This window comes from Miscanthus floridulus, chromosome 3 (genome assembly GCF_019320115.1).
Source record: "Miscanthus floridulus cultivar M001 chromosome 3, ASM1932011v1, whole genome shotgun sequence".
In the NCBI taxonomy this organism is placed as follows: Eukaryota; Viridiplantae; Streptophyta; class Magnoliopsida; order Poales; family Poaceae; genus Miscanthus; species Miscanthus floridulus.
In genome coordinates this window covers 93,347,907-93,480,572 of record NC_089582.1, presented here as the reverse complement: position 1 = coordinate 93,480,572, position 132,666 = coordinate 93,347,907, and the positions used below count along the sequence as shown (strand labels likewise).

The following is a 132,666-nucleotide window of genomic DNA, read 5'->3' as shown; positions in this document are numbered from 1 at the left end:
AGTCTACACGAAAGTTGTACACCTACATACCAGCTACAATTTCTATTAAAGGATCATAGTCTAATTCGCAACGGATGGAGAGTAAAATCATGCCAAAGTTGAGGTCATGAAACTGAAATTGCAACAATACTTAGAAAATTTTTCAGATGTTGAATCCACTTTCCATTCTGACTTGTGGGACCTTTTTGGGCATGTTGTGCACATTTTCACAAGTTGGTCACAAAATAACTTTTGTTCCTTTCATAATTCTCTACATCTTTGCTTTAGGTTGCTCAGACATGCAAATATCCTAAGCCACACTTTTTAAACCGTCAAACACAGGAGCTCTAGGGTTCCAAATTGGTCAACCATGACTTGGAAACCTAATTAGGCAAAATGATCCACATGAACATTGTTCCTAATGACATTCTAGGTGTAACTAAGTTACTTAGGATGATTATTAACCACACCACACATTGGTCACACAAGTATCAAGCAAGGTATGTACGGAAACAATGAAAAACACATGAATGTTACAACTGTTTCATAGTCATGTTTCACTTGTTTCATGATTGGGTTGCATAGCACTAACTAACCTTGTTTCACTAAGTGAGTGGCACATGTTGCACTTAAGTGTTGCACACTTTACATTTCATAAAAGAACAACACACATGAATATACAACACGTTGCAATGTTTCGAAATTATGTTCCATGTGATATAAGTTCATGAATGGATGCATGATGCTCGTGTTCATGAAATGCAGTGCAAATGTGGAAGCTAAACACCTGGGGTGTTACAAGAGGGAGACCGGACTCCCTGCTTGGCCAGGCAGAGGGCTGTGTGGCTCACCCTCCTGGTCAGCGCTGGAGGTGGTAGGGGGAAATGTGGCTAGGACAGAACCGGAATGCCTATCGGTGGCCCTTGAAATCGAGGTGGTGGAGATCCCCTCCGACGACGAAGCAGATGACGAGGTGGAGCCACCGGTGCTATTGTGGGAGCTAGCAGTGGTCCGGTCAGAGGCTAGGCCCTCTAGTGAGCTAGAGGAGACCAACCTAGTGTGACCCTGCCCTGAGGACCCGATGAAGGTACGGTTCATCCTTCAGGATTCATAGGAGTGTCAGCTCTGGGACATCCTTGGGGGAGAAGACTCGCCATGGAGTATGATCTTGCCAAGCTATCGATGAAGCTTGAGGAGGTCCAAGAGCGGGTTGAGTCAGTCCAGCGGTTGGTCAAGGTCGACCTATGCTATGCCGTGATGGTGAGTTTCCCACGCTTGTCCTTGACCCCTTGGTCTTTCGTCGGTTGCCTCAGCATGCTTGCTTCTCATTTTTGTAGGGTCTGGAGGAGATGTCATACCACAAGTCCCATTTCCTTCGGATGGAGCAAACTCGGATGGCCGAGTTTGAGCACCAGCTGGAGTTCGCCCGCCATGAGTCCTAGGACCGAGCGGCGGAGGCGACCAAGGTGCGGGTGGCAGAAGTGCTCGTGGCGGAACAGGCGACTGCCATTGAGCGGGGGCTTGAGGCGGTGAAGGCCCACCAGGCAGAGAACAAGGTGGTGCTATAGAAGTCCCTGGCGGACACTGAGGTGGTGCTCCAAAGAGCCCTAAAGACCCTAGATATGGAGCGGAAGGCCCTAGAGTCAGAGCAAAAGACCTGGTCGAAGGCTGACCAGGAAGTGCTCACACTTTGGAGCCGGGTGATGGGGACGGAGGAGTCGAACGCCCGGCTACACGAGCAGGTGACTCGGCAGGAGGAGGGACTCTCCATCCTCGAGAACACTCACCTTGGTATGTACCTTTTCTATTTTTTTGGTGTGTTGTTTCTTCCTTTAGCTTGATTCTAAGCTTGTCATCCTTTTTCTAGAGCTAGGTGGAAAGGTGGAGTCATTGGGGCAGGACCTGGAGACGGCCAAAGTGACGTTTGGCCAGAATGCGGAGGCGTTGGCCAAGTCCCTTAAAGAGCGATGCACTCTCAAGGGGGAACTTGACCAGATACGCAATGTTGCCCAGGTCATCTTCTCGAAGGTCTTTGGGTCAGTGCCAAGTACTAGTGTGCCCGCTATCTGGCTAGCGGAGGTTCCGGATGAGGTTCGAGCCCTCATCACTGATGGGCCATTCTACGGAGCGTCGAGGGTGCTGACTTTGGTGGCGACATACCACCTGGACCTAGACTTCACCACCATCTATGGTGGGTATGCCGATGGCTGTAGCACAGAGGACATCCAGTCGCTCAGGGAGAGCTTGCTGCCACACGCAGAGTTGTTGGCTGAGCAAGTCTTCGTGTAGTGGGTGATGGATGCTCACCGTGTGGACATGGCTACAAGCGTGCATCAGGAGGACATCGCCTAGCCTACGGATGGTGTAGAGCCTGGGTCGGAAGTGGACATCACCCCGCCTCCAACCGAGCTAAATGTTGCCCAGTGAGAGGACGAGCAGCCCCTTCCCTTGCCGGTCGAGCTAGCAGTCGATGCTGCCGCAGAGCCATAGTAGAAGTTTTAGAGTAGAAATACTTTAGCAAATGTAGAAGATAATGTCGTGGGGGAGCCCCCTATGTAAAGTGTTTTTGTGTATTCATGAACACAATAACTTTGTTTTTGTGATGGAACTACTTCGTTCAGAGAAGCTTGTTCTGTCCGTTCCTTAATTTTACCCTAGCATTACTTTGTTTTTTATTCTCTTCTTTTTCGCACCTGCCCATTCGCACCATAGGCTGCAACCTTAAGAGCCCATGCGTGGCCCGCGAGGCTCAGTCGCTCGTAACCGTAGGTAGAGGCGGGGTGCGATCGGTCAGAATATTTAAAGCCAAGTTACGTAAGGTAATTAAAGGAATGGACTACCCTTTCATTCGAGGAAAAATGTATCTATCATATGATAGTAAAAAGAGGGGTGACATTGCATCCCTGTGGAGCCCCCGAGCGACCTGGGACGAAAGTGTTCGGGTCGGGGCCCTTTATAGGAGCGAACGTTAAGTAAAAATGATAAGACTGAATTTTAGAGGAAGAAACGACGTAGTTGTTTGCTGTTTCAAGTGTTGGGTGAGAACATTGCCATTGTCGTCCTTCAGTCAATAGGCATCCAGTTAGATCACCTCGGTCGCCATATAGGGACCTTTAGTCATTCGGATCCTTGCCCGCTATGCCGCCTTTCTTGGCCATTGCTTCTTTGCCTTTTTCCTTCCTTCGGTGCGCCGACCTGTCGTCGAAGGAGCTTGAGGAGCTCGTAGTCCTTGTAGAGGTGTTTGATGGGGTAGGCGTGCTTGGTGCATGGGCTCTCCATGAGCTCATTAAAGTGGTCTAAAAGGCCCTGCTGGGGCTGCGTGTCCGTGTGATCAGCCATGGCGACCAACGCAGAGTTGGCCAGTCAGCGACGGACTTTTTTGTTCTTTTTGTCCCTTTGTGTGGAGGGGCCCTCGTCCTAATCCTCATGCTTGGCCTTGCCTTTGCCTCAGCCTCTGTTGAAGCATTGTGGGAGTAGAGCTCTTTGGATACATCGGGCAAAGGCCCATGGTTCGAGGCCATCCGGGCTAGGACTCCGGTCGTCCAGCCGGTGACCGTGCCTATGGTGCATTTCACCACTCCTCGCAATGGTCCAGCTAGGGTTTGTGTCACCTACCATCACTACCACTCGATGGATGCCATCCTCATGCTAGGACCGACACTAGTTGCTGATGATGCTACAAGCGTCTTGGTTCAGCCTGAGCCGCTCGCGTATAGGCGGTCGGTGTGGAGCGGGTGCTAGGCCAGGCCAGGGTGCAGATGCGGCCTCCTATGCCACACTCGGTGGCTGTAGCGATGAGTGGGTGGAGCAATTCGTCTGGTGCGTCCCCACTCTCCTAGTGGGGAGAGAGGCCATGAGTCGGTGTCATGATGTGGATCTCTCAGCCTGTTGAACGACGGCGGTTTCCACCAGTGCCTGGTGGTTCTGGTGGATCACCTGTTCTTAGGGGTCGTTCTACTCAGGAAGGCTGTGCAGAAGCATTGCCATAGCGGGGATGTTCTGGTCAGCCCAAGCGAACTATGGAGGATCATTCCCCCTATCCATGATGTTGCGCTGGACCTGGTGGGTGCGACCCTAGGCGTCGCTCATTGGGTTATGCACCTAGGGCGCAGTGTGGTGCATCGAGCGCGCCGGCGTAGGTGGTGGCTGGTTCTACCACCATTATCGTTGCTCCTTGCCATGCTCTCGTGTGAGCACAAGGGTTCCCGCATGAGGGTTTAGAGGGGTGTGAGTCTACAAGGACTTTGCTACCACTGGCGGCTATCCTAGAGCATCCGCCATAGCGCACTCCTAGGATGGACTTTGGCTAGGTGCCACATCGTTGATGCTAGAGCCATCACTCTCAACATCATCATTCATGAGGTTGAGGAAACAGGTGGGAGCATAGCTCGCCATCCCCATGAATTTAGATGTGAGAGGGGGCGGCGCCAGCATCCTTCAGAGCCCCTAGGCGTATGCATCCATGGGGGACATGAGGCCGTAGGGGAACCGATCGCATGGCGGTCATGGTAGGGACAATGGAGTCCCTCCGGATAATCAGCGGAACATAGCAAATAGTGCATAAATAACAGTATGTACATTACTCATAGTGGGGTTTGAGCAGAGCGTTTGCTCGGAATGAAGCGCATGCACCTCGTCGTTGAAGTCATCATGCGTCCCTGAGCCGATGGAGGGCACCCCTCTAATGGGCGCTGGAATGAGTGCCTCCTCATGGAGGTATAGTACGCCGAGCCGGTCGGCGATGAAGTCTAGGCTTCCGAAGAGGAAGGCCTAGGATGGCTCGAATACTGGTGGAACCCAAATCCCAATGGGTGGGAGTGTGGGAAACTCTAGTGAGCCAAAGCGAGTCATATTGCTTGAGCCCACCATGGTGAAGGTGGCGGGAAAGTGGGCCATTCGATGACCAAAAGTGTGAACGTACAACGTGTTCCCCATGGACGGCGCCAACTATCGGTGCAGAAAGTGACCAACACATAAATATTTGTAGTTTTGTCATACGTTGTGATCGGATGTGGCCTAGCACTCAATGACACAGGGTTTATACTAGTTTAGGCAACGTGCTCTATGTCCAGTTTGAGTCGGTCGATGACTTTATTCCTGAGCCTAGGTGCTCGAAGTTTGTAGTGGGGTTACAAACAAAAAGGAGAAAGATGGGGGGTACAAGAGGTCCGGTCAGACTCCGGTCCGAGGGGTCGAGAGTGACGGGAGCTCTGCTATGTGCTAAGTGTTCGAGCATGTGCTTGTTGTTTGAACCTGGAGGTTCTGTTGTTGTGTCCTAGTGAACTTATCAATCTCTTTATTGGGAGAGAGCGCATCCCCTTTTATAGATGAAGGATATGGCCTTACAAGTGAGAGGGAGAGAGTATGTATGCTACTAAGTCTTGTTGCCCACACCAGCCAATACAAGATGATGGTAGGCGCCCATAATATTGTTTAATGTCAGATGCACGTGGGAGGTTGTGTCGTCTTCTTCTGGTATGGTAGACGTCGGTGCCTGCCATATTATTGATGCCCTGACCGAGAGGCATGTAGGGGGTTTTATCATGTTTGCCTGGTACGGTAAATGCTGGCGCCCATAACACTGTTGATGCCCAGAGGCATGTGGGGCACCTTACCATGTTTGTCTGGTATGGGAGTTGATGGCGCCCATAATACTGTAGGGAAAATGTCGGCGCCTACAACACTGCTTGGGTTCTGTCATACCAGGGATGTCGTAGGGTACTATCCTGTAGGTGTATAGGGTACATTCCTCGGTATTGCGGTTGACTTGAGTGCCATGTCTTACTTTCTCTATCTATTTCCTGGTCCTTGCCGAATGGGCGTCCCTGGTCAGTTGGTCCCAGTCGGCTCTGATTGCGCTAGTTGGAGAAGAGCAGTGAGCAGGGGTTTGGTGCATCCCAGTCGGAGACATAGGTTGGAGTCAGAAGTGGTGTTTTGCTAGGCCTTCCAGTCGGAGAGGCCATCCAGAGGCGGGCCTAGAGTCAGAGGCGAGGCCTTCTAGTCGGAGAGGCGGGCCAGAGTCAAAAGCGATCGTTGTTCCTTCTTGGCCAGGCCTTGAGGTCGGAGATTAGATTGTCCTTTTGGCCTATCATTTAGGTGTTTGGGCTAGCCCATGAGTTGCACATTGTTCTCAATATTGTCTGCTAGGCCGAGCCTTTGTTGGGAAGTCGGTCCATGAGGGACCCTGGGTTTATGAACCTGACACTTCTCATGGTCTCGATCATCTTATAGTCCCCAAAATCGAGAGCTAATTTCTCATGGCTCAACCCTAAGTCTTTATCTTGAGTTCTCATGGTTAGAATCATGCACAAACCACTAGATGCACTAGTTAGCTAAAACCCAAACCCTAGCTAGCTCCAACCTAGAGTATCATTAGAGCTATCCTAAGAATGTTGTGCACATGCATGAATGTTTGCAGCTCCAAACTAGAGATCAAACTAGCCAAAACCTAAAACATAGTTTCTATCGCCCAACCCATCGAAGAGTCCATCACATGCGACGGAGTGTCGGATAAACCTTCCTAAGTCAGTAACCTTCCCAGCAGAGATCCCAACACCCTTTTGAAGTGAGTGATGGAGTGTCCGTCGAACTTGACGGAGTGTTTGTTGAATTATTAAGGTTGAAACCCGAGAACCCAAGAGCAACCGTTTCCTAGCAGATTGTGCACCGTTACAAGTGGAGTGTCCACCGATTTATAAACCAAGAAGCTGATGGAACCCGATACCTCCTAGTTCCCACCGGAGCATCTACCGTATGGCTTGGACCATCTGATGAGACACAAAAACCCTAAGAATGCCTAAGTCCTAAACCACTGGAGTAACCATAAAGTAACAGAGTGTCTGTCACCTCTGACAGAGCATCCATTGGACCATAAAGTCATGTTGAAGCATGACCCGATGGAGAGTCCGACACTTATAGCGGAGTGTCCATCAATGAGTAGTAGAAGTGAAGTTTGTTTAGGAAGCTTACCTAAGAAATCAACAACACCATAGTAAACCTAGATGCAAAAAAGGCAATAGTAAAGCCATGTTAGATATCTCCCCCAAGTTCCAAATCAAGCCTTACCTCTAAGTCTCTCTATCGGTTATCCTCAATCCTGACCTTCGTCTCGTTCAGGAAAACGAGTAGCGTGAGGAACGTGTACAAGTCATCATCGTCGGCTTCAAATTTGTTCGAACAACATAACCAGGCAGGCACCCCACTATTATAACCCTATTTTGGATACTTAATATATTTCATTATGAGCTATGCATTTCATGTAGTTTCGGTTAATCAACTTAATGATGCTTCACTAAGTTAGAGCTACACATTCATTAATTAGAGTCTTCATTTAATCAATGGGATTGGTAACGCTTAATTTCTTATTTGCTTAGATAATGGTAGAAGTCAAGTATGAGGAAGGGAACTCATGCTTGCCCATGTAGGTTGCTACACCAGGATAATTAACTATTAAAACAAATGAGGGTTACAACTTATCTACTTCCCTAAATTTGACTAAGGACCCAACTTAACCTTCAGATATGAACATGATGATCAATTTTGGTAAATCATGCTCATGCGAGGGGTAGGTCACTGTGAGTGTGGGATCTCAAGTGATGTAGCTCGTGGAGCAGTTAAGGACCGTGCATTGGGATACGTGAGTCCGAGTAATCGCCCGTACAGACCACATGCTGGGGATGGGGCTAGCAAGCCGAGTAACAAGTTGCGACCGGTCTATCTATGGAACTAGCAAGAAGGTGGTGCTAGTTAGATGGTGGTAGCATTAACCACGCACCAGTCGAACCTTTCATGTAACATTTAGGTCAAATTAGGGAAAGGTTGGAAATCATGAGGCAACCCTTACTACCGGACCTGGAATATGGTGGTTACTCCCATTTTTCCGTGTGGATACAGTTGTACACCTCTATAGAGTTTGAAAGCCTGAAGTCCCTCGGGATGGAACCTTATTGGTTGTTCTTACTTTCTATACCCATGGTAGTGTTAATAACCTAAATGCTTGCGAGATGAATTATGATTATTGATCACTTATCTTGTCGTTATGAACTTACAAATGCTAATACCTCGATAATGAATCATGAACATGTCATTTTAAGAAATGCCATTGCTTTTCTGCAAATGTACAAATGTTTGATAATACTCTGCATCCACCAAATATTTATATGTTGGAATTAGGTCCTATGAGTACAAAATGTACTCACGGTGCTGCCGTTAATTTATTTTGTAGGTATGTAAGACATTGGCCTGAGCAAAGCTCAATCCAGTGTGAAATTAGCAGACCTTGGATTGGGCATTCTCCAAGATGAGCTGCGTGTAATCCGATGTTTGGATGAGCAACACAGTGTAACCCAAAGTCGACTAGGAGTAATGTCTGTGTAGCAAACTTGAATTATTATCTTCCGGAACTTTTTATCATCAAACATTGTTTTAATTATGTCAGAGACTTGATTGGTTAATAAGTGAGTTGTTCGGAATGCTTTATATTGGGTATGTCTGTGTAACCCAGCGCAAAGATCCTAAAGAGAAGGTGTGATGGCACTCTCTTGGGGGCCTCGTGGTTGAGACAATGACCCCCGTCGCCAAGGTGCGACAGTTGCTACGGGATGTATAGTTTGTAGTCACTTGAATGACATGAAGCTCAGGAGATTTATTCAACTATTGTGTCATGTGTTTTATTCATCTTGGAACCAAAATCTAAAACATGTCTGGACAAGCTCTACACGCATTCATATAGGTAAAGGACGCTTGAAGATTTATCCATTGATTGGGTCATGCGTTTCAATTTATATTGGGATCGAACTTCCCATCGTATCTTGACACACTGCTCTAACTCGTAAAAGTATGGGAGAGAGCAAATGATTAAAAACTCCATACCTTAATATTAGTATATACTACTTTTTTAGAAAATATAGTTCATATTTATAAATTATTCCAAAGCATTTTCTTTCATACTCAAAAGTAGAGATCAGACAAACAAAACTTAAAGATTCATGTGTGTCTCTTCTACTTATCTTGTATAAGACTCCACGATGCATTTTTTGGTGGAGATAGCATATAGGCAAAAAATATTGATTTATTGCTTAACTTTTGAAAAAAAAGTGATAATGATTTGATTTTTTGGTTATTACATTGCAGGCAGGTTGAGCACCTACTATAACAATTAAAGAGGATAACTTGTGCACAAAAACTAACACAACAGTAGTTTGGTGGTGAAATTTATCTGTATCTATCTATATCTCTTATAAAAACAAACATCACTATCTTTCAATCTCCACATGCAGGATAGATATGGCATACTCCACTAAGTGCCACATCATCCCCTTAATAATTGCTACAACATTTTCTACTGAATACAATTACTTTTTTAGTCTATCAACATGCAAGATATCCACATTGTACTATTTGTTTTCCTATCACATTCTCCTATAATTTAATTTAATATTCTACAAATGTTTTATTTCAAAGTCCCACAACAACGTGCAGGGTATTCTTCTAGTTTGTTGAAAACTAAAATTATGAACTTAATTCTCTATTTTATATTAGAATTTAATTCCCTCCTCTAATTATATGGAGAAAGAGAGAGAAAAGAACAAAACAAAAAGAGACGAAACCGTAAAAAATGAAAAAAGGAGACAAAACTGTAACAATAGAAAAAAAGAGAACCAAACGAATAAAGAGATGGACTGGAAAAAATAAAAATAGATGAAGAAGAAACTCGTTCTTCTTCTAGATCGGACTCTTCTCCCTCTCCTTACTCGGTCGCGACTCATAGTCAGATATAAGGTGTGTTTTTCCTTGGCTCATGGAACCGACGGGAATTTGAGGATGCAGGACACACGGGAGTTTTTGGGCTGTGTGAAAACGGAATTGAAAAAAAGAGAACACAGTAGAAACGAAAGATAGATCATAATAATAAGACATATAGGCTGTATAGATTTATTTGGAGATTTATTTAGATTAGGATTCCTATTCATGTTAGTCAGGATTGTAGGCTTAATATTTGGTATAGATAGATAGAGATGTTAGATAGATATTAGGATTCCTATTCAGCTTGTTTGATACGCAGAGTTCTATTTGAATTAGGATTTGTAGGTATCCCAAACCTACCATATAAATCCGGAGACTTATAGACAACATAAAGTTAGTTAGGAGGAGGTGGACGAAAAAAATGGATAACGAAAAAAATGGGCCAAAATTTTGCCTCTTTATTATTATTATTAGATATTGATATAGATATAGATAAATTTTATTACGATTATTATTTAATGATCAATTTAGGTTAATCTCATCATTAGCAACTGCTAATAACAGTTCCAGGATAGGCATAGAAAGACACATTTTCACCAACAGACAACCATCCCTTGGGCTTGTATATATGTACAGATACTGTTCATCAATAGAGAGATCGGTCACTTTTCATCTATCGCTTTTGCTTTCACCATTTCACTTGCAATAGGTTATCACGCACGCTGCTTCCACCGCTGACGCTGAGAGGCAGAAAAGGAAGGAAAGAGAGTTTGCCGAAAACTTCGCCGGTGTCGCTTTTCTCTAAGGTAGAAGATGGCAAACCCCATACCTTCCATGAACCCCATGGTTGATTCGATCACCGACGCGGTGGAGTCCGCCATCCACCATGGCAACCAAGCCGAAGGCCTTCGCTGCTTCATGCTGCAAGGCATCGTTCATCGTGTCCTCTAGGACATCTCCGCCCACCGCATCCCTCCTCGCCGCATCCACGGAGTCCGCACTAGAGGGAGCAATGGACGCCATTCATCGTCGCACCATGTGGCAGAACTGCTTAATCTAATGCCCTCTCAAGGGTACTTGTCTTCCATTAGACACTGAGTACCCAAGCGAGGACACTAAACTACGCAGTTTTGTCGAGCACACCCCAAGGGAGAACTCGAAAATCCACATTTTTTTGTTAGGATCATAAATGAGAGTATAAAGCTTACAACATCTTTAGCCATTTCTTATATTGTTTAATACAATAACGGAATTACACATGTGATCAGAGTTTTAGCGGAAAAGAAAGTTATTTAATGATGTGTGAAGCATTAACATGTAACCATCTAAATATAAGATATGCTGGCAGTTTTTACATCTTTTCTTATAAAACCTTTAGCGAGGGTTATAAACAACACTACGACCATAGTGCGAAAGGAATCCTCTCTGAGCCCACCAGGAGGTTTCCACACACAAAAGTCATCTACCATCCGTCGGTCACCTGCAACAGGGGGAATAAAACCCTGAGTACTCGATTGTACTCAGCAAGACTTACCCGACAGAAGAAAGTAAAAGACTCTAAAGATATGCAAGGTTATTTGGCTTGTTGGTTGATTGCCCTTGCAGGAAGCATTACTAATAGTGCATCCTTATGTTCCAAGTTTTTAGCAGTTGTTTTTAATTAATTAGCTAATTATTCTAGGTAAGCACCTATGCTACTTTCAAGCATTTGGATAAGCAATCAGAACCATTTTTTCACCTTTCAAGTTCTAGTTCTTACTACGGTGCTAGACCATAGCCAAGTCGGTACCATCTCATAGAAAACGACGATTCGTGAATCAATGTATCCTAGCTGGGTACCCCGAAACACACGCTCCGCTTGTACCCCATGCACAAACGGAACCAACTCATCTCCCTCCTACCAAGGGGTCTAGGTCCTCGTCCAAACTTGGACTCCAAGCCTCCAACACCTAAGATCCGGTCTCAGTATGGTGCTTAGACCTCCACCTAATACCCACCCCTTAAAAGTCAGTCCGGAAAGAGCCGGAACCCATGACAAGAGTGATAAGTCTTCCCACTCCCATAAGCAAGTATGTGCTCAGGATAATAAGTCTGTGACCTAACTACCATCCACAGTAACAGGCGGTCCTCAATCGACACAGGTGGAACAAGTGCAACCCGAGCCTCGCTCGATTGCCTAACCGAATCCAGATCCAAAGTACAATTCTGCCTGGTCTCCAATTATCATCCATATATATATTTCAGGAGATAGTATATAATAATGTTTTCCTATCTCTCATGAGTAACAGGTAATCACTCGACTTCTACCGGATCCTATAGCATAGAATTCTACACAATTCTGCCATACTAGTAAGACTCATACGATAGGGATATATATATATATATATATATATATATATATGTGTGTGTGTGTGTGTGTGTGTGTGTGTGTGTGTGTGTGTGTGTGTGTGCAAGTGGATTTCATTCAACTCCTTAAAACTTAATGCACAAACATGAAATAAAGTGCTAAATAATAGAGGTTATGCACCGGGGCTTGCCTAGGCAAGATATAACCAAGGATTAGCATTCTATCATGGCAACACGATCACCGAGGCACCATCTTTTCTGTTTCCCTGGTCAACTTTACGATCCATCATTGTTCCTATTATGATATACGTGGATGCAACGCAGAAAACATAATTAGCCAACGGCAACTGCAACTCTAAAAATACGATTACGCTTCACAAGCTAACGATCTAGCTATAACGACTAGCGTACTAGGCTATGTATCCACATCATCAAGTAAGGCTTCATTTCTAGAAAATGTTTTAGTTCTACAATCCCAAGGTATTTCAGCATTTTATTGATTAAATATATTTTTTTGAACTAGGGCTCATTTAGTTACGCTAGCAAACTAATTATTACGAAGCTACAAAAATTACAGTGAGCACCTAATAATGTTAGGAATTTACTATGAAAGTTTTAGAGTCAACACTATCCCCAATTTATCACAACAATTCCTAAAAGTTTATATTTTAACATTATCAAGCATCTCAAATTAATTAGATCACTCTTGAAAATACTATGAAGCTATATGAATAAAATATACTAGCAGATAGATCATGATTTTAGGAACCTAAAAAAATTAGTTTCGCAATTTTTGGTCAACTACACAAATTTATATTGAATTTACAAATTTACCTTAGAAACTAAACTAGAAACTGCTTAAAAGAGGAAAAGGGCTGGCGTCGCGACGGCCCTACGTGGCCCAAGCTTGGGGGAGCCCGCACGCGATGGTGGCTTTGTAGAAAAGCCCCCAAGCTTCTAGGTAATAGTACAACTACCATGCGCACTATTCCTACCGGCAGCGACTTTGCAAACAAGCCCTCGGTTGTTTCCACTTTTACCACGGGGAGGTCCCTAGGGATCCCCGCGCTCGCCGGCGTGGTGGCCGATGGCATAGGGCGATTACTCCAGGCAACCTAGGCGTGCTATGATAGAAGTAAGGGGCTGACCACCATCTATGGCTAAACTTGAAAGGATGGGTGGCGGTTAGAAACTCGAAAATGTACTAGCGCGAGCGGCTATCCGCAGCGGCGGCTCAGCCGTTATGTTGACCTAGGGCACTAACGGAGAGGTAGAGATGACAGGGAAGCACTAGAAACCCATCAAGGATCAAACTACGGTGATGGTTGAAACCAAGAAGTGCTAAGGTGGTCAGGCCACGTGCGCCCACACCACATGGCGGTGCTTTGAGCGTGGCACTAGCGCATCACTGCACCCACAGCGGAACCCTAGGCCAACCTGACTTGAGCACCAGCTAGAGGAGATCAACATGAGTCTAGAAACACCACCAATTAGGTTCTCCCCCCACATATTGGGACTTACCCCCAACCCACTAGCTACGGCGGCGCTCATGGCCGGTGGTGGGCAGAACCCAAAATTGGCCGTAGACAGACCACCGCTGGACCCGATGAGAATGGGGCATCTAGTTAACTCCCCATGCTACTAACTAGCACAAGGAATTGGGCTGAGAAGTCTTGAGCTAGTGATTATGAAGGGGAGAGAGCAGTGCATCGCCACTGCTACATCACGTGAAGCGGCCCCGGCAGGGTTGACCCGACCATGACCCGACAAGGCCCAGCAACATGAGGATATGGCTGCATGAGCGAGGGTAGGAGGCATGTTGGTTAGTGCTTGGATGGAGCCATGAGGTGTGCTTGCGCGTGAAACGCTTGAATACAGTAGCTGGGCCCGAGTGGGCTCACCGACGTCGGCTAGCGGGATAGGGCGAAGCAGGGAGGCATCACCGTCACCCCTTGACCGGGTCAATTGACCCAGACATGGCGGGCAGCGACATAGGCCCACGGTAGATGAATCATAGGGTGGGGTGACTGCCACACAGCCATGGCAACAATGGCCACGGCCTCGGCCCGACCTCGCACGCGGCCCAGCGGTCAAGATGGTGCACGCACGCGGTGACAGCGGGGGCACACGATAGCAGCATCACGATGACGCCTCACCACATGCTTGCATAGTGGCTACACCAGCATAGCACAGTGGCAGCCCCTCGGCACGAAGCAGCGGTGCGCGCAACACCCGTGTCCACGCATGGCTAAGGCACGACTCGACCGGCCCGACACGCAGCATGGGCAGCAACGGGACCGCCACCAGCAAGGTCACACGTGGTGCGCGCATGCGACGGTGCGAGCACCCAATGTGACGCCGCACTCCCAAGCATGGTGACCACGCACTCTAGGCCGAATAGACAGACAACGTGCTATACATGAACTTTAAAGCGTCAAAACCAACCGCTTAAAGCCCAATTGAGATTAAAACAAGAGTTCAAGATTCTAGTAGGCACTAAGGGCTTCTCGTCCGAGCAACGAGCATGGCCGGAGAGTGCGCATCGAGGGAGATAGAGAGGTGCCAACATGGGTTCATCACGACGAGTGCAGGTTCATGAATGGAGCGCCAACAGCCTGGCCACAGCGCGTTCTTAGGTTGTTAGGGCAATTTTTGCGACGCCATGACAACTTAAACTCAACCGTGGACTACACCATGCAAAAGTACTCACTTAGAGGCAACCAACAATACAAAATCTTGGAGCTAGTTCTTAAGTATTTTAGTTAGAACTTAAATGCCAAGATGGCATTGTCTTCTAACTTTCATTCTTAGGAAGTCAAAAGTTTAGCTTGAACTAAACATTCATTAACACTCTTGCCATAATTTTTAAAATGTCCAAACCTCATTAACTGCTACAACAAGTATTTCATGCAATAGTCCATACCTTATACTAACCCATAGGAGCAAGATATTTAAGCACCAGTTAACTATTTGTTCAATATAATTCACCAAAAATGGCATTTTAAATATAAGTTTAAATTCTCGCCGATTCAACAAAAAGTTCTAGTTTAATTTTTGGATTCGATGTTTGAGCTCCCAAAACACTGGTTAACACTATTCTCTTTCCAAACCTAAAGTTACATTCTTATCTACACTATTTGCTCACCATTTTTACATAAGCACTATACACTAGTTATATTTTGTTTTTGTTTACAGAAATTGTTTTTCATTGACCTTAACCTAGGTGCTAAGCAAGCTCGTAACACTAGAGGCGTTACACGCTTGGAGCCCCGTTTGTTGCCACGCCCGGAGCCGATGCTGCAGTATGCCCCCGGTGTCTGCTCGACACATGGCCCGACCATGTTCGTCAAGCGCATGGGGGTTCCACTGGAGGCGCTGCCGATGCCGATAATGCTGTTGCCGCCTCCACCACCGTTGTCATCAATCGCGCATCGTGGCGCTCCTCCTCTCCCCAACCGTAGTGCTAGCGTGGAGGCTTGGCCACCTGGATTCGCCTATGACCTCGACGTCGTGCTTCCACCACCACCTCCACTGTCCGGGCCATGCTCCTACGCTGACACGACAGCCAACCGCCGCCAAGGCCTATGCCAGAACGTCCTCCCGTCCAGACATGCTGTTGGAGCATTTGTCTCCTCCTTGGTTGAGGAGGGGGTGGTTCCCCACCTTTGAGTGGTCTAGGACAGGCCGGTGGGGGTGGATCCGCCATTCCTGGCTCGCAGCGATGGCCCTTGTGGCCGAAGCTCACCGGGGATGAGTGGGGTCTGCCTTGCCGGCCGGCCTCCATGGCCAGAGTAAGGGCTTCGACCCCAATCTGCCATGAGAGGAACGGGATGAGGGAGAAGAGGCTCATGACGACGACAACCCACATCTGGAGGCTTGACGACGGCAATAGGAGCAGCAGCAGCGACAAACGGTGGCGGCGCCAGGCAATGGCGGCGATGGTTGGCCAGGCGGCAGCGGTTTGGGCTAGGGCGGTTAGTGTTTCCAAATGCTAATTGCTGGCCCTTATAAACCTACAGTGGGGGCAGCCGGCTAGGATGAACCAACGACCTAGGCCCAGGTTGTGGCCCGCGCGCGTGTTGCCCTAGAGCGCCTGGCTCGGCCGCTCCCTTGGCTGCCTGGCTGAGCCACGTGCTTGGCCTGGCTGCTGGGCTGCCTGCTTGCTCTCCTGAGCCAACTTTGCCCTATTTTGATGCCTAGGAATTTTATTTCTTAGTTATTTTTCCTTTCAATAGTAGTACAATTAATTAGCATATGATTTAATTCATTTTCCTACAAGAACATCAGTTTATATGTATTACTCGATGTTGCTCTGTACCTGCTGTACGTTGTCATTGTATATAAATGTTGTTTGATTTTATTATATTACAATGCAATCTGTGATTCTATTATATTTTGGAGTATGCTGGTGAATCCAAAACCCCCTTTTGCACCACATACATATTACACTTGTGACTTTGATTATTAAATTGGAATATGTTGGTGCCCCCAAAACCCCTATTTTGCACCAACATATATGTTGCATTTGTAATTTTATAATAGAATTGGGTATGTTGATGCCCCCAAACCCCCTTTTTACACCACATACATGTTAAATTAGCTAGTGACTTAGATGCAATTTAACAAAATTATCCACAGAATTAGAAAACTTTAATTACTATAGGTTTAAAATTGCAATATAAATATCTTGATTATTTTGGTTCATTAACACTAGGTAATGGAGTCTATGGCATTGGCTGCGTTTAATTCCTTGTGAATTATTCTGCCTAGAGACCGTGCCATAGCAGTTATTAAATCACCCGTTACTGAGAGGTCTACATCATATTTCTCTAAAACTTGATGATTATCTACACTACATTTTTACCCAAAATAATGGTCTTGGATTGTTATAAATGGCTTATATCTATTTTCATCATATTGTTTTGCTATTACACAAGATGGTAGAGACCTAAGCAATGGCTGTGTTTTAATTCACTTGTGAATTATCCTGCCCAGAGATCGTGCTTAGGTAGCAATATATCTGCCTACCATAAAGATCTACTCTTTGTCTTTGACTTAGAGACTATGTGTCTTGTGTATATCAAATTTTATGATGATTTGCTGTATGGTCTACACAATTTTGTGATTACCTACAACACTCCAAAACTATGATAAAATATAAACTTTAAAATATTGCACCTAGTATTACAACATTACCATGTTGATTTTAATTTACCATATGGTAAATTAATTAATCCATGGTTATCCACGTAAGATCATGGCCACTAAGGAGTTTAAGGAACTCGCGTTAAATGGCAGCAATTATCCTACATGGGCTTCTGATATCAAGATAGCGCTTGCATCTCGTAGTCTTTTTGCCATAATTCAGGAACTCCAAACTGGGGTTGTCCTACAAGATAAGCATATATATACTGCTTTGGCTTTGCTATGGTTTTATATTCATAAAGACCTAAAATCTAAATACCTTATGATTGAAAATCCTCATGAATTATGGGTCGCTCTTAAAGAGCGATATGAACAGCAAAAAGAACTTATTTGGCCTAAGGCCAATCATGAATGAAATCATTTACGTCTTCAAGATTTTAAATATGTGGAAGACTATAATCACATTGTTCATAGGATTTGTTCTAAGTTGAAGTTTTATGAGAAAGAGCCAACGGATGCAGATAAGATAGAGAAATCACTCTCTATTATGCTTCCGTCTGATAGAGTATTGCAACAACAATACAGGGCTCATAATTACCAGCTTTATTCCCAAATTATTCATACATTGACCCAAGCAGAAAAACATGATGAACTTCTTCTGAAGAATCATCATAAGCGCCCTATTGGTTCGGCACCTCTGCCTGAGGTTCGCAATGTATAGAAAAATGCTAGGAATAAGTTCAATGGATCTTTTCCAAAGAACAAAACTGGTAAACACAAACACAATAGGAGACAAAGGACTAATTCAAACAAGAGGAAGAAGGACAATGCGAAATCCAAAAATGACAACAAGTGTCATAGATGTGGAGATTTTTCGCATTTTGCCAAGAATTGTCGTGCACCTAAGCATCTGGTTACTTTGTACCAAAAGTCCTTAAAGGAGGTCAAGCTAGCACGAGATACAAGATATGAGGCACACTTCAATCTTGCATCTGAGGCTATCCCTAAAGAGGGTTGTTTTAATCAAGCCCCAAAAGAACAAGTGAACAATAATTCTCTGAACATTGAAGAGAACCTTCCATCAATGGACAACATGCTTCTAGACTTTGGTTCTAGAGACATGTTTGGATATTTGGAGTAATCTCGGTTCAGCACTGATATCACATCTGATACATATGTTGTAATAGTTTAAGTCATACAAACATATAGTTGTTTTGGGTTGCATAGTGCTTGAGAGTTGTACAAACTTCTTTATATTGTTGTTAAGTTCTACCAACTCATTGATATTGTAATATCATACTCTTGTACTTGATATTCAATATATTGTATGTATAATTATATATGTTACATTTGATTATTTTAATTACATTTGTTTTACATATAGATGTCTGCTGATCTCAATCCAAAGGAGGAAGAATTATGCCTTGTGGACTCATGTACCACAAACTCTATACTTAGAGAGATGAAATATTTCTAGACTCTTAAGAAAAGATAAGGAAATATTATGACCATCGCTGGTCACGATGCGTTAATAGTTGGTTCAGGAAGAGCCACTATTACTCTCCTTATGGGTACACAAATTATGATGGAGGATGCCTTGTTGTATCCCAACTTGACTCGTACCCTTCTAAGTTTTAGAGATGTCCGTAAGAATAGTTTCCATGTGGAAACACATATGGATAATAAAGAGGAATTTCTTCTCTTTACCAAACTTACTGGATATGGCAAACAAATCTGTGGAAAGATTTCTTTGCTCCAAACTGGATTGTACTTTACATACATAAAGCCCATAGAACATGTTGCTTATAAGATAATTTTCCAAGACGTTGATACATTCTGAAACTAGCATGATCAACTTGGGCACCCTAGAATAGGGATGATGAAGAAAATTATCAGCAATTCCATTGATCATGATATGGAAAATACAAAATTTCCCCAAAATAAAGATTTTTGTTGCACTGCTTGTGCAACTAGGAAATTAATTTAAGGCCATCATATCTTAAAATTCGAGCTGAACCACTCAAATTCCTTCAAGGAGATATTTGTGGTCTGATCCAACCATTATCGGGGCCATTTAGGTACTTCATGGTATTGATAAATGCATCTACTAGGTGGTCTCACGTGTCTCTTTTATCAACGCGCAACCATGCTTTTGCCAAAATAATGGCTCAACTTATTAAGTTGAAGGCACATTATCCTGAACATCAGATTCAATCTATCCAAATGGACAATGCTGCTGAATTCTTATCCCATGCTTTTAATGATTATTGCATGGCATTGGGAATTTAGGTTCAGCATTCTGTTCCATATGTACATACTCAAAATGGTTTGGCTAAATCGTTGATTAAAGGAATCCATCTCATTGCAAGACCTTTGTTGATGAATTACAAATTGCCTACGTCATGTTGGTGTCATGCAGTTCTGCACGCTGTCGACCTGATCCAATATCATGAAACATCCCCTTTGCAGTTAGTACATGGGAAACCTCCAAGTATTTCCCATTTGCGTAAGTTTGGGTGCGTAGTATACGTACCCATCTCAACACCTCAACGGACATTGAGGGGTCCTCATAGGAAATTGGGGATCTATGTGGGATATTCATCTCCGTCGATCATTACGTACTTAGAACCTCTAACAAGGGATCTATTTACAGCCTAGTTCGCTGATTTTATTTTTAATGAGGATCATTTCTGGGCATTAGGGGGAGAATTGTACCAAAAAGAATGTTAGGAAATTGATTGGAATGCAGAAGGCATTTCATTTTCTGATCCACGTACTACAGAAACTGAACTACAAGTTCAAAGAATTATTGATTTGCAAAGTATTGCAAATAATCTTCCAGACACTTTCACTGATTATAAAGGTGTTACAAAGTCTCTCCATCCTACAAGCAATGTGCCTGAAAGAGTGGAGGTACCTAATAAAACCACTCACCCCCAAATTGGCAAAAAGAGGAGGAGAAGCACTTCCAAGAGACAAGATGTGATTGCTGGCAAGCAAAAGAAGACTGAAAATGCAACTTAACCTTTGGTTGAAAGACACCTAGATGACATACAATGTCTTGTGGATAGAAGTGATCCACAATCTAGCTCAGTTATGCACATAAACACTGAGGCTGTAACATCGAAAGACCCTAGATCCATCGTTTTGGGAAGTCATGATGAATCTTTAAGGGTAGACAAAATAGCTATAAATTTCATAGAAACTGGAGAGTCTTATAATCGTAAGTACATAATAGTCGATATTTATTTCTCTGAACAAATTGCAAATATCCTCCAAACTGATTCAGATCCTAAGTCTATGACTGAGTGCAAGAAGCGCTCGGACTAGGATAAGTGGAAGGTAGCAATTGAAACAGAGATTGCCTCGCTTTATAAAAGAAAAGTATTTTCGGTTGTAATGGCAACACCCCCTGGTATCTTCCCTATGGGATACAAATGGGTTTTTTGTCCGTAAAACGAACAAAAACAACGAAGTGGTGAGATATAAAGCAAGACTTGTGGCACAAGGTTTTACACAAAGACCTGGAGTTGATTTCAATGAAACTTACTCTCCGGTAATGAGCGGAATAATGTTGCGATACTTAATATCGCTGGTAGTACAAAATCATCTATCTATGCAGTTGATGGACGTAGTGACCGCATATTTGTATGGGTCATTGGATTCTAATATATACATGAAAGTTTCTGATGGAATCAGTATACCGAATCCCAAGGCAAATCACAACATGTGTTGCGTCAAGTTGCAGAAGTCATTATATGGCTTAAAGCAGTAGGGCCGAATGTGGTACAATCGGTTAAGTGAATTTCTTAAGTTGAAGGGATACACAAATAATGATGATTGTCCATGTGTCTTCATTAAAAAAATTATCAACAAGATTTTGTATCATATCGGTGTACGTTGATGATCTTAATATCATTGGCAATGAACCCGATATTAATGAAGCACGTCATCATTTAAAGACGGAGTTTGAAATGAAAGATTTGGGTCAAACCAAATTTTGCTTGGGTTTACAACTTGAGCACTTTCATTCTGGTATATTTATATACCAAACTGCCTATGTCCAAAAGGTATTTGGAGAAATTCAATATGGACAAGTCATATCCAACAAAAATCCCGATGGTAGTGAGATCCATAGATATTAAGAAGGATCATTTTAGACCGCAAGAAGAAGAAGAGATATTGGGACCACATGCCCCATATCTTAGTGCCATTGGAGCACTAATGTATCTTGCTAATAGCACCTAAATTTGTTGGCAAGACATAGTGTTGTTCCTATCAAACGTCATTGGGTAGGAGTCAAAACTGTTTTGAGATACCTCAATGGCACCAGAGATCTTGGATTATTCTATAATAGAAATCAAGATCCAATTTTGTTAGGATATACAGATGCTGGTTATTTATCATATCCCTACAATGATAGATCACAAATAGGCTTTGTATTCTTGCAAGATGGAACAACAATATCTTGGAAGTCTTCAAAGCAGACTTTGGTGTCTACTTCCACCAATAATTCTAAAATAATTGCTTTATATGAAGCATCACGCGAATGCTTATGACTTCGCAGAATGATAAACCACATAATACAATCATGTGGTATTGATACACTTGAGACACCAACAATTATCTTTGAGGATAATTCGGCATGTGTTACACAAATGGAATCAGGTTATATTAAGAGTAATATGATTAAGCATATTATTCCCAAGTTATTCTATCCCCATGAGCTCCAAAAGAATGGAGAAATTGAAATCTTGCAAACTAAGTCATGTGATAATCTAGCAGATTTATTCACAAAATCTCTACCATACTCCGCATTCCGTAAATGTGTTGAGGGTATTGGTATGAGAAGACTTAGAGACTTGTAAGAATCAGGGGGAGAATTCCTCTAAAATATAACATGTTTTCAACATCACATTACCCTCTTTTTCCTTTATATGAGTTTTACTCTTCTGAAGTTTTCTCACGTAAAATTTTTAATGAGGTAATATTAACACATAGTAAATGTCATATTATCTATTTTTCCTCATAGAGGTTTTTCGAAGATAATATTTATGACATATTGATCTCTGATCAAACTGTTTTAGACTATATCTTTGGGGACACCTGAAGGGTCTATTAACATTGGAGTTATTTATATCATTGTGTTTCTTCTTATTTTTTCCTACTGGGTTTTAAGGAGTTTTGCCTAGTATATCGGTATACTTTGATTTTTTCCTATAGGGTTTTCCAAAGCTTCAAGACAATAACTGATGAATGTACAACGATACCTACAAGGAACGAATTGATCAAGGGCAGTGTGAAGATTATTATTTAGTGATCAATTTAGGTTAATCTCATCATTAGCAACTGCTAATGATAGTTTCAGGATAGGCATAGAAAGACACCTTTTCACCAATAGACAACCGCCCCTTGAGCTTGTATACATGTATAGATACTGTTCATCAATAGAGAGATTGGTCATTTTTCATCGATCGCTTTCGCTTTCACCATTTCACTTGCAATAAATTTAATCAAACTTAAGATGCTTTGACTTAAGTTTTTTTTTTGGGTAGAATAACTTATAATTTAGAATGGAAGAAATACTTTTTTTATGGTTTACCCTGGTCAGGAAACCTCGGCGGTTAGTTTGTACTCCGTAGTTACAAGAGTCGACCAATCACAAGGATGTGCCTGTTCCTGTCTGTCTCAGATGATGCAGTGCACACGAGTTCACAGCTGGTTTCAGAGAAGGAGCTTATTCAATTCTTGGACTTGTCTCTTCCTTTTAGTTTTTATTTTCTTTTGAAAAATACGACTTGCGTTGTCGTTTTTATTTTTTTCAAAGTGGATTACATACATTCTACAAAAAAAAAGTCATGTGGATGGATTCAAAGTGGAGATCGAAAAAAAAGAATAGGCTTTACAAGAGAAAATTGGGCCTCAGCTTGAAAGACGAGAAGAAAAGTCCAAAAATGTTGAAGTTGACCTTTGTTATTTTTAATTAAAAAAATAAAGTCGAACCTTTTTTATTTTCATGGTGCTTTATTTCTTTATTTCATTATCGTTAGAGCTCTTCTTTTCTGTGTTTTGACACGATCCAAAAAATTATACTGTGCAGAAAATGAACCTAAAAATGAGAAACACATGGACCTGCTGTCTCAAGAATCAGATGATTTTTCTGAGGAGATGTCAATTCCTTTCAAATAAAAGTTTTGTCGTGATTCCTTTATCCTGAGTTTTTTTTTCCGTCCAGTCTATATGCCGACACCCAGCTGCCTACTTCCCACTGGCCAGGCAGACAAGTGGAACAAAAGGCCCTAAAAAATATGGTGCACAGATAAGATTACTTAACCAGCTAATTGTCACACATAATTTGATTAGGTCACAGTTGATCATTCATTAAACAAAGTTCCTGTTAGGGCAGCACAGTACAACCCAGACGCCCAACCCTTCACCTGCACAGGTGTTGAGACGAGTATCCTGCAGTACCAAAGTGCATCCCTGCTAAGAACAGAAACCTCACTCATTGAGAATCGGTGAGAAATTAAGCAACAACAAGAAAGTAGAGAAAAAAAAATGTTATCCCTTCAGGATAGTGGGGATCAGAACTGACTGCAATGACATCTCTGCTTCTGCAAGCCTGCAATGTGCATCACTGCATGGAACAAGTGGTTGGCCAAGAACATGGCATTTGTCCATCTGATTCTCTGAATCTGGACCTAAGAATATAAGCTAAATGCTAAGGTAAACTCAGGAGTGTTCTTGAGTGGTAGCTGAGGATTAGACAGCCGGAATTCCTAATGCCATGTGATTATGTGAAACATGACACCAAGCAACTAAAGAGCATATAGGAGTACTAGCTGAAAGCTACAATTCATCACACCTACACACCAGGATTATATTCAGAGTGGCATACTGGCTCCGGTTTTCAACAGCTGGATGAACACAGGATGCTTATCCAAGATGCGTGCAGAAATTTAGAGTCAAAAGCCATGTTTATTTTTGCTTCAAATGGTTGGAACTTTAGTTATCGCCTTGGGAACTAGTTTGCACATGTGTGAGTTTCGTTTGGAGTGAGTTTATAATAAGCTTGGTCTGATGTTTCTCTTTTATGAGAAGCTGAAGCCGGAACATTTGTTCTATTATCTAAAAAAAATCAGGATTATATTCCTTTTCTTCATATAAGAGTGAGAAAATATTCTTTCTTGGGTTCTTCTTGTAGAGGACAAAACAAGTCCTGCAAATGCTATCAAAAGTAAAATCAGATAGCAAAGCAAAGCATTTGTGCTTGCATTGTTTAACTTAGATTGGTAAGGATCATATGCCTATCTAGGGTATCTGATATTGCGTTCAACGAAGAGAATAACCGCATCGTTTATTTGTTCGTCTAGGTCTAGTCGACTAGTCCCACGGCAGTAGTAGCATATACCACGAAGCATGCTTTTAGTTCCTCTTTAGCCGTCCCAAACCCCAAATTCCAACATCTTTCTTCAGTTTATTCATCATTATCAGTTTTCTTTGACAAAAATCTATATGGTATATTTATTTTACACGCTAAGTATTGCCGCACTGACAAACATGGAAACACATAGGCTAGCTTTCATTATGTTGTAATAAGGACATGGTTGCAGATGTATTGTGACAATGCACACGAATCATTGTGTTATTGGAGGCTCCTTTTGAAAGTTCCACATTAGTTGTCACGAAACATGCTAAGATAAAATATAAATATAGAAATCATCCATATTGGCTATTAGATTTATTCTATTTTTTAAAACCCACATATGTCATTATAAAAAATACTCTAAAATAGCCTCCTAAATGCACATCAAAATTACCCACCTCCGCCGTTAGTAACATCTTGATCTTTCATCTAAATTACCCACATATGCTGTTTAAAAAAATAATATATAGGACCCCTCTAAATTTAGACTTCGACACCATTGCTAAAGAAATAGTAATATAAAGTAAACCACATATATTGTTGTAATAAGTATCGTTAGATTGATAATGGGATATACTTTCATAATATATTTATTTAGAGATAGATATTATTTCTGTAATACTTGGTCAAACTTAAAAATGTTTGCCTTCTCGAGAAGCCCTGTGTGCACTATTTTGGGATAGAGGGAGTAGATGGATAGCGGCGCCAAAGCGGAACAGGAAGAGAGAACAACATATTGCTTCTCTCAAGTCATCTTAAGTTGACTTCCTATCATTATTAAATCATTGTAAAACTGCATGCACGGTTGAAAAAGGCACAAGAACAGGACCAGAATTAGGGGGGGGGGGGGCGAAAAGAAAGGAAAAAAACACAAGTTGCATCAGTTCGCTGCTGAGAATAGGACCAGCAAATACATCAACTACTTACCACAGAGGGCGTGGCTAGCACTCGGATGTCCCGACGCTAGCCCTCCGTCCGGATGCCCGTGCTGCTGCGCCTGCTGCACCCGCGCCGCTGCGCCTGGCTGCCCATGCCTCGCCTGTTGCGCCCGCCCACGCCTGTTGATGCCACACTTGCTGCTGCTGCATGCTAACGCACGCTCGCGCATGCACGTGGGGACCACCTCTGCCTGCCCTCGCTTCCCGCGCCTGGCACTGAGGCGAGGCAGTAGAAGGCGAGGAGGGCGATGCAACACCCGATCTAGTTTTGAAACATCCAGATGCAATAATTGCAACATATGTCTAAAGGCAATGAAACATGCGTCTGGAACACTTACAAAAACACCTTAAAAACACTTGAAACCATTGCAAAACACATGCAACATCCAGATAAAACACTTACAACATATGTGTGAAAATATATGCAACATCCAGGTAAACACACTTGCAACATACGTCTCAAAAAAAGAAGAAACATTGAGAACAGAAACTTGCAACATATGTGTACAACCATTACAACATATGCAACATCTCGATCTAATTTTGCAATATCCATCTGAAACACTTGGAACATACCTTTGAAACGTCTTCAACAATTGAAATGTACGCTTGCAACATGCATTTTTTACCCTTCTTCCATGCGACGCGGAGCAGAGCGGGGGACGACGGGTTCCAGCCGCCGACGGCCGAGGATGGTGGCGTGGCCTCACAACGGCCAGCTACGCCGTGACGGCCCCCTCTCCTGGCGCCTGGGTTGGGCGCGGCGGAGGACAGAGCACGGCATGGCGCGGCGGGGACGGAGGTGCCGCTACAGTCACCGAGCATGCACACGGAGCTTGGAGGAGGAGAGCGAGGCACCGACGAACGGGTCCAGCAGCAACTGCAGTCGGTGGGGCGGTTGGCAGCGTACCTTGGCGAAGGATTCCTCCTCTCTATGGGGGATGGAGGCGCCGAGGGGTACGAGCCGGGCACCGCGGGGGATGGCAGTAGCGGCGCACCGGAGTGGACCGTGGCGCGAGATAGAGGCGCCAGGGAGATGGGGGCTGTGGCACGACGAAGTGGCACACGGCGTGGTGAAGCTGAGACGGCGCGAGACAGAGTCAGGAATTTTGTTTTTTTATCAGAGATACGGACAAATCAGACTAAGGTTGCGTTTGGATGTAGGTATTGAGACTCAGAATTCGGACTTGGAATTGCTAACTCTGAATGCCGCTATTTGGATGTCATGGAATGTGGAATTGGAAATGAAACTCAATACCAACCGATATTGGTCCCGCTCTCACCCCTTCACCCTTGATACCGAGTCGAGCCCCTCCGTATTCGCTGGAATCGTGTTGCCCCTGTCCCTCGCGTCTCTCTCTCACCCCCTTTGTCTTCAACACGAGAAGCTGCGCCACTGCTACCTGCCTCCCTCGCGTCGCCGTCGCTCCCTGCCTCCCTCATCGACAGGCCGCGCTGCCCCTCTCTGCCTCCATCGCCGGCGGGCCGCGCCGCCCCTCCCTGCCTCCCTCGCCGACAGCGTCGCCATCGCTCCCTGCCTCCATCGCCGGCGGCGCCACCGCCCCTCCCTGCCTCCCTCGCCGGCGGGCTGCGCTCCACGGGCGGCAAAGGGGATGAGATGTTGTCTATCAATTCCAATTTGATGATATGGGTATCCAAACATGAACCGGTATTTGCCACTCAGTTGAATTCTATCTAGCAATTTCATCTGCATCCAAACAATACCTTTGGTGTTGTATCCATTTCCAAAACTAGTCTGATTTGGTATTCAACACAATTCAATTCCAAACCCTCCAATATCTACGTCCAAACGAAGCCTAAGCGTTTCCGTACCACAAATTGTCATGCATGTCGCATGATTCCTTCACACCCTCAAATCACACTTACGTCACGCGACTGAATCATTAGCTGGTTTATACTTTATACGTACTTGTGTCCCTGTCATGACGCTGACATAACTGTGTCTAGTATGCTCGCTAACTTGTTAAGGTACATGAAAATTCAGTATGTGGTGTACCATTACCACCAGAGCCATTTCTTAATTAGCCTTTTAGGTTTCCAAAGGATGCTTTTTGTGTGGAGCGTGTGGCTTGTCTTTCTACTTGCGCGAAACGGTGTAACATAAAAGATGCGCTCCTAATACAGAAAAGGACTGTTTGCAAACTGTTAACAGCTTAGTTTTTTCTTTGGAAAAAATGCTATTTTTTTTAATGTTTCCATGAGTTTGATGTAGTTAATTGATCATTGTCATAGCACATGACCTCATATAAATCCTACGAAAATTTGAATCTCAATCAAGTTTCCAAGGATTTTATTAAACTATTTTCTGCAAAAATTTACAAATTCAGCCAGCTGAAAAATACTTACAAAATACTAATGTATAGAAGAAGACGAATATGCCTTAATCCTCCACTCAGGAGACGACAAAACAGCTCACCAAATAAACAGGGCATTTCGGTCATTAGAGACCCGCACCCTCCGAAAGTCCGAATGCTCTTCTATAAATTCCACCCCTCTTCCACGCTTCAGAGTTTACCGGCCGGTTAACCCACACAAATTGTCGCCACCACCGCACACGACATCCATCCTACAACCCCAGCCTCATTCCACTGGGCCCGCATCTCAGATCACTGGTGGACGACACCACCGGCCGGCCAGCTTCTCCGGCCACCGTTCCTCGCGCAGAACTTGCACTGACGAAACCTACCTTGTCATCCGGCGGCGGGGCCATGGGGTTCTCGCTGTACCCCACCAAGTCGAAGACGCGCATGCCGTGGAGCACCAGCTTCTTCCGCCACAAGTTCCCCGCCGCCGCCGCGCCCTCCTTCTGATCAGGCTAACTCCGGCCGCCCGGCGACCACCGTGCTTCAAGAAGAGGTGGAGGAGCATCCATAGACATACAGACGTTCAGTACATACATACACGTACGTGAGTGTGCGCGTACAATCGACACCTTTTTTTTCCCTTCTTTGGTTCGTGTTAGTACTTGGCCCATGGACTCCGCTCGTAGCATGATCAGCAGCTCTGCTGTGCCATTCCGTGCTGCCGGCGATGGCGGCGGACAGGTGTTTCTCTTTGGCGGCCGCGATGGCGGCGGCGGATTCCTTCGAGGTGAGTCAGTCAGTGATCTTGACGGATAGATATCTGAACTGAAGCGCTACTTATTTCTTGGAATGCGTTGCTCATGTCATGTCCTCTCCTCATATGCAGGATTGCCGTTGGTGGGTGGCGCCAGCGCTGCTGCCGATGCGGCGGACGGGCGGCGCAAGCGCGCGTTCCAGCTGACGGCGCACGAGGAGCTTCAGCTGCAGCTCCAGCTGGAGCTGGGCGACGACGAGCTGATGTGCGGCCTCGACTACGACCTCCAAGGGCCGCAGCAGCACGAGCGGGCGAAGCGGCGGCTGACGGCGGAGCAGGTGCGGGAGCTGGAGCTGAGCTTCGAGGAGCAGAAGCGGAAGCTGGAGCCCGAGCGGAAGAGCGAGCTGGCGCGACGGCTCGGGATCGCACCGCGCCAGGTGGCCGTGTGGTTCCAGAACCGCCGCGCGCGCTGGAGGACCAAGCAGCTGGAGCAGGACTTCGACCGCCTCAGGGCCGCGCACGACGCCCTCCTCGCCGGCCGCGACGCCCTCCTCGCCGATAACGATCGCCTCCGCTCACAGGTGAGGATCGAAATTCGAAACCCTTTTTTACAAAAAAAAAAAAAAAAAGATAAAAACTTTCGGTGGCATCGAAACCGAATAAGAAGATAATCCTAGACATCCTAGAATTCGTGTATGTGAAAACATTATAAAGGTTATTGGTTAAATATGGTAATCGAATTGGTAGATCTATTTGTTTGAAAAGGAATTGACTAGATGTGTATGCATCTTTAGATATGCTTTCCTAAAAGTCTGAACTTCGGGCGTTTCCTAAACTTGCCACGCCGCAAGTATATTCTCCTAGTGATGTAGTACAGCCGTGTAGGCTAGGCCTAGCATAGCATCTAGGGGTATCGATTAACAAATTGAACAGAACAGCAGAGACTGCGCGATGATAACAATCCGACCGATGAATCAGGTCAGCCTCTAATCATAATCAAGAAATAGAACCCAACATTGATTAGTAAGGCCACTGTGTTGAGCCAGAGGTAGACACTGCATTATTTCACATGGCACTGGAGGTTGCTGTTCATGTATGTTTCGGTGCCTGAACCTGACCAGGTCATGAAAAGTACTCTTACATACTAGTATCATTTTGTGTAATCATACAGTCAATGCAAAACCCCTCAAAAAAATTCAGTTTCGTCAGAGTTTTATATAATAATTATATATACATATCGCCGTTGGTATCAGGTGATCACGTTAACTGAGAAACTGAAAGCGAAGGAGTCATCAGCGTCAGAGCCGGAAGAGCAGACAGTTGCCGTTGAAGCGACAGCCTATGCTCTTTTCCAAGAAGAAAAACTCTGCTCCGAGATCGCCACCGGCAGCGCTGCAGCGCCGGCGCTAGGGACCAACGACAGCCCGGAGTCCTACTTCGCCGGGGCGCGCTCGCCTCCGTCGTCGCCAGAGGACGACTACTGCAGCTGCGGCGCCGACGACCGCACCTTCTTCCTCCCGGACGCTCTGCTCGCCACGGCCGTGGAGCAGAGCCTCGAGCGCGCTGCTGAAGAGGATGGAGCGCAGCTCAACAACTGGGCATGGTTATGGAACGATCAGCAGTATTAGGGAATGCATGCATGACTAAGAGCATAGTATTGCAGTGCAAATTTGGTTTCGAGCTTTGCTGATGTCGTTGATACAGGTTCTGATCTGCTAATTGGCCAGGTGTGTTGATTTATGCCTCGGTACTGTTCACCGTGACATTTCTCACCCTGCTGAAAGTGTTCGTGTGTTACTCTCACATCAGTAGTGTTTGCAGTGTGCCAATGTTTTGTTCTAAAAATGGCCAAAGTTGGGCTGCGTATGTAACTAAATTACTTTGAATAAATGGGCCAAGGCCCTTGTCTTGACTCTCAGAAAACATGGACCTTTCCAGGGCCCAGGGCCCAGGCTAAGGAACTATTACCTCGTGGATATGAACCACCACGATTGACATCATCTCGGGATCGTAAGGCAATCGATTGCCGGTATTATTTCACTCGACTGAGCTAATCTGAGGGCCACATCGAAATCATATTTTTTTTAAGGACGTTCTTATGCTAACTGCCCCTAAAAATGGGTAGATTTCTAGTTGTAATCGACTATAAATTGATTTTTTGAGGCGGTTAAGTGATGAGCAAATAAATTCATTATTTTTTTGAATGAAGAACAAATTTATATAAAAAGTGTAGATCTTGATTTGACATAAAACTTTGTAGTTGACTGGTTTTTTATTTGAGATCATTTAGGGGTCTAAATATATACATTTTAAGTTCTCAGATTTTAATATCCATGAATTTCAAACGACATCGAACGGAGACGCTCCCTATAAAGTTGTAGTTCTTGACAAGATCTAAAATTTCTTGTGTGTTAATAAGAGGGGCTCATGCGAGCCAAGTGTACATGGTTCAATTTCTCATAGACCCACTTATGCGAAAAAAATAGAAGACTTAAGGCTAGCGACACCCTTGAGGTACCCTAGGGCACGCAATTTTTTCTTATAATTTTCTAAAGTGGTTTAATAGTTTTTGTGATTTTTTAATTATATTTCTAAAAACTTAGTCGAACCATTTCTAAGAATTGATTTCCCGATGCAGTTGCAAAACTGTTCCAAAAAATGCCTTGTTTCTACATTCGATAGTGTACTAGTGGTTTTAAAACCCGCTACTAAAAAATTAATTTTGTATATGTCTAAAAATCGTTTGTATGGTAGTGGACCGTAATAGTTCTCAAGCTCTTGTTTTTTGAACTTTATAAACCCGTACGAAGAAGCAATACACATTTTATTAATAGTTGAGATCTCTTTGGTATCAACCAGGATAGCCATAATCTCATAGTCCTAAGCACAATTGATTCGCAGAGCTGTTCTGTTTTACTCGACTGGAATCTAGGAATTGTGGAAAATGTGTGGAATGAGGTATCATTAAGGTTAAAAAAAAGCAAACTACATTCCACTCTTTCTTTGAAAGTGAGTCCCTCCGGTAGTTTTACATTCATTCTCATTAGTACATATTCGGTTTTCTGTTTTAGTCTTTCCAAATCCAATTCATATATTTGTTTTTCAATAGTACACATTCAGCTTGAAAACTTGCTCTTGCTCTCAGTGGACGAAGTAGAACTTTCTTTACTAAAGTACTTTAGAAAGCTTTCAAAAATTGGCTAGCTGGATTGATTATCCCTTGTTGGGACTGGAGAGACTTGTGGAATTGGAGGGGCACTAGGTCCAATTGAATATGTCGCTGATAGCAGAAAAGGAGCTACAGCTAAGGATGGAATCAAATACGTATAGCACTATTTACCACATTCTAATTCGAATTCTAATACGAATACGGATATTATCAGATGTGAATATAAAACGAATGTCTACAATTCGTATACACATTCCGATATCTATTAGATTTTGACGATAACATATATCTATTTGTCAGTCGATAGTTTTAGTAGAACAAAATTATTGTGTATGTAGAGAATATAATTATATAACCACCGTAGATAACGACAACTCATAAAATAACATATATAATTATTTTAATAATTAAATATATTAAAAACCAATAAACTAAATAATATTTATAAATAAATATTTTAAAATATTAAAAACAATTTCATCAATATATGAATAATTAAAATACTTAAAATTAATATGATTAGCTATTGTAAAACAAACCTTTATATATCATTAATAATAATAATAAATTATATGATGGTATTGGCCACATAATAGATAAGTTTTAAACAGCTTAAATGATCCATATCATTTGTTATACTCCATCCGTTCTAAATTATAAGTCGTTTTGACTTTTTTGGTACATCTAATTTGCTACGCATCTAGATATAATAATGTGTATAGGTACATAGCGAAATGGATGAACCAAAAAAGTCAAAGCGACTTATAATTTAGAACAGACGGAGTATTAAATTTGATATTATTTATATTACTAATTAGTCATAGATAAGAGCTTAGATGGTTTTATAGGTAATTTGTTATTTGCGGATTGGGATAGTGTCTAATATATGTTTCATATTTTTTTCGAATGCTCACGTGGAATTAGATAGAGATAAATTATAGAAAACGAATATGGATAACATCCATATTAAAATTGGATATGAATACGGATATCCATATTGACTCTAAAACGAATACATACAGATATCGGATGTTTCAGACATTTTAACATCCGGATCAGCAGAGTTTCAGAACCAAAGTAGCAAAGCAAATATCCAACACACAACCTTTTCCGGTCATGCATTATCTACCACACACAGCTCACTAATTATCTCCTCAACCTCCTTCCATGACGACCCACCATCGGACACAGCTAGCTGAGCCTGTGCTGCTATCTCTGTCACTCTCAGTGCCATCGCCGTTCCCGCCTCCCCAAACATCAGCTCCTTGACCGCCCTCGTGATCTCCTCGCTCTTAACAAAACCTCCAATCGCTCCATCGCTGACATGTACCCTAACACCGATCCGCACCTCATCGACGACAAACTTTGCGTTGATAGGCTGTTCAAACTCGCACGGCCACGCTACCAAAGGGGCACCAGCGGCGACACTCTCCAGCAGGGACGAAGCTAGGAAAAAAATTTAGGAGAGGCTAAACAACAGCAATTAGCAAGAAAAGAGGTTCAACAAATCTTAGCTCCTCCTACCTGTATATCCACAGCTGAAATTTCAGACGACGGCTCTACGGGGCTTTGCTTGCTCACGAGCGGTAGGAGTGGGGGGGGGGGGGGCTGGAGCCCCCCTAGCCCCACCGTTGGCTCCGTGCCTGCTCTCCAGCACTGAGTTCCACTACGTAAAAAATGATTTTTAGCAACGGGTCGAATTTTTTGTAGGAACGGCTGGTGATGGAGCCGCCCCTACAGTTCCGTGCTCGGGTGCCCAGACACCAGCCGCCCCTACAAATAGAACAGCAAGGGCGGTTGGTGATACGAGCTGCCCCTACAAATAGGTCTGATTTGTAGGGGCGGCTCACTCACCAGCCGCCCCCAGCGTTTCTATTTGTAGGGGCGGCTGGTGATTGAGCCGCCCCTACAAATGGCCCCCGTATAAATAGCTCCGATTTGTAGGGGCGGCTCAATCATCAGCCGCCCCTACAAATAGCCCCCGTATAAATAGCTCCGATTTGTAGGGGCGGCTCAATCACTAGCCGCCCCTACAAATGACCCACATATAAAACAGCTGCAGCACCTTCTTCCTCCTCGGGTCACTCACTCTAACCCGTGAAAGAAAGGTGGAGAGGTCTTGGGCACCTCCCAAAAATTATTTTACTAGGAAGAATGTTTTGGTCTCAAATCCTTTGATGGAGAGGTTGTAGAAGGTAAGAAAATGTTATTCCACACTTTTTTGTAGTTTTAACGGTTGGTTAGTGAGTAATTAAAGTTTTGTGTTTCTCTCTCTTCTATGGTGCTTGAGCTACTTATGAAGCAAATTAGACCCAAGTTTCAAATGTACTATGGTAAATTAGGGAGGGGAACAAGATCATACCCTTATTTGGTCCATGTTTCTTGATTTTAGTGAATAATTAGTTAGTTTTATGCATGTTTCATGTGCATGTAGATCTAGATCTAGGGTTTGGTTGTTTTATTAATTTCGTTTTTGTAAATTTGGACTAAGGTTTGTATGAAAGATATTGGGTAAAGTATAATTGTTGCTAATTGTTGTCTTTAAAATTGTTTATTGTAATCAATAAATATGTATTTTAATTAATTATAGATAAATGGGCCATTAATTAATTTTCCTCTACCATGGTGTGTTTGTATGCTTCATGTAATTATATTAGATTTATATTCATATATCTGAAGTATATACAATTATTCTCAAGTAATTATTAATTTGATTCATTTTTATATATATGAAAAAGTAGTCATTTAATGTTTGTTTTGTTGTTGTTGTAAAAGATGGAGTACAGGAACTCTTGGATGTATGGTTCGTTAAGGTTCAAAGTAGGTTTCCGTGAAGAGGTGGATAAATTTATTGAAGCCGCAAAGAAACATGCAACGGCATTGAAAGAGAATAAGGATACAATTATTTGTTCCTGTAAAGATTGCAAGAACCGTATGGCATGGACAGATGTGACTATCATCATATCACATTTGATTATACGAGGATTTGTTGAGGACTACATAGTGTGGATTCATCATGGTGAAACGGTTATTGTTAACGACGAGGATGAGGAGGAATACGACGACGAAACTATAGAATCCCTATCCCAATATTCAGTAGAGCTTGATGCACGAATGGATTTCGAGTTTGGCAATGAACAAGGTGGTGATGCTGGTGGTTGGGATGGTAACGACGAAGGTGGTGCTAATAATGATGGTGGAGCACGTGTCGGGGATGAAGATGATTTGGAGGATATGATTCGAGCCCTTAGACCAGAGATTTTACTAAATAGCCCGAAAGGTCTAGAAAATTTGGAAAGGGTGACAAAAGCATCGAAGGAGACTGTGTATGGTGTTGAAAAGGGTTGTCCGACACATTGGACATTGCTATGTTTTGTGCTTGAGCTGCTCATCCTGAAGGCTAAGTACGGCTGGTCAAACTGTAGTTTCAATGATCTATTGCATCTCCTGTCATGGGTGCTGCCACAACCAAACTCAGTTTCCGCCAACACATACCAAGCGAAGAAGGTCATAAGTCCATTGACAATGGGGGTTGAAAAAATCCATGCATGCCCCAACCACTGTATACTATTTCATGGCGAAACGTTCAAGTCACTGGATAAATGTCCCCGGTGTGGGGCCAGCCGGTACAAGAATAATGACCTCTACGGTGGGGACGAAGCCTCCACGGGAAAAAAGAGGAATAAGAAGGGTACAAAAAAGGTGGTACAAGAATCTTAGCTCCTAGAGGACACTCCATTAGGCAACGATGCAAAGCAGAGAAGAATTCCTACCTTGGTAATGTGGTACCTACCAGTGACCGACCGCTTGAGACGTATCTTCCTAAACCCTAAAGAAGACGCACTCATGACATGGTGGGATGATGAGCGCAAGGTGGATGATGATAAGATTGCACACCCGGCTAATTGTAGTCGGTGGCAAAGGTTTGATGAGAAGCACAAAGAATTCAGCGATGACCCAAGGAATATACGGTTTGGCTTGAGCACCGATGGAATGAATCCCTTCAATGAGAGGATGAGCGACCACAACACATTGCCAGTGATCTTGACCATGTACAACATCCCAACATGGTTGTGTTAGAAGAGAAAGTACCTTCTCCTCACTATTCTTATTTCTGGCCCTAAACAACCAGGCATTGATATAGACGTGTTCCTCAAGCCTTTGATGCAAGAAATGGAGAGGCTATGGAGGCATGGGGAGTAGATGTACGATGCATTTTGAAAGGAGGACTTCATATGTAGAGCAATAATATTTGTTACTACCAATGATTACCCCGTGCTATTTGCTTTGTCTGGATAGATCAAAGGAAAGATGGGATGCTTGGTTTGCTTCGATGGTACTACTTGGGTGTACCTGGATGCATCCAAGAAGATAGTTTACCTAAGGAACCAACGCTTCTTAAAGACAAGTCATAAGTACCGTAGCAAATTGTTCTTTACATTTTATGATAACGCTCCGGAGATTGAACCCTCTTCGGAGAGACGTCATAACAGAGAACACGTGTACAGAATGGTGAAAAACATGCGCGTTGTCTATGGAAAGAAGAATCAAGATGGGACGAATAGAGATAGAAGCACACCTCCTATCAAAGACGTACCTTTCAAGAAACAATCGATCTTCTTTCAGTATTTGCCTTATTGGCTAGACTTGGAGGTCCCTCATGCCATTGATGATATGCACGTGTAGAAGAATGTCTTTGAGAGTCTCATTGCTACCTTGATGGACACAGGCAAGTCAAAGGATGGTCTAAAAGCATAGATAGACATGGTGCAGCTAAACGTGATGCCACAGCTTCACCCGGTACCTGAGGCTAATAAAAAATACACTCTGCCCGCGGCGTGCTTCAACCTAACACAAGATGAGAAGAGAGCTATATGCACTTTCCTAAGGGGGATCAAAGTCCCGACTGGGTTTTCAGCAAATGTGAAGAAGCTAGTGTCGATGAAGGACTTGTCAATAACACACTGCAAGGCTCACGATTGCCATGTGATGCTGACAGTGTTTCTACCTATTGCAATCAGGGCTATAAAGCCAGAGTTCTTGAAAATGGCCATCACCCGCATGTGCTACTTCTTTTCGAAGATCTCATAGAAGACGATTGACAAGCAAGAGCTGAGTGACCTACATGAATTTATGGTGAAGACACAAAATCAACTGGAGATGTGTTTACCTCCTGCTTTTTTTATATAATGCCACATCTCATGATTCACATGGTTCATCAGATACAGGCGATGGGCCCTTGCTACTTGCATGAAATGTGGTCCTACGAGCGGTTCATGTTGGTTCTAAGTCGATACGTGCATAATTGAGCATACCCAGAGGGCTCCATGATAGAGGGTTACAGTATTGAAGAAGTCGTTGAGTGTTGTCAAGAGTACCTAAAAGTACATAAAGGGATTGGTAAACCCGATTCTCATCACAAGGGTAGGCTGGCTGGGAAGGGCACCAGTGGTAGAAAAGTGTTCATCAACCATGATTACAAAGAGGTGAGTCGGGTGTATTACAGTGTCTTGCAGAGTACACAACTGATGCAACCGTACATTGATGAACACTTGGCTATCATTATGGCGGAGAGAAATAACTGTTCGGATGATTGGGTCATAAAACAACACAAGCAATGATTAACTTCATGGTTGAAGGACCAAAACATACCGCCTGAAGAAACCATAGACTCTATCACCATCAGTAGGTTAGCGGAGGGGCTATCGAGACAAGTGACATCTTAGAATGCTTATGACATCAATGGGTATACGTACTATACCCACGCAAATGATAGTAAATATATGAACTAAAACAGCGGCGTTCGAATACAGGCTCTCGATGGATTGGGGCAAAAGATCCAATACTTTGGTATCATTCAAGAGATATGGGAACTTGACTATGGAAATGATATAACGGTGGCCCTATTTCGATGCCGTTGGATCAAACAACACTAACTGAACGAGATCAGATTAAGAGTCCTGGACCTTGAGAATCTAGGCTACCAAGATGACCCTTGGGTGCTCGCTTCACGTGTTGCACAAGTTTTCTATATGTCTGACCCACAAAGTAACCTCTCCCCGAAGAAGACAAAGCACGTAGTTGCCTCCGGGAAATAGCACATTATTGGAGTTGATGGCGTGGACGATGTTGAAGCTTACAATAACTACGATGAGATGCTGCTATTCACAGACTTTCCTAAGAAGATCAGTGTTGTGGAAAAGAACCTCTCCAAAGACATATTGCCATGGGAACAAAAAGGTGTCAAGGGGAAAGTCGTTATAGCGGGCTAGCTAGTTGTTGAATGTGGAGTGTTTATGTAAATGTGTGTTTGTAAGACTTCATTTATGGATGCGTGTGAGACTATATATTTATGTACGTGTGTAAGACTACATATTTTTGTATGTGTGTGAGACTACATTTATGCATGTGTGTGAGACTACCCTTTACAACATCCAGATGACTCTATTTGAACATCCACTCTATTACTACTAAAACATCCAGATGACTCTATTTGAACATCCACTCTATTACTACTAATACCAAAGTTGTATAACTCATCAAGATCTACAACTTTTATTTTGGTCATTTCTTCATCTGACAAAGTGATAATAAACATTGTTCACAAATCAACATGTTTCTCGTATAGTTCAGGAAATTATGAGTCATATGTGAATTTATGAACAATGTTTACTAATACTTTGTCACATGAAGAAGTGACCAAAATAAAAGTTATAGATAGTGATGAGTTCAATAACTTTTATGTTCACAACTTTTATGGTTGAAATCATTTAAGGTTTTAAAATCTTGTTTGAAGTTACCAATTATTAAAATTCAAAATTTCAACTGTACAAATTTGGTCAAATGAAAATATGATCAAAATAAAAGTTGTACATATTGATGAGTTCTACAACTTTGGTATTCATGAGTTTTTCATTTGAAATCATTTACTCTTTCAAAATATTGTTTCAAGTTGAAATTGTTTGAATTTCAAAATTTGAATCGTTCAAACAAAGTCACATGACAAGATGACCAAAATAAAAGTTGTACATATTGATGAGTTATACAACTTTTATGTTTACAATATTTTCATTTTATTTCATTTAATGTCATAAAATTGTAGTCGAAGTTTTAAAATTCAAATTTTTAATTTTTGTTTTTTTTTGTTTTCTATATTGTTTTGAGTACAATTGTTTATATATATATTTCTTCATATATAGAATAATACAAAATGTTATATTTGTGCATATACACAATTGTTTTTATATTACTTTTATTTTGGTCACAATTGTTTTATATATACATAATTGTTTTTATAATACAGAATTAACAATTTAAAAAAATAAAAATATATTTCTAGGGGCGGTTGGATCAGGAACTGCCCCTACAAATGTATTTGTAGAGGCGGCTGGATCTGGAACCGCCCCTATAAATGCATTTGTAGGGGCGGCTGGATCAGGAACCGCCCCTACAAATTATCCCGTCTATAAAACCAAGGGCGCACGGGTGTTGTCTACATTTGGGCGCTCTCTTCTCCTCCGATGTCGGCCTGCGCCCCTTCCCAGCCGACGCCGTCATGTGCCCCTTCCCCGTACCCGCACGCCCTATCTCCACGCCACCTCCTTGCACCCGTGCCCCCTCGCCCCCTCCCACGCATCCGCCCTAGGGTTTCCAGAGGAGCGGCGACGTCGTCGGCGAGCGAGGAGCCTTTAGCCTCCAACGGTCCCGCACTCGGTCCCCAGCGCCCGCCTCTGCCCCCACTGCAGGGTCGAGATGGCGGACTAGAGGGGGGGTGAATAGTCCTTTCTAAAATTAATTGCGTCAGCTAACCAAAACAAGTGCGGAATTAAGACTATCGGTCTAGCCAGGACTACACCCCTCTATCTATGTTCTCTAGCACCTTCCAAAGATACTAATTAAGCAATAAAGGTGCCGGGCTAACTAGAGCTCACTTAACCAATTCTAGGAGCAAGGTCACACAAACCTATGCCACTAGTATTTCAAGCAATGAGGGAGCTCCTACACATGCTAGTAAGCAAAAGTACAAAGCCAACTAAGCTCACTAGCAATGCTCAATAACAAGGCAACTAATGCTAAATTAGAGAGCGCAAATACTTAGCTACACAAACTAAGAAAAGTGACTAACAAGGTTACACAAACCAAATTAGCCACGCAAGGGAGCTACTTCTATGCTACACAAGCAAGAAGGTAACTAGTGAGCTACACAAGCCAACTAATTACAAGAGCAACTACACAAGCACAATGTATATAAAAGTAATCACAAGCTTGTGTAAGGGGATTGCAAACCAACAGGAAGAACTAGGTTGACACGATGATTTTCTCCCGAGGTTCACGTGCTTGCCAACACGCCACGTCCCCATTGTGTCGACCGCTCACTTGGTGATTCGGCGGCTAATTGGCATCATCCGCCAAGCCCGCACGTCGGGCACCGCAAGAACCTACCCCGAAGTGAGGGTAGCTCAATGACACGCTCAACTAGAGTTGCTCTTCGTGGCTCCCGTGGGGCGAGCACAATGCCCCTCACAAAGCACTTCTCCAGAGCACCGCACAAGCTTCTTGCGGGCTTCAACGGAGACCACCACCAAGCTGTCTAGGAGGTGGCAACCTCCAAGAGTAACAAGCACCACCAGCTTGCAACTCGATCACCTAGTGCCACTCGATGCAATCTCACAATGCAATGCACTAGAATCACACTTACTCGCAATCGATTCGCACTCTTGCAAGCACAAGTGAGTTAGAGGGCATCCAAGCACGCCTACACAAGCCACATAGGCATGAGGGTGCTAAGCAACCAGCCCAAGGCCGGCCACACACTCCTTTTATAGTCCCAAGGGCTAAACTAGCCGTTACCCCTTCACTGGGCAAAGCTCGTACTGACCGGATGCACAGGTCATAACGATCGGACGCTGAAACCCAGCGTCCGATCACTTACAGAGAGGTTCCAGCGACGTTTTTCAGCGACCGGACGCGTCCGGTCATCACTGATCGGACTCTCCCAGCGTCCGGTCGCTTCTGGACATGCTAAAAACACTAACCGGACGCTGGGACCGGATGCGCAGGTGCTGACCGGACGCTGAAACCTAGCGTCCGGTCGTTTTTCGCGCCAGCGTCCGGTCAGAGACCTTTCAGCGCTAAAACGGCTATAACTCTTAGCTCCAAACTCCGATTTCGATGATCTTGGACATTTTGGAAAGCTTACTCAAAGGGCTACACATCCCACATGAATACTTGATCCAAATCACAATGGATCAAAGTAGTATTCCAATACAAGGACCATCCTATAGTTCAGAGTTCACCGAAAAACCATTTTCTCTTCTCTAAGTTGATTTACAACAACTCTAACTTCTTCTTTGCAAATGTGCCAACACCACCAAGTGTGCACCACCATGTGTATGTGTGTTAGCATTTTCACAATCATTTTCCAAAGAATTAGCCACTCAACTTGCCACGCCACTCAATCCTAGTGACAATGCAAAGTTTGATCACTCGAGTGGCACTGGATGACCGATATGCAAACAAGTTTGCCCCTCTTGATAGTACGACCATCTATCCTAAACCCGGTCATCAAATTCTCTACACACCTATGACCGGTGAAATAAAATGCCCTAGGTTATACCTTTGCCTTGCACATTCCATTCCATCTCCTCCAATGTCGATGCAACATATGCACCAACATGATCAACAATGATATGATCCACTTCATATCATCATGTGATCATATTGGTTCATCGATCTTGACTTTACTTGCTTTTCACCGTTGCCTTCGTTCATCGGCGTCAAGTCTTGCTCAAGCTTTACCGCCATGCGGTCCATCGCTCCAAAGCCTTCGACTTGCCCTTCACGCTTGCATCACTTGTCTTGATCTTCTCCACCTTGATCACATGACTCAATGTCATGTCTCATGTGCAATAAGCTCCTTCATCATCACATGTGTGAGCTTTGCAACATCTCCAAACTATTTTCACCTTCACGGCATATGTTGCTCACACACATGTACTTGTGGACTAATCACCTGTGTATCTCACATAAACACAATTAGTCCACCTAGGATTGTCACTCAATTACCAAAACTACACAAGGACCTTTCAGTCTCCCCTTTTTTTTGGTAATTGATGACAACTCTACAAAGATATGGAAATTAAGCTCTTTTGGATTCATGTTGCTTGCCCAAGCAATTTTACCATGTGTAAATAATTTTGGACAAGTACCACAAACCCAAAATGGTAGTATTAGCTCCCTCTACATATGTGCTAGAGTATTTGATTTGAAGCTCGCACATATGCATAGATTAAAATTGTGGGAGAGTAATTACTACTAAATGATGCTAAGGTGTATAGAATAAACCTTTGAAGCGTGTACCAATTGGAGTTTCACCTTTAAGTTCATCCTTGGCACCATGGTTAGCTAGATATCACTTGGAAATAAAAGCACTAGATACCTTGTGAGATTAACATTAAAAGCAAGGTACTAGCATTACTTGAAAAGCATACCAAGTGTCTAGCTATCATCCTATGCATGCTAGTTATCAAATCATCATTCAAGTTCTACAACTAGCATACACCACACAAGCATGCATATTGAATTTGAAAGCTTATGCAATGCAAGCAAGCACATGAATATACACATATCAAATGCAATCAATCAAAGTTCATGAGCTTGCTCCCCCTACTTGTGTGCTTCTCTTGTCCAAGAATTTTGATCCATCTCTTTTCTTTAATGTTGCTCCCTCTTTGTCCATGTCCGTGTCCAACCTCTACTTCTTTGAGCTTTTATATCTTATCTCTCCTCCTTGTATAATCTCAATCTCAAAGCTTTCATATCTTTGTACAATCTCTCCCCTTTGTCATCAATTCCCATAAAAGGTGAGCTTCTCATTGATGCAAAGGTATACGTTTGGGGTAGATGGTTGAGGCTTGAATCTTGCATTTTTTATGGACATCACTTGATTGTTGGAATGACACCACTTGTAGATACCACTTGTAACTTGTACCACTTGTATCTTGTGTAGGGCTTTTTAAGATACCACACATAAGATTTTTGATCTTGAGATCAATTTGTGGGACACCTCCTCCTATGTGATAGCATGGGTCATTCATTTGATACACTTGAGCTCTTGTAGGTGAAGGATGCATTCTTCATTTGATGATCACTTAAAGTTGAGGATCACTTGTGGAACCATCGTCTTGCATGATTGATACCATGTGTAGATATGATATCACTTGAAAGAATTTTCTAGTATGGAACCACTTGTTGGATTTATCAATAAAAACCATTTCTTGAATATTTTCTATCTTCATGAGTACCACTTATAGGATATTACTTGTGAGTTGATCTAGACATCACTTATGAATTCTTGATGAAATACTTGAGTCTAGATACCATTTGAAACAAATAAACTAGATATCTATTTGCATTGTTGTCTTATGCTTGTACTCTTATCACTACCATGAGCTTCTATGGTTAACTTGAACTAAATTGATTTGCCTAAGCTTACAAGTCCGGTTTGAACCAATGAAAAGCTTCTTCACACCTCTTGCAAGGGTTATCTTGCCAATGTTGTACTTGTCACTTGTTAGCAATCCAAATTAAGTTAAGTAATTGGGTTCACTAGCTCATGAACAAATTCATATACTAACCACTAGATCAAGTAATAATTCAAGCAATAGTGGTAGGTTATGAATTTAAACATTTCATTTGTTATGCATGATCCTATGGAGCATGTACTATATGCATTAACCGCATACTAGTAAGAGATAAAATGATCATGCACATTACAATGATACCTTTGCTATGTTGGAGTAGAGGATAGTCACATAGATTCTAATTCATTACTCCAATAGCAATGTGAAGTCCAATTATACGCTTGGTGAAGACCAATAGATACCATGTTGAATTCCATTCTTCACCCATATGAAATGAATACCACTTATGATCAAGTGCACTTTCTTGTTGTGGTTGGCTTGCTTCATCTTTTAATCAATGCTTGCATGAGAGCATCAACGTGAGAATATCACTTGAAATATTATGACTAGCTCTCTTTTGGGTGTTGCTTGCTTTTCTTGATCAACCCTTTTGATTGCTTCAACTAAGCATCTCAAATGTTCCTCGGATCACCACTTCTATGTTAGCATTCCAAGTACCACACTTGGTTCACCTACACATAGGCGGCAAGCTCCTACACTAGGGAGAAGTGACCTCTCTCCAAAAACCATCCTTGATACTCACTTGAAATGACTTGATTTATTGATTCAAGTGATGGACTTAACTTGATGAGTAACCTTGATTTCTTCTTTAAGTCCTTTTCTTTCTACCAAATGATCTCCATTCATATCTAGAACTTAAATTTCATCTTCAACTTGAGTTTGATCTTGATCTTCATCTTGAGTACTAAAGGTGTGCAAAGTACACTCCACAATCAAATGGCCTTGTACTCTTTTCTTGTCATGCTTCTAGATCATCTCAAAACCAAACTTAGGTGCCTCAATTACTTATCAACATGTTTCCAACTTGAGGACCTTTCAATCAAAGTGACTCTAGATCAACCCAACATTTGTTATTTTTCTGGCAGATTCTATACCCTTCAAAGAAATAAGCATATCTCCCAAAGTATAAGTCTAAATACCACTAAATTTGGTGGAGATGTGCTTCACTTAGTTATCTAGCAGATATAAAAATTTGAGCTTCATTTGAATTCTAGAGTGCTACCAGATCTCAATTCCTTCACCACTGCTACATGCTGAAAACTGCTGCACTATAGCTGACAAGAACCACTCCAAAACCGAAGCATTTCTTATCCAATACTCATAAAAATTGTACAGCATCTTATACCATAAGTCTAGAGCATGTACACCAATTTTTATGCCAATCCAATAAGTGTTGATTACTCAAACATGGCTAAGATCACAGCTAGCTCAGATTCTCAATTATAGGACGTATTTCAACAATTGAGCTATACTTCATCAAATATGAATCAAACTTGAAACTAACTTGTTTGAATACTTCCATAAGACATATATCCATTCAAACCACTTACTAAAAGTCATCTCATGAATTTATCCAACACAAATCAATCCAAACTTGACTACTAATCAATTATCCATTCAATCATCTCATAGCAAGCAACATTACATATTTATCTAATTCAATCAACTCACATACACCCAAATGAAATGATCAACAAGATATATACCTTGGTTAGCTCATGATCATCCAACTAGCAAGCTTCAACTCAATTATTTGCAAGTCATCAAATATATCTAATGAATCACCAACAACTTAAATGTGACACTTGTATGTTGATAGCACTTGGACTTCACTTAATTTTTACTTAGCATTGGGGTTTGGATGTGCACTAGGCTTCATATCTTGACTCAACATATGATGATCAATATAAAATCAATTGAATAAAGTCTCCAATACCGATGGTACCTACAAACAATCATCCACTTTTTGATGGTACCCAAACAACTTTGGGTCCTCTCAAGTTAGGAGCAACATACTTAGGCATAGCCTTAGTATGAATAGCGGGATGTTTTGCAATTGCAACCAATGAGGTACCATTGCCATCCTTCCTAAGCATAGAATCATCATCAATTGAAATAGGCTTAGGAGTGTTACCTAGGGGACATGAATGTGCTATGTGTCCCCTTTCCCGGCATGAGTAGCACTTTCTCTTTGCTTGAGCCTTTTCTTCCTTGCTTATGTTGTGCTTCTCATTGCCTTGCTTCTCCTTGTTTGCTTGAGCCTTCTTCTCAAGCTTGTTTGGACAACCTGAAGCTAGGTGGCTCAATATGTCCCAACTATAGCATCTCATGTGAGCAATCTTCTCCATTTTCTCTTCTTTGTTCTTGCTCATTTGCTTTGCATCTTGATTCATCCTTGGACGCAATGCTCTTTCTCTTGCTTTTCCACCCCTTCTAGTTTTCTTCTTCTTTATCATCAAATCACCATCTTCATGGTTGATCTTGATTTGCTCTTGGGGTGTCTTCTCTTGCTCAACATGTGGCTTTGGTTGAGGCTCTTCTAGTTGCTTCACCAATTGCTTGGTTGGGCACATTGAGGTAAGGTGACTCCAAGTGCAGCACTTGAAGCACTTCACATGCTTGAGCCTCTCTTCTTCTTTTATCTTTTTGAGCTTCTCAATGTTAGGGCAACCATTTGTAAGGTGTCCCACTTCATGACACCGATAGCACATGGTATGAGAGAGCTTTCTTTGTTGTAGCTTCTTCATCTTTCTTTCTCTCTTTTTTTGCCCTTTGTCATCTTCTTCTTGAAGCCAAGGCCACACTTGTCACCATAGTTTCTTTGAGTCTTCAACATGTGCTCAAAGATGACTTTTGAGTTGTAGCACCTCTCTAACTTGTTGCTCATTTTCTTCACTTCATTTTTGAGCTCATTGTTCTCCTTCAAAAAGTTAGTCTCATAAGACATAGAAGTAGGACAAGCATCTATTTGTGAAGAACATGGCATTTCTAATAAATCATCACAAGAGGTGGATACATGCTTCTTGCCTACATCACAAGGGTTAGCAACAATATGTGATTGATCAATTGACCCATGTGATGAGCTCTCACTAGTTTTAGTATTTCCATTAGAAATCTCCATAGTGAGAAAAGCATGGTCTTGTACCAAGTTATCATGAGCAACACTAAGTTCCTCATGAGCCAATTTTATCTCCTCATGTGAACAAGTAGTAACATAAAGTAGATGCTTTTGTTGTTCACATGTGTTCTTTAGAAAAGAGTTTTCATTTTTCAATTTCTCGGTTTTAGCCATCTCTTTTTCTAAAACTTTGATCATGCAACCATATCTATCTAGAAGCTCCTCATATGAATCAAGATCAATCACATTTGCATTAGATACCTTATTGTCACCTTGTGACATGAAGCAATGTGATGTAGTTGGAGAGCTTGAAGAAACATCACTCTCATACCCCGAGCATGATCCATCATTGTCACCATCAAGTGTGCATGGAGTAGAATCATCATTGGCATCACTTGTGGCATCATCATCAATCTTGTCAAGTGATCTTGTGATATGATCATTATCATCATCACTTGACCATGAGGTGGAGCAATCTTTCTCAATCGCCACATTGTGATCATGCTCGACACACTCATGCACCTCCTTCTTGGGCTCATCATCATCATCGGAGACCGTCCCATACTTTTCATTGAGATAACTCCAAATCTCATGGGCGGTCTTCATGTCAATGATCTCTCCAAAGATGTTATCATGCAAGGATCTATACATGATGTTAGTAGCTTGGATGTCGAGATCTAGGCATTTCTCTTGTGCTTGAGTTAGATTATCTTCATCCAATACATGAGAAAAGCCTACATCTACCATCCACCACATTTGAGGGCAAATAAACTTAAAATTGCATATCATCAATTTTTCCATCGTGTAAAGTGTGTGCCATAAAAAATGTGTGGACAGTCAACATCTAGCCCATAAGCCGCCATCCTCTCAGGTCAGTGAAGACCACAAATGAGAGACCGGGCTCTGATACCACTTGTAGGGTCGAGATGGCGGACTAGAGGGGGGTGAATAGTCTTTTCTAAAATTAATTGCGTTGGCTAACCGAAACAAGTGTGGAATTAAGACTATCGGTCTAGCCAAGACTACACCCCTCTATCTATGTTCTCTAGCACCTTTCAAAGATACTAATTAAGCAACAAAGGTGTCGGGCTAACTAGAGCTCACCTAACCAATTATAGGAGCAAGGTCACACAAACCTATGCCACTAGTATTTCAAGCAATGAGGGAGCTCCTACATATGCTAGTAAGCAAAAGCACAAAGCCAACTAAGCTCACTAGCAATGCTCAATAACAAGGCAACCAATGCCAAATTAGAGAGCACAAATACTTAGCTACACAAACTAAGCAAAGTGACTAACAAGGTTACACAAACCAAATTAGCCACACAAGGGAGCTACTTCTATGCTACACAAGTAAGAAGGTAACTAGTGAGCTACACAAGCCAACTAATTACAAGAGCAACTACACAAGCACAATGTTTATAAAAGTAATCATAAGCTTGTGTAAGGGGATTGCAAACCAACGGGAAGAACTAGGTTGACACAATGATTTTCTCCTAAGGTTCACGTGCTTGCCAACACGCCACGTCCCCGTTGTGTCGACCACTCACTTGGTGGTTCGGTGGCTAATTGGCATCACCCACCAAGCCCGCACGTCGGGTACCGCAAGAACCTACCCCAAAGTGAGGGTAGCTCAATGACACGCTCAACTAGAGTTGCTCTTCGCGGCTCCTGCGGGGCGAGCACAATGCCCCTCATAAAGCTCTTCTCCGGAGCACCGCACAAGCTTCTTGCGGGCTTTGATGGAGACCACCATCAAGCTATCTAGGAGGTGGCAACCTCTAAGGGTAAGAAGCACCACCGGCTTGCAACTCGATCACCTAGTGCCACTCGATGCAATCTCACAATGCAACGCACTAGAATCACACTCACTCGTAATCGATTCGCACTCTTGCAAGCACAAGTGAGTTAGAGGGCATCCAAGCACTCCTACACAAGCCACATAGGTGTGAGGGTGCTAAGCAACCAGCCCAAGGCCGGCCACACACTCCTTTTATAGCCCCAAGGGCTAAACTAGCCGTTACCCCTTTACTGGGCAAAGCGCGTACTGATCGGACGCGCAGGTCATAACGACCAGACGCTGAAACCCAGCGTCCGGTCACTTACAGAGAGGTTCCAGTGATGTTTTTCAGTGACCGGATAATGGAGACGGGGATCCCGATCTTCCGTCAGGTGATGGTAACTATCGTTGTGGCGGAGAATGACACACCGATCCAGCTTCAGATCAAAAGATCGAACCCTACAATCTTAGCACCACAGCTCCTCTGGTTATCAACCAAGTCACGAACTAGATTGACCTTGCTAAGAAGGCTAATCCCTGCCTACGCAATGAAGAACACAAGCAAGAACAAGAAAGAAAGCAACCAAATTGCAGATGAATGATTAATCTCACGAGTTGGGGTCTCACAAACTGATGAACGGTGAAATTGTTCTTGACAGAATAATCTAAGCAAAACCCAAAACCTAAAGTAGGTGGTGGCTACTGATTATATAGCCTAAGGGACGTCCAAGGATCCCTCTTCATGTCCTAAAGGTATCACAACACGTTACAAGGCCCAACGGCCCAAAAGACGACGATGCAGCGCCGTGATAGATTCTGAATGTCAATTTGTTTTGAAGATTCCCATTGATTCTGATGGAATTTTGATGTGGGACCATATCCATTGGTTTTCTTATAAAATTATCTTTCCATCCATATGTGGATTATCAAAAACGGAGTTTGTATGCGATCTGGACGTCCGTTTTACTACACGCTGGTTCTGGAGCCCGAGATGGACTCGAACTCAAGTTGGACTGGGCCTCCGGCTTGGCTTGGACGTCCTTGCTGGCCTCCTAAGGTGGTGGCCAAGGAGGAGGACATCCAAGGGCTTTCTTGGTGGGTTCTCCAAGTCTTTGGGGTGTGCTCCCACTTGGGCCAGGGTTCCAAGGATGAATAACAAGCCCATAATGACAGTGTAGCTCCCAGCAGAAACAGCAACAAAATATCTTGATGGTTTGGAGGCCTTGCTGATATGATATTGAGATGAGACCAGATCTATTTGAAATGTTATCAAACAAGCTTTCCATCAAGTGCTCATTGACCTCGATCGCACTCCAGATGGCTGAGTTATGGCCTTCCCAATAAAGCACTGTCGAGCTGCCGATGAACCGAAAATTCAACTTTGATGAACTTGCACGTTGAGATATATTTGTACCTACATTCAAATAACGACATGTACATGTGGAACCAAGTGAATTGTACCAAAAATCACTATGCAAATGTAGGAACGATCTCACCTTATAAACAATGGTCGTATCCGATGGTGTCATGTCCTCATCACCGGACGCGTCCGGTCATCACTGACCGGACTCTCCCAGCGTCCGGTTGCTTCTAGACACGCTAAAAACACTGACCGGACACTGAGACCGGATGCGCAGGTGCTGACCGGATGCTGGAACCCAGCGTCCGGTCATTTTTTGTGCCAGCGTCCGATCACAGACCTTTCAGCGCTAAAACGGCTATAACTCTTAGCTCCGAACTCCGATTTCGATGATCCTGGACATTTTGGAAAGCTTACTCAAAGGGCTACACATCCCACATGAATACTTGATCCAAATCACAATGGATCAAAGCAGTATTCCAATCCAAAGACCATCCTATAGTTCGGAGTACACCGAAAAACCTTTTTCTCTTCTCTAAGTTGATTTACAACAACTCTAACTTCTTCTCCTTTGCAAATGTGCTAACACCACCAAGTGTGCACCACCATGTGTATGTGTGTTAGCATTTTCACAATCATTTTCCAAAGAATTAGCCACTCAACTTGCCACGCCACTCAAACCTAGCGACGATGCAAAGTTTGATCACTCGAGTGGCACTAGATGACCGATATGCAAACAAGTTTGCCCCTCTTGATAGTACGGCCATGTATCCTAAACTCAGTCATCAACTTCTCTACACACCTATGACCGATGAAATGAAATGCCCTAGGTTATACCTTTGCCTTGCGCATTCCATTCCATCTCCTCCAATGTCGATGCAACACATGCACCAACATGATCAACAATGATATGATCCACTTCATATCATCATGTGATCATTTTGGTTCATCGATCTTGACTTCACTTGCTTTTCACCGTTGCCTTCGTTCATCGGCGTCAAGTCTTGCTCAAGCTTCACCGCCACGCGGTCCATCGCTCTAAAGCCTCCGACTTGCCCTTCACGCTTGCAACCGGTCCATCAAGCCAAGTCTTGCCTTGATATTCTTCACCTTGATCACATGACTCAATGTCATGTCTCATGTGCAATAAGCTCCTTCATCATCACATGTGTGAGCTATGTAACATCTCAAAACCATTTTCACCTTCACGGCATATGTTGCTCACACACATGTACTTGTGGACTAATCACCTGTGTATCTCACATAAACATAATTAGTCCACCTAGGATTGTCACTCAATTACCAAAACCACACAAGGACCTTTCACCCGTGCGCCAACGACGCAGGCTCCCGACGCCCCGCTCCCGACGCCCCACGCCCGGCCCCCGGCGTCCCGCCCCCGCACGCCGACGACGCATCGGTGGTTGACGGCCGTCTTCAACCTGTGCGCATCGCCGGCACCTCGTCTCTAGCCTCCACTAGTCCCCGCCACATCTTGATCTGCTGGAGGAGCTGAGCCCACCAGTGATGAACTCCCCGCCCAGATCACATCTGCCCAATCTGACGTGCGACTCCCGCCAGGTGCTCATTTTCCTCACCCTTTCTCTCCCTCTTCTCTATTGCGTGCATACAAGAATGCCTCCAGTAGGATGAATGGTTAGTGAGCAAAACTGAGTTGACTTGAATCAGTTGAGCAAAAAAAAGTAGACACTGCATATATGATTTAAGATGTAAATTGAAAATTGAGTTGACTTGAATCAGTTGAGGTTCAGATAAATGATTTATAGTCAGCACTATGCCCATCAAAAGAGGAAAAAAAAGAATAATTGTTTATTAACCTTTGAAGAATGCATGGCAATTACTGTATACATACTGCTACCTTGTGTATATACATACTGCTACCTTGTGTATATACACTACGCGCAAGTACTATACTATACACCAGTATACATACTCCAATTTAGTACTTTGGTATATATATTACCACTCTGTCTATCTCATTCTCATCCATATAATATTGTAGATACAAAATCATTAATATTTATCAAGTATTTAGTAATATATATACTTGACCCCACTTTTTGCTTTGCTTTCTTCTTTAATCGGATATGATGTTCAAAGAAGAAGAAAGCAGAGATGCTGCTATAGCCTTCTCCTCCTCCAGTCCTCAGTCCTCCTAGGCAAGGCAGCTCTACCTCCTCTGATTGAGCACCACCAAGGAATTCAAAGGAAAGAGGGAACAAAAGGATGATGCCAAAGAGCAGCGAGAAGCAAGAAGAAGGCATCAGCATCATCCACCTCTATCTCTTTCTCTTTCGGCAAATTAAAGCCACACACCGTGCATGCATGCATGAGCCTGAGCCCTCTCCAGGCCCTTTCTTTTTCCCTCTCTCTTTTTGTTAATATATGTATATATGCACTTGCTGCTAAAATGCTATGCCTGTGGGCTTGTGATCGCCAGCCTTTTAAGTTTAAAGGGCATATGCATACACATATGGAGAGCTAGCATGACCTTTCCCCCCTGTTCACAACCATTGTTGTTCCAACTCCAACCGGGTTCATATATAAGTATATAGTAGGCTGCTCAAAGTTCAAAGTACCCACTATAGTTTTGATCAGATCAGTAGTTGTGAGATGCACGGAGGCCCATATTCAAAATTTTCATCACAACCAACTGATCTAGCTCAGCTTTGATCTCTTGAACTTGGTTTATATATGAACCACAAGGAAAGTTTTTTCCTACTTCCTCCATAAAAACTACAAAGTCCAGCTCCACAATTTTGACTAGATAATTCAGTTCCTGAACCACAATTCAGTGTCTCCTAGTTTAGTGAGTGGATGCAGTTGCAAGATGTTCAAACTAGACTGAACAACACAGTCGCCAAACTCAAATGAAAGGCGGTCAAAATTAGGGGGCAGATAGTGTAGGCTCAGCAGGCCTGCCTGTGCCTAGTAGATATCACCTTTTGCTTTGTGTCATCTCCTTCCATTCTCTTGGGGGAAGAGAAGACATCCTGGAACAAAGGAAAGCACAAAGTGTGGCCACAGACTATTTCCTTGTTCTTTTCTGATATAATCAATCATACTTCTTCATACACTATATGTGGTATAATATAGTACATCTAAAGAAGCTTTCTTTCAGCTCCAACCTCCTAGCCTTCTATATATGATGAAATAATATTTGATTAGTTTCTACTATTACTATATTTCTCTTCTCTCTTCTCCCTTCTACTCACCTCTCTTATCTATTCTCCTCACCTCTCTTACTACTCCTACTCCTCCTCCTCTTACTACTCCTCTTACTACTCCTACTACTCCTCTTACTACTTGCTACTCCTAAGTGGCTGCTGCTCTTACTCTACTACTACCACTCTACTGCTATACTTACTCTACTCTACTACTTTCTACTTACTACTACTACTTGCTACTTCTAGCTACTAACTATTGGCTGCTGTCGCTTTTTTTGCCAAATCTCCTAGGACTCGCCCAGGACTTGTTGTCCTGTCTTTTGCCATCAGCTGCTGCACTATGTTTGTTAAGTAGTTGTTGCTTTTTTTGCCGAATCTCCCCCCTCCTCTCCTCTCATTTGTTTTGCCGATGATGAAATTGTCCAAGTCCATACATTATATGGAATATGAGCTAATGATCAAGAACTTGTGAGGAACTTAGCATCATTAGAAGTCACCCCTACATTACCTTCTCCTCTCTTCTCTGTTATGATGCCTTGATGCTCCAAGTTCAAGATCAGATGATGATTGATATGTTTCTGAGGCCTCTACTACTGCTACTTCTCGTTTTTTGACATATTGTTGTTTTATAGGACTACTTTGTTTTATAGACCTTTTTTATTTCTTATACCTTCTTACGTACCTAAAGCACACTTTCTTGCATGTATTAGAACAAAGCACGAAATAATGTCACGGACACCAGACAGTGCAGTTCGATGCCCCGAGCATGATGAGCAACCAACCCTTGAGGAGCAAGCACTAGAGGACCAGCTTACTCAGAAATAGTTCGATAACGAGGTAGAAAATGATCTAGAAGTGATGCTTACTCAGGAGTAGTGTGACAAGGAGGAAGGCCCCAAAGGAGAGGCTGCTGAAGGCGAAGAAGAAGAGAATGATGATGATGATGACTCAGAAGAGGGATACGAAAGTCCCGAGGATCCTTTCCCATGTGAAGCCAGAAGGAGGCCAACGGAGGAAGATTTGGACAAGGATTTTGACCCGAACGAGGAGGTAGGGAAAAAGCCTTAGCTTGTAAATTTTGCTAATGCTTTGGCTATGTTACCTCTGCTAACACTTTGACCTATCGTATATATAGGTCCCTCCTGAAACTCAAAAAAGACGACATCGACATCCGTGACATCTCGCTGGACAAGACGAAGTAGAGGAAAGGAGAGTAGAGGCAACAGCCACAGAGACGGATCACGATGCCTCTGCTCCACAACCTCAAGACATAACCTCGACTACCAAGCCTAAGAGGAAACGAGGGGATAGAAAAGGAAATCTATATCCAGATAAGGCATGCTATGTGATAACGGAGGTTGGGCCAGCAGGGGAGATCCTTGAGCCAAAAGAATTAAGAGAACGATTCTATAATGCGATCGGGGCCCTAGTAAGAGATAAATTGAACCCAGCAATCCCTAACTAGAAAGAGGTACCAGAGAATAAAAAGAATGGACTATGGGATAGGCAGCTGAAGCTCAATTTTAGATTTTCGGAGGGTAAGCATGAATTGGTAAAAAAATGCTATTAGGATGATGGGAGAGTCATTCCGACATTGTGGGTCAGAGCTCAACATGAAGTATATCCAAAAGGGGTTAACTCCCTTCAACGAGTTTGGCAAAATAACTCCTACTCAATGGGAGGAGCTCGTGGCTCAGAAGACTTCACCAGAGGCATTGGAGCTCAGTGTCCATAACACCAAGCTGGCGAAGAGGAACAAACACCACCATCATCTAGGCCCCAGTGGCTACTATGCCAAGGAAGAACAGTTTAGGAAGACGGATGAAGAGGCCGCAGCTGCTGGGAATATCGATGTGACGAATTTGAAGGTACGCTCAAGAAACTAGATATATGCGAGGAGTACAGAATCATCCGGTAATAATCTTAAGTTTGATAAGCCGGAGACCCAAGAGGCGGTATTAAGGATACTAAAATATGCTGAAGACAAGGAGAATGGCTCATTCAATCCTTCCAGAGAGAGGGATGAGCTTAGCCTTGGCTTGGGAAACAAGGAGCACATAGGCCGCACCAGGGGGCTAGGGAAAAGGATGACCTAGAAGCAAGGATTCGAAGAGGACAGGCACATGTACAAGAAACATGGCCGAGACCGGGAGGCTAGTCTTGAGCTCCAAGTGAAGGCTCTAGTTGCAAAGGCGCTGAAGGAGCAAGGACTATCTACGGAGCCACATATATTAGTGACACCGCTAGGAGAACTGGCATTAGTTGGCAGCCCTCTGAAAGTTCCTAGCAGCCAAGGTTCCACTGTAGCCACAACCCCAGTCGATAGCATACAGGAACCAACTCGTTGCACCTTGGTGTTTCTCAGCGGCTGGCAGAACACTGTGATGGAGGTGGCAACAGGTGTGGCACATCCTCCCGGTGGCTTACACCACAATAATAAGATATCATCGGACTACACTAGGGTCGAGGTGCATACAGTGAAGCCCGAGTTCATGCAGTGGAGGATAGACTACGCAACTCTCGAGGGGCTGGTGTTACTCGGAGACATTATGGGGTAGTTCATCCTCTGGCACAAATGGGACATTATATTGACTGCTTCTTCGCCGGCTCCCCCTCTCCCAAATTTGGAGCGAGTTGTTGAGGTCGGGGAGATATTTTCACCATCTCATGACCCCCACATTCCTGAGATGCCACATTCTTCCCCGCCTCCTAGCGAGCATGTGCCTAATGAGATGCCACAACCTTCTCTAGCTCATACCGAGCAAGTGCATCATGAGATACCACAGTCTTCTCAACAAGCACAGTCGATACATGAACAACGAGTGCCTCCTGAAGAAGCTGCAGCACAAGAAGATGAGGACGTGCATGAATGGGAACTTCGAAAGAAGCATCCAATCACCATAAGGCCAGTTTATGTTCTGATCAAAGACGTCTCATCGGTGTCTAAGTGGTATTCCCATGACCAGTTCAAGCATGAGAACCAAGTTAAAAAAGTCCCATCACGAGGTTCTGAGGAGGCCATCACTAGCAAACTCTACCAAATTGCAAATCAATATCTAAATGTTGATGCCATCAAATGGTCAAAGGATTGCCCGAAAACATATGAAAGAGGCAAGCCCTTCCTACCAAACTGAGACATCCAGCCTACCACTTGGAATGAGAAGGTTCCATGATTGGTACTTGTGTGTTCTCCCAACGAGCATATATATCATACAAGCATGCTTCCCCACCGGTACATTTGGAAGCCCAGCCGGGAAAATTGTCTTTGACTTCAATGACATGCAAACATGCTTTCACCTGGGAGAAATGGAGATGAATCTAATTCGCACATGGTGCCTGTAAGTCCTTGTCCTCCCGATATGATATGAATGTAATCTTTGAATTTTATTGTAACTAACCCATGCCGTGATTTGTAGAATACAAGTGCACATTGTCAAACAAATGCCAAGTGTGAAAGCTGGGTATATAGACCCTCAAGCTATAGCCCAAACAAATTTTAATTACCCTAAACGGTGGACACTGGATGCCAAAGAGCTAGCTGCTGCAAAGACTCTTCGGGAGAAAGAGCACATCCGTATGGCGAAACTAAGGGAAGAGTCCCTTAAGGTTGCGGCATACATTGCACTGGCTTTCAAAAATCTCCAGCAACACTCTACTATATGGCTACCATACAACTTCGAGTAAGTTCAACTCTATACTTAAAGCTTTGTTTGATATATTTTATTCGATGCAAAAGAGCTTATCTAGTTCTATGATTAAATCCATGCAGCAACCACTGGATTTGTATAGCCATCGATGTCGGGAGGAGCATGGCATGGGTCTTTGATTCATTAGATAAGGACACAGTGACATACAAAGACTTCATATCGATTCTCAAGACATATACATATCGACAATCCTCATTAGCTTACATGTTTGTATACATACTTGTAACGTTCACTTTTGGATACTAACAAGTTGTATTTGCTAAAATAATTCGAATAGGGCATTTAGGTTCTATGTCACTAATCACCATGGAAGGCATGATCCAGCAAGGAAGGAAAAGCTGGCTATAAAAACACTATGTGCGGTAAGTGTAACTTACTTCTTCAGTACTCCGTTACATGGCTGTCAAAAGCATTACTTAACATTTTCATATGCAACACACACAGTGCCCCAAGCAGAAGCCTGGGAGTGTACATTGCGGATATTATATATGTTCTATGATGAGTAACACCGGTGCCTATAGGAGACACCCCTTAAGGGTAAGTTTGAACCTCTTCACCCGTAGTATAAAAACTTCGTACATGGTATGAAATACTAAACCGAAACTTGTTCTCTTGTAGTGGAGAGAAGAGAAAGGATTGAAAAGAGACCCATACAAGGATGACCAACTCTTAGAGCTCATCGGCGATCTTTGCAACTTCATATTGGACCAGATTGTACACGCCAGAGGCGCCTACCATGACCGAGAGTCTGAGTTAGGCACAAATCTTTAGTACCAACACCTTCGTGAGACTGAAAGGCTAGCTCTAGGACGTTGATAACAATGTGTATGGAATTTGTATATTTAATGATGGATTGTATATATTCTTGTGAATTGGACTTGTAATTGTAGTTTATAGAATACTCTTGTGCTTGTAGTCACGGTCGCGGGGCGTTCGGCAACGCGAACACGGTTCAGAACGTTGGTCGCAGGGCGTTCGGCAACGCAAACGCGGTTTGGAATGTTGGTCGTGGGGCGTTCAGCAACGCGAACGCGGTTCGGAACGTTGGTCGCGGGGCATTCGGCAACGCGATTTTGAATTGTAAATTTGATTTTTTTGCGGGAAAACGTACTGTAGGGGCGGTTCTAGATTGAACCGCTCCTATAAATACCTGTTTGTAGGGGCGGCTGGTACTACAGCCGCCCCTACAAATCAATTTGTAGGGGCGGCTCCTACAAATCGATTTGTAGGGGCGGCCTAAAAACCGCCCCTACAAATGCATGATTTTTAGAGACCCTTGCGTAGGGGTGGCTGGGCAAACCACCCCTACAAATGGTTATGAGCCGCCCCTAAAAATCAATTTTGTAGTAGTGTTCCACCCACAGTGGCTTAGAAATCCTCGAACGCATGGGTGCCGGAGGATCTGCCGCTGATCCACCCATTCTCTCACCACCTTGCCTCGTCCAACAACACGCTCCTCGTACCCCGAGCCAAGATCGGCATTGTCAGGCTGCACTGCCCATAGGAAGTTCACGCCGGCCCGGTCTAGCCCGCCGGCCACCTCTTTCAGCTGCGCTTGTGAGATGGCTACCAGTGTCCCCAGTGAGATGTACAGTACAGGCTTTCCGGCGGCCTCCATGCCGTCCAGCCACTACATCCAGGACGGTTTGGCGTGGAGTTGTTCACTACCGGCGCCGGAGAAGGAGGAGGAGGAAGATTGCCGGGCAAGCCATAGCGGGCCAATAGCCTAGACCTTAGGCCTGATGTGCTGGTTCCAATGCTCTATGTAGCGGCCCTCCAGGTCATGGAAGGTGTTGATGATGAGGCCGCGGCTCGCCGCGACGGCCGCGGTCATCTTAGCTTCTAGGTCTATCATCGTGAGCGGTGGCGGCACGAGGTCATGGAGGGAGAACTGGAGGTGAGGGAACTCCGACACCGTATAGTACGTGGTGGCAGTGGTAGTGGTTGTGTCATTGAACTGCGGCGAGGCAGGGGCTCCCGGCTTGTCCCACGCGCACGCCTCCCGAACGACGTGCGTGAACGCGGACGTGACGAGGAACGACACGCTCGGGACGCCGAGCGCAGTGGCCAATGCGTGCGCCCAGTACAGGAACCCATCGGCGACGAGGAGGCTCGCGGGCGGGCGCAGCGCCGCGAGCGCCTTCTCGGACCGCGGCCGCAGCGCCGACGTGGCCTCCGCGAATGCGGCAAAGGAGGATGCCGACGCGACGCCCTCGACGGCCTCCCCGACCGCAGGCGCGTGCCCGCCCGCCGGGTACGCGAGCTCAAGGACGGCCACATCGTCGCCGGCGCCTACCCCGCCTCGCCTCAGCGCGGCGCGGACAAAGGCGGCGTTGCCCGCGGTTGTGACGAAGGTGACGGCGGTGAGCCCCCGCCCGTGCAGGAGGCAGGCGAGGTCCAACAGCGGCATCGTGTGGCCTTTCGCCATGAGCGGGAAGATGGCGATGTGAGGCCCATGGTGGGCTTGGCAAGACACAGGAGATGTAGCCTTGGTCCGTCGTTGTTGCTTCTCTTGGCCTGCTTGTTGGGCTTAGGCTGGGTTGGGTGGCTTTGTGAGCGTCCCCGAGCTTGCTACTCCTAGACAGCAACAGATCATTCGCCTTGCAATATATTCGTCCCTCGAGTGATTATTACTCCACGAGGTTCACAAGTGCACAGCAGTAGTAATTAATTACAGTAAATCTATCCGTCCCTCGAGTGATTTTCGTTCTCGCCGCGCTCCATTCTCCACGGACGCGATGAGCGCACAAGCGGTCATAGAGCTCAGGGTGGGCGTTCGGTTCTCGGTTTGGTTTTGATTCGGTTCCCCCGGTTATTGATGAAATTCGGTTCCTAGAAAACAGGAACCGATCGGTTCCAAAAATTTTTAGGAACCAAGCATTTCGGTTCGGTTCCGGTTCTAACCGAACTAACCGAAATTTTTCAGAAAACCTCAAGACAATAATAAATATACTTGTTCTAAGGCAAATTTATGCAACACTATATTCATTTTTAATAATAATAATATATAAGAAAACAATAGCAATATAGTAACACAAGTTCAAATATAAAACACTACACATAAACCAAACATAATCCTACAAAATACAAGTAAATAAAGTATAATTCATGTAATTCGGTTCTTTCGTTAATTCGGTTAACCGAGAGTAGGAAACGAATTTTCTTCAGTTATTTCGGTTCCTCAATATCAGGAACCGAATAAGGAACCAAAATTTTCGGTTCCAATTCTTTCGGTTCGGTTCTCGATTCTCGGTTAAATTTGCTCAGGGCAACATAGAGCCCACTAACAACACCCAACCCCCCCCCCCCCCCGAGTACCTGATTTCCACCGTCGTTAGGTTGCGATCAGATCAGCACTCCTACCTAGCTAGTAGGTACTAGTGCTGGTACATGTCTGATCAGTACTCCTAACCAGGTATACTCCCTCCGTCCTAAAAAAGAATTGCTACGAGAATCATGCTGATCAAACTTTTTTTTTAATTTTGATTAGGTTTATAGATAATGCATGCAACATTTATATTTTCAAATAAGTTTATTATGAAAATATACTCAACAATCTATCTAATAGTACTAATTATGTAATATAAATATTAATATTTTATTAAATATATTTAGTTAAAGTTAAAAGTTGTTGACTTTTTAGAAAGAGAGAACTACTCTTCTTTTAGGGATAAAGGGTAGTGTTGTTTATGTAGCAAGGTTGCGTGCTGACCCATCACATCACCTCGCGCACCTACGCATTTAGGTTCAATTATTGGATCATATTTTATTGTTTTTGTTGGGTATAAGTTCTGTGTTCACTTGGTGTAAATTGATTATTCGTAAATGGAAATAGTCAGAATTACTCGAACAGTTATCTAAATTTTTTCGCTTTTTCTGATTTTCTATATGTTTTATTTGGTTACCTTTTGAAATTATTCAATTTAGCTTTGGTAGAAATAATCTGGCTAATTTTTTTGTTTTATTTGTTTAATTTTTTTTGTATTATATGGTTATTTTTTGTTCATTTAATCAGTACATAATGGTCATGGCAATCGAGTGTTGGTGGGATTAGAAACACTCGATTCTCTTTTTTTTTTATCGCAATCGTGTGTCCGGCTGGCCTTCAACACTCGAGTGTCAGCCCCCTCAGAAATACCCGACGGCACCCTAGACACTCCCCTCGTCCTCTCCATAACTAATCCTTTATAATCTATTCCTGATTATCGGCATTTGATCACCTAACCTGAAGAAAATTGTATGCGACGGTGCCGCAATTGAGTCTGGCGTGCGGCACCCTCCAATCACTGTTCGTCCCCTGCATCCGAGATAGCTGTGCCTGCACGCCAGACGGAAACAGTCCACCTGGCCAGTAGGGCAGTAGGTGCCGCACGCCATGCTTTTTCCCACCTAACATGATGCATCATTCATCAGTTTTTCTTTTCCAAGCGAAGGACTTATCTTAAATCTGGACATAATACACCCCAAATTACACATTAAAAAATCTGAAATAAGAAATACATAGTATTCTATCTAGATTCTTCCATCGTGTTCTTCCCTGATGGCTTCTCTCGAACACCGGAGCCAAAAGTGTAGTCCTTATGCCGAATTTAACGACCAACAGCAGAATAATGGACATGCCGCAAGATCCAACGCTTCGGAACCAGTCCAAAACACATAAACAGCTGAAAGAATATCGGCAGTTGCAGCGTCGGTTACAACATAGGATGCTGATTCATCATCTCGAGACCTTGATTCTCCGCAACCATCGACGATGAGGTCAATGACCCGGAGTCGCTGTTCTCGGCAGAAGCACCCCTCCCCTTACAGACGAAGGACAAAATTGGTCGCCTGCCGATAAAATTGATGCCTACAACGACGATCTCGTCGCGGCAATTACCGAAGTCATTGGAAGACACACGATCCTAACCGCAAATCATCTGATTTCGTCGGAAATTTATTTAGGCTCAACCCTAAGACACTATAAAACGGCGGAAAAAGAACGGGCCCTCTCCCCTTTTTATCTTCGGCAAACGCACCGGAGAAGGAGGAGAGAGGTCCTAGGCACGGCGACCGCGGCGCGGCAGAGCGAGGAGCAGGCTGGTGGCTGCGGCTCTTTTCGTGGCCTCATGTTTCCAGGCCGATTGATGAGCAGTTCAGATAGCCCGTGTACTTGTTGATTCTATAGTAAATGTCTGCCGTCTGCTACTGCCGTGATGCCTGTCGGCACTGGGACACTGGGTAGAGGTCTATTCTATATGACTCCATTTTTTGCAGTATGGGAAAAGCTTTACAGTAGCAGGATATGTATCCATGTGAAGAGGAGACCAGGGCACGGGGGGGGGGGGGGGGGGGGGGGGGGGGGGGGGGGGGGGGGGCAGCCCAGGTTTGTCTCCACTGGCCCGTGCCAAAAGCTTGAAAGTGCATACCGCGGACCGCCCTGGCTCCTGGTAAATGCATCGCCGCCTTGCGCCAACATGTTCTTCCACATGACCCCGTGCACGGCACACTACCGCAGCACGCTGTCTGCCCTGCGCACATGCAAGCACATAGACCGGGGCGCGAGCCCACGAAACGCGCGATGCTCGCGCACACGCTGCAGCGGCCGGCAGTTGTTTGGATCCCCCGCACACCTGACCTGGTGTTGCTCGTGATGAAGTGATCCTTGTCGGCGACGTCGCGCACAAGCGCGAACGCACAGCAACACTGTCACTGGTTCGGCGATTCGCCGAACGCCTTGGGGGCGTCCTCTAGCCTGTCCTTTTCCTTGCTTACTTGGACGCCCTGGGCTGAAAGCCAGCAGAAAACCGGCCCTGTACCGGTTCCAGCCCACAATGCAGCCCAGCAAAAATTAGGCCTAGCTTCCTCTAGCAACGATCCAAAGACACCTGAGGGTACATTCTATAAATAAAGCTATTAATCTGAAACCAGGTTTAGAGTCTGAACTTCTGACAGACTATACAGTTCCGCGGCAATCCGCGTGCTCCGCCGACAAGCGTCGACCATCTTCTCGTTGATCGCCGATACTTGAGGTGGATTTTGGGGTGCTTGGCCTCCTGGCTCGCTCTTTATACGGTTGCAAAATTACAACCCTGATCTTGGTCGCAATCGAATTCCATAAAAAGAGCGCTAGATACCAATTGGATCAGCTGTCGGCACGCTGAAAAAGTGGGCTTCACTCCCTCCTCGTCGTATGAAGATTTAGGACCCCTTGGAAATTTCGTACAAATTGTACAGAAATTTACAGGATCGGTTCATTTTCAAAGAAAAGACAGAAACAGAGAGGTGTCCTAGAGCACGTTCCAAAGGGGACTTAGAAGGAAAGAAATGCCGGCACTTTTGACTGAAAGGATAATCTGATGCAGTGATGCTGAACTACATTCAAACAAATTAAAGACGAGGCAAGAACCTGATGCCTTGCAGCTGCAGGCGCAAAATCCTTGGCGACTCTTCTTCCTAGCTCTTATTTCCTAGTTCGGACTCTGTACAGTTTTTCCTTGTTTTGGTTCTTGCCTGTTTGCAGCTCTCAGGCCGCGCTATTCGTGCTAGTTCTTGACTTCCTGAACATTTGTTAAACACGGAAATTTCACGTGCTCGCATGCGGATCCCGTTCATGTGTTAAGATGATCAGCACGACTATTTGCTTCGCCATTAATCGCAGCTCCGCACCAGAAAAGGTACCTCACAGCGACCAGCTCCCCGCGGAGACGGCAGAGTCTCATGGCGTCTTCAGCTCCTGCGCCTGCCTCTACGTTATCTTGCGGTGGAGCCCATGACGCACAGGCTCAGCTCCCCCACATCGTCATCTTCCCGTTCATGGACAAGAGCCACACCATCCCGCTCACGGACCTCACCCACGTGCTCCGACGCCGGCAGCTGGCCACCGTCACCTTCCTCACCACCCCGGGCAACGCAGCGTTCGTCCGCGCCGCGCTGGCCGGCGCCGACGGCGTGGCCATCGTGGAGCTCCCCTTCACCGACAACCTGACCGACTCAGGCGCCCCACCGCGCGCGGAGTGCGTCGAGGCCCTCGACTCGCTGTCCTCCTTGCCGGCCTTCGTCGAGTCCGTCTCGCAGCTGCGGCCGCGGTTCGAGGAGGCGCTCGCCGCCCTGCGGCCCCCTGCCAGCGCCGTCGTCGCCGACGCGTTCCTGTACTGGGCTCCCGCGGCCGCGGCCGCGCAGGACGTCCCGACGCTGGCGTTCTTCGGCACGAACGTGTTCGCGCACGTCGCCTGGGAGGTGGTCCTGCGCGACAACCCGGCCTCCGTGCTCACCCGCGCCACCACTCCGGACGACGCCGTGTTCACCGTGCCAGATCGAGTTCCCGCACGTCCAGCTCACCCTCGCCGACATCCCGGTCCCCTTCAACGACCCGACGAGGCGACGACGACGGGGCCGAGCCGCGAGATGGACGCCAAGGTCGGGTACGCCATAGCCAACAGCGACGGCCTGATCGTCAACGCCTTCGACGCCATGGAGGCCCGCTACATCCAGCACTGGAACCGGCACGTCGGGCCGAGGGCCTGGCCCGTCGGCCCGCTCTGCCTCGCTCGGACGGCGCCCGAGGCGCCGTGGCACTGGCATGGCGACGTCGCCAAGCCTGCTTGGATGCGGTGGCTCGACGAGAAGGCCACTGCTGTCCGTGCCCTCCTCTACGTCGCGCTTGGCACGTTGGTGGCCGTACCGGGCTCTGAGCTGAGGGAGGTGGCGGACGGGCTGGACCGAGCAGGGTTGGACTTCATATGAGCCGTGAGACCCGTTGACGCCGACCTCGGAGCGGGCTTCGAGGAGCTCGTCTAGGACAGGGGCAAGGTGGTGCGCGAGTGGGTGGACCAGCGCGCGATCCTTGCGCACGAGTGCGTCAAGGGATTCCTCAGCCACGGCGGCTGGAACTCGGCGCTGGAGACCATCAGCGCCGGCGTGCCGCTGGCGGTGTGGCCGATGGGTGCCGAGCAGCCGCTCAACGCAAAGCTGGCTGTCGACGAGCTGGGAGTTGGGATCAGGGTGCCACCGAAAAGTGACGCGGTCAGCGGGATGGCCCGAAGCGAGCAGATTGCCAGGGTGACTAGCGACCTGATGACCGGGGAGAAGGGCGCCGAGGCTGCCAGGAAAATGGCTGCGTTACAGTACAAAAAAAAAATGGCTGCGTTGGCAGCGAAGGCGCGGGAGGACGTGGCCGAGGCCGGGTCGTCGTGGAGAGCCGTGGATGAGCTCATCGTTGTGTTCAGCAAGCGGAGCACACAATCCTAGAAATCTACCGCTGTGCTTGGTACATTGACGTTGTGACCCTTCGTAGAATCATTCGAGACTTCTTACCAATTACATCTTTTTTAATCTACGTCTGTGTCTGTCTGTAGTTCGATCCACGGTTCTGGGATTCGCCCGAATGGGCCGAATTTCACCGAAATTCACCCATTTCGGTTGGGCCCGAAATAAGGCCCAAATCAGCCCAGAGATCCCGACCTCTAGTATAAAAGCCTGAACACCTCTTGAAACCCTAAATTTTCACTTGTTCCTACTCTTTCTCCCTGGTGGCCGCCGGCAGCAATTCTGTAGAGGTGTGAGCAGATCTCGTCTTCAGCATCCAGTCCTCCCATGTTCCCCCACAGCCATCTCCAACCGTTCCCATCCATCTTCTTCGTGAGTCCCTTGTCCATGAAGCTCCCACTTGCTCACATGGACCATGGCCAGCAGCAAGTAGGACGGTGGCGACGGCGCTGGCGCCGGTGCCGGCGCAGCGACGCGACGCTGTGGTCACTTTGCGTGTGCCAGTGTCGTTGCTGCCCTCCCTGCCGCCTGTGCATTGCACGCCGCCACCTGATGCACCCTCTCCATGGCCACAACCTTGTGTTGACTGTTTGGAGAAATTTTGTTCAAATTTGCTCAAATTTCATTCAAATTTTCACTGGATACCGGTCCGAATTTTCTGAATTTCGTCTAATTCGGTGGTCACCGAATTTTTTTCAGAATTGAATCCCAAAACCTTGGTCCGATCATCGTGTATCTTTTCTTTCCGAAACATTCTGAAACTTTTTAATAAAATACACGTGAAGTTGTGTTTTAAAAAAAAAGTCTGAAACACAGAGGGACGAAGACGTTCCACCTCCAACAAATTTACAAATTTACAAGATTTTATCCAATATATAATTGTTCAAAACATGGACAGGAAACAAAAATTTTATCATTATTAATAGGGATTGAACCCATTTATTGGTCGATCAGGCTCACTAGCAATAATATGGTCATTAATAGATGAGGCAAAAAAAAATGCATCTCTTACTCGTGATGCATTTACTGCGGTTTTAAGCTCAGTTGCAACACACTAAGGACCAAAATACCAAATGGAGGCTATGGTCCAAACAGGAGTCTATTGGAGTAGAAAGCAAGGCACACTAAGCCTGGAAGCACACAAGTCCTGGCATGATTGTTCGACACCTCTGATAGACAATCTGAGGCTGTGTTTGGCATGGCTCACTGGGGCTCCGGCTCCTCCAGCTGTTCTGTTGTGCACTGTTAAATCCTGTAGAACCTTGTAGCATCAAAAGAACTCCAGCTCCTGCAAACCAAAAATGACATGCTCAGACAAGGAGCAAGCGGAGCTGGAATAGGGTGGCTCCTCTGGCTCTGCTACAGCAGTTGCATAGGAGCACTACAGTGAAGGAGCCGAGGCACTAGGGAGCTGCACCAAACGATGCCTAAATTGATAGGGTCATTGTACCTCTAAAACATAGATCAGGGGATAATATTTCGACTTAGATGGGAAACTTGGTGGTGTACCTTGCCCTAGGGCAGTTGCAGCCATAGCGTCGCAGCGACGTGGCCGCCGGTGTCGTAGTAGCGTATGCGCGGCGGAGTCCAGAGGATGGTGACGCCTCCGGCGGTGCTTCCCGTCACTGCAGCGCGCCCGTGATCGGATGGGGCCTTCTAGGGTTTCTTTGGTGGGTTACTGGCAGCGTCGAACCTCGTGTCTAGCGCCCCGGCCCCCACCTCCTTCTTATAGCGTTGTGTGATAGGGGCCCGTCGACCAGTGGTCGGTTGTGTGTCCCCGATCAGGACACGGTCAAGGGGTCCGACTCAGTCGTTGGACTGAGTCGGATGAGATCAATCCTAACATTCTCCCCCTTGATCTTACCTTATGACTTAAACTTAACTTACTTACTTTATCTTGTTCCCATTTCATCATAGATCAGTGTATAGAGCGTGTCTCATCGTCACGGTCTATTGTCATTAGATTAAACAACTACAACACACCTCTCTGTTATGAAACAGATACTCAACTAGGCCTTTAGTATCCAGAAATCATAGGTTTTCCCATAAACCCATGTCGACTGTGTGTTCTCTGAACGCACTGGGTGGTTAGTCTTTGGTAAGCGAATCCGCAAGTACTCACTCGGTACTTATGTGCTCAATGCTTTCAACATGATTCTGAATTTTCTCCTTTACAACATATACCTTAGTGCCAATGTGTTTGGCAGCACACTTGACTTGTTGTCTTAGGAGTTAACTTACTTTAAATGGTTGTTGTTGTTGTATACCATTATTAAATCTGGGTATAAATTCCCTTAACCTCCTTTTACCTGTTCCTTAAGCCTCATGATAAGCTACACTATGGTATGCATCACTGATGACACCACAACTATTTCTTTGGAGCTTTTCCACAATAATACTCCAACTGTGAGTGTTAGCAACTGCTGTGGATTTCACTACACATCTCGCCAAAACTTAACTTTTGTACCATCAACTTATTTGAGAGTTCTTATTCTTTCTTACTCAGCATGAGGCCTATAATACTTTGCAAAATTGCAAGACATTCTTAACTCAATTCCAGTGATCTATATCTGGACTGGACTTCTGCCAAAATATCCCAGATACATAAACTACGTTAGGGTAAGTTCTTACTTGTACTTGTACACTCATCAAGCTTCTAACAACTAAAGCATATGGAACCATATTCTTTTGATCAATCTCATATCGGTTCCTGGAACACTTAAAGTTCCCAAAAACTATTACCCTTGACTATAGGAGCAGGCGTAGGTTTACTCACATGCATACTTTACTTCTTTAAAATCTTTTCTAAGTATGCATTTGCGATAGTCCTAATACCCTATTTTCTTCTATCTCGGTGAATTTTGATTCCTAAAACTAATGACACTTCACCAAGATCATTCACATTGAAACTTGAGGACAAAACTTCTTATTCTTCAATGACAGCTTAACATCACTACTAAGGAGTAGAATGTCATCTATTCACAGGATGTGGAAAATGAATTTTACATTCTTGATCCTCGCATAAACACTATCGTCCTTCTCATTTTCTTTAAAACCCAAACTTTCTTATTGTTTTCATCAACTTCAATACTAATGTCTAGAGACATACTTTTAACCCATAAATGGATTTCTACAGGCGGCATCCCATATGTTCTTTTCTTCCACGACAAAAACTTTTTAGGTTGTGCCATGTAATCGTTTTCATATAAATCCCCGTTGAGAAATGTCGTCTTTACATCCATCTGATGTAACTCTAAATCGTAATGTGTCATTAACACCATTATGATTCTAAAAGAATCCTTACATAAGACTGGAGAGAAAACTCTCATTATAATCTATTCTTTCTCTTTGCTTAAAGCATATTGCCACAAGTCGTGCTTTATATCTTTATACATTCCCTTTGGAGTCATATTTTGTCTTGTAGACCCATTAACAGCCTACTATTTTGGCTCTATTAGGAATTACTTCTAAGTCTCAAACATCGTTGGTACTCATCGAATTCATTTCAACTTTCATAGCTTCTTGCCATTTAAATGAGTAAACGCTTCTCATGGCTTCTTCAAATGAGGTGGGATCACTCTTCATTTAAATTTCTTTACTAACATAGACATTATAGTCATCAGAAAACTGGTTTACTAATTCTTTGAGACCTTCTGGGGCCTCAGCTACTGGCACTTTTCATATGGGGCTGTTGTTGCTCTTCATTGCCAAGAGATAATTGATTCTACAGGCTCCTGTATAACAAGATCCTTATTTACATTATTCATCTTCTTCGAAGAGCTAACAACAGGTGTTGTATTGGTCATACAACTCAATAGGTATTGAGAAACTTGTTGCTCCTAAGTAACTGGAGTGGGCACACAGTCCCTCTTCTCTTGAAGTCTTAGGTCTGTACATACCTCTACATACCATGCTCCCCCGGATCTTTCCATCATTTTTAAAGATAGTGTATCTTCAAATATCTTATTTTGGATTTAATCTGTTAAAATCTCATATGTCGCTTTAAGCACCACCTTAACATCTTTGAGACTGACTACGCTATCTTCCTGTCGGAACTTTAAAAGGTCCAGGAATTTAGCTATTTCTCTGCTTAAGGGTATCATTGTTGTAACCGTTGTACTCCTCCGACGGCCACATTCATCTTAATTAATCTTTATCTCAGTCTTAATGAAGAGTATCTTTCTTAATTGATCTTTATATTTTTTCTCCCCCTCGAAATATGGCATGAACTTTACTGCCATAATTTCTATAACTATTCAGAAAGCCTATAAACGAGAAGACATTTATAACTTACTTCATTCACATGATTGTGTCATGTAAACAAAGTTATTTCTTGATCCATTTACGAGTACACTTTCCTCAATTCACTTTAAGAACTCAACGAGATCTTTCATTTGCGATACTTTTTGCAAGTCACGCTTGCATCTTTTCTTATCTTTTGGTTATTATTGACCATGACTATGCATTTTTTTTGTGCCAAGGTCAATACTAGGACAACATAAGAGATACCCAAATTTCTCTCGCTATGCGGGATACAAAACATGTGAATCATCACAAAACTTCTCCCGCCATGCTGGATGGACTAGCATAATTACTATACCAAAACTTCTCCCATGCGGGATACATCTATACGAAAACTTAGTCATGACGACTAAAACATTCACTTATACTTCATTTTCTAATTCAATCTTCCCGTTGGTTCCAATTTAATCAAAAAATTAATAAATTAATAAAAATTATCCTAAACTAGCTTGACTCAAGCCTTTTTATTGACATACCCCAGCATTGCAGCCCGTGGCATGCAGCTGAGTGATATCGTCGAATTAAAACATACAAGGTGCTTCCGCATCAATTTTATATCACCGTTGGGTAGAAAATAGAATTAATGCATAGAACTCATAAATCAACTTGAAATACAAATAACAACTCTTCAAAATTAAACTCTCCCGTTAGTTCGAATTTAATTAGAAGATAATCAACTTTATTGCAGTGAAAAACTAAATGAAATACATTCTTTTAGTTCAGGAGCATTTCTCGGTCCTTATCTACTCTCTGAAAAATTCACCACGTTGGTATAAAATTTACCAGAGATTTAAACTTTAGACTTAAATTCGTTATAATATTGTCATCATCAACGTTGGTCAGAAAATGATAATACCATAATCTTACATAAACAAAAAAATGACTAGTCCTCTAATTAAATTTTCCTGTTGGTTCCAATTTAATTAGAGGATCAACATAATCATAATTTACTAAATATAATTGATCTTCAAATTAAATTCTCCCATTGGTTCAAATTTAATTAGAAGATAATCAATATTAAACTTTACAGCGGAAAAATGAACTCAATTTCGTGAATTGTACCAACATGAAAATTCACATTTCTACTATTTTCTTTGAGCCAATTTTTATTTTCCAGAGATAAACATTTACTGGAAAACAAAAAAGGAAAAAACTGGGCTCAATCTTGACTGGTTCTCGGCCCAAAACGGCAAAAGCCGCCCGACCTAGCTCCCTTGCACGCGCGCTGCCCGCACCCAGGCCGCAACTTGGGCTTGGGCCGGCAAAGCCGCGCAGCCGCGCGCGCCCGCCTGGGCCGATTGTTGGCTCGATCGATCTGCGCCGTATCCGACGGCAGAGCGTGCTTCTCGCGGGAACAAAAATGGTGATGCGACGCTGGCTCACAAAATCGTAGCTCACTTCTCTTCTCCCCTTTCTCTCTCTCAACCCCGCGAGTGACTGAGCGCAGCCGAGACTCAACGCGGACGCGACGCAGGGGATGGTGGCTCCGCCGTGGCACCCCTTGCCGATGCACGTGTGCGGCCGGCGCCGCGCGCAGCACCGTCGAGCGGCACCACGGTGGTGCCCTTTGGCCCGAGCCCGAGACAGAGATCGTGCGGTGGCGCTCCTCCCGCCCCGACGGCTGGGGTTGACTTCCCGCGCGGCATTCATGAGACGGAGCGGGCGGACCCCAGGTTGGAGCTCCTTCCCCTTGTCCGTTCACTCTCTTCCCCTTCCTCGTCGTGAAGGGTTAGGGTTTCTCTAGGTAAGCCACCTTCCTAGCTCTTTCCCTTTCCCCTTGCCGATTGGGGATTAGGGTCAGGGTTGCGTTAGGGTTAGGGTTTCATACTGTTCTTCTTCCCTGAGCTTTTGCGCGGGTTAGGGTTAGGGTTGCTTTTCAAACCCCGAGGCCCTTCTCACTCATTTTCTTCCCCGATTTTGGGTTTAGGGTTAGGAACCCTCTGTCTCGATCCGAATTGGATCTTTCTCATCTCCTTCTAAATTGCTACCCCTAATTTAGATCTATACTAGAACCTGGCGCTGGTACCATTGATAGGATCATTGTACCTCTAAAACGTAGATCAGGGGGATAATATCTCGACTTAGATGGGAAACTTGGTGGTGTACCTTGCCCTAGGGCAGTTGCAGCCATGGCGTCGCAGCGACGTGGCCGCCGGTGTCGTAGTAGCGTAGGCGCGGCGGAGTCCAGAGGACGGTGACGCGTCTGGCGGTTCTTCCCGTCACTGCAGCGCGCCCGTGATCGGATGGGGCCTTCTAGGGTTTCTTTGGTGGGTTACTGGCGGCGTCGAACCTCGTGTCTAGTGCCCCGGCCCCCACCTCCTTCTTATAGCGCTGTGTGACAAGAGCCCGCCGACCATAGATCAATCCTAACATGAATGTGTCGACCAGCACCTAGACTTGAGCCCTAAGTGGCTATGTCAACTTATTTTCCCTACTTATATTCCAAGCTATGTCTAAGTATTCCTACCTCGCTCATGCATCAACATTGTGCATCATCAGCATCATGTTTCCTTATGCAACATTGCATTCATGTAGGAACCGAGGCAACCTTTGAGCGTGGTGCAGCCACGGCTGCAGCTACAAGAATCTGCGGCGAGCACGCAGCTTACTGTTTGCTATCGAGTGTGGAAACTAAAAAAAACAGGTCACAGTAGCTGCCTCTCAGGTCGGAAGACGCAATCCACTTGCGTGGGTTTGAAACGCATATACAGGTAGGCAGGTAGCAGCCTCGGATCAAGCAACAGATTATGCCGTCGGATGTGCCGGTTCAATTCCGGCCCCATTCGAATCGATTCTGGGGAAGAAGCCACCGCCCAGGGGCCATTTTCTATTCGATCACGAGACGAGACCCTGCTGCTCCGAGGCGAGACCTCACGTTGTCACGCAGCCCGATCAATGCCAGTCCATGTAACCAGTGGCGCTAACCCCGACCGGTTAATTAATTCGTTAACAGACAAAACAAAGTGGAGCGCGTTCACGTGACCGCGCCTGCTGTTGCACGAGAGCGAGCGGGCACGTCGGCTCGGCGTGTGCAAAGCACTAGCAGATGGACGGAGATGGATTGCTGCTGCTGACAGACTGACACGGTTTGTTTACCGGTGGATGTGGATCTAGCGAGCTTCCAGCACGAGAAGCTCTGCCTCTGACGTTACATGAGCTGGTGATTGGGATTAGAGAGTGCAAGTACTGTAACTAATTAAAGAGGGAGGGCGTCAGGTCCGGAGGCAACGCATGCACTTGACGTTGTCAACGTTGGATTCGTTCTTTGCCGACTACGGAGTAGCGCTGTGCCGCAATTACTCATCGTAGCACGTACGTCGCCCCCAGGACGCGTCGGCGTCGATGCTGCTGGGCGCAACAGCGGCATGAGATATGATTACTTGATTAGGCTTAGAAATCGGTTATGTGATGACGCGGACAGGGGCCTGATTCCACTGCAGCTCTGCTGTGCATGAGTTGCCAGCTGAGTAAACAAAAGGGATGTTGACTCCACTGCACATCTGCTGTGCTTGCGGGGCAAACCAAAAAATCCGAATGAATAAACAAAACAGTGACAAAAGCTAATACGTTTTCAAAATGAAATAATGCAGACGCCCGCCGTGGCACCGTGGGGCTAGAGCCCACGACCACAAGATTAAGAGCCTTGCGCACCTCCGACTGGGCTAGAAGGGACTTCTGACTGCGGTAAAAGTGAAAGCTTAGAGCATCTCCAAGAGTTTGTCAAATTTTACTTGGCAAATCTTATGATTTGCCAACTCTCAAAATTATATGCCAAGTAAAAAAACAATCCATCTCCAAGAGTTTGGCATTTTTGACTTCGTAAAATAAAAAACCCGTTAACAAAACGAAGATGCCCGCTAAGTGAACGAAGAGCCCCGCTAAGCGAACGAAGAGCCCCGCTAAGAGAACGAAGAGCCCCGCTAAGAAACGAAGAGCCCCGCTAAGAAACGAAGAGCCCCGGATGCCAAGCCGTATACGTGCGCGTATATTTGCGCGCGCAGAGGGAAGATTTGTCAAGTTGCTATTGATGCCAAGTTGTTTTGCCAAACTGTTGGAGGCTATTTTTTCTTGTTTTGTCAAAATTATATGGATGCAAGTTAAGATAGCAAACTCTTGGAGATGCTCTTAGAAGTTCATTGAAACACAGGAGTACATAGCACCACCAAGAAACAGAGAATTATCAGGCATATCTACCAGGGCAGACTATGCTGAAAACTCAAGAACATGAAGCTGTTCCAATCACGTCGCCCACTTGGGATGTCAGCACACACATCCATCAACAACATACTGTAAAATGTACTAGAACATCAGTAACCCATTCGTATCAGAGCTGTTCCAATCACGTTGGCCACTAATGATATCAACGCAATCCATCTACAGCATACTGTAAAATGTAGTCGAGCATCAGTAACCAAAATCGCCTCAGAGATATCTGTTCATCGGTGAGCTGTTATTTTTGTAACTGAAATCCCTCAGTTCTAACACAAAGCCAAAACATTTCACTGATATGTACACAAAATAAACGTCCAAACAGTAACTCCATACTGTCACACTTTCATCTACTGCTACTATCAAACTCAAGCTCGCAAACAGACTTTATATCTATACTTTCGTGTGTGTATGTGTATCTGTGTCTATAGCAGCCTTCAGAAAGGAAGCAGCAAAATTCGTTCCCAGCTCTTCTAAAACACGAGCTGACAACACAAACAAGAAATCGTCTCAAATGGCACACTGTAAAGATCTACACTACTATTTACTGTACTTACGGCAGGTTCCCGATATGATATCCTGCGGCTATAGCACGCGAACAACACGCTCGCCGGCCTCCGACGCCGCCGCCGATGCCGGCTGCCCGTCCATCTCGTAATGGCGGTGGATCAGGTTGAGCAGCGCCCTGGCGCGCTTGCACGTCTGCGGGCTGCCGTCGGCCACCAGCGTGTACAGCGACGACATGAGCCCCGGCATCCTCCCCAGCAGGGCCACCACCTTGTCCCCGCCGTGCCGGCATAGCGAGACCAGCAGAGCCACGCAGTGGTCCTTCCCCGACCGGGACGCCGACGACGTGGCGAGCGCCTCGACGACGCGGGCGACCAGGCCCGGCCGCGCCAGCACGGCCTGCGCGCCCGTCGGCTGCTCCGCGAGCCTCGCCAGCAGCGTCACGGCGTCGCTGGCGAGGTCGTCGTCCCGGTCGACGACGGAGACGGGCAGGAGGAGCCCCGCGAGAGCCGCCACGGCGCCGGCCGCGACGGCCCTGCAGTGGTTGCTCGCGCACTGGAGGAGACCGTAGAGGCTGACCATCGCGTTCTTGCGCCCGCGGTGCGCGCCGTCGTGGATCAGCTGCACCAGCGTCGGGATGGCCTCCGGGATGCGCCCGATCTCCTCGGCGTGCTCGGCGTTCGACGACAGGTAGAACAGGACGGCCGCCGCGTTCTGCCGCGCCTCCGCCATGGCGCCCACGTTGATCACGTCCACCACGAGGCCCACGCCGCCGGCCTCGAACAGCGCCGCCCGGCCCCGCGGGTTCTTCGACAGGTTCAGGAGGCACGCCACCGCATTGTCCTGCACGGACGCGTCCGTCGAGGACAGCAGGCACAGCAGCCACGGCACGGCGTTGGCCTCCACGAGGCACGCGCGGTAGAACACGCTGTGCTTGCACAGCTTGCGGGCCTCCCACGTCGCCTTCCTGCGCTCCGCCGTCGAACCCGTCGAGATCTGGGCGACGATGTAGGCGACGGCGAGACGGGCAGCGCCCGCGGCCGCCGGCCCGAATGCCACGGCTGTGTCGCCGAGCGCGCCGTGGCGGTGCCCCGAGCTGCTTCGGTCCGGAAGCGAGACGCCGTTGCTGAGCAGCATCCGCTCGATGATCCCGCGGAGCGCGGCGTTCGGCACCACGTCGGCGGTGCGGAGCCGCTCGCCGGTGAGCGGGCACGTGCGGCATCCAGCCTTGATCCACCGGGTGATGGACTCGCGGTCGTACGTCTGGCCAGTAGACACGGTCACCGGGTCCGTCATCAGGTCCAGCGTGATCGGGCACTGCAACGTCTCCGGTCTGAGCCAATCCGGGCACCTCGCCGGCGGCCGTGACGCCGCGTCCGCTTTTGGGTTCGCGTCGATCTGATCGAACAGCACGACGCGGCAGTACACCATGAATGCCATTAAGCTGTTGATGAGCACCGCGTCGCTGCTGCTGCTGCTGTCGCCGCCTGCGCCGCCGTCCAATCGCGTGCGCAGCTCGTCCTCCAAGAAGGCAATCTCCTCGGAGCAGTCGGACCAGCTTCTAACCCCGATGTGCTCCAGCACCCGCCTCGCGTCCTCGGCGTTCGGCGAGACGCGGCTCTTGAACTGCTCCAGTATCGACCGCACGCTCCTCGCCGCGCGCTCGTCGCCGGCGTCCGGACGCACCGCCGCGCGCCACGCATGCTCCGACATCAGCCGCGCGAGCTCCCCGGCATCCACGGACGCATCTACTACGTCCTTGGGCAGCGCGTCCATGGCCGCAGCGACGGACCCGAGAATCACCCGGAGCTCAGACGCGGCCAATCCGGCGTTCACGAGCACCCACAGCCGCGCGCCCCGTCGCGCGCAGTCGGAGAGGAGGAACCGCAGCTTCTGCATGGCCACGTGCAGCTCCGTGAGACCCAGCACCGCCGATGACGGCAGAGCTGCTGTCTTCGTCACCGTCACGTCTTGGATCTCCTCCAGGAAGGCGAGGAGGAGGCCTGCAATCCGCACTGCCTGCCGTAAGCCGCGCCGGAGAACAGGGAAGGCGCCGGCGTCGGGGCCGAGCCGCCCTTGGCTCGCCAAGTCGGCCGCAAGGGCGAGAAGCGAGCTGAACAGAGGCGCCGGCGCGATGCTCTCGCATGGGTAGACTGCCATGAGGGATAGAAGGCGGCGGCGCTTCGGCTCGCCCGTTGGCGGAGGCGGCGGCATTGTAACCGACTAAACCGAGGAATAAGGGGAGGGGGCACATAAAACGGTTAAGTGAAAAGAGAAGTTTGGAGGTAGCCGTAATTCGCAGCGCGAGTGCTGATATTTATAGAGGAGGCGGAACACGTGTTGCGAGGGAGGAGGCATAGGGTTGGGATCATGCCACGTGGATGTGCTGACACGTATTAGGCGATGGTCGGGTGGTTTCTGCGATGGCGGCGGAAGTTGGTGGCATACAGGATAAGGACGGAACAGCACCGACCGCTATTGCATGCAGCCAGTTCAGTCAAGTTTCGTATCTTAGGTACTTAGTATTTAAGAACCAGGAAGAAGCATGCAAGTTAGACATGGCGTTCCATTCTCGCCGGGCGTGATGTGTTGATGAAGGGGCTGATTAGGAGGATTGGCAGTGGAGCCTCGACTCATATCTGGAGGGATCGATGGCTCCCAGACCATTTCAGAGGTCAACCGATCACCCCCGAGGATGGGCAACAGGTTGAGCAGGTGGCCGACCTATTGTCGGATAATAGATAGTGGAATGCAGACCTCATTACGGAGATCTTTTTTCCGGTGGATGCAGCTGCAATCATGCGCACTCCGGCAAGACCCCAACAAGAAGATGTGTGGGCTTGGGAACCAGAACGACATGGCTGCTATTCAGTCAAATCGGCTTATCGATTGCTTGATGAGGCACGCATTGGTGAGGCGGTGGGTTTGGAAGCAGATGGCTCCGGAAGTTCAGTATGGGGCAAAATTTGGAAACTGCAGATACCTCCAAAAGTCAAGGTGTTCTGGTGGAGGGTGATTCATGAATTCCTCCCATCTCGCCAGGTACTGCATCGCAAGCATGTGGAGCCGATTGCAAACTGTGAGGTATGTGGTGCGGAATCTGAATCCATTAGGCACACGCTGTTGGAGTGTTCGATCGCAAGGGTGTTCTGGGAGGCGACAAAAACCAATACAGGTGTGAAGCTCCCGGCCTTGCATCAAGACAACTGGGCTCATGACCTTGCAGAGGGAAGAGCAGTTACCGGAGACGGGCAGCAGATCATCATGATCGGAATGTATGCGCTCTGGACGCTGCGTAATAAGAGAAGACATGGTGAGATACTGCCGCCAGTTCGGGTGGCGGTGCAGTGGGTGGCGGACTTGGCCTATGATCTTGGACAAGCAACCCGTCACCAAACGCCACCTCGACCAGCAACTCAGCAACCGAGGTGGGAATGTCCTCAAGATGGTTGGCTCAAGTGCAACACAGACGTGGCCTTCTATGACCGATCAGGGTAGGGAGCTACCGGGGCAGTCCTCCGGGACAGCTCTGGTAATTTCATCAGAGGCAGTGCAAAGTGGTATGATCACTGTCTTGATGCCCTCATTGTCGAAGCTCTAGCCTGCCGGGATGGGCTGAGACTGGCGATTCAATTTGGAGCTCGGAGAGTCTGGCTAGAATCCGACCGCCAACAACTCATTCAGCTATGGCAGGCGGGATCTAGTCAGAGATCAACCATTGCGACGGTTCTGCAGGAGATTCGGGAGCTAAGCCTAGTGTTTCTTGAGTTTAATTTTTCCTTTATACCCAGGAATTGTAATAAGGTAGCACACTCGTTAGCTAAGAGGGTCACGGCTGATACACGAGCTGGTTTGTGGACTTATGCTCCAGCTTATGTATTAGACGCATTGACTGCAGATTGTAATTTTGCTCCCAATGAATGAATGAATCTCCAAGTCTCAAAAAAGGTACTTAGTATTTAGATAGATAGACTAGACTAGAGTACTCCTAGATTCTATGTTAAGAATTTCAATGCATAATACTTGGTTCATCGAGCTTCGAAATTTCATGGAGATTTGATAAACAGTTGGTCCTTTTTCACCCTATTCGCTTGTTGGTTTCAGCCAGGCTTATTCAACTATCCAATAGTATTTTTCTTTCACAAAAAACCAGCACCAGTCTGCTTAAACCAGCACCAGCACCAACCAGCGAACACACTGTTTGTATACTCTGAACTTAAACTTTGATGAGGTAATCGGCTTTGAGTACCTAGTTAGGGAGGCTATGCCAAAATGTAAAATCACTTGTACTCCCTAGCGCGCCTTCACGATGTGTTGTGTAAAACAATCTCTTACTCAATATAAAGACGTGCAAACCTTTTGCGTATTCGAGAAAAAAAAACTTGAGGTAATACATCAGAAATTTGCTAGCTTTAATGAAGAACATGGATCGCAGCGTACAGCAATAGGGAGTGTTCATACTTTTTTTTGCCACATTTCAACTTAAGCATGTTTGATTAAGTTGGCAACTGTTTAGTTGACAGTTAAACTTAGACAAGATTTTTCTCCTCATATCATATATAGGGTAAAAAAGTGCGGCAAATTTCTTTTAAGCATGACAAACTATGACTCAAAAATTTCTGGTCAACTTTTTATAGCTTGTCACACTACCTAAAGTTAGTTGTGACAAATTGTACTCCCTCTGGTTCTCTAAAGCAAGTAATTTTGAGGTTGTCTTAAGTCAAACATTTTAAACTTTAACTACAGTAAATTCTTTTGGGTTGAGTTTGAATATATGAAAGTAATATAAGTAGATTTACCTCGAAATATAGTTTATAAAAGTATATATATTAACTATATTTTTGTAGTAAAAAATAGCGATTAAAGTCATTTATTAAAGATAATGTCAATGTCCATGTATAAAACGACTTGCTTTAGAGAATCAAAGGGAGAGCTAGACCAAATGCTAGTAGAGTAATAGTTTGTACTCTTCTTGTTATTCGAAATCCCACTTCCCTAGAGGTGCAAAGGGAGTGGAGTGATGCCCCTCTAAATTTGCCATCCTACCTTCTTAAGGCAGGACACGGGTGAAGCCGTCCCTTTTGGCCAGCTGGTACCTTGCAGTCCTAAATCTTTTATTATTAATTTATGCTTTTCAATATAATTAATAGTGTGGTTCTATGCATTTATCCAATAAAATAAACTTAAAATTTCTTATCGTCAGACCTCCACTGACAGCTAATCATAGACCTTTCTTTCTTCAGCCTTATACCATCATAAGGAATTTCTTAATGTAGAAAAATATTGTCAATCCATCATAGGGAAATTCATGTGACACAAAAATAGAATCCTAAATCCCTCACATGAATGTAAGCAGGTTTGTTCACGAACCCGTCAAATACACTTAATTTCTATAAGTTTCTATAAATCCAGAAAAAGAATAAGCCTATTTAACGGGTTCATGGACAAGCCCGGTTGCATCCCTACTCACAAATCTTAAACATCAAAACTACTCCCTTGGTTTGAAAATAAACGGACATCTTGCTTCTCGAGGAGTCAAAACTCTTTTAAACTAGACTAGTTATATAAAAAAATAATCAGGAAGGTTCGCTGAGCATCTTTTGCGGATCTAGGAGTAGGATCGTCGATGACAGCGCTTAACCAGGACGACGGGCGCGGCCCTGTTCGCTTCGCTTAAATTTAGCTTATGCTGATGCTTATACTGATTTGTTGCGAGAGGAAAACACTATTCGTTTGCTGAAAAGTTGAAGTAGTTGTAAGTGAACAGAGTGCCGCGGCGGCTATTGCTGGACATGGAAGTGCATGCTTTTGCATTCACCGTGTGCTTTTTACGCGCTTTATTTACTTGCTTCACTGTCAAAGTGTCGATGCATGGCCAAGCAGAGTGTAACCAGAGTCACGAGCTGCGAAATGTAGGCGGATACCGGTCCTTCCCCCTCTCCTTCCTTCTCTACCCCCATCGTTTCATCGAATCCTAATCCCCATGCATCCATCCACTAATCCTAACCCAAATCGTCACCTGTGTTGCTGATTTGCAGTTCCTCTAGTCCTGTAATCGCTGCCCTCTGAAGAAGCGACCCCGGAGAGCAACCAAGTTCCGCCCCCCCTCCCTCCTCTTCTCCGGTGACCTTGTCGGCGGCAAGAGGGAGGTGGGCCAGGCCCCCCTGCACTTTCTCACCTATAAATTCCTTTTATCTTCTAGCTAGTTGCCCAGATGGATGTGTGTCGCTCCCTTCCTTTATCTGTTCTTGCTGTGTTGTTCATGTTCATGTTCACCGGTGAGTTCGAAAGCAAGGTGAGTTTCAATAAAATAAATACTACTAGTACTCTCTCTTCTTCCCCCATGCAGATCCACCCCCATCCGCTTCCATCCACTACTTCCTGGATCAGCTCGAGTCCCTCTCTGGTTCAGTTGTTGTCGTCCCTCATCCTCTCGATGGCGTTCGTTCGTCTGCCTCAGTTGCGGCCACTCGCCACCACCACAATCCATCCTCTAGCTAGCAGCCTTGAACAAATCTGTTAGACTCTTAGGATCATCTAGTTGTAGATTAGAGGGTGAATCTGGTACTGTTTAGTTCAATTCAACCTATAACTTGATACAGAGAGTGAGACAGTGAGAGAGGGAGATGTAGGAGTGGCTGACCATCGGCTTTGGGGAAGGATGAGCCATCCATGTCGAGGTCCAGTCAGTGGCGTCGTCCGGCGGCGGTGGATCTGGTGGTGGCGGCGTCGGGGCAGAGGACGTAGTGCAGTCCAGCATGGTGTAGACATTCAGCGTGGCGTAGAGGCGGTGGTGGCGCTTCCCGTCTCTGGCAGCACCCCTCTAGATTAGTCTAGGTTTAGGAAGTAGGTGGGGCGTCTAGCGGCTCAGGTGAACCTCGTGTCATGTGTCCTAGCCCCCACCTGCTTCTATATGGTGTAGGGCGACGGGGGCTACCAACCTTGGTTTGGTTGGATGCCTCCGATCAGGGCACTAGATCAAGGCCCGACTCGACCGTTGGGCTGAGTCGGATGAGATCAACACTAACAATCTCCCCCTTGATCTCACCTCATACTTAAACTCAACTTTCTTTATCTTTTTTCCATTCCAGCATAGATCAGTGCATAGAGCGCGCTTCATCGTCACGATCAGTTGCCATTAGATTTAACAGCTACAATGCACATCTCTGTTTCAAAACAGATACTCAACTAGGCCCTTAGTATCAAAAAATCATAGACTTTCCTGTAAACCCATGTCGACTGTGTGTTCTCTGAACGCACTAGGTGGTAAGTCTTTGGTAAACGGATCCACAAGTACTTACTCGGTACTTATGTTCTCAATGCTTTCAAAATGATTCTGGATTTTCTCCTTTACAACATATAACTTAGTGTCAATGTGTTTGGCAGCACACTTGACATGTTGTCTTAGGAGTTAACTTAATTTAAATGGTTATTACTGTTGTCTACCATTGTTAAATCCGGGTACAAATTCCCTTAACCTCTTTTTGCCTGTTCCTTAAGCCTCATGTTAAGCTACACTATGGTATGCATCACTAATGGCACCACAACTGTTTCTTTGGAGATTTTCCACAATAATACTCCAACTGCAAGTGTTAGCAACTGTTGTGGATTTTACTACACATCTCGCCAAGACTTAACTTTTGTACCCTAAACTATTTGAGAGAACTTATTCTTTCTTACTCAGCATGAGGCCTATGTTACTTTGCAAAATTGCAAGACATTCTCAACTTCATTTCAGTGATCTATATCTGGACTGGACCTCTGCCAAAATATCCTGGATACATAAACTACGTCAGGGTAAGTTCTTACTTGTACTTGTACACTCATCAAGCTTCCAACAGCTGAAGCATATGGAACCATATTCATTTGATCAATCTCATATCGGTTCCTAAAACACTTAAAGTTCCTAAATCTATTACCCTTGACTATAGGAGCAGGCGTAGGTTTACTCGCATGCATACTTTATTTCTTTAGAATCTTTTCTAAGTATGCCTTTGCGATAGTCCTAATACCCCATTTTCTTATATCTCGGTGAATTTCGATTCCTAGAACCAATGATGCTTCACCAAGATCATTCACATTGAAACTTGAGGACAAAAACTTCTTCTTCTCCAATGACAAATTAACATCACTACTAGTGAGTAGAATGTCATCTATCCACAGGATGTGGAAAATGAATTTTCCATTCTTGAACTTCGCATAAACGCTATTGTCCTTCTTATTTTCTTTAAACCCAAACTTTCTTATCGTTTCAGCAACTTCATATACTACTGTCTAGAGACTTACTTTTGACCCATAAATGGATTTCTACATGCGGCATCTCTTATGTTCTTTTCTTCCATGACAAAACCTTTTGGGTTACGTCATGTAAATGTTTTCATACAAATCCCCGTTGAGGAATGTCGTCTTTACATCCATCTGATGTATTTCTAAATCATAGTGTGCCATGAACACTATTATGATTCTAAAAGAATCCTTGCATTAGACTAGAGAGAAAACTCTCATTGTAATCTTTACATTCTCTTTCGTAAAAGCATATTGCTACAAGTCATGCTTTATATCTTTCTACATTCTCTTTAGAGTCACATTTTGTCTTGTAGACCTATTAACAGCCTACTGTTTTGGCTCCATTAGAAATTACTTCTAAGTCCCAAACATCGTAGGTATTCATCGAATTCATTTCAACTTTTATAGCTTCTTGCCATTCAAACGAGTAAACGCTTCTCATGGCTTCTTTAAATGAGGTGGGATCACCCTTCATTTGAATTTCTTTACTAACATAGACTTCATAGTCATAAGAAAACTGGTTTACTAATTCTTTGAGATCTTCTAGGGCCTCAGCTACTGGCACTTTCATATGGGGCTGTTGTTGTTCTTCATTGCCAAGAGGTAATTGATTCTATAGGCTCCTGTATCACAAGATCCTTGTTTACATTATTCATCTTCTTCGAAAAGCCAACAACAAGTGTTGAATAAGTCATACAACATCAACATGTTTTGAATCACTAAAGTGGGCACGTAGTCCCGCTTCTCTTCAAGTCTTAGGTCTCTACATACCATGCTCCCCTAGATTTTTCCATCTTTTCTAAAGATAGTGTATCTTCAAATTTCTTATTTTGGGTTTAATCCGTTAAAACCTCATATGGCGCTTTAAGCACCATCTTAACATCTTTGAGACTGACTACGCTATTTTTTTGTTGAAACTTTAAAAGGTTCAGGAATTTAGCTATTTCTTTGCTTAGGGGTATCATTGTTGTAACAGTTGTACTCCTTCAACGGTCTTTATCTCACTCTTAATGAAGAGTATTTTTCTTAATTGATCTTAATATTCTTCCCTTCAAAATATGGCATGAACTTTACTGCCATAATTTCGATAACTATTCAGAAAGCCTGTAAACGAGGAGACACTTATAACTTACTTCATTCACATGATTGTGTCATATAAACAAAGTTATTTCTTGATCCGTTTAGGAATACACTTTCCTTAATTCACTTTAAGAACTCAACGAGGTCTTTCATTACCAGTACTTTTGTAAGTCACGCTTGTATCTTTTTCTTATCCTTTGGTTAGTATTGACCATGACGATGCATTTCTATTATGCCATGGTCAATACTAGGATAGCATAAGAGCTACCCAAACTTCTCTCGCCATGCGGGATACAAAAATATATGAGTCATCACAAAACTTCTCCCGCCATGCACGATGGACTAGCATAATTACTATGCCAAACTTCTCCCCATGCAGGATACATCTATATGAAAACTTAGTCATGACGACTAAAACATTCACTTATACTTAATTTTTCAATTAAATCTTCCCGTTGGTTCCAATTTTATCAGAAAATTGGTAAACTAACAAAAAACTGTCCTGAACTGGCTTGACTCAAGCCTTTCCATTCACATACCCCAGCATTGTAGCCCGTTGGCATACAGTCGAGTGATCTCATCGGTTAAAGATAAAACATACAATATGCTTCTGCATCAATTCTACATCACCATTGGGCATAAAATAGAATTAATGTATAAAAACTCATAAATCAACTTGAAATACATACAACTACTCTTCAAAATTAAATTCCTCCGTTGGTTTGAATTTAATTAGAAGATAATCAACTTCATTGCAGTGAAAACTTGATAATGAAATACATTCTTTTAGTTTAGGAGTATTTCTTCGTCCTTATCTACTCTCTGAAAAATTGACTATGTTGTTGTGAAATTTTTTAGAGATTTAAACCTCAAACTTGAACTCATTATATTTTTGTCCTCTTCAACATTGGTCAGAAAATGACAATACGGACTACTTCTCTAATTAGATTTTCCCGTTGGTTCCAATTTAATTAGAGGATAAGCATAATCATGATTTACAAAATATAACTGCTCTTCAAATTAAATTCTCCCGTTGGTTCGAATTTAATTAGAAGATAATAAACTTTAAACTTTGCAGCGAAAACATAAACATAATTGGTAAATTTTACCCACAGGAAAATTCTCTTTGCTAATTTTCTTTGAGCCATTAATCATTTCCCAGGAAATAAACATTTACTAGAAAAAGAAAAACAGAAATGGACTCATTTCTTTACTGTTGCTCAGCCCAGCGGCAAAAACTGGCCCGCGGCCCATGGCCGTGCGTGCTCTCTCCCGTGCTCAGGCAGCAACCTGGGCCTAGGCCGGGAATGTGGCCTGGCGTCCGCGCCCACCTAGGCCGAAAGCTGGCCCGATCGCTCAGAGCCGTTCGATTAGATCGGACGGTCTCCCGTCATTATCGCTCGCATAAAAACCCCACCATGCCCGATTGCATGGGAACCCTAGGATCATTTCCATCTTCACTTCCTCTCTCTTCTTTCCTCAGTGCCGCGGCGGAGAGCGAGAGGCACAGCAGAGTAGTGCTGCCGCCGGTCCCCTCGTTAGTGAGCTCGCTCCCCCGAAGCTGAGCGTGTTGCCGTCGAGCGGTCTGGGCAACGGTGCTCTTGACTCCACGGGGCTCCAATCCCCTAACCCTAAGTCCATTCTATCTCTCCCTTTCTCTCTCTCAGTGGCCCCCTGGAGCGGAGAGAGAGAAGGTGGCACCATCGCTGGCCCCTTCACCAACACGCGCACTCCCCAGCGGGTGAGCGCGCCGCCATCGAGCGGCCTAGCCGCGACGCCCTAGCACGACCATGGTGTAGAGGGCTGGAGGTCCTTCTCGGAGTGAACGGTGAGTGGAGGCTGGCGAGGTAGGCCGCCTCCCTAGCCCTTCCCCTTTCCCCTTCGCCTTCTCTCTGTTTGGATCTTCTTTTCTCTTCTTCCCGGGGCAAGTCCGATTTAGGGTTAGGGTTAGAGTTAGGGTTAGGGTTAGCCCTATTGTTCATCTTCCATATCTATCTTCACGGGTTAGGGTTAGGGTTTGAGTTGTTCTCGAAACCGAGACCCCCTTCTTCGCTCTTTTCTTCACCCGATTTGGGTTAGGGTTCACATCGAACCTTTGCTTAGATCCAAATTGGATCTCTCATCTACTTCTACACTGCTACCCCTGACACTATCTATACACTAGATTGATGGCTCTGATACCATTGTTAGACTCTTAGGATCATCTAGGTGTAGATTAGAGGGTGAATCCAGTACTTGTTTAGTTCAATTCAACCTATAACTTGATACAAAGAGTGAGACAGGGAGAGAGGGAGATGTAGGAGTGACTGACCATCGGCTTTGGGGAAGGATGAGCCATCCATGTGGAGGTCCATTCGGTGGCGTCGTTCAGGGGCGGTGGATCCAGCGGTGGCGGCGTCGGGGTAGAGGACGTAGTGGAGTCCGGCATGGTGTAGACGTTGAGCGTGGCGCAGAGGCGATGGTGGCGCTTCCTATCGCTGGCAGCACCCCTCTCGATCGATCTAGGTTTAGGAAGTAGGTGGGGCGTCTAGTGGCTCAGGTGAACCTCATGTCATGTGCCTTGGCCCCCACCTGCTTCTATATGGTGCAGCGCGATGGGGGCCCACAAACCTTGGTTTGGTTGGATGCCCCCAATTAGGGCACTGGATCAAGGCCCGACTCGACCGTTGGGCCGAGTCGGATGAGATCATTACTAACAAAATCGACATCTGCTCTTCCTCGCCATCACCGTCGCCGGTGAAGCCAAGCTACATCGATGAGAGAAGCCGAAGGATGGTTCTGCGAGCTCCCTAGCGGTGATTGGGCAGCGTCCGGCCGAGCGGTGCTGGACCACGCCTCTGCTTGCCTAGGTCGGGCCTTTGCCCGGCGGTCGTGGCTTTCTGCGATGGAGGTGGACGCATCGCGCATATTCGCTTGGCTTCGGCTTCGGGCTTCAGGTCTCGGGTGTGGCTATGGGGCTGTCCGTCCCTAGATGCGCGCGCTCGGAGGCGGGCGGAGGTGTGGTGCTTGCAGCGGTTGGCGGCACGAGGTGCTGGGCACACTCGGCGGCGCAGGGTGGGTGTGCGGCTCCAGCAGCCGCGCCCTCAGGCTCAACGATGACGGCCGACAACGACGACGACGAAGCCGTTGATGCCCTCGTGTTCGTCGACGATGCGCTCGGTCATTGGAGCATGAGTTACTGTAGCATTTTATTGTCAAATTATGGACTAATTAGGCTTAAAAGATTCGTCTCGTAAATTTGTCGTAAACTGTGCAATTAGTTATTTTTAGTCTATATTTAATACTCTATGCATGTGTCCAAACATTTAATAGTGTAAAGTTTTTGGGTGGGAACTATTATTCTTTGCTGCGTCTTGGCGTTGGCCCATCCATGTGCCCAACGATTTGGTATTGTCCTCTGTTTTTCAGGTTCCTATCTTTCATCTGGATAGAAACGCGAAAGTGGCGAAGCTACTCCTGGTGTTCGGGTAGACCGTCGATTCTCGTCGATGCCGGTCCTAAGATTTAACATCAGGTGAAGTTGCGCCAGCCTCCTGAGTCCGGTGAAGCTCATACAAGAACTACAACTCAAGATCTTAAATCCTCGCAGACACAGGCCGATCAGACAGTAGAGGGGAGCACGATGACTGTGCTATCGGAGTGCAACAAAGAGGATCCCCGATGTCTCTGTCGTGGCCATGTCTTAGTCGTGGTCCGACGCCCCCGATGGGGTCATCACCACCTGTGTTTTCTCCAGAAGAAAGATAGATCATCTTCGCCAAGAGCGACAAATATCCAAGAGGATAGGTTTTTTTACATGAGTCAATCTGTTGACTCTTTTCTAGCAGCCAGGGAGCTACTCCTCAGTTCTTTGGGATGTACAATCCCAAAACTTTGTACTTAGTTACAATCGTTTTAATATATGGGCTCCGTTTGGCTTATCCCATATTCGGCTTGTTTTTTTTCAGCCGGAACAGTGTTTTTCTCTCACAACAATTCAGCCAGAACAGTGTTTTTCAACCCGTTTCAGTCAAGATTCAGCAAGCCAGAACAGTCCGTATGTGTTGTTGTAAAAAAAAAGTGTCAATGCATGCATGCATGGATCTTGTGTTGTCAAAAAAAAAAGTGTCAATGCATGCATGCATGGATCTTTTGAGCTTTGTGGCAAGTAAACCCTTTTCCTCCCCGAAAGAGAGTCCGGATGCATTGCAAGCAACCCTTCGTTTCTTCGTTCGGTGGCCTTGCTATCGCGTTGGACTGCCTGTCATTCCACACCAATTATCCTGTTCGCTTGGCTGCATGACTGAAAGTATCATTAATTAATTTGCTGTGATAGAAAAATATCGAAAAAGTACATCCGGTAAGCCGAGCGAAGAGGGCGAATGACGACGCGGCCAATCCAAACAAAGCTCCGAGGGCCGCCGTATCCCGTATGGTCGCACGACTGGCGTCACGGGTGGGTGATCCGGACCGGACGGGAGCCACAGCCACAGCCAAGCGAGGAGAAGTCTGGAGGCAGTGACCCACCACGTACGTACGGCACGCTCGGCCGGGCCGGGCGGCACACGTGGCGCGGCGAGACGAGGCGGAGGGCCCATCCCCCGCGCACCGGCCGACATCCCTGCCGCCGCGCTGCACGTCCCCGCGCAGCAAACACCGGCGCGACCCGTCTTCCACGCACGCCACGTCGGCTTGTGCGTAGTATGCGTCCCTTGCCCGCGCGCGTCGCGCGGCAGCAGCCGGCGTCTCCTGCACGGCCCCGCGCACCCTCCATGGTTGCTCCCTTCCGCTTGACGCGATTAGCCGTACAAGCGCGATGAGCACGCTGGTGTTAACCGGCTGTTGGACTTGGAGGAGTACGTAGCCGTGACAGAGGAGGAAAGAGAAAAATCTGTGGCGCGGGCTGGGTACGTGTCCCCGCCTCCCCGGCGCTGGTCCACGCGGCGCGCGGGGATTCGCGGCCCCCACCCGGAGGCCAGAGGCACGTCCGTCCAGGAGGAGGCAATCAACGGGGGGCGCGGCCCCACACGGCAGGATGATTGGAGTGGTCTCGTTCGTCTCGTCGGTCAAGCCGGCCCGGCGGATCTCGCTCGGACGCGGTCAAGCGAGGGGACGGGGGAGGCGTCCCTGTCAGACGTGGCGAAGGGGACATCGCCCCGCAACGTTTCGTACAGTACGCGAGCGATGGTGAGAGCTTTGGGGCGGCTCGTGGGCCACGGCTCGGGGTGTCGGCGAGACGCGCACGTCGGGCATAGCGGGCGTTTGCTCGCGCCGCACGGCGGCTTGTGCTTGTTCATGCCGCGCGTGCACTGGATCCAACGGGTTCGGAGCTGGCCGCTGCCTGTCTTTGAGCAGGCGGGCAGGTCTCCAGCGCGCGCGGTCGTACGCATGCACCCGTCGCTCTCAGGTCTCCATTCTCCTGTTGCGATTTGTGTTGCAAACTGCTGCCACTGTTAGAGCCTTTTTCGACGGTGCACCGTGGACATATCTATCTACACCGTTACAAGGACTCTAAAGTAATCATCTACCGATATCAAATCTCACTCCTTACCGTGTATCCACTTTGGATACGAATCATTCTTCACTCAGGACTCACGCGTCCACATCCTATCCGGTTCCAATACAGGGACCGTCGGATCCACGTGTCCGCGTGTAATATGGAATCATCCTAGCTCACGCGTCTACGTCTTAGTGATGAAGTTAATTAAAAAAATAATCTCGGTGTAACGCTCAGGTACATATCTAGTTTCAAGAAAAGTAAATACACGCTCTTATCCCGTTGGGTGCGCTGAATTTTGGTGTACAAATCAAACAGCGGCTGCTGAGCTGGCATCGGTTGCCCATTATTACAAACGGGCATGGTGGGGTGGGGGGGGGGGGGGGTGAGTTGTTCATTCACAGGTGATACTGCATACTTGGAAGATCCGACTCTTTGTGACCAAGTCTCTCTTTTTAGTCGACGGTGCCGCCATTGATTTGCAACAGCGCCGCTTTCAGCTGTCTCTTTCGTTACCAAGTTTGGAAGATCCTGTTTTTTTTAACTAGATAAATACCCGTGCTATGTGGACTTTGTATTGGATACAGACACGTAGATTTTGTCTTTTTATTTGAATCGGTTAGGACGCGAACGTGTGAGCTTTGAAGACTTCGTATCAGATGTGGACACATGATTTGATCTTCGTATGAGAACCCGTAGAACACGAATGTGCACCGAGTGAAGGATGAATAGTGATCTTTACATGATCACTTGAAATCAATTAAATCAATTTTATAGTGTAGCACCTGTGGTCATCGTAGCTATCTAAGGCGAATTTAAGGGAATTGTTATTTGCATAGGTTTACTTTAGATAAACTTATATCTTACTAAAACTATTTTATATGATTTTTTAGGATATTGATTTATTTTTGCACGAAGAGAGTTTATTGCGTATATGTTTTTTCAGAAACATTTTTTTTGCCATATTTGCTTTTTTGAAACAGGTTTTTTTTTGTCGTATATGTTTTTATCTTTGATTTTTTCGGTTAGGACGTGAATGTGTGAGCTTTGAAGACTTCGTATCAGACACAGACATATGATTTGGTATTCGTATGAGAACTAGGTAGAACACAAACACGTGTCGAGTGAAGGATAAATAGTGATTTTAACATGATCACTTGAAATCGATTAAATCCATTTTATAGTGCAACACCTGTGGTCACCATAGCTATCTAAGGCGACAAACTTATATCTTATTAAAACTGTTTTATATGATTTTTAGGAGATTGATTTATTTTTGCACGAAGAGAGTTTATTGCGTATATGTTTTTTTGGAAAAGTTTTTTTTGCCGTATTTATTTTTTTGAAACAGGACAGTGGTTTTTTATGATTTTTTTGCCGTATATGTTTTTATCTCGGATTTTTTTCGGGACGGTGGTTTCGGTCTTTTTTGCGTATGTATAGGGCGGGGGCAGCGGGGGGGGGGGGGGGGGGGGGGGGGGGGTAATCTCGGTTTTTTTTGCCTATATAGGGCGGGGGCGGGGGAAGCAGACGAAGTATTTGTTTTTTTGAGATTGGTGGTTTTTTTATGGTGTTTCTTTTGCAGTATATGTTTTTATCTTGGATTTTTTTTTTGGCGTATAGGGTGGGGGCGGGGGGAAGCACACGATCCCCGTAGGAATTTTTTAGGTGTAATAGAATAGATAAAGGACTCAAGTATCAAAGAGCATAGGAGACCATAGCTCATTAGCACTAGACGTGCAACATATATAGCAGAAGAAGAGCTGGAGAAGTCTGTTAACACTGTGCGCGCGCATCAATGTAGTAGAAGTAGGCTTTCGTCCTGGCATCCCGGTAGCAGCATCGTTGCGTGCCAACCTCGTATGCAGGGGCGGAGCTACGATTTGAGCATAGGGGGCGTGCAAACCGGCAACAACCATGCATGTCAAAATATATATACGCAACAAAGATATACATAACACACAAATAAACGTTTATGTTGCGATACAAAAGAAAGCAGAAACAACTAAAAAATGAAAGGAGTTTAATTAGCCTCAGGCCTCTAACCTTTACCCGATCAATCTAATTTTTTGACCGAAAAAAGAATTACAGTAATAACAAGTAGTTAAACAGAGCCAAAACTAATTAGCACCAGATCCTAAATGTTAAATGGCAAACAATCGGTCACTTGTCGTTTAGCCTCAGACAAAACAGTCATTTAAACGGTAGACGATTAAACGGAAACATCATACCACTATGTAGCATTTAAATTTTAAATATTGACCAAACTCAATAATGCCAATTGAAGATCAATTTTGAAGGATTAAACAAGAAAAAGCACTGATTTCAAATAACTAGCTAATTAGAGCGTGTGGTATGGGGACAAATTAATGTTTGATAAGCAATAACGAAAACAAAAAGATATGGAGAAAATATTAGAAAGACCTAATTTTTATTTATCTAAGATACTATTAGATATTAATACGGAGTAAGAACAAAAAAAATCTCCTACAACTAAAAAGAACAAAACTAAGATAACTTTTTGGTGCGACATTTGTTTGGGGCCGCCTCCGTGGAAACTTGCGATCCCACGCTCCGTGCCTCCGTAGGCCGCCAGGTGGGACCTGCAACCACCGGCAACGAGAACCCAATCACTGGCAATCATAGCTTCGTCGGTCCTCTTCACCCCTGCAATCTCCGTCAGTCTACCTTCCCCCTGCACTCACGCGGTGGATTTGGCCTTCCTTCCCGATCCCTCAACCCCGTCACCATCCCGACTTGCCTGCGACCGCCGCCACCATCCCGCGTCCTCGCACACGATGTCGCGTGCCACCCACCATCGGCACCGCCAGCACCGACCTCGCCCTCACCCTCGCCCTATAGTCCGCGGAACAGATCGATGATCATCGCCATCTCTACTGGTGCACCGAGAAGAAGAACCCGCACCTGCCGCCGCCGAGGGAGAGACGGCAAGTATCTCATCCTCGCCTGACGCACGCCCTCCTCTTCATGGCCACTCGTGAGAGGCTGTCGCAACCCGCCGTGGAGGGAGAGGCGAGGTCCTAGCCAACGGATCGACGGCGGCTCCCTTGCCCCAACCTCGGCGGCCCCACAACCCTAGCCCCGGTGCCCCCGCTGCTCCCAGCTCGACCGCTCCATTGCCATCGGAGACCACTTTGCGCCTGCATCAGCACCTCGCCACGTTGAACGCCGCTGGAGATCCCAACGCGCCACGATTGCCCCTGCCCTTACCGAACCGCTGCCGCTAGAGAGCGTCGCCACCCGGGGCAACAGGACGACGTCGAAGCACCACGACTGCCCCAGCCCTCGACGCCGACTACCCCTCGCTATCGTGCTTCGTGGCTACCCACGTCGCACCTTGCCGATAAGTCACCTGGCAGAACGTCTACACAATTCCGATCTACTAAAAAAATGGAGTAACCCCATCTGAAAAAAAATCTGTTGGTTGCTCGAATTCTGTTTGAGTTCTTTGGTTGTGTGCAGAGTAGATTTATTTGGTTTTAGCCTTTTGGTCTTTAAACATTGGTTTTGGCTAAGAAAATGAAGAGCTAAGGAAAATCAAAATCATGCTGCTAGGAGAATGTTAGTACAGCCAAAATAAATTTTGTGGAAAATGGATTTTGATTTCCAGTAAATCGAGTAAGCAATTGTGATATAAAAAAAGGTTTAATTGGGCATGCTTTCACTTCAAATCATTTGGATCAACCGTATCAAGGTTTCTGTAGTCTCAGAATAATTTAAATTTCTGTTGATGGTTAGGTTAATCTCAGTATTTGTGCTAAAGTAACAGTTCTTTCCTGGATTTCATTAACTTATCGGTAAATAGGAGTACACTTTGAGTACCTGCACAGTTGACCTGATATATTTCAAGCTTCAGAATAATGGGTTAACGCATTTATTTTAAGAACATATAGATCTGAGAATGCTTGATCACAGGAAAGGCTTGCAGATCCTTCCTCAGAGAGGCAACCATGATTTCGGTGCCTGTTTAATTTTTTCATTTGACCATACACACTTGGAAAAGAAAACTATGATATTATTGTGATATTATCATGTTACCTGAATGAGAGACTAGGGCAGAAACTCTGAAACATAGTGAAACTTTCAGTAGTCACTTGGTAGGTCCTGATAATTTTTTAGTAGCTTGGCCCTGCAGTTGCAGTGCAGGCACTTTACTATTCTTCTTGAGTGCTTGGCATATATTGTGGGTTGGAAGATATGAGATAATTGATGCCTTGAAATGTTCCTTTGATTTAGTTATTTTTATCTCTTTAACTTATTTATGTGTTTATTCAGTCTATTTTATAGCCATATTGGTATATAATTGATAACAAAATTTAAGCTTCCACAACTTTTGCTATTGCACTATCCTCACCAGCTTGAATCCCTGCTGAACAGCACCACCATCTTCCCTGCAGTAGCAATCGTGATCTATCGCCTGTTCAGGTAACTTGCTTGCTCACCTCCTGTTTGACAATATACCAATGTGTGTCCTGTGCTTGTGTTTTAGGCAAAGGCAGACATTAGGTTGCTTTGAAAAAAATAGTTCAATTAGTTTATGAGGAATGACAACAATGCAACTAGATAGACCTATTGGAACAGGTAAAACATAGTGGTATAGCACTAGACTTAGCCTCCTCAGATGCATAAAAACTATGCCTATTTTTTTTGTCGGGCTCATGGACGAGATCCCCACCTTCGTTGTCGACCCACTTGCTGGCAAGGATCATGTATGGCCGTACGCAATTGTAAACAACAACACCACCTCTTTCTATCTCCAGGTTTTCAGAAAACTGCAGTTGACAGGCAGCAGTGAGTTTTCTGAAAACCTAAAGATGTGACGGTAAGAGCCCTGATTAGATGACCAGTACATGCATTGCCATCCTTAGGGCACGTACAACGCCTGTTGCGCAGCCATCTGTATGGTGTTATTTTTGCAGATAAGTCCTTTTACCGCAATAAATGAAGAAAGAGAACGGCGGCGTCGTCTCGTTCGTCGACGGCACGGGCTCGTGCTCCAAAGCAAAATCAACGCCCGACCACGCGTTGTGCAATCCACTGGATGACACCGCCGATCCGCCGTGCACTTGTACCGCCGTGCACTTGTACCTCCAGGCCCAAAACCAATGACATCTACAAGCTTGGATTCATGGCCTCAGTCGCTCTAGTTCTGACTTCTGAGCATACGAGCAGGAACAGAAGATGGGTGGCCTTGGTCAGCTACGTTCAATCCATGCTTCGCGGAGGTGCTTAGAAGGAATTCCGCTATCCAAGCACGGCCAACACATAGACAACTTAGGGATGATCTTGTCGAGCATATATGGAAACGCTATGGAAACAAAGAAAATTAGACATAAATGTTTAAATCATATTTGATTTATGGGGAAAAAGATCATATGTTATATTTGAGTTATGAAATACTCCCTCCGTCCCAAAATAAGTGACGTTTTCGCTTCCCGAGGAACGACTACCGGCAATTATATATTAAAATATATAAATATTTATGCTAAGTAATTAGTATCATCGAAAAGATCTTTTTGTCTAGTTTTTTAACAAATTTATTTGAAGATGTAAATAGTGCACGTATTTTCTACAAATCGAGTCAAACTTGTGGCACGAAAACCCAAAACGTCTTTTATTTTGGGACGGAGGGAGTATATTATATTACATTATATATATAATATATATGATTTACTTTGAATGATTTGTTTTGTATCAATTAGCAACACAATGGTACACACAATGGTACATAGAAATAATATTCATGATTGATCACGGCTACATGCAAGCATTTAAACGATTTGTAGATAGCCAAATAGACAGCAACTGTTTGCTGCCTGTTTAGCCGTCTATGTTGTAAATCCCAAAAACTTATAGACAGCAGCTGTCTGTCCGTTGTACATACCCTTATGAGTCCTAGCCCTGCTGTAGGATTACTGAAAATTATATAGAAATGACATTGACTGAAAAACCTTGGATTGACTGAATGCAAAACATGTATCCCTGCTCTTCGCTCCAGTACATGCATTGCCATCCTTACGAGTCCCAGCCCTGCTGCTTATACCATGGCTTTTCTACATTTGGAGTGCGTAAGAGTCCTGATTAGATGTTAGAGTATTCGATAATGGAGATATAAGAGTAAGCAAACAGTTTAGACTGCCATAAAAAAGACATCACCTTGAGTCCTGATTAGATGTGAGAAACCTGTGAATGGTAGGATTAACTGGAAATTATATAGAAATGACATTGACTGAATAACCTTGGATTGACTGAATGCAAAACATGTATCCCTGCTCTTCGCTCCATCTTTTTATGGTTCTGGCCTAAGAATTAATTTTTACTGCATGTAGAGACTCAGGAATTACAAGTGGAAATCAAGACAGGTATATCTACATCCATGATCTGGTTAGCTTTATTTTTTCTGAAAATTACGACACGTGCTTCAACATCAGTACAACCATAGTTCAGTAATAGTTTGGTATAATGTGTGAAATTATGAAAAACATATTACAAGTCAAGAAAATAGTTTGATATAATCAGTCAGGAACTATGAGTTGGCGTGGATAAAATGTTTAGAATGCTAGAAAGAAGCATAGATAAAAAGCAGCTTGAGCTCGTGCTAAATTTTTCAGCAATAAGATGATGCTATTCTGATTTACAGTAATACAGAGGAGCACAATACCTTATTAGTTAGTGCCCTACAACCTTGTAGTATTATTCTGACACACACCACAGGGACGCTGAATTAGGACACTGCTCCGATGTCCGTTGCAACAGATCGCAGATCTCGCCACCTGTAGTCTGCGGAGGCTGATCGACGGTGCACCCACACCCACTGTACAATCGAGCAGCAACAGACCGACGATCCTCGCCGACTCTACTTCGTCCTCGCCGCGCCGCCTGTCCAGGTTTTCCCTCCCTCCCTCCCTTGCGATCCCAAGAGTTTCTGCACCGCCAGGTGGGCCTCCCTTCCCGCGCCCACGAGTTTCTGCGTCGCGACTTTCCTTTCCCGCGATCACCCAGTAGGAAACATTGTGCACCACGTTGATATAGGGAAATCCATCCCTGAAATATCGGGCCAATCACACAACGCCGTTGCCATATCACAAATTGCCCATCAGATGCGTTCCACCACCTATACGGAGACTAACCTATCTCGCTAGTTGCCACTTATTCAACTGGACCATCAGCTGGGAAGGCCGCCGCCACCGCCCGTCGACTCCAGCCACGGCAACGCATCATCTCTGCCACATATTCAACCATAGCATCTGCTAGGAAGGCCGCCACCACCGCCGCCTCCCGTCAACTCCATCCACCCAACGCATCATCTCCGCCCGCAATTTACAGCCTCCACGCACTCCGACTGTATCAACGCTTTCATTTGTTAGCCTTTACATTTTGAATTGGATTTCAATACACTGCATCATCGCTCATCTTCCCTCCCCGGCTGCCGACAAACCGGTCCCGCAGATTCGAGGATGAGGCGTGGCTCGTCCTAACGCCCACAGGCAACGTCGAGTCGTTGTGCTTCCTGGACGCGTGCTGGACCTCATCAACTGCAGCAAGGGCATCGTCTCCCTAGTACTTCGCATCTCAATCTGAATCTGGGGTGGCGCTGATCGATTCTGTACATGACAGAAAATAATGGACAAAAAAGAATGAACATAGATCAGACTTTATTTTGCTTATAGCAGAGCAGCTGAGGCTGAATTTAGATAGCATCCAGAACAAAAGTCAATGAAATACTGATAGATTTTATGAACCTGAGCACATCACTACACAGAATAGTCTCTGTTTAGATATATTCAACTTCTTCAAAGTATTCCTCCGTAAGTCCCTTTTTTCTTTTTCTTTTTTAAAAAGAAAGCATACCTTGCCTATGCACATACTTACAAAGAGATGCCATCTAACAATGGATGTGGGATAATAGACTCATAGAAATATCAAAATATAATGTGTCTACTCAAATCACCGATACAAACCTAACACAATACAAACATGGAAAATCTTTAAACTCAATTGCACAAAAGCCAAAGCACTAGGTATGTTATAGGTGCAGGGATTTGCAATTTTACATTGGCACAAGTATTCCGGATTTGTATGGGCATAAGTAATCGAGGCAGGTAGACATTATTGAAGATACACAGTACCAAATAGCCAAATAATTACCTGAGTTTAGAATTCATCAACTTTTCGTATTTTTAATAGTTTCAATAATACTTCCTTGATTCAAGAGCCTAACCTGAAAGGCAAGTATTTGAAACTATCCAACCATTTGTTCTCTAATTGGAAAATTTTAAAAGAAAGAAAAAAATCTTGAACATTAGCAACAGAAATGTATACCCCTTTTCTGGTTGGTGGTATATTGAACATTATAAACAGAAATGTATCCAACCATTTGTTCTCTAACTGGTGTTCTCTAATCTGGGGTGGTGCTAAAAGTGACAGGTAGTGTTGATGGACACACCAAGGCCAATCTGTTATCGGGTACCTTTGGGGGACCTTACAAATACAACACATGAAGGTATATAAACTTTTACGGCCTCCCTACATGTTCTATGTTTATATGTTTTCAACTCCTGACCAAACTTTATTGAAGGGAATCATACCAAATCGGATGAGCAAGTGCCGTGAGCAATGCACCCAAAAAGACAGAGAAGTTATATAGCAATTGGTTAGTATCTTTAATGGGAATCCCTACTCTCAGCAACTAAGGATATTGGACATGTTGAAAACCTCGAGGATTACTGGGTTGAGTTGAACCCTGACCAGTGGCTTGACCAGAGAACATATAACGTGCCATTGACATTAGAGGTGGCCGTCGTCTGGGTTGAGGGGAGTGAGCGTCATGGCCAATTCGAGCATAGTGTTCTCCTGCAAGGGAAGGATCGGTCTATACACGACATCCGCTCATATAATGCATGCTACGACCCACTGTCATACCCGGTGTTCTTTCCAATGGGTGAGCTCAAGTGGCACAACTGCATTCCAAAAGTGGGTGTGGTGTGACTATGGCTCAAGTTGATCGAGCTCGAGCAATCCGCAAAAAGCGTGCTGAGAATGGTGACAATATGATGGAGGTAACTTGAACTCTTTTCAATAATGCAATATAAACTCTTTTCTGTTAACGCATGATACTAATTCGAACAATGTCTCCCTGTAGAACCTGTTTTGAATACATGTGTCTCAGTGCATGACTACTACTGCTACAAGTTCCAGATGTGGCCAGGGATATTTAATCCAATACTCTATGGCCGGCGTCTTTTCCAGCAGTTCACCGTCGACACCTACATCAAGATTGAGAGCTCATGTTTAGACTATATGAGGAACAATTAGGATACTTTGAGGGCTAACCTATACCAAGGCCTAGTGGACAGCATGCATTCGGGTGAAGGATCTGCTGAGAATGTCGGAAGGTGTACTGTCCTATCTTCGTCATTCATCGGAGGACCCTGTGATATGAGGCGCCGATACATGGATGCAATGGCTCTAGTGTGAAAGTATGGTAAACCTTATATCTTCCTCACAATGACGTGCAACCCTAACTAGGATGAGATCAAGAATGAACTTTATCCAGGCCAGACACCACAGGACCACCCAGATCTTGTCATATGAGTCTTCAGAGCAAAGTTAGTGGCGATGAGAAAAATGTTGATGGAGAAAGACATACTTGGGAAGGTGAAGGCCGACGTATATGTAGTGGAGTTCCAGAAGAGGGGCTTGCCGCATGCACACTTCTTGCTGATAATGGAACAGAAGTACAAGCTCACATGCCCCGAACAATATGACATGATTATCAGTGCAGAGCTACCAAACAAGAAGAAGTACCCTGAGCTCTACAAGATGGTGATGAAGCATATGATGCATGGTCCCTGCGAGACGCTAAATCCATATTGTCCATGCATGGTGGGCCGCGGGTCATGCAAGAACCGTTACCCATGCCCATTCTATGAGGCAACGTCACAGGGAAAGGATTCGTACCCCATCTATCGGTGACGCAATGATGGCCGCACGCTAAAAGTTCAAGGCCATTACCTAGACAATCAATGGGTCATACCTTACAACCCTTGCCTACTACGTACCTTCAACTGCCATATCAATGTTGAGGCCAGTGGGAGTATTAAATTAGTAAAGTATCTATTCAAATATATATACAAGGGACATGATAGGGCATCGGTGGTGATGAGGGAGATCGACAAAGCAGACGAGAAAGGGAACATTGATGAGATCAAGCAGTATAGAGATGCCCGGTGGGTGACGCCTCTAGAAGCACTATGGAGGATATATGGCTTTGACTTGAGCAAGAACCATCCACTAGTACAGCAGCTGTAGCTTCATCTACTCAACATGCACATGGTGGCATTTTATAAACGAGATAAGGTCGAATGGATTGTTAATAGGCCAGGTGTAGAAGAGTCAATGCTGACAGCATACTTCGATGCAAACAGGCATCATGAGGAAGCCCGCAGAATCTTGTATCGGGACTTCCCGGAGCATTTTACCTGGCAGTCTGATGGTAAATTCTGGCAGAAAAGGAAAAACTCCATTTTTCAAGTTGGAAGAGTCATCTCGGCTCATCTTGCCAAGGGAGAACATTACTTTCTTCATGTTCTCTTGAACAATGTTGCTAGTGCTACCTCATACAAACATCTAAGGACGGTTGATGGCGTGCTACTACCTTCGTTCTGTGAAGCTACAGAAAGGAGGGGTCTAATCAAAGAAGACAATACACTAAATGAATGTCTAACTGAAGCTACTTTATTCCAGATGCCTTCCTCTATGCGGAGGCTATTTGCAACAATATTGGTATTCTGCGAGCCGCATGATGTGATGGGGTTGTGGAAAAAACACTACGATGCAATGTCAGAGGACTACAACCGCAATCATCCATCCCTGGATCTGGTGCAACAAATGGTTTTGATAGACATTAGAAATATGCTACAGTCTATGGGGAAGGACATAAGGTCATTTCCTCTTCCAGATATTGATCACTCATACGACGATGCCAGCCATATTCCTCGTGAGATATTTGAGTAAGCTAGCGTCGAGCAGAATCCCGAAGATGTGCTATTGTGCGACTCACTCAACACCGAGCAAAGGTCTGCCTATGATGAGATAATGGCCGCTGTCTGCAACAAACAAGGTGGGTTGTTCTTTGTGGATGGAACTGGTGGGACGGGAAAGACATTTTTGTATAGGGCACTTCTCGCAAAACTACGTAGCCAGGACAAGCTTGTCGTGGCTACAGCTACATCTGGAGTCGCAGCAGCCATAATGCCAGGTGGGAGGATGGCCCACTCGTGTTTCAAGATACCCCTCACTCTTCAAGAGGGCGGTTGTTGTAGCTTCACAAAACAGAGTGGTACTGCCAAGTTGCTGCAGCAAGCAGCTCTCATAATTTGGGACAAGGCATCTATGACAAAGAGGCAAAATGTGGAAGCACTAGACAACAGCCTACGGGATATAATGGGCCGGTCAAACCTACCATTTGGTGGAAAGACTATTGTCCTTGGTGGGGATTTCAGACAGGTCCTCCCTGTTGTGCGGAAAGGATCCAGAGCTCAAATAGTTTATGCTTCTCTATGAAGGTCGTATCTTTGGGAATCCATGCGCCACCTAAAGCAAGTCCGCAACATGAGAGCTTAGAGTGACCCGTGGTTTGTAGATTATCTATTGCGCATTGGTGGTGGAACGGAAGAGATTAACGAAGATGGCAATGTATGTATTCCAGACGAGATATGTGTCCCGTACTCTGGAGATGCCGAGAAAGATCTTCATGCATTGATCGACATCATCTTTCTAGATCTAAATGCAAACATGGCGGACAAAGACTACATCACCACCAAAGTGATTTTATCTACACGTAATGATTGGGTGGACATGATCAATATGAAAATGATTGATATGTTCCAGGACAGCGAGATGGTGTATCACAGTTTTGACTCCGTGGTAGATGATCCACATAACTACTATCCATCGGAGTTCCTTAATAGTTTGACCCCCAACGGGCTGCCTCCACATGTCTTGAAGCTCAAGCTTGGGTGTCCTGTCATATTGTTTAGGAATATTGACCCTGCTAATGTGCTATGCAACGGTACAAGGCTGGTGGTGTGGGGGTTCCGAAGAAATACAATTGACGCTGAAATCATGGTGGGGCCGCATGCTGGGAAGAGGGTATTCCTTCCTCAAATACCGCTATGCCCGTCTGATGACAAAATGTTCCCGTTCCAGTTTAAGAGGAAGCAGTTTCCTATCAGGCTGAGCTTTGCCATGACGGTCAACAAGTCACAGGGCCAAACTATCCTGAACGTGGGTGTGTACCTACCCGCACCAGTGTTCTCTCACAGTCAGTTGTACGTTGCCATGTCTAGAGCCATGTCAAGAACCAATATTAAGATCCTTGCCCTCTCGCCTGATGCGGAGGCACAAGAGGAGGAGGCCAAAAAGATAGAGAAGAAAAATGCTAAAAAGAACGCCGAGGGAAAAAAGAATGCGTTAAATAAAAAAGATAAGGATAAGAAGACCCCAATAGCGGATGAAACTTTCACAAAGAATATTGTATTTAAGGAGGTTCTAATGCCATAGGCGAGGTAACAGAACATTACTAACGCATACAATGCATTTTTTCCATTCAATTTATATTGTACAAATAATATCTCACTAATGCCATATTTGTTGCTGTTCTTAGGTATTTTTAAATGGTCTATCAGACTCTACACGGAGATGTTGTATATACACTTGTGTGATGGCATAATAAAAATTGAACATGTGTTATATTATTGTTATAAAAATAACACTTTGAGTGTTTTGTTCATAATATTTCGTTTTGTAACCATTCATAACTATTACACATGTATGTTCTCAAAACCATGAGTTTTGTCGACTTTTCCCACTTTTCTCATATGCCAATGTGGGATCAACCAAATTAGCACCTACATAATCTCCTACAAGTAAAAAGAATAAAATGTGGATATTTTTTTGTGCGATATTTATTTTGGTTAGTCCGTCTACCCACGCCTGCAATCCCATGACATCCCCGTATGCTGCATCCTTTGGTGCGATCCCGCACCTCTCGCTCTATCCCATCCACCCTTAGCACGCCGCCGCCGCACGTGTCCGCCCGGCTCCCGTGCCCTACGGGATACACCGGTGATGAGGCCGGCTCCCTCCACGCGCGCCTCGCCCACGCCAATCTAGGACCACCGCGCCAACGCCCGCGCCTCCGAGATCTTCGTGGCCCACCGCGCTGCTTAGATGTATGTGGTTGTCTGTCTAGAGTTGCTCCTGCTCTCATGAAATGAACTTTGCTTTTTGGCACTAATTATGCCTTTGTCTGATTGTTTATTCAGTTAATGAGTGTACATTTGTCTATCATAGGTTATTATTTTTTTTAGTTAATGAGTGTACATTTGTCTATCATAGGTTTGCTCAAAAGAAATAAAAAGGATCTTGTTCTCATGTTCACTTGAATGGTTGAGCTGATGTTTAGTTTAACAAATACCGTACTTGATAAACTGCTTTGGTCGATAGATCCTCAACACCAAGCTAAAAGTGTTTTCTTCGCTAGAGTCCTACTCACCATCTTTGCACAAGACACATAATTTGTCTAGGTACCTAACATATCTCTCTTTTTTATTTGCATGCAGGTAGGGATGGAAAAAAATATTGATTGTTTTAGTTTCGCATGGAGACAGGAAAAGATGCAGCTTGAGATGAAGGCATCAAGCGTTCCCAATCTAGGTGACCGCGAGTGACGTGCGTATAGTCTTTAAGTCAAGATTTTGTTTCTTTTTATTTTTTTTCAATTTAGCTTGATTCATTTTGTTGATTATGTTAATAGTATTGTGTGCATTCATTTATTCATTGCCTAAAATAAGATGGGCATTATGTAGATATGTGTCGATATATAAAATCGTAAGCTCTGCTGTTACAATATGATAATGCACCATGTATATTTTTTGTTTGTTTTCTTAATCCAACATTTGGTCAATTTAGTCAAAATAATTTTAGAGGTTAGTATATATATTTTCAATTATATATGTAGTTGTATGGTAATTAGTGGAGTTGCAATGTAATTATCCATAAAGGAAACCATTGGAACCTAATTTAAGGGAGTACCAGTTTGTGATATCTTTCGGTGGTTCTAATTTGCACACCCGAATGTTGCCGTAGCGTTAGCATGGGCACGCTACTATATAAATAAATATACAGCGTACTATAGGCTGGTCAAATCGATTACACATTGATTATAGGTTAATCTTAATTACCGATTGATCGTGCCATTCTCCTTGATTGAATATTGCCTGTCATGTGATAGAGGAATCACAGCAAAATAGGAAGTAGAAAATTATTGTGCTATCCATATACATATTGCATGTTTGCATGCACCAGCATACATGGCAACAAGCAAAAGGAAAGAGAATTAACACATAAGAAAAGAGAATTAAGACAAAAGGAACCTCTTTGCATTTCTGAGAACCTTACCAAATTAGCCTATATTTAATTACTTCCCCTCTTTGCATTTGCAAAAGGGACAGATTTTTCCTCCTTTTATTTGGTTTCACGCTCACGTGTTTCATCGCCCTCGCTTGCTGTTTCTTGCTGAAATTGCCCTTGGGTTTGTTCATTTTGAATCCTTTCCCCATATCCCCGTTCCCTAATCCATGGTCCATCGCGACAGTAGACACCAGATACCATTTCTTATATGAACCATAGTTGATGTCATCTGTCTTTCATGGCTCAGCCTCCCAATCCCAAGAGAAGGTCCCTACCTCTCCCTGACCGGAGATCCGGCCTGCCAGAGGATCTCCTTGAGTCCATCAGGTAGCGTCTCACGTCAGGCCACGATGCGGCGTCCTTTCGATCCGCTTGCTCCCCATGGCGCGCCGCCGTCCTGTTCGCGACCTTCGGGCCGCTCATGCTGCTCCCGTTCGACCCTGACTTGGACCACATCAGCTTCTACTGCGTCCCGGAGAAGAAGGTCTTGTCCAAGACGCTGCCCGACGTGCGCGGCAATGTGGCGTGCTGCTCCTCGTGTGGGTGGCTAGCACTCATGGACGAGGCAGCATCCGTGATGCTGCTGAATCCATTCGCTGGTGCTCATGGCCCTCGTGTTGAGCTCCCACCAGTAGGCGAACACGTCACGACGACGTCCTCATCGGAACGCGTGTCTAAGGTCCACGACCAGTGGGTCCTCCATCCCACCAACGGCTACGGTGAAGCGGATGCCTCAGGCAGAGCCATCAAGCTAGAAGACATGAGGGACGTGTTCTTCCGTGAGATCGTGCTCTCGGCGCCGCCTGATGCCGCTGACCATGAGTGCATGGCCATGGCCATGCTTGGGTGCTCCACGGAGGTCATGTTTTGCCGGGTTGGAGTCGACAGCGCATGGACGCTGCTCGACACCAAACTAGAGTTCTCCGTGGGGTCCATCGTTCACTGCCACGACAAGTTCTTGGTGATCGACTGCACTGGAGAAATTTTCATCTACAGTAGCAACGCCACCGGCGCTACTCCAACCACGACGTTGCTACCATCGCTGTCGCCACCTGCGGGACTCTGCCACCGTAGCTACCTAGAATCAAACGGTGAACTGCACATTGTGGGTGCCATGGTGAGCATGTTCCACGAGACACAGAGCTTCACCTATAGCAGCGTGATCTACAAGTGCAATCACCATGACCGTACGTCGGAGTGGTCTAGGGTGAGGGACATCGGTGATCAGACACTGTTCGTGTCTAAACATTTCAATGAAAGCTTCAATGGACCCAGTGTATCCAAGTACAAGGAGAACAAAATCTACATGTCTGAGCCATTATATGGGGATCCATACAACGTCCATCGATTGGAGATCGTTGATATTGCTACCGACGCATCCGAAGTGAAGCCCATCTAAGAAAAGATGTAGGGTTCCAAGGCTCTAGGTTGGATTCGACCCAATCTCTGGAAGGGAGGTACGTTGATGTTCTTCAAAGGTTTATTACTTCAAATACTCATATTAGGGCAAGCGCGGTTGGGATGTTTTTTGCTTCTGCACACAAGCAGTGGCTAAAAGAATTCGATATATGCGACATTTAGTTATTAACTTAGTTCGTGAACTAAGTTAATTCAAACAAAACCTTAATTGACATACATTATATGTACGAATGCAGCTAGTTCTCTCCTTTTATATTCAACTAGGTAGCGTGCTCGTGCGTTGCTATAGGACAACTAAATCTTTTGTACTAAAAATATACGGATCACACGATAAGATAACAATACTGTTAAATTAAATACGGACGTTAAAGTGACATTTAATTCAAAAAGCAAAGTTCGTGAAATTAACACTGACACGGAGAGCGCGGCGTCGCAGGCTCACAAACTCTACTGTATAGACTTTTTCGTTATACGGCTAAGATAATATTTTATATCAGTAGAAAGAATTCTCCGATATCCATTTCTTTCATGCGCCAATAAATCCATGAATAAGTTCCGCTGCGTATCCATAAAATCTTGTACACACAAGTTCGAGTATATATGTAAATATTAGCGCCTGTCACATGGATAATACTACATGTCTTAAAAAATCTCTCATAAAATTTTAAAACAAAGTATGTTATACTCACCATATAAATATGTGTGGCTTTAGAACTATTCCACACAAATATATATTATAGAATAAGGTATCCACTTGAGTGTCTGTTCCAAGATGTTGAATTAGGTGTTATAATTCTTAATTTCGACACATTTTTCATGTCAAGGCAACCAATGGTGACACTTTTCTTAGTGGTGCATAATTTTATGGTGCACCTCTTGACTATCTGAGTAAGGACAAGTTAGCACTGTAAAGGCTCAGAAAAGCTGCTGAGAAGACCAAGGTTGAGTTTTCCTCCACTATGCATACTAAAACCTATGTCCCCGTTTATTATTGCCAATGATTTTGATGCAAAGCAATTCAACATTACCATGATCAGATATAAGTTTGAGTCTCTTGTGAGCAATCTCATAAAGGGAGTCTCATCCTTTATGTGATCTGCCTCAAGGATATTGACAGGACGATGGATCCATGTTGAAATGTCGCACCAAAAAGTGTCCATGTTTTGTCCACGATTTATTTTCCATGAATACATGCGGGTACTATGATAACACTAACTACACCAAATGAAAGAATAGAGAGAATTTGCATTGCCTCCAGAAGGATTTATTTATTAAGTTCTTTAGACTCTACAGGTAGTTTTGAAATATCTGTTTGCATATCTTATCTCCTATCATAATTCAAAATTTTATAGTTTAATTAGAATATTTAGGTGATTGTATATATATAATATTCAATACAAGAATAATCTATGCATGATCTTCTTGAAAGATTTCTACAGTGTAAAGACATATTCGTTTTTCATGCATGTTCGTGCTAACGCTACGGTAAAAATAAAAAGGACAATATATCAATTAAAAAATAAAAACAAAACTCATGCTCAAAGTCAAAGAGATAAATTATGGATGCTTGAATTTTGTCATCCATTATCTACCGACGTGCCTATAAAATAGACTGTATAAACAATTAAACATAGATAGAAAACTAAATTAATGAAAGGATCATTGTAAAACATCAATCATCTCATAGCTTCGGACAATATCACAAAGCTACTAAAAACTGTAACCGTGCCCTCACCTCAAACATTGTCCAGATAAATGGATTACAATGAAATAAATAGATATCGGAGATTTCTTTCTGCCAATATAAAACATTATCTTAGCCGCATCACGGAAAGGTCTATAAAGTAGAGTTTGTGAACGTGTAGCGTGCGACGCCGCACGCTCCGTGATCGTGTTAAATTCATAAACTTTGCTTTTTGGATTAAATGTCACTTTAACGTTGGTATTTAATTTTTACAGTATTGTTATCTTATCGTGCGATCCGTATGTTTTTAGTATAAATTGTTAGTTATCTCGTAGCAACGCACGGACACGCTACCTAGTTATGGTACTAATAGTATCATTAACTAGCTAATTAGGTAATTAAGCACATAGTTTAGGGGGTGTATTATGAGAGTTACGGGAAGGTTTGGGGGTGCCCGGGCTCGTATGCCCACCTCATGTTCATTGTCGTTCAACGCGCGCAACAACAGCGATAGTAGTGTCTCCGATCCATAGATATAGTGTTAACACGTGTGGGGATGGAAGGTCATGCAGCAGTGTGATAGCATTGCGTGTGTGGCTAGCGAAAGAGATGAGGTCGCAGCGGCTACGATATGGAAAGGCTCGACGTACTGTATCTAGTCTCTAGCCACGTCTCCTCGCTCATATATATATAAATAAAAGTTATATAAACCCAATTAATTAATTTGTACTCTATGGTGGATCAATATATCTTGGTTCACGTATGGATCCACTAGTGGAGCCTAGTGAAGGCCATACTGGGCTCCGGCCCCCCATGGCAAATAAAGCTTAATGAAGATTTGAGTATATATTTGATTACTTTCAAGTTTAGCTAAACAGTCCATATTAAGAGCAAGATATTCTAAGCTTGCTTTCCTGCAAGCTATGCATGTAATGGCCTCACCATCTATCTCCAGCAAGTAGTACTAACTGTGACCACGTACAAAACTATGATTACTTTGGTAATAAAGCGAGTATAATCATATTGTCTATGCGCAAATTAGCTCCCCTTGATTATGAGTCAGGCTCCGCCACTGTATGGATCTGATTCGTAGCATGTATGATTGCTTCTCGGGCATATCATCATCATCAATACGATTCGCACACTAAATTTTCCCTTTGCGAGGGAAGAACGGCAACAAGTCCGGAGAAAGTGGTACGGTGGAGGATGTTTGTCGTTTCATAAGAAATTGATTTGCTATTTTCTCTCTGGTATATACTGCTGTAGCAACGAGTATATTTCAGGGGAAAACGATATATAATTATCTTGGGCTGGCTGGCTACCTACGTATAGACGGATACACCTGCATATGCACAATATCGCGCACAAACCTTCTTCTCCGTAAGTACGAGCATCGATCAAAACGGTGTGGATATGCAAGCATGTGTACCTCTACAAAATTGCGCATGCAAGCAACGGTATTTTTCAGCGAACCAATACTATTTTTCTCTTACAGTAAATCAGCAGTTCGTTTCGCTGAAATTTAATTTATGCTAATACTTATTCTAATTTATTTTAAGAAAAAAATACTGTTGATTCGCTGAAAAGCACCGCTAATAGTTAAGCGAACATGGATAGGCCGGGACACTTGCTGCTGTTCGCTGCTGATAATGAGTAGGCCGGTGCTGCCATGATTGCTACTTATAAATACACAGTCGTTGCTTGCTAGTGGTATACGTCCACCTTGATTAGCTAGTACTACCCTGCCGGCCGGATTGGGTGATTGATGATCCATGGCGCCACAAGATGCCGCGCCGTTGTGTCCCGGGCGAAAGCTCATCATGCCGATCGATTCGATTCTACACACATGACGACGCGTGCGGCGATGACGGACCAGTAATGGCGACGACCGCCGCGCCAGTCGAGACGGAGAACGGCGATGGAACTGATGGTGTCCCTATAGCGATGGCCAACGGGCCCGCCCAGCATGACACAGGTCCGTAAAAGCACGGTCCGATGGGGTCGGGTCGGCACGGCACGCCGGGCCTTCTGAGCTGTGCCTCTTAGGACCACGGGTCTGGCCTTTGGCCCAGGTATGACACTATGAACCATTTTTCGTGCCGTGCCCGTTCATTAAGCACGACCAAAATTACAAGCCGTGTTAGCTCATAGCCTGTTATTCTTGCATTCACAGAATCAAAGTCCAATACATTCATAGTTTTATACTTTCATTTCATTCACAGAATCATACAGATACAGAATCAAAGTCCAATACATTCACAGTCCAACAGAGATATCAAACTCCGAAGCCAACATATAACAGAAATAATCAAAACGAGCTGTTTAGTGCAATGCTGCCTCATTAAAAACTTTCAGGTAAAACTCACCCTTTTGAGAAACCCTAGAAAGAAAAAAAAGAGTATAGCTAGCTCTTAATTAAGTCTTACAAACCATTGTTCAAATGATAGACAAGTTTCAGATCACAGATCACACTCACACTCACTCTTTCACGATCACAGATCACACTCACACTCTCAAGAGTCAAGTCTCAACCTCACTAAGTACCAGGAGCACCACCAACAGCTTCATCTTCATCAAGTTACAAGTTCTTGAATGAGTCTTCTAGCTCTTGATTGTCAACAACATGCTGTTCCTTTTTTCTCCTAACTCCCAGTCCTTTATGCAGGTCAGCATCTGCACAGTCTCTAGTAACAAGCGTCGCTGCCGTTCCTCAATTATCATGCCTATTAAACTAAAACAAGACTCCGAAGAGATAGTAGATACAGGAACTGATATGATATCTCTAGTCATTATAGACAGGATTGGAAAGGTTAACTTGTGGTCACGCCACCACAGAAGTATGTCAAAATTATCACCATAAGAAGTGACATTGTCACTGTCTAAATAAGCTGAGAACTCACAAACAACAGAAGTAGATGAAGATGAAGTGATAGGGAGAGGGGAAGGACCAACAACACCTGATCCACAACCAAAGATTCTTCTCCATGCCTTTTTTTTTCTTACCTGTATGATTTGATGGTTGTGCAACCCTTTAAAATGTAGCTGCACCAAGCTTGCTCTCATATTTGTTAAACAGTTTATATAATTCAGTTTTGATATCAGCATAGTATGAACTGTACTTAGAACCAGTGTATTCACCAAGTAATTGTAGCACATTAAAGAAACCTCTCATCTTAACTCTTGGATCAAGAATGAATGCATATTAATATAACAGAGGTATGTCCTGCCAATATTCAAGGAATTTAAGCTTCATAGGATATACAATAGCTTTTAGATTTTAATCTTTTTCACATGCATGTAAATGAGAAGCAATCTCTAGGATATGGCGTAGAACAAGTGGACTTGTAGGATAATAAATACCAGACAAAACAACAGTGGAGTCATAGAAGAGTTCCAGGAACTCCAATAACTTCTCAGCAACATACCAATGATTTATAGTCAACAATTGTGAATTATAATGGGAATTAATGAACACAAAAAAGACATTCTTGTATGAAAGCAAGTGTTTAAGCATCAGGTAAGTAGAATTTCATCTAACATCCATATCCAAATTAAACTTTCTAGGTCTAACACCCTTAGCATTATAGTATTCCTTGAACAATGCAATTATTTAATTAGAGAAATTTAAGAAGTTAATTACAATTCTAAAATCTTCTGTGTAAGGTTTCAACCTCTTTAATCTAGATTTTACAATAAAATTAATGATATGACAAACACAATGTTGATGTATAAGACTGTACTTACGGTTACTAGGATCCAAAGCATCAGGACCCAAGTAACTAGTAAATAGAGGTGCCAAAGTGTTCATAGTCTTAGCATTAGAAGAAACATTATCTAGAGTGATAGAGAAAATCTTGTCAATCAGACAATACTCCTCAACCACAGCAGTAATTCTTTCAGCAATGTTTTCACCAGAATGTTTAACCTCAATCAGCCTAAGACCAATACCCTTTTCTATAACTCTCAATCAGTATTCGCATAGTGAGCAACAACACTAACATAGTCCTCCTTAGCGTTATCATACCAAATGTCTGAAGTCAAAGCAACAAAAGAAGCAACAGGCAACACAAAATTCTTAAGCATATCACGGCGTTCAGTAAACAACTTATCAAGATCTCTAGTGGTGGTCTATCTATAAACTTTGGCAAACCTAGGATTATGAGCAAGAACAATATAATCCTCCCAGGCCTGTGTCTCACCTATACCTAATGGAAGGTCAAGCCTAGCAATCAACCAACACAACTTAGATCGAGCAACAGCAGGATTATAGTCCCAGTTATGCGCAGATCCATTAGGATTAAAAGAAAGCCTAGACTAAACCCTAGCAGCATGATTAGCCTTTTTTCTACAAGATTTATGGTGCCTAATCAAATGGCCAGTGCTAGCAGAAGATCTAGCAGACAATTTACTCTTACACATTTTACAGATAGCAGTAGTTCGAATCTATGAACTATTCACAGTCTTATAGATCTCATCAAAATCAACCCTGACATCAGATTTACGCTTACCAACAGATGAGACACCATCTGTGCTGTTGGAGCCGACCGGCGTCCCTGTCGTCGTCGTCGACGGCGCCGACGCCGCCCCTCCACCACCATCGCCACCGTCTAGACCGATCGGAGTAGAGCCGCTACCGACTTCGATACCCAACAACGCAACAGCATCATCACGGATGTCGTCGTCGTGCTCGGGGACCAGCCCTGCTGCGATCTGGTCATCGTTGCCAGTGAGCGGGTAGACGACATAATCGTCATCCACGTTGGCTACCTTGACCGCGGACAACTGATCTCCAGCACCGTTCCTCAACAGTGCGCGTGTAACACCCTAAAATTTGCAACTTTGGAAATAGGGTTAAAAAGATTTAATTTGGAATATTTGTGCGCATGAAATATAGGAAAAATAAAATTTTCCATTAAATTAAAATTCATCATAAGGTTTAGCAACATATTTGTGCATACATGCCTTTGCATTTGATGTATTTGGCTAAGTGGTTTTGATTTAAAATTTAAAATAGTTAGAATTGCTTTTGCAAAAGAAATTAAAAATGGTTTTGAAGTAAAAGAAAAAGAAAATTTGAAAATAAAAGAATTTAAAAAGGTGTGAAATTTATTTTTGGAAAACTTACCAAAATTTCTCATTTTTATTTGAATTGAAAAGTATAATGGAAGTAACATTTGAACTTGTTTTGATTCCTAATTAGAATTGGTTTTGAAATAGGAAATGAAAAAGGAATTTCTTTTATTCCCCTCTCCTTCTTGGTTTCTAGCCCAGTCGGCCTGTTTCTCTCCCGCGGCCCAACTGTCTCCCTTCCATCTCGCAGCCCATCAGCCATGGCTCAGCCCACTTGCGCCCGCCGCTCCACACGGCCCATCCCGCGCGCTGGCCCAATCCACGCGGACGCCGGCTGCTCTCCTTTCTTCCTCTGTCGCTGACGATTGGGCCCGCTCGCTAGGGCGTCTTCCTCCTCATGCGTAGCCAAGCCAGACTCTGCCGCCACGTCGAGTCTCCATGTCCGCCCCATCTCCTCGGTGCCATGTGCAGCAAGTCCGCCAGGTCTCTTAAATAGCGAGCCAGCGCTGAGCTGCTTACCCTACGCCCTATCTCGCATCACCCGTGCGCACGCCGCCTTGCCTCTGAGCCACAGCCGCGCCGCCGTCCACCGTCGCCAGTCAAGCACAGCGCTCGCCTTGCTCCTTCTCCACCACCGAGGTACGCCCAGGTGAGCTCGCCTCAACCTCCTCTCCTCACCCGTGGCTTCCCCATTGAAAACCGTGAACCCTAAGTCCGTATCCAGTTTTGCCGCCACGCTCCCTTTTCCGGCCATGGCGCCGCCGTCACCCACCTCGCCGCCGGCTGATCCCACCGCCCGAACCAATCCAGACCGCCCAGATCTGATCCAACGGCCTAAATCGGTGCATACCCCTTCGTGTGGCCATTTTACAAAAGAGTCCCTTGGTTGCTTTCAATTAGAACTCGTAGTCCAAAACATGTTTACAGATTTTGTTTTCTTCATTTGAAAGCGTATTTTGTTTCGGTTAAGTCTAAAATACGTTTTCAACTATTTACAGAATTGTCACTGATTTTGTTTTAGCCATAACTTCTCCGTTTTAACTCCGATTTGATCCGTTCAAATTACTTTAGATTCATAATTTCATAATCTACATGTTCATTCTACTGTTAGATATGTTTTCAACTTTTAAAATTCGAGGTTAGATTTAATCTATTATTTTAATAAAGGAAATCTTGTTTAATTCATATCTTATGCGTTTTAGATCCGTTTTGACCCATTCAAGTTGCGGTAGATTCATAGTAACGAGGTCTACGCGTTAGTAACAATGTTTATCATGTCACTAATACTGGAATTTCATGGTTTGAATCATATCTTAAATAACAATTGTGCAACTGAGTTTTGTAAATAAAATATGATTTGTTTTACTTTAGTTTTATAATTCGAATATAAATTTGAGTTAATTCAATTTATATAAGCTTTTATATAGTTAAAATAAATGAAGCCTATAGTTTTCTTTTCCATGTATAAAGCAGATCTATCGGTAGATGTATCTTTTTCACCGAAGCTCCGATTAGTGTGCTTTTCGCGCCTGTGTGTTCGTAGCAGGACGTAGATTCGTTTCACAAACTTTTCATCTTGATTTTATGATTGGTGTACTGTTTTAATTTAGTTCTGTTGTTTGCTTTGTGTATGATTGTATGGATGCTTGTGTGGTGCATTATGATTTCGTCCAGTCGGTGAGATATACGTGGTGATCAAGAAGAAGAACGTTGAAGATTAAAGCTTACCAAAGGATCAGTGTTTACGACAAGTATAGCATGGGACCATTCTTGTTACCTATTCACCTTTAATCATCTAATTCATACTGTATGTGTTTACCTTGACTATCACTAAGGATTTTTCTAGTACTTTGTTACCTCGTACCTTGTTACCTATGGGGTATTGCATTGGGTAGTATGATGCTAGTGCTCAATCAAAGACCATGATCTTGTAACTTGACTAATGGTATATGCAATAAACATTAAAAGATGTTTTTAGCAATATGGAACAAGGGGCCTAGAGCATTGGACTATTTATGGTGCTCTAGATTCCTCTCCCTAAGGACTTATCTATAAGTGATCATCTGGGACTTACAGTACAGCTGTGAGGGCTATATGGCTCTGGCTTTAACTCAGTATGAGGACCTTTTCTAGCTTGTTAGAGGTTACCTTTATGGCGCAAGAGGGGTGTGTTCTGGGTTGGATATAGTGCGGCATTTGTCCATCAGTGTATAGGCTGCGCGTTATTGTGCCTATCGGAAGGGAAGCTCTACATTCGTAGGCCATAGAAACCTAGCGACCCTAACTTGTTAGACGAACCTTTGAAAGGCTTCATAATGAACCCTGTCGACCTTCCTTGGTAGTGGGTCAAGAGGCTGATCACCTCGGGAGAAAGGGTAAATCACAACTCACAGTGAAAGTGTACAACCTCTGCAAAGTGTAAAACTGGTATATCAGCCGTGCTCACGGTCACGAGCGGCCTTAGAACCCTTACGGAATAGATGATGAACACTAATGATATGGATGATGAAGATGCTCAGTATTGGTTAATTGTTTATGCTATTCATTATTCATGTTTACCTGATCATGTGTTTATGGGCTTGTGATAAACTTATTGCTACTCCTTTGCTAAAATTATGACAAATAAAAGCTAATCGCAGTTAAACCAGTGTCAGCCTTTTGAGCCTCATAAACCCCATGTTATAATTGTTGAGTACGACATGTACTTACGATTGCTTTACTTTTCAAATATTTGGATGAAAATCTCGGATGGGTACGAGATTGCTAGAGTTTGGAGGAATTATGTTTGTGATCAACTAGTCAGTTGTCCCTGTGAATTTGGAGTCTTCACCTGAAGATCGGAGTTATCTTTCCGCTGTCTATACTCTGAGGTTATAATCTTTATACTAATACGTTATGTATTTAAACATTGTCTATTGATATTACCCTCATTTGTAGCTATATGTGAGATTTAACTTTCTGAGCTCACATATGGTGTGTATCTGGTTTTGTTCTTAAAATCGGGTGCTACAACGCGCGCCCGCTGTGCCCGGTCTATGCCATAGGAAGAGGACGAGGCATCGACAATCGACCTGCGCGGAGGAGAAAAATAGAGAGATAGAGATCCAGATCCGCTCAGTCTCAGAGACACAAGAGGACAGATCTAGGGTTAGGGTTAGGGTTCGTGGACTACCTGCGCAACCGAAGCCCGGTGCCAGAGATGACGAGGGCCACCCAGAGGAGAGACACCGATTAGAAACGACAGCGAACGGCGGAGGAGCGACGGACGGGAACACGGTCACGAACTCACATAGTTCACCGAGAGCGAGAGGTCAAGAGGAGAGAGAGGGAAAAGGGAGGACAGTGGATACAGGGTTAGACAGGCGGATCGAGGTCACCGGAGTCAGAGACGACGGACGAGAGAGAGCTCAGATTCGCCAGATCGTGGATGCGAGCGAGAGAGCAGAGATTGCGCCGCGACGAGCGAGATAGACCGAGTGAGGATTAGGGTTAGGGTTGGGAGCGGGCGAGCGGCTCAGCCGACGCTCCCCTCTTATATACTCCAGCGGGGGCGCGGGGAGGGGGCTGTTCGGTGGCAGGCCGGGCCGCTAGCGGGCCTGACGTTGAGGAGCGGGCCGTGCCGTGCTGGTCCACGTGCCTAGGGTAAGGCCCAGGCACGGCCTGCTCCTCCGAGCCATGTCAGGCAAAAAAAATAGGCCTTGAGTCGGGCCGACGGACTTGGGCTGCATGGCCATATTTACCTGTTGCTGATTCTTGGGCAAGACGCGTGTATCAATAATCACGCATCATGCGATCATCACCAGCAGCAACTAACGGGACCCAACGGCCGACACGAAGCAAGAACTGGACATCTGCCATCCGTACCGTATCTGTTGATGGATAATGAAACTACTGAGCCTGAGACTCTGAGAGCGCGTTGGAGAAACGAAATAGTAACGTAGTACAGCTAGCGGTACAACAGGATATGGGAGGTTGACATGCAGCGCCATGACGTACCGACCAGAGGCGATCGACCACACCACAGCCGCAAGGAATCGATTTACACCACACACGTATAGTTACGTACGACTTCTCGAGCTGCCCGTCGTCGTCCATGCACCTGCAACTGCAATGGTTTTTCTGATGCGCGCGCGCACGAATTAATTAGATTAGAAGGGCGGGAATTATATAAGGACATGTACGTGTAGCACCTACGTCCATCGCCACGTCGTTGCACTCACCAACCTTACATGCACCCAACCAGCATATTTAAAAATGGATAGTACAGTATTATATTAATTTGTTTGCCAAGGATAAGCTTGCGCGCCCTTTTTCTTTGTTTACCATACAAAATATTATTTAGTTTCCTCTTGCAAACTCACGGTCATGGACAAAATATCTCAGCGGTGGGCAAATTGTCCACATTATTGCCCCCGTTAATTCCTGGTTCTCTCTAGTAATCGGAGGGATTTTTACCCATGTTGAATGTGATTTGGGATATTAACTCGAGACAAGAATAATTAGAAACTGTCACACCCAATTTTAAGGATAAAATTGAATGCACAAAACTCGTGTGTGCTCAGGAATCAATCACACACACAAGCTGACAAATTACAAATAGTATCATCACGGTGTCTCATACATCAGAGTTATAATAAAACTTAGTCTTATACATCACAGCGGAATAATAACAAGATAATAAACTCTCGTGGCTATCATCACAAGGAAGGTCAACTGATTGACCACAAGCCTAATAATCCTCCGGAAAATCCTCATACCCATTGTCATCTGTTACCCATCCAGGATTTTTATCCAAGTAAAGAAAATAAACAAGTGTAAGTACATTCCGTACTTAGCAAGCTAACATAGGGTTATGAAGCTAAAAAAGGATAGACTCTGGTTTACTGCAGTTAGCATTTTTAGTAGATCAAACTTTTATTCTCAAGTATTATCAAGTTATGCTTAAACTCCCCTTTAAACCCATAAGAACATATATCAAGGTCAGGTTTACCATATTTCATCATAGAACAACTTAATTGATCATCATCAAGTATCCAGTTATTCTGTGAGTTTTTCGGGCCGCTCGTAACCGTGAGCACGGCTGTTATAACAGTTTGTTACCCTCTACAGAGGTGGTGCACATTCACCGCGAGTCGTGATCCCCATATGCCTGGGTTAATTACTCCCATGTCACTACCAAGGAGAGCGGGCATGGTACACTATGAAGCCATTTCATAGGTTTCTCTAACAAGTTAGGGCCGCTAGGTTTCCTTGGCAGGCAGATGTAGGAACCCCCCTTTCCTATGGCAAAAATCCATCGCGGCTATACTCATAGGAACAGAGGCAGCCCTATACCCAAAGTGCCAAGCCCCATTTGTGCCAAAAAGGTAACCTCTAACCAGCTAGGAAAGGTCCTATTACTGAGCTAAAGTCAGGGCCATATGACTCTCCCGGTTGCACTGTCAGTCCCAACTTTTGCTGACAGATAAGTCCTTATGGAGGGCCGGGAGCAACATGAACAAAGTTCATTTGCACTTTCGCCCTATGAAACAGTTGTTATAAATCGTGTTACTCACTTTGTTCCATAGTATCATTCATCAACATGTATATCAAGTTCAGTTAGAGCACTAGCAATCTACCCATATGCATTTAACCCATAGGAGACAAGGAACAGGATAACAATCACTAAGATGTCCTTATGGGTATCAAAATTAGACACATGCAAATGAGTAATTGATTAAAGTGAAATAGGACATCAAGGAAGGCCCATGTTATACTTGCCTTGGTTCACAAACTCGTGCTGGTCCTGCTGGTCGTCGAAGAGTTCTTGGTCTCCAACGTTTTCCTCACCGTCTGAACGCGACCAACACGGCAACATACAACATTCCAAAGCATTCATGCAAAGCAAACATTCCTATCATTAGAACAGTACACCAACAGCATTGAAATCAAGATAAAATGTTTGTAAAACTAATCTACGTCTCGCCACGATCACGTCAACGTGAAGTTCACGAAAAACGGAGCTAAAATGCGAAAGTTATGATTTAAACGGGTTTTCCTATAGCCATATATTTAATTAAATCTAATCATGAAATTAAAAAGTTCCAAACTTGACTAACATGGCCGAGTGAACCGGGAGACCGAGTGAACCGGGAGACGCGGGGGGAGAAGGGGGTCGCGGCCATGCCGTTGCGGCGGCCGGAAATGGGGGCTAGCGCGGTGGCCGCCATGGCCGGCGACCATGGCCCGCGGAGCTCACGGCCAAGGCTCGGGAAGCCAACAAAAACGAGAAAAAGAGCTACCGGGAGATAGAGGGGAGGACGGCGAAGCTCACCAAGGGGGAAATGGAGACGGAGGCGGCTCGGAGGGGGCTGTCCGCGCGGAGGGGCGATCGACGGAGCTCGGAGATCACGGCAGCGGCGGTTGCGGGTTCCTCGGTGCTTGGCGAGCGTGAAAGTGAGAGCGGGGAGGGCAGCCGGATGCGCGCGGGGTCCGGCTCCTTTAAAACAAGGCCGAGGAGCGGGCGACGCGCCCACGATGCGCGAGGAGCGGGCGTAGTTCGGCGGCGGTTGCGGCTGATCGGGCGTGGATGCGGGAGGTTGGGGGCGGCACTGACAGGCGGGCCTGGGCAGTCAGCGGCTGGGCGCGGAGGCGTGGGCGGTTACTCGGCGTGGCTTGCTGGGCTGGCGTGGCTGCTGGGCCGAGCAGCTGGGGCGCGCGGTTGGGCCGGCGGCTGGCGGGCCGAGCGGGGAAGAGGGAGAGGAGAGAGAGCGGGCCGTGGAAGAAGGGTCTGCAGGCCGAAACCGAGGAAGGAAGTGGAGAGAAAGAATTTTTCTTTTTCTTTTTATAAATAACTTTTTCAAATCTCATTTTCAAGGTAAATTTGAATTCAATTCAAATTTTAGTCAAAGCTAATCACTACAAAAACAATGTGCAGCAGCATGAATGCCTCAACTTGTATCTATTCCTTATTATTTATTTTAATTTCACCAAAAATATTATTTTTCCTATATTTGAATGCACACAAAATAACATATATAAATCAAATTTACTATTTGGGTGATTGCTTGCTCAAACAGTTGGGGATAAGTCTTTCTCAGATCCTCTTCTCTTTCCCAAGTAGCCTCATCCTCTGTATAACGATTCCACTATACCTTGCACATCTTTACTGTTCGGCTTCTCGTAACTCTTTCGGCAGTTTCCAAAATCTTTATCGGATACTCTTCATAAGTAAGATCTTCCTTGACAACAAGTTCTTCCAAAGGAATTTGTTCTTCTGGTACCCTCAGACACTTTTTCAACTAGGAAACATGGAACACGTCGTGCACACCAAACAAGCTCTCAGGCAGTTTCAACTGATAAGCTACTTCTCCACGTTTCTCTAGGATCTTAAAAGGTCCTATATACCTTGGTGCTAATTTTCCCTTCATATTGAATCTTCTCACACTTCTCATTGGTGACACTTTCAGGTACACATAATCATCAATCTCGAATGTCAGCTCTCTTCTGCAGGTATCAGCGTAACTCTTCTGTCGAGACTGAGCTACTCTCAAATTGTCTCTAATCATTCTCACTTGTTCTTCCTCGTCTCTAAGGACATCGGGACCAAACACTTGAGTTTCTCCAGTCTGATTCCAGAACAAAGGTGTTCTACACTTACGCCCATACAACGCCTCGAAAGGTGCCATCTTGAGGCTCTTTTGATAACTGTTGTTGTATGAGAACTCTGCGTAAGGCAGACTCTTATCCCAATTATCACCATACTGAAGTGCACAAGCTCTCAACATATCTTCCAAAATCTGGTTGATCCTTTCAGTCTATCCATCGGTTTGCGGGTGGTAAGCAGAACTGAAATTCAACTTTGTTCCCAAAGATCTATGTACTTTATGCTAGAATTGCGATGTAAATTGGGTGCCTCTATCCGACACAATTTTCTTGGGAACACCATGTAAGCACACTATTCGTTCCATGTATAACTCTGCTAATCTTGCACCATTATAAGTAGTCTTGACTGGTAAAAAGTGAGCGACCTTGGTGAGTCGATCCACTATTACCCATATTGAATCATAACCTCTTTGAGTGTGGGGTAATCCTACAATAAAATCCATGCCAACTTCTTCCCATTTCTATTCAGGGATCTTCATTGGTTGTAGTAACCCTGCAGGTCTTTGATGCTCAGCTTTCACTCTTTGACAAGTGTCACACAAAGCCACATATTCTGCCACATCTCTCTTCAAACCATACCACCAATACTTTTCTTTGAGATACAAGTACATCTTGGTACTTTCGGGATGTATAGAATAAGCAGACTCATGGGCCTCTTGCAGAATTGCATCACGGATAGTTTTCACTTCCGGTACACATATCCGTTTTTTGAACCAAAGGGTACCATTCTCATCCATTCTGAATCCGGGTGCCTTTCCAAGCACTACATTTTCTGCTATCTCTTTAAGTTTTTCATCCTCCAATTGACCTTTGTGTATCTCCTGCTCCAATGTAGGCTCTATCACCAATTCCATTACATTAGTGACCAGGCTCAAGTTGAGATACTCCATTTCAGCACACAACTCTGCTGACATAGATGTTGTCTGAATTCCATTGGCATAGCTCTTTCTGCTAAGTGCATCAGCTACGATGTTTGCCTTTCCCGGGTGATAATGCACTTCCAAATCATAGTCTTTGATCAATTCCAACCAATGACGTTGTCTTAAATTCAGATCTGATTGAGTAAAGATATACTTCAAACTCTTATGATCAGTATAGATATCACTCTTATGTCCAATCAGATAATGTCTCTAGATCTTTAAAGCATGAACCACAGCTGCCAATTCCAAGTCATGAGTAGGATAATTTAACTCATGCTTCCTTAGTTGTCTAGATGCATATGCAACCACTCTTCCTTCTTGCATAAGCACACATCCAAGACCCAAACGGGATGCATCACAATATATAGAGAAGTTCTTATTTAAATTGGGCAAAATTAATACTGGAGCTATAGTCAATCTCTTCTTTAGCTCTTCAAAGTTTGCCTGGCATTTATCCGATCATACATACTTAGCATTCTTTTCCAACAAAGCTGTCATAGGCTTGGCTAGCTTGGAAAAGCCTTCAATGAACCTTCGATAATAACCAGCCAATCCTAAAAAGCTACGAATCTCACTTACAGTAGTTGGTGGTTCTCAATTCAGTACATCTTGCACTTTGCCTAGATCCACTGCTATTCCACCATTGGAGACAGCATGACCCAGAAAAGGGACTTCCTTTAACCAAAACTCACACTTGCTCCGCTTAGCGTACAACTTATGCTCTCTAAGCTTTTGCAAGACCATCCTTATGTGTTCCGCATGTTCTTCTTCAGTCTTGGAGAATATTAGTATGTCATCTATGAATACTACCACAAATTTATCCAGAAACTCCATGAACACCTTATTCATCAAATACATGAAGTATGCAGGTGCATTGGTCAGTCCAAAAGACATAACGGTGTACTCATAAAGTCCATACCGTGTAGTGAATGCTGTCTTAGGTATGTCCGAGTTTCGAATCTTAACCTGATGATAACCAGATCAGAGATCAATCTTGGAGAACACATGAGCTCCTCTCAACTGATCAAACAAATCATCTATCCTAGGCAAAGGGTATTTATTCTTGATGGTAACCTCATTAAGTGAGCGGTAATCCACACACATCCGTTGACTACCATCCTTCTTATCCACAAAGATCATTGGTGCCCCCCATGGGGAAGAACTGGGGCGTATGAAACCTTTTTCTTGCAACTCTTTTAGTTGTTTCTTAAGCTCTTCTAATTCATTAACTCCCATTCTATATGGGCATTTAGCTATTGGTGCAGTTCCATGTAATAATTCAATAATGAATTCAATGTCTTGGTCAGGTGGCATACCTGGCAAGTCATCGAGGAAGACATCCGGGAATTCCTCCACGACACGATCTTGTTCATTGACTTCACCATCTAGCTGATTCACTGTGGCTGTAGGCTGAGCTTGCACTACTACTTCTACACAGATTCTATCCCCATTGAGTGATGTCACAACCACAGATTTCTCCTGACACTGAATCACTGTCCGGTGTTGTTTCATCCAATCCATTCCCAGGATAAGGTCAATTCCCGCTGTTCTCAACACAATAGGCTTCACCTTGAAGTCTACCCCCCTTAAGGAAATGCTAGTTGAGGGGCTCCAATAAGAAGCGGGCATACTACCTCCCGGGGAATTCACTAGTATTGGGTTTTTCATGGCACACAAAGGTATGCTATGCATTCTAACAAAAGCTTGGGAGATAAAAGAATGCGAAGCACCAGAATCAAAAAGTACGGTAGCAGAAATAGAGTTGACACTGAACGTACCCAACATGACCTCAGGCGTCTCCTGAGCTACATCAGATGACACATAGTTCACCTTCGCTGTGAGAGGTGGTTGGGCGTTGAACTTCTGATTGTTGGTCTGGTTCTGAGGTGCTTGTTGGTTCTGCTTCTTAGGACACTGATGAGCATAGTGCCCTACTTCTCCACATCGGTAACAGGCATTGGGATTGTTGGGTGCACCACTCTTCATAGGAGCATTGTTAGGCACTCCCTGGCGTGTTGCAGGATTGCTAGTCTATTGCGGGGGATGCTAATTTCCAAACTGTTGCTGATACTGAGGGCGTTGTTGGAACTGGTTCCACTGAGGATACTGACCACGGTTTCCCTGATGAGTTGGTCCTTGATTCCTCTGCTGGAAACCTTGCTGGGGATAAGCACGTGGGCGAGTGTTGCTTCTAGAAGCTTGCCCTTGGAGCCTTCTCTTCTTAGCTTCCGTCTCCTTGCGCTTATCATCAATCACGATTGCGCGATTCACCAAAGACTGGAAGTTAGGATAAGTATTAGACATCAGCTGGAGCTGCAGTCCATCATAGAGTCCCTTGAGGAAATGACATTGCTTATCCTTGTCATCCGCAACATCATTAGGAGCGTAGCGAGATAGTTGTGCGAACTTGTCCCGATATTCCGCCATAGTCATTGATCCTTGCTTGAGAGATCTGAATTCTTCCTGCTTCAGTTCCACTAGTCCATCAGGAATATGGTATGATTGGAAACTGTCCTTGAATTCTTACCAAGTGATAGCAGGGGCATTGTTGGGACGTCCAAACTGGAATGATTCCCACCAATCCTGAGCAGCTCCTTGGAGTTGCCCGGAAGCGTACAACACCTTCTCCAGGTCGTTGCATTGTGCTATGTTCAGTTGTTTCTCCACAGCACGCAACCAATCATCGGCCTCCATAGGGTCTGTGGCATGTGTGAACTCCGGTGGACGACCTTTCATAAACTCTCCACGCTTATCTCTAACCTGGACAGGCGGTGGACCTCTTGCAGGTTCATTGTCCAAGCGCTGCATCATAGCTTGCATCAGCTGCGCTTGCATTCCCAATAGCTGCTCCATGGTCACAGGTGGCGATGGTGGATTTATAAGAGCACCACACCCACGGCCTCTGCCTCTTCCTCCTCTTGCGGCCATCTGTTTTCCAACAAATGTGCAAAATTTAGAGAATTTTCCAATTATAGAGAGCTTACAAAAGATAAGAAACAATGCTGAGAATTTTCTGGGCAAGATTCAAATTCAGCAGTTCAGTAAAACTGTTATAACTCAAGTTTCAGAGATCCAACAGAGGTGCACCAAGATCCGTTAGAAATCTTAGGACATCAGCTACAACTTTCATTTAGACCACTTTTACAGATTTGGACTCACACATAGTCAAAAATAGAGCTAAACCGAAACTGTTCTGAGTTCCAGACAGCGCAGGAACATCAACTTGTGTCAGCTAGATCTCCCAAACCTGAACAGCTATTGATGTGATTCCAAAGACACTTGAAAGATACAGAGGTCTAGTTATCTCCACAAAAAGTTCAGAATTTTATCATCCCAGATTTCGAGTTACCAGATAAAGAACACAGGCTGCTCCAGAAATCAGCACAGCAGAGATAAGATAAAATGAAACATCTGCATTAAGATTTCATTCTAAATTTAAAGTTCCCTTCTAAGGAAGTTGTGGACATGCCCACAACTTCCAGCAATCAAGCAAAATACCAAATCAACCAAGTTCACAAATCAAACATCTAATCAACCAAGTTCACAAGACCAACAAGACTAAATAAGGACACGAACTAACGACGTGATAATCTAGATCAAGGCACCTAACACCTATGGAGCGGTGTCAATCATGGTGAAGGAATGGTGCTTCTTCTTGTAGATGGAAGGCTGTCCCAGTTGTGCTCGAAGTTCATCCACTTGTTTCTGAAGACGTCTCTGCGCCCTCTGAGATGCACGCAGTTCTCCTTTGACCTCATCATCCACTCCCTACATAGCGTGGACATGCTGCACCGTTGCCTCCAGAGTTGGGTCATTCTCTGGTGGATCCAAAACCTGCCAAACACCCTCATGATCATTTCGAGGAAGGAACCTAAAGCGATCCTCCCTCATGGCCTCGAAACGACGACCATGGTAGTGGATGTAGGCATTCTGTGCTGCATCCTCCATGCCATCCAAAGCATGGGCTCTCCTGGCAGGGGTACTATGGACAGTCTCCACCTCATGTCCATTAATGATATCATTCCATGCGGTGACCACCAGCTCTACCTTCCAGAAGGTAGCCTCTAGTGGGTGCTTGTACTCGGCGCAGTGGTAGCTGATGGAGGCGTGCAAGTCAGGGAAGTAGTCGTCCAGCACGCGGGTGAGGAGAGTGTGGTAGTAGGCTGTCTCTGGAGCTGGCTTGAAGTAGTACTTGCACTTCTAGCCAATCTCATCGTCCTCCACGGGGGCAGCTGGGGAGGGTGCAGGTGTAGGGGAAGTAGCCGTCGACTCATCAGGTGTAGCTACCATAGGGTAGACGGGCACGACGACTGGTGTAGGAGTAGGTGTAGGCGTCGGTGTAGCCATCTCCTCATCATCGGAGATGATCACAATCTCCCTCTCCGCTGGTGGGGCACGCGGGGTGAACATGGCACGATAGCCGGCGGTGCTGAGTCGAGCAGTCTTCGGATTATGAGACATCTATAGATTTAAAGTGAGATGAAATTAGAATCAACAATTTTAAATAATAGATTAAGGTATGAAAAGCATAAACGTTTTAATAAAATAACAAGGATAAGTCAGTAAGCAAGAAACCAGAGGAGCAAAGCTGCTAAAACGACCATTTTCTAACTAGGCTTGCGTCCTACAGTCAATACGGCTCTGATACCAATTTGTCACACCCAATTTTAAGGATAAAATTGAATGCACAAAACTCGTGTGTGCCCAAGAATCAATCACACACACAAGCTGACAAATTACAAATAGTATCATCATGGTGTCTCATACATCAGAGTTATAATAAAACTTAGTCTTATACATCACAGTGGAATAATAACAAGATAATAAACTCTCGTGGCCATCATCACAGGGAAGGTCAACTGGTTGACAACAAGCCTAATAATCCTCCGGGAAATCCTCATACCCGTTGTCATCTGTTACCCATCCGGGATTTTTATCCAAGTAAAGAAAATAAACAAGTGTAAGTACATTCCGTACTTAGCAAGCTAACATGGGGTTATGAAGCTCAAAAAGGATAGACTCTGGTGTACTATAGTTAGCATTTTTAGTAGGTCAAACTTTTATTCTCAAGTATTATCAAGTTATGCTTAAACTCCCCTTTAAACCCATAAGAACATATATCAAGGTCAGGTTTACCATATTTCATCATAGAACAACTTAATTGATCATCATCAAGTATCCAGTTATTCTGTGAGTTTTCCGGGCCGCTCGTAACCGTGAGCTTGGCTGTTATAACAGTTTGTTACCCTCTGCAGAGGTGGTGCACATTCACCATGAGTCGTGATCCCCATATGCCTGGGTTAATTACTCCCATGTCACTACCAAGGTGAGCGGGCAGGGTACACTATGAAGCCATTTCATAGGTTTCCCTAACAAGTTAGGGCCGCTAGGTTTTCTTGGCAGGCAGATGTAGGAACCCCCCTTTCCTATGGCACAAATCCATCGCGGCTATACTCATAGGAACAGAGGCAGCCCTATACCCAAAGTGGCAAGCCGCATTTGTGCCAAAAAGGTAACCTCTAACCAGCTAGGAAAGGTCCTATTACTGAGCTAAAGTCAGAGCCATATGACTCTCCCAGTTGCACTGTCAGTCCCAGCTTTTGCCGACAGATAAGTCCTTATGGAGGGCCGGGAGCAACATGAACAAAGGTCATTTTGCACTTTCGCCCTATGAAACAGTTGTTATAAATTGTGTTACTCACTTTGTTCCATAGTATCATTCATCTACATGTATGTCAAGTTCAGTTAGAGCACTAGCAATCTACCCATATGCATTTAACCCATAGGAGACAAGGAACAGGATAACAATCACTAGGATGTCCTTACGGGTATCAAAATTAGACACATGCAAATGAGTAATTGATTAAAGTGAAATAGGACATCAAGGAAGACCCATGTTATACTTGCCTTGGTTCACAAACTCGTGATGGTCCTGCTGGTCGTCGAAGAGTTCTTGGTCTCCCACATTTTCCTCACTGTCTAAACGCGGCCAACACGGCAACATACAACATTCCAAAGCATTCATGCAAAGCAAACATTCCTATCATTAGAACAGTACACCAATAGCATTGAAATCAAGATAAAATGTTTGTAAAACTAATCTACGTCTCACCATGATCACGTCAACGCGAAGTTCACGAAAAACGGAGCTAAAATGCGAAAGTTATGATTTAAACGAGTTTTCCTATAGCCATATATTTAATTAAATCTAATCATGAAATTAAAAAGTTCCAAACTTGACTAACAGTAGCTCCAACATGTAGCTTATGAAATTACGAATCTAACACGATTTGAATGGATCAATTCGGAGTTAAAACGACAATTTTATAAGCGAAACAGTTCGAATGGCATTTCTGTAAATACTGAAAGCGTACTTTTGACTTAAGCCGTGGAGTTTACGCTTTCTAATCGAGATTGCGCATTCGGGGAAATATGTTTTGGACTGCGGGTTAGGACTTAGAAAAGTCCAGGGGCCCTTATGCAAAATCACCCGCGAAGGGGTATCTTTCACTGGTGGCCGTTGATCTCGCGATGGACGGTTCGGATTAGACGTGGGGGGGGGGGAGAGAAGGTTTGGCGGCCGGAACAGTGGCTCCGGTGAGGCTCAGCCATGGCCGGTGGCAAAGAACATGCCGGCGAGCTTGGTTAGGGGGGCTAGGGTTCGCCAAACGGGAAACCGAGTGAACCGGGAGACGCGGGGGGAGAAGGGGGTCGTGGCCATGCCGTTGCGGCGGTCGGAAACGGGGGCTAGCGCGGTGGCCGCCATGGCCGGTGACCATGGCCCGTGGAGCTCGCGGCCAAGGCTCAGGAAGCCAACAAAAACGAGAAAAAGAGCTACCGGGAGATAGAGGGGAGGACGGCGAAGCTCACCAAGGGGGAAATGGAGATGGAGGCGGCTCGGAGGGGGCTGTCCGCGCGGAGGGGCGGTCGACGGAGCTCGGAGATCACGGCAGCGGCGGTTGTGGGTTCCTTGATGCTTGGCGAGCGTGAAAGCGAGAGCGGGGAGGGCAGCCAGATGCGCGCGGGGTCTGGCTCCTTTAATACAAGGCCGAGGAGCGGGCGACGCGCCCACGATGCACGAGGAGCGGGCGCAGTTCGGCCACGGTTGCGGCTGACCGGGCGTGGACGCGGGAGGTTGGGGGCGGCGCCGATAGGCGGGCCCGGGCAGTCAGCGGCTGGGCGCAGAGGCGTGGGTGGTTGCTCGGCGCAGCTTGCTGGGCTGGCACAGCTGCTGGGCCGAGCAGCTGGGGCGCGCGGTTGGGCCGGCGGCTGGCGGGCCGAGCGGGGAAGAGGGAGAAGAGAGAGAGCGGGCCGCGAAAGAAGGGCCTGCAGGCCGAAACCGAGGAAGGGAGTGGAGAGAAAGGATTTTCCTTTTTCTTTTTATAAATAACTTTTTCAAATCTCATTGTCAAGGTAAATTTGAATTCAATTCAAATTTTAGTCAAAGCTAATCACTACAAAAACAATGTGCAGCAGCATGAATGCCTCAACTTGTATCTATTCTTTATTATTTATTTTAATTTCACCAAAAATATTATTTTTCCTATATTTGAATGCACACAAAATAACATAAATAAATCAAATTTACTATTTTAAAACAATGTAAATTTTAGGGTGTTACAGAAACAAATTGCTTTGTATTATTGATTGGGGATTTGTTATTTGTACATATTTAGAATTGATGTTATCCTAAGACTCGAGCCCAGCCCAACAGCCGTTAGGTTTTGCCGACCTGGTGCTCTCTGAGGTGACGCCGCCTGCTGCCTCTCCGTCTCCGGTGGCCCCCTCCTCCTACGCCCCCCTCCTCGTTCCAACCTCGAACTTCGCCATCTGAACACCACAGCTGGCCATGGCGGGCTTGCCGTGCAGGCTCCGGCCATGATGGCCGCCCCGACGCCGCCGGTGCCGATCTCCCCGTAGCTGTAGAGCTCCAGCGCTGGGGCGTAGCCACCACCCTGCCCGCCCAAGAAGCCGCCGTCCGCGAGATCTGGCGCAGGAGAGCCCGCACGAGACACGCCGGCGCCGCCGTCGACGCTGAGCTCTGCCACCGCAACCACTAGTGCCACCGGCGGCGCCGCCGTGGGATCCATCGCAGGGGTGCCTCCGCAGCCTTCCCTGTGCGCTGCCACTGATGACGCCAGGGACCGCCAACACGGTCACCACCTCTGGTGTGGGGGCGCAGCCGCCACACTCCCCGTCCCCAACGCAGGAGAAGACGGGCTGTGCCACCGTGGCCTCCCCGTCCACGCATCCGTCGGTGGTAGGCCCCACCGCCGTGTCCACCAACTCCGATAGCAGCACCAACGAGCCTGACCCTGCCCTGGATGTCGATGCCACGAAGCGGCTGCGTGCAGGGCCCACTTCCGAGTGCTGTGCGCAGACCTTCGTTGACCCCGAGCCCCTCGACGACTTTCTGAAAGGTCTTTTATTTGGTTTTGGCAATTAAGTGTCAACCTAGATGGACTAATATGTGTTTATGTGAGATATACAGGTGATTAGTCCACATGTACACTTGTGTGAGAAACCTATGCCACTAAGGTGGATAAGATCAAGATGAGGCTTGGCTTGAAGGACCGTTTGCAAGAGTGAAGGGCAAGTTGGAGGCTTTGGAGTGATGGACTATGTGGTGGTGAAGCTTGAGCAAGACTTGGTGCCAATGGACGATGGCAATGGTGAAGAGCAGGTGAGATCAAGATCGATGAACCAATAAGGTCATGTGATGATATGAAGTAGATCATATCATTTGTGATATGGTTGGTGCATGTGTTGCATCAACGATGGAGGAGATGGAATAGAATGCGCAAGGCAAATGTATATTTGTAGGTGAAAGCCCAAGTTTGATTTTGGATAATTGATGAAACGTAGGACTAACCTTTGATCTAAGGCCAGTCTCAGTGGAAGATTTCATATCACAGTTTCCAACACAACTACGTCAGCTTTACAGATTGAAATTGAAGAATGAAATTACCTCTCTCAATGCACAGTTTCATTTCACGATTTCATAGGCTATCTGTGACATTTAATTCTTGTATGGTATTGTGATCAAATGTGCCATGTGATTTGTGTAGCCATTTGACACCGTATCTAAACTAAGTATATTAACAAGCTGGAACATGACCACATTGGCAAATAAATCATGCGTGCCTAGCAAAAACGTCCCTCAGCTCTGGACTTGTCAATCAAATCAAATAAAAAAAGAATGGAGGCCTTATCCTCCCTTTCGTTGGATGCTTCTTGTCCACTCGTGAACACCGGCACAACCGCCGCCGCTCTTGTCCGTCATCTCGTACAACATGGTTGGAGGTACGGCAGAATATGTCGCCGTAGCCACGGGGCACATGGAGGTGCCAAGATGGACGACGGTCCGAACTCACCACCATAGCCGCAAGGTCCTCGTCGATTCACCTGGGTCGGCTTCTTCCCTAGAGCAGCTCTAGGTGGGAGGCATGGCGAGCTCCTCTGCACGGCAGGCAGGGGGCACGGCGACCTCTCCAGTGCGACAGGCTGCTCGCTGGTGATTGCGGGAACGTGGGTTGACAATGCGCAGGTGACCGTCAGGTGCCGCACGGGATCTCCCGATGAAACTCTCGGCCCCTCAATGCGTGTTTCATTCGGTTTTATCGGCATAGGTAACTGGAGCAGTTGAGTTTCATCCCCATGAAACTCTGATCGTCTCTCTCTTCATAATTATCGTGACAAGTCATCCAAAATGCTGATGTGTCATAGTAATTAATGAGAATGAAACATTTATGAAACCTCCATTGAGACTGGCCTAAGTGTGCAAATTAGAAAAGGTTGTCCAATCTAAGTGATTGAGCAAGATGAGGTCCATGGTGATGGAGGTGGACATGAAATGGAGATGATCAAGCTCAACTTAGAAAAGAAGAAAGAGAAAAACAAAAACCAAGAAGATCAAGGCAAAGGTATAAGATAGGTTTTTGTTTTACACTCAAGACACCATAGAGAGTGTGAGTGACTTAGGATTGATAGCCGTACTATAAAGAGGGAAAATCTTTGGCTAAACAGTTTATCAAGTGCCATTTGGTGACATGACTTTTGCATATACATTTAGGAACCTAGTGTGCTAACTTTGACCCTTGTAAAATGCTAACACATGTGCACACAAGTTCTACACTTTGTTGTTAGCAAGTTGGAAGCAAGGGTGAAGTGGTTATGGACTTAGAAAATGGAAAAGGAGGAGACAACAGTGACTGGACGCTGGCCACGTCATGATCAGACGCTGGTCGACCGAGTCCAGTCATTTTAAAACTTGGCACGCTGACTGGCCGAGAGCGGAGAAGACTAACCAGACGCTGGGTTGTTTCGACCTGCGCATCCAGTCACTTGTTGGTTGGCGGTGGTTTCATGCGATCGGACGCACCAGCCCTGCGTCAAGTGAAGCCTGACGTATGCGCGCTGACTGGCCGAGAGCGGAGAAGACTGACCGGACGCTGGGCTATTTCGACCTATGCATCCAGTCACTTGTTGGTTGGCGGTGGTTTCATGCGATCGGACACACCGACCCTACATCAGGTGAAGCCTGACGTACGGTGACATCAGCACAGAGAGCCCACATGTAGGAACAGTAAGAGGACCGGATGCTGGGGCGCGTTAGGTCGACGTTGACCTAACGCGTCCAGTCAACTAAAAGTGGCTCGGGAACCTCTCTAGAAATGATCTGATGCTGTGTGGTTTTGAGTCCGGTCGTTCGAGCAGCGAGTCCGATCATCACTTAACTAATCACGCACTTGGGGGTTAGCAGTTGGAAATGAACGTTGCTCATTTAAACGTGGGACATGTGGCGGTAATCTAATGACCAGACATTGAGGAGGCTGTGTCCAACATCCGATCACACCCACCTGCATGTCCGGTCAGGCCGAGAAAGCAAGGAGCAGGGGGCCAACGGCTCTTTCGTGGTTGGCTTCCTATTTAAAGGTCTTGGCTGGCTCTTGGCTCACTCTCTTAGTACTTTGACATTCCTAACATCCTTATGAGCCTAAGCAAACACCTTCCACTCATCTCCATCATTGATTCATCATCATAGTGAGATTGAGAGTGATTCCAAGTGCATTTGCTTGAGTGATTGCATCTAGTGGCACTTGGAGATTGTTGTTGTGACAGAACCACCCAATTTATACAAGATCAAGTACGACTGTCCCCGCTAATACGTTGACACGCACATACTTTCACTTATATAAACCTGGTAGTCCGCCGAGTGTCCCGAAAGACCTCGGTAAATCAACATCACAACCAAGATCGCGTGATTAAGCAAATACACATCACATACGCAGGGTTGCAGCAGAAATAATATTACAAATGGGTTCACAAATAATAGTACAAGTTTAGGTTTCAAAACCGCTTAGTGAAAACAACATAGCTTTCAAATGATTACATCAATATACGTTTCAAATATATTGCTAGCATAAGTGACATCCTCAGATGTAAGCATATATATGAGAACTAAATATAGAATCACCGAGCCTACCGGCGGTTAGCCACCATCTTCAGCAGGCCAAGAACTTCACCTGCAACATGGTGGGATAAACCCTGAGTACTTTTAGTCATTACCTACCATCTATATTAGCACCTGTACTAATCAATCACTTAATTAAGTTGCAAACAATAATAACCATATCAGGTATTTCATGGCTCATTATCATTATCATCATCATCATCATCATCCTTTAACCATATCTTTAAATTTAGTGAATCTACGTTGCTGCTGCTCAGTCAAGTTCTCACTATCCGGGAGAGACGGCGAATCGAATCGAATCGATTCCTATCCAGCTGGAGCGGTATTCCTAGACACAAACCCTGCTTCCCCCATCAGGGTCGCAAACAAGTCACCGTTGGTACAATTTAGGAGTCACGAGTCCAAACAGTGCTGCAAAATTAGAGAACCACTCTGCCATGAGTGCTCGGTGACTTAACCCGCCCTTGGGCTTATGCCAATGGCTCCCCGCACGTCCTTACTTCCATCCAGATTGCGGACCCCTGCTCGCGTCCCTGGCCTGAATCGAGCTACTAGGCCTTGTGGTCGGAATGACTTATCCGGCCAGCTAATTGTTAGGCTGCGTTCAACATGACATGAGGACGTACAATGTATTGGTCCTTAAACGACATAGACAGGGATAGATTCACACCCAAGACCTCCATGCCTTATTGCTGCACTACCGTCATCCCGTCCGGTGTCCATTCATTATTAACACATGGTTCTTTTCCCATGATAGCATATATAGCCAACTGTGACCAAAGCTCATCCTACATCTCGTAGGTGACAGGAAATCACCCGACTTCTACCGGTCTTTGCATAGCTAAGCATCATTCGATCCTACACTTAATTAGGATTCATAGGATTTTATCTGGACAAGGTAAGGATATAATGCAACAATTGGTTCTAACCAATTCCTATACTTAATGCATCATCAACAATGAAAGATACTCAAGATATTTGTAAAAACATGGGAGACTTAGAATGCTCCGGGGCTTGCCTGGGATCCCACACTGAGTCAGTGTTAGTTAGACGACACTCGCTAAGTGAGCATCTCCTGTCCTAGCACTTGTCCAGTCCTTCCACCTTCGGGATAGGTCCACCATACGCCGTCTTCGGGTTCGGCTCCAACATCACATCCTTCACGTGGTTCATCTAGCGCACCTAAATGAGATGCAAGATGCATTTGTATGAATGTGATGAATGGTAACACAAGATGCATCACATAAGCATTCAAGACAAACACAAGATTATGCAAGACATAGACACCAATAGCTATTTAACTAACATCACACAACTAACTATAGAGAGCAAGCACATCAAGTATGACACAAGTTTAACAAGGTCACAAGTATCATAACTTGACTATCAACAA

At 44.9% G+C, this 132,666-nt stretch overlaps 5 protein-coding genes and 2 pseudogenes across 5 annotated transcripts; 5 read left to right on the top strand and 2 right to left on the bottom strand.

Moving 5' to 3' along the window:
• The first annotated feature begins 28,358 nt into the window (after positions 1-28,358).
• LOC136546142 (homeobox-leucine zipper protein HOX25-like) lies at positions 28,359-30,568 on the top strand. The gene is made up of 3 exons (XM_066538117.1): positions 28,359-28,689; positions 28,789-29,237; positions 29,910-30,568. The coding sequence occupies exons 1-3, from the start codon at positions 28,572-28,574 to the stop codon at positions 30,282-30,284; spliced, it is 942 nt and encodes a 313-aa protein (XP_066394214.1). The 5' UTR covers positions 28,359-28,571; the 3' UTR covers positions 30,285-30,568.
• Positions 30,569-32,937: 2,369 nt separating this feature from the next.
• Positions 32,938-60,837, bottom strand: LOC136544065 (UDP-glycosyltransferase 90A1-like; annotated as a pseudogene).
• A 2,088-nt stretch (positions 60,838-62,925) lies between these two features.
• On the top strand, positions 62,926-64,689 carry LOC136544064 (UDP-glycosyltransferase 90A1-like; annotated as a pseudogene).
• An 8,751-nt stretch (positions 64,690-73,440) lies between these two features.
• On the bottom strand, positions 73,441-76,010 carry LOC136541917 (U-box domain-containing protein 19-like). Its single transcript, XM_066534093.1, has one exon. It carries the CDS (start codon positions 75,937-75,939, stop codon positions 73,804-73,806), a length of 2,136 nt encoding a protein of 711 aa, XP_066390190.1. The 5' UTR covers positions 75,940-76,010; the 3' UTR covers positions 73,441-73,803.
• A 22,904-nt stretch (positions 76,011-98,914) lies between these two features.
• On the top strand, positions 98,915-99,604 carry LOC136544063 (uncharacterized). The gene has a single exon (XM_066536340.1). The coding sequence runs from the start codon at positions 98,915-98,917 to the stop codon at positions 99,602-99,604; it is 690 nt and encodes a 229-aa protein (XP_066392437.1).
• Positions 99,605-100,384: 780 nt separating this feature from the next.
• LOC136544062 (uncharacterized) lies at positions 100,385-101,152 on the top strand. Its single transcript, XM_066536339.1, has one exon. The coding sequence runs from the start codon at positions 100,385-100,387 to the stop codon at positions 101,150-101,152; it is 768 nt and encodes a 255-aa protein (XP_066392436.1).
• A 2,332-nt stretch (positions 101,153-103,484) lies between these two features.
• Positions 103,485-104,462, top strand: LOC136544061 (uncharacterized). The gene has a single exon (XM_066536338.1). The coding sequence runs from the start codon at positions 103,485-103,487 to the stop codon at positions 104,460-104,462; it is 978 nt and encodes a 325-aa protein (XP_066392435.1).
• The last annotated feature ends 28,204 nt before the right edge of the window (positions 104,463-132,666 follow it).

Excerpts from the sequence above, each read along its gene's own strand:
- LOC136546142 (XM_066538117.1), top strand. The coding sequence starts at position 28,572 with ATGGACTCCGCTCGTAGCATGATCAGCAGCTCTGCTGTGCCATTCCGT. Across the intron at positions 28,690-28,788 it reads CGGCGGCGGATTCCTTCGAG|GATTGCCGTTGGTGGGTGGC; the intron begins GTGAGTCAGTCA and ends CCTCATATGCAG. Across the intron at positions 29,238-29,909 it reads ACGATCGCCTCCGCTCACAG|GTGATCACGTTAACTGAGAA; the intron begins GTGAGGATCGAA and ends CGTTGGTATCAG.
- LOC136541917 (XM_066534093.1), bottom strand. The coding sequence starts at position 75,939 with ATGCCGCCGCCTCCGCCAACGGGCGAGCCGAAGCGCCGCCGCCTTCTA.
- LOC136544063 (XM_066536340.1), top strand. The coding sequence starts at position 98,915 with ATGCACATGGTGGCATTTTATAAACGAGATAAGGTCGAATGGATTGTT.
- LOC136544062 (XM_066536339.1), top strand. The coding sequence starts at position 100,385 with ATGGCGGACAAAGACTACATCACCACCAAAGTGATTTTATCTACACGT.
- LOC136544061 (XM_066536338.1), top strand. The coding sequence starts at position 103,485 with ATGCTGCTCCCGTTCGACCCTGACTTGGACCACATCAGCTTCTACTGC.